This window comes from Alosa sapidissima, chromosome 23 (genome assembly GCF_018492685.1).
Source record: "Alosa sapidissima isolate fAloSap1 chromosome 23, fAloSap1.pri, whole genome shotgun sequence".
Classification (NCBI taxonomy): Eukaryota; Metazoa; Chordata; class Actinopteri; order Clupeiformes; family Clupeidae; genus Alosa; species Alosa sapidissima.
The window spans coordinates 7,197,576-7,341,390 of record NC_055979.1 but is presented as its reverse complement, the minus strand read 5'-3'; the positions used below and the strand labels follow the sequence as shown (position 1 = coordinate 7,341,390).

The 143,815-nt window shown below is 43.5% G+C and overlaps 6 protein-coding genes and 1 non-coding gene across 36 annotated transcripts in view; 5 read left to right on the top strand and 2 right to left on the bottom strand.

Moving 5' to 3' along the window:
* Nucleotides 1-4,430, top strand: part of mbnl2 (muscleblind-like splicing regulator 2) — a 57,825-nt gene extending 53,395 nt beyond the window's left edge. For all 12 annotated transcript variants that reach the window (XM_042081445.1, XM_042081447.1, XM_042081448.1 and 9 more), the window contains one exon: nt 1-4,430. This exon is cut by the window's left edge and continues 30 nt beyond it. In XM_042081445.1, the coding sequence (XP_041937379.1) occupies nt 1-92 (92 nt within the window). In that variant the 3' untranslated portion in view covers nt 93-4,430.
* A 2,140-nt stretch (nt 4,431-6,570) lies between these two features.
* rap2ab (RAP2A, member of RAS oncogene family b) lies at nt 6,571-16,384 on the top strand. The gene is made up of 2 exons (XM_042081385.1): nt 6,571-7,450; nt 14,729-16,384. Exons 1-2 carry the CDS (start codon nt 7,137-7,139, stop codon nt 14,964-14,966), a joined length of 552 nt encoding a protein of 183 aa, XP_041937319.1. The 5' UTR covers nt 6,571-7,136; the 3' UTR covers nt 14,967-16,384.
* A 7,080-nt stretch (nt 16,385-23,464) lies between these two features.
* On the top strand, nt 23,465-46,386 carry kpnb3 (karyopherin (importin) beta 3). Its single transcript, XM_042080620.1, has 26 exons — nt 23,465-23,641; nt 25,654-25,734; nt 27,996-28,191; nt 28,652-28,754; nt 34,814-34,907; nt 35,152-35,259; nt 35,883-36,005; nt 37,313-37,433; nt 37,921-38,008; nt 38,348-38,454; nt 38,646-38,770; nt 39,054-39,143; nt 39,428-39,601; nt 39,919-40,137; nt 40,600-40,683; nt 40,813-40,945; nt 41,368-41,489; nt 41,789-41,885; nt 42,262-42,434; nt 42,829-42,940; nt 43,175-43,230; nt 43,461-43,583; nt 44,005-44,224; nt 44,464-44,692; nt 44,793-44,934; nt 45,161-46,386. The coding sequence occupies exons 1-26, from the start codon at nt 23,564-23,566 to the stop codon at nt 45,245-45,247; spliced, it is 3,285 nt and encodes a 1,094-aa protein (XP_041936554.1). The 5' UTR covers nt 23,465-23,563; the 3' UTR covers nt 45,248-46,386.
* On the top strand, nt 36,595-36,730 carry LOC121699114. The gene has a single exon (XR_006026964.1). It is a non-coding gene; the product is annotated as a small nucleolar RNA SNORA84 (small nucleolar RNA).
* A 558-nt stretch (nt 46,387-46,944) lies between the features above and the next one.
* farp1 (FERM, RhoGEF (ARHGEF) and pleckstrin domain protein 1 (chondrocyte-derived)) lies at nt 46,945-110,325 on the top strand. 10 transcript variants are annotated; one of them, XM_042080405.1, is made up of 28 exons: nt 46,945-47,110; nt 52,527-52,705; nt 82,161-82,265; nt 83,629-83,671; nt 83,872-83,950; nt 86,900-86,997; nt 87,930-88,044; nt 88,953-89,100; nt 89,635-89,772; nt 89,913-90,079; nt 90,414-90,482; nt 90,868-90,943; nt 91,257-91,545; nt 96,587-96,780; nt 97,499-97,588; nt 98,956-99,089; nt 101,299-101,380; nt 101,862-102,099; nt 102,573-102,703; nt 102,948-103,016; nt 103,462-103,551; nt 104,682-104,764; nt 105,213-105,325; nt 106,167-106,330; nt 108,544-108,651; nt 108,927-109,078; nt 109,341-109,470; nt 109,504-110,325. In XM_042080405.1, exons 2-27 carry the CDS (start codon nt 52,532-52,534, stop codon nt 109,420-109,422), a joined length of 3,231 nt encoding a protein of 1,076 aa, XP_041936339.1. In that variant the 5' UTR covers nt 46,945-47,110; nt 52,527-52,531; the 3' UTR covers nt 109,423-109,470; nt 109,504-110,325. The 10 variants fall into 10 exon arrangements, with proteins under 10 accessions (XP_041936339.1, XP_041936345.1, XP_041936344.1 ...); XM_042080411.1 differs by having other exon boundaries at nt 89,635-89,730; nt 89,916-90,079; nt 109,341-110,325; XM_042080410.1 differs by having other exon boundaries at nt 89,635-89,730; nt 109,341-110,325.
* An 81-nt stretch (nt 110,326-110,406) lies between these two features.
* LOC121698374 (gamma-glutamylaminecyclotransferase-like) lies at nt 110,407-112,039 on the bottom strand. Of its 2 annotated transcripts, none has more exons than XM_042080424.1 (2): nt 111,542-112,039; nt 110,407-111,458 (listed from the first exon to the last, which is right to left on the bottom strand). In XM_042080424.1, exon 2 carries the CDS (start codon nt 111,396-111,398, stop codon nt 110,925-110,927), a length of 474 nt encoding a protein of 157 aa, XP_041936358.1. In that variant the 5' UTR covers nt 111,399-111,458; nt 111,542-112,039; the 3' UTR covers nt 110,407-110,924. The 2 variants fall into 2 exon arrangements, with proteins under 2 accessions (XP_041936358.1, XP_041936359.1); XM_042080425.1 differs by having other exon boundaries at nt 110,407-111,413.
* Nucleotides 112,040-112,278: 239 nt separating this feature from the next.
* LOC121698373 (gamma-glutamylaminecyclotransferase-like) lies at nt 112,279-114,838 on the bottom strand. Of its 9 annotated transcripts, XM_042080421.1 has the most exons (5): nt 114,746-114,832; nt 114,277-114,379; nt 114,087-114,157; nt 112,930-113,425; nt 112,279-112,843 (listed from the first exon to the last, which is right to left on the bottom strand). In XM_042080421.1, exons 3-5 carry the CDS (start codon nt 114,123-114,125, stop codon nt 112,839-112,841), a joined length of 540 nt encoding a protein of 179 aa, XP_041936355.1. In that variant the 5' UTR covers nt 114,126-114,157; nt 114,277-114,379; nt 114,746-114,832; the 3' UTR covers nt 112,279-112,838. The 9 variants fall into 9 exon arrangements, with proteins under 9 accessions (XP_041936355.1, XP_041936354.1, XP_041936349.1 ...); XM_042080420.1 differs by having other exon boundaries at nt 112,279-113,425; nt 114,271-114,306; nt 114,746-114,834; XM_042080415.1 differs by having other exon boundaries at nt 112,279-113,425; nt 114,277-114,416.
* Between the last annotated feature and the right edge of the window lie 28,977 nt (nt 114,839-143,815).

Sequence of the window (143,815 nt, the reverse complement as noted above, 5' to 3'; positions counted from 1 at the left end):
TGTGTCAAGAAGCTGCACTACGAAGCCCAAAACAGTCCATCTGTAAATACTACTACCCCACACCAGTAGAGCTACAGCAACCTGCATGTTAAAACTATAAAAAACTACACTACCAATCAAATCTGATACTTATACCATGTGAAGTGCTGATGTAATATATACAGTGTAAATCTTCTGCTAGGAAAAAAAAATCTACATACAGACATTGAAATGATGCCATTTGACTTTGACAAAGAAGAGTTGAAGAAAACAAATATGTATAGCACATGTGTTTTCAAGGCGGAAGCAACAATTTTATTTAAATGGTTGTTCCTTCGTCAGATTACGTGAAACCTTTTCATATTTGTTTAGATCTGAAAATCAAACTCTGCACAATGTTCATCCTAGGGGAAAGATTTTAAAAATGTCTTATTTGCACTGTTCTAAAAGATAATAGTGCTTAATATTAAGTGTTTAATTGTTTTGAGTGGGAATAGTCACAGAAAAGTCCCTCTAAAGCATGTCTTAGAAACTCGCCGATCGGGCTTGCCTATTGTTTGTTTTCCCGGCATGAGGGATTGCTTCATTTATCTTTTCCCTCCCTCTTACCCATTTTACTCATTTGACAAACAGAAACATGAATGTCAACCAGCTGTACTGTTTTTGTTATTTTTTTATTTTTTTTTATTTTGGTGACCAGCTGTAGTTTTTTCTGTCCTCTGAGAATGTGTTCCCCTTGCCAAACCTCCTGGATGACAACATCTTTCTCTCATTGTGTCTCTGGACCTGCTTGACAAACCTCAACAGTGGGAAAATTAACATTCATTTTTCCATGCAGACATTCTAGTCAATATGAACAAAAAAAAAAGATAATATTGAGAGATTTATTCTGGAAAGAAACATGCACACTGGCTACCGATGTGCCATAATCTGGATTCTGTCTGTGACTCCGAAAAGGACTGTTTTTTCTGTTCCAGCATTTTTTGATTGTTTGTTTGCTTGAATTGTTTTGGCCATTTGGAGGCAAGATGATTACTTGTATGTGTGTGCATATATATGTGTACGTTTGTGTGTGAGGGAGAGACTGTGTGTGTGCGTGTGCGTGTGTGCGTGTGTGTGTGTGTGTGTGTGTGTGTCTTTGTGCATCAAGGGTGAAAGTGAGGATAAAAAAAACAGCAGCCATCGGGTACTTACCTGTGGCTTCTATTCTGTGCCAAGGGCTTATACCAAGCTGTAAAACTGCTGAGGAGACACACATACACACGTGCACACACACACAGTGTAAGCCTTGTGTATCCTATAGGCACATTTTTGTCCATTAAGTCCAGTCTAAAGGAGCACTTATACCAATCAGAGAAGTTGGATGAGAAACCAGAGGAGATGGAAGGGGGCACCAGATACAAGTGCTTAGGCTCCCAATGGGGCAGCAGTCTGTTTTGTTTTTTGTTTTTGTTTTGTCCAGCTTTATCAAGGACTATCTGTACGGAGGGCTATCTGTGACTGACTACTGCCAGTGTGCTCTCACCTGGAATCCTGTTTTATTTGACAAACAGTAGAAAAGTGCCTAAACAAATAATCTTTCACACAGCAGACATCTTGAGAAGATGCTGGTGTCTGGGAAGGAAGGAGAGAGAGAACTCCTCCACAAATACGCACACACACACACACACACACATACACACACACACACACACACACACACACACACACACACACACACACACACTTTGGAGTTGTGAGTCCCCCTAATAGTTTGACAAATAAGAACATTTTTAAAAACAAATTGAGAGAAAAATCTAATGGTTAAACACATTTCATGCACAAACAACAGTGTTTAAGTCTGTTTCACCATGTTATGATGCATCAGTTAACACCATGTGTACTTTTCACCAGAAAATAACTTGACAGTTGGGGCAGAATGTTTAGTAATGATTGATAATGTACTCTTTGTTTTGTAGTATTGATTATTTTTGTAGTCCATACTGGAAAAAAGTAATTGAGTGGGAAACACAAGAAATATATTGTGATGTAATTCACTGTCTGTAATATGTATATCTGTGTGTATTCATTGTCATTTCAATATACTCGCGATGAACACGTTAAGTGTCACGCAAATGACAACCACAAAGCTCATTTAAGTCAGGACTATCACCGGGCTCGGCGTGTCTGTGTTTAAGCCAGGGTAAAGTCCTACTCTTGTCAAATTAGTGTCCATTTTATTATCTGGTATATTTTACTATTTCTCTACTACAGACTGTATTTTACTGTACAGCAGTAGAATGGAGGAGGAAGTACACACAGCCTTCTATTTCCCTTTCTCTCATGTGTGGCTATGTATGTGGGTGTGTACGGAAAAGTGTGTGTGTGTTTGTTTGGGTAAAGAGTATGTGAGGGTGTCTTGCATGCATGCATGCATGTGTATATATGTGCACATGCCTGGGCACATGTTGGTGTGATTAAAGACAAAAAAATCAAATCGGAATCATGATGTATTTTCATGGTGCTTTGATGAACACAGACAATCCACAGACTTCTTTGGTTCCATAAAATTAAGGCACTGGTCTTAGTTTATTTTTTTGTTGTTGTTTTTCTTTTTTCTCTCATTTAGTTTTCTTCACAAAAGTTACAGTTTTAATGTAATTTTTGATGTGGAAAGTCATTTAAGTACATTTTAATTTCATTTATTTTGTTTGTTTTGTTAAATAATAGTTCTAGAACAATGTTGTAACCTATATTTTAAAATGAATGTAATTTATTAAGCTGTGCTTACCTCTGCATGGTTGGTCCCTCAACTGGCTCTTCGTGGAGGGTCAGTTTTGTCAGAGAGAAGCAGAGAAAGAGGGTGAAGTCTTGACTCTCTCTGCCTGCTTCTCTCCTTTTCAGCAACAGTGGACAATGCATTGCAGTGAAGGCAAGGCTTTGGAATTGCTTGTATTATGTAAAACTACAACAACAAAAAAAAAGAAAACAAAAAAAATGTTTATTGTATAGGTAACAATTTACCAAAAAAATATAGAAAAAAAATACTTTACACTGTAGTATAATAGTTATTTCATAACAATATTAAGTTGTTGCTGTGGCAACCTAAAGTTGCAATGACTAAATTTCGGTATTTTTGTAAATGTTTGTTCAGTTCATTTTTTTAGAACACAGTACATTAGATTGTGATGCAGATATGGGATCATTTCCTGTTATGTTGAGATTGTATACCCTTCTTTTCAGTAGGATTTATCAGACTTTGTCAGTGTAAGTTTTAAGATATGATAGGAAGTACTTGCCAATTGTATGTAGTGTGAAATAACTTAAGAAATTAGTCCACCAACAATATAGTTGAGCCATAATCTATTCAGCTGTTCCCCATTTTACATGATTGACTAAAGGAACTCCTGGCGTTATGAAATGTCAGTGATAATATATAGAGTGAAACAAATATTGCACTTTGTTCCCATGTTAAAAAAACAAACAAATTGATGCTCATTGGGTATGGTATGGCAACGTTACAATATCATGCAGGTTATTCATTGCTCATGACAATATAGAATATAATATTCAACAAGCATCTTGCATGACATCATCACTTCAAATTAGAGGTTAATTTACTTAAAAAGACAGTAACATTAGAAAATATAATGATATATTGAATGTGTGTTGTACTAAAATATATAGAGATATATTATTTTACAAAGAATATGCTCATCATACACAATTCTGTAAACCCCAGGTTTGGATGTGCTGCACCCAAATCAAATAGAAATGTTATGACAAGTCCTACTTTAGTTATTAAGACAGACTGATGGTGTAAGTTTAAAAGAAGCACTTTCTGACCAGTTTGATTGACTGAGCAGACACAGCTTATCCAAACACCTTGCCTTACCTTAAGTCCACTGTTCTTAAGATTTTATATTTAACAGCTCTTAAATGTAAAAGGTTGAACTGAACCAGTCTTTTTTTGTTGTTATTTTTGGAGGGAGGGGAGGGTTGGGGAGAAGGCCAAAAAATGAAACCATGTTTTTCTGTTGTGAGGCCAAAAGGATTAACTGATTTCCGAGACTCATGTGGTTGAGTCTCCTTTTCATTTGTTGTTAAAATTGTCATTGAGAATTTGGTGGCCATCCTGTGCCATAATTGGTTTTTACCTGAGGGGTGTTTATGTTACTCAATTTTAATCATAAATGCAGTTGCCCATCTGAATCACCAAACAAAGACAAGAAAGACAAAATGATAACAAAACCAACTCCTTGGATAACAATACTTTTTGTGTAATCATTTCAAAACCATTATTTGTGCATATATATATATATATATATATATATATATATATATATATATATATATATATATATATATATATATATATATTATGTGCTATTTTATGTTCTATAGTCAAATGTTTTTGGTTCAAGTTAAATAGTGTAAAATTTATTGAAAGAAATAAAAATATAAGGATTTCATTTGTCTCCTGAGTCTTTTTTTTATAAGAGAACTGAGGATTAAATGCATATTACCAAGGATTTAAATTAGTGACGGATCATTATCAGCTTTGTATCACTGGGCTGACCTCTAGTGGTGTGTGTATGTATAAATGTATGTGCTGAGTTGTAGCAAAGTCCTTTAAGGCAAGTCCTTCCACTAGGCGGCCATATTGCAACGCTTTTTAGGCACTTATCGGGCATCTATTTCGGCAGAAATGCGCATGCGCAAGGCTTCACGACACTAATATTAAAACAGAACATGATACAAATGTCTACATTCTGTGAACACTTGATAAGTGGAACAGCCTTTCGGACTTAGATTGCACATTATTTGCATAGTTAGTATTTAAATATAGCCCATACACACCACAACAGGGTCACAATGTCAAATGTACAGTGCTGGACATTAGTAAAAACTGCTGTCTCTGACAAAATGCACACATTGGCCACACTCTAAAGCTTGCACTGCTACCATTACATTATACCAACCATTTGGTTTCAAAGAAAAGGGTTGTTGATGTTGTGTGTGTAATTTATCTGGAGACCCCAACCCTGGGGAGAGTTGCAACACTGAACAAGGACAGTTGCAAAAATATATACATTTAACTACCCAGATAGCAAAATCAGATTGGCAGATAGGGGACCGCTGGTGGTATGCCGTTGTACCACCATCTCTTTAAATTTAACATGTCATGAATATTAAGAAAAGTTAATAAAATTATACGTGGAGTATAACTAAACAAATGAAAAAGATTTTAGACCAATATGTCAAAATATTGGCCAATTTGTCTGCAACCCGCCAGAGAACAGATGAGCAAAATGCCAGCGGACCGCCAGCTATGCCCCCAATGCGCGACAGCGGTCCGCCAGCCTCTTGTTATCTGGGTATGTTTTGCTTTTTGTCTGTAAGCAGTATTTTGAAAATATGCATTGTTATAGACTAAGGCAGGGTTTCTCAAAGTTTTGATTGGTGAGGGCCAATTCAGGAACCCAACATTAACTGAGGGCCGCCAAAGGGGCGGGGGGAGAAAAAGAAAAAAAAAAACCTGGAAAAAAATCCCATTTGTAATAATTTTAATGACCAGGTTGCATCTCAGCAGTTTATGTTTATTGCATTAAACAAATTTTAGTTCATAACTGAGGCTAAACCTGGCAAAACTTGTGAAAATCTTAAGAAAAATTGCAATGCACACACAATCCCTGGGGTTCTCTACCCTCAACAGACAAATTTGGGATATAACTGTTCTGGTTGCAGTCCATTTCAAGTACAAACTTATTTAGAACAGTGTGCCTTGCTTCTTATCAGCATAGGCCTTATTCAGGGCCAATTCCAGCTACCAAAGCACCACAGGAAAACCTGACGGCCACTAAACACCACTAAATGGAGATTCATTCTTTTCAAAGCACACAGTACAGTTGTACAGTTTTAACAGTTTTACAGATGTTATAGCGGGTCGCCAAAAATGTTTCCGCGGGCCTCCATTGGCCCCCGGGCCGCACTTTGAGAACCTATGGTTTAAATAAATAAAAGTACAGATAGATTAAATAATAATTCTACTTTAATCAAATTTGCCTATTTTTAGTTGGAATGTGAAGAAATATCCTACTGTTGTTTGCTCTATTTTGATATGGCTTGGGGAAAGTTGGAGACACCTTTTTTGCAACCATCACTTTTATAATTATATTTATTTCATTTCATACATGCCATCACTCTTGACGACATCATGTGGCAGATAGACGCAGCAACTTGACACATACAAACTGAGTCTTGGTTAATTTACACAACCAGCAATGAATTATGTCGTCACTCGGATGAACCCAGCCCTGGCGTGATCTATTTCAGGTGGCGGTACCATGTTACCATGGGAACAGCATCCGGGATGATACTTCCCTCCTCCTTGGCCACATTCCTGAGCGACAGCTTGCATTGGTTACAGTTCAGAGGATGTCAGCAGCTCGTCCACAGAGGCAAGAGACTTTTAAAGCGGAAATCCAACCCACTGGAATCACGCTGGCCTTAAGAGCACACCAGAGCTGTGGGCGAGGCTTACAGCAAATACTCGAGCCTATTGGAGTTTATATACATCTATTATGTGGGAATATACCCAGGCCTATCCAACTCACTGGTACGGAAGCCGACTGGAGACTTTGTCGTAGAGGAAGTGTTTATTTTTTCGACTTTAGGGGAGAAACTGCTGAATTGAACCAGCTTAAGGTTTTTTGGAGAACGTTGGAGAGTCCGCTGAATTTCAGAGGAGCGCAGCTCATCTAGCGGCAGCAAGTTTATGTTTTTATTTCATCGTAATGTGGTGATCTGGCATTGTCAATTAAATGTAGTTTGTCAGTGTGTCACGCTTTTGTACATTTTATTGTCCATGACCGTGCGCCGTAGCCTACTTAAGCATCTGACAGATTTCTCTCCGGATCAGTTCTGCTAGCCAATTTCTGCAATGAAGTCCAGCCGTTGCCGACGGATCTTTGTGTTCTGCTTATTTATTTTCTGCAGCTGAATAATTGCTAAGCTATAACCAGCCATGCCCGAGCCTCTATTGTCTCATTACAGGATGGAATGCAAGTTTTGCGTTGCACTGCGCCACACTATTCGGTTTTATACATGCCCGGCGTTGCTCGTTGGCTGTTAGCGTTTGCTCTTTTTAATTTGACATTAAACGCACCAAGAGAGCAATGCGTGAGTATAAAGTAGTGGTCCTCGGGAGCGGTGGAGTCGGGAAGTCCGCTCTGACGGTACAGTTTGTCACCGGAACATTCATCGAGAAGTACGACCCGACAATCGAGGATTTTTACCGCAAGGAGATAGAGGTGGATTCCTCCCCCTCTGTGCTGGAGATCCTTGACACAGCTGGAACGGAGCAGTTTGCCTCTATGCGGGACCTCTACATCAAAAACGGCCAGGGCTTCATACTAGTATACAGCCTTGTCAACCAGCAGAGCTTCCAAGACATCAAGCCAATGAGAGATCAAATAATCAGAGTGAAAAGGTGAGTTAACTGAAGTGGGCAAACGCCAAGGTGTATCACGACACAAGTGGGCAAACACCAAGGTGTATCACGACACTCTACTGTATTCGTGATATACTATGAGCCTGTAAGGTACCAAAGAAGGTGTTTTGCAATAATTACTGCATCGTCCAACGCACTAGCCTATATGCTTCAGGTGACTGGTGTGTCTGTATCCCAGCCAAAAAAATAATGGAAAGCATGACCCTTCATGCAGACCCCTCAGACATTTTTTTAAGTCAGTGCGTTCATTTGCTAGCCCTCATCAGATTATGTCTGCAGACCTAACATTGTGTGTGTGTGTGTGTGTGTGTGTGAGAGAGAGAGAGGGGGGGGGGGGGACTGTGTTTATTCACTGGAAAGGTATGGGGGAAAGGCGCAATTGTGCATAGATGAGCTAGGTGGCAGGTGTATAGGCCTATTAGGTCCGAGTACCATTCATCATTACGGTGATGGAGATGCCTATCATCGTTGAACTTTCTGAGACCTTTAAGCTCATAATTATAACCACTTTCCACTCATGCCATTTTGGGAGCTCCAAGAGTGCAAGTCATATGGAGCACATGTAGATCCAGATGTGCGCTGTAGTCACCTGAATCTGTTCAGCATTCTGTTTTTTTTTTTCCACCGCTGCCTGTTTTGAGTCCAGATGAAGAATCGGAACGTCTGGAAGAGCGCTGTCAGATCCACATTCCTCTCCTGGTAGACATTTACCAGCAGCACCACGTGCCTGATGGCTTTCCCGTGCTTTGAGTTTTCTGTGAGGCCTGAAATAAAGCATTCCCTGGGTCCGGCATCTGGAGTTTGGAATGCCCAACAAGAGAGGATCACGTCACTATTGCGTGGTGTCCTCATTCCTTTCAGGGTAATGCCTGAAATGGCTAATTCTAACTTACTACCTCCTCCCTCGCCCTCTCTGTCTGTCTCTGTGATGGAGTTGTAGGCGGTGTGAACTGTACATCTATAGATAGACATAGAGCTTGACGTGGTAGTACTGTATTGAATTTTACATCTCAGCCCAGTAGAGGCCAACACAGTGTGTGTGTGTGTGTGTGTGTGTGTGTATGTGTGTTTTAGGATAAAACAGTCCTAATTCAGGTTGATCACAGTGTTCAGTGAGCAAGGTGCAACATTTTTTACATTGATTCCGAAGCATAAAGTATAGCCTATAGCCTACATTGACTAATATCCCCCAATAAGATGTTCTGAAATAAAAAACCTGTGACTTAAAGTGTTTTGATAACTTTTACCTCTTCACATCTGAATTTTACAGATAACAACCATCAACACTATAACCTACAGCATTACTATAGTCTGTGTCACCTTTAGCTTGCTGTGGCAAATATGCACTGAATGTGCAGTTATGTGCAGCTTGTGCAAAACTGAGTGTGCACTCTAAACACATGGCACTTGTTTAAAAGGCAAAGGAGTTTCCTGACCTGTTACCTGATGTCTTTATGTTCTCATGAGCTCTTCTTTCTACTTTGTAGGACTTAATGCTGAGGGGTTAAAAAGAGATCCTCAGCTATAGATAAACAGTATGTAGTATATTCATTTAGCATGTTGCGTGCCAGAACTTATAGTCCCCTGGCAGATGTAGGTGATGTCTAGGTGTGTTTTTTCACGTATAGAACAAATAGCCTGAATTTACTGCTGATGCAGCGAGCAGTAATGCGCCACATTGAGTTTTGCCCACTCACCAAAATGTAATGGGATTTCGTTTAGTCGCGAGCCAGAGAAACATCAGGGCTGCATTAGCCCGCTATAACCTAAAGCCACGGACCACTCTTGGCAGGGAAGTCATGGGAATGGGAAACGGAGGGGGGATCCAAGTGTGAGGTCATCTGCGCTCGATCCCAGTTCGTCGGTAACCCCCCCACCCCCACCCACCTTCCTCCACCACCACCATCCCCTTGTAGAGTAGAGGAAGGAGATGGGCTTGTACTCTCCTGGATTGGCTTGCATTACTCAGTGTTTTTCTAAAGCTACTAATGGAACAGGTTAAGGTTAATGTAAATTGCTAAAGGTTTATACTTATACTTTTAGTCATATATCTTTTAAAAGACTTGCAGTAATGTAGCTATGTAGCTGACTATTCTTTATTTGTAGATTGCATGCATTTTCTTTTCTTTAACTCAAGAGGGCTCTTAAATATTAACCGGCAGCTGTCCTCATTATGTAAGACACTTGTGTACAATGCCAATATGCCACTCCAGTGACCTTTAAGAGATGATTAAGTGCCACTTTTGACCTATAGATGCACGATAAGGCAGCAAAAACAAGTACCTAAACAAAGTTAATATCAGAGAAGTTAAAAATAGAGTTGATGACTGAGACCATTCTGGTTGCAGGGCTCAGCTCAGGATGACAAGCTGAAATGTGTCATGGGAGACTTAGCCTCCAGGCCATGGAGCTGGGATGGGAATACTTGGATTGTCTTGCTGTGCAAACAGAGGAAATGAATTGAATCGCAGAAGAAAAGTGTACACACATTCACTGATTTATGAGTGTGGGGAAAAACACAGTCAGATGCACCAAAGCTAATTATTCCAAATGCGTTTAGTTCCTCTGTAGAGGGTGTAGATGCATACAGCTGCACTGCCGTTAATTCCCAATTTTTTCTCAAGCTCACTCCTTCCTCCATCTGTTTTATTTCCCTGTAAAGCGTTGTTGTTGTTGTTGTTGTTGTTGTTGTTGTTGAGGAGTCTATCAACAAACTCCTTTTTTGTGCCATTTTCCCCCCACACGCCCGGAGATCTTGGCATTTACGTGGCATTGTTTTTTCTGTGGTGGACTGGTGGGCGGTGTGAACTGCAGCCTGACTTCATATGCGGTGGGACTGATACAGAGCCCATACTCAACCAACCCCTCAGTGGTGTTGTGGGCATCTCTCCCTCTCCCCCAAATCAACGCAAAACGGGCCGACGCTGTGCTCCACGTGTGCTGTGTGAAGAGATCATATTCTCTAGGATGTCTGTTGTGATTTTGGTCTGTTTGTGGGAATTAAACCAGATGGTGCTGGAGAAGATGACATTACATATTGAATGGAATAGAGGAGGACACTGCACACATGGTGTAGAGGAACTGTAGCAGCAGTCCTGTGAAATGAGTGGAAAGGAGGCAAGCAGGAAGGGTATTGGTTGCTGTTGCGAGTGATTATATTTCAGTTAAGATACTGGGGAGAGCTGTATGCAAACTGTCCCCCAAGATGCTATACGATCAGTAGTCTCCACAAGCTCATAGCAAATTGGAATTTTTAATTGAGTTATTTACTGTGCAGTAATAATAGGTTTGTATTATTAGATTTTTTTTTGTCTCTCTTGGTTCCAGAAAGAAACTTTGTGGAGCTCTTCTGCTGTTTTGCCTTTTTACAGCTGATTTGTTCAGATTTCTCTTTGTTCCTTTTTAATACAAACATTTTGTGCCTAAACTCCCCCAATGCCACTCCCTCACAGTGGGAGTTACCCCCTGCCAACATTTACCACCCGAAACACCAATCCCAGCATGCTTTTTGATTCTCGCAACGTCCTTGGGGACACCACATCTGGTTTTGATGCTTCTGAGTTGGAGGGGGGGTTGGTGGGATGCTAACGAGCATCCATGTCCGCGCGCTCACTGCTGCTGCGTGGAGGAGAGGAGAGGACGGTCGGCCGAGCTGAGCACTGGCGAAAGAGCAGCACAGCACTATGGGAGGGGGCAGAGGAGAGGAGAGGATGTGTGGGGGGGGGGGGGGGGGGAGGCTGGGGGGTTATTGTGTTGTGGAGAGTGCATGTCAAGGCTTAATTAGTGTAATTGCAGCGCACTGTACAATGGGGCTTGGAGGTGGTTGGAGCAGCTTCACGCTGTTTGTGGCTTATGGCAGCAGAGTAAAGACGCGACGCATACACATGTATATACTGGCCTCTGTGTGCACACAGTGCTGGATATCTGGACAGGCATAAGAAATTAAAATTTTAATTCATCCATGAATCTGTATGCCTCAAACTTGTGGGAACTTAATAGGTATCAGACAACTCACGTATGTGTTTCAGAGTAAGTGTGACTAAATAGTGAAGAGAAAACAGTGAGTGGGAAGCCTAGTGTGTTAGGCGTGTTTGTGAAATCTAAGAGTTTTCATTAAGCAAGGAGCATCCATGCTTCTCTATAACTAGAAACTATTCTGCATTTTTAAACTGCACTTTACACTATATCAGGGCCAGTAGCAGAGTGACTATTAGATTAGACTCTTGTATAAGAACCAAGTGTTTGCAACGCTAACAGCTGAAAAAACAGTCTAATGCATTTACAACCAGGCAGCAGCATGACTTGGCAGCAAATACAATATACATCAGAAATGTCCAACAAATATAAAAAGATATATTTACAAGAACGTATTTACAAAACAGAGTTGTTTATGATCTGTTAGTCATTTGTCGATGACATATTCAGTTGATTTAAACACTTCCCTTTTCAACACTCCTGCTTTGATTTGCCATCAAATATTACTCCTGAATTGGCCATCTAGCTGCTTGCTCTGCAAGGCTCTACATCGTGGTATTGGTGATGTCCCTCTATCGGCAATCCCTGATTCCACTCCTGTCCTGGACAGTGCACTCCTGCATCCAAAAGAGCAACCATGTTGGGATTAGTCATTCTCCCCCATGTGCCTATTTGTGGAGCTGTGCTCCCCCCTGCCTGCCACTGATCTCCTGTCTCTGTCTCCAGGTGACATTTCGTCTGTGTAGCACTTCTCTCCCACACACTTCACACCTCGCCGGCAGGAGACTTCCAGAGCGCCCGCGCTTCATTCCGTGCGTGTAAAGGCCGGCTCCGCGGTCTGTCCGAGGGGGTTGGGGTTGGGGCAATGGGGGGGGGGGGGGGGGGGTTAGGGGGTTAGGGTTCTGGTTGGCTCCAGTATGCAGTCTTGCTACAAGGATGTTTGGTTGTGACAAAGGAATTTATCCTCTTACGGAGATTTGCAGCTAGCAATTTCTTTTATTTAAAAGTCAAGAGCAAGAGTCCCATTCTGCATTCAACATTGCTGATTCAAGGTATATGTGTATAATAATGTGGAATGTTAATGTAACGTTAAAGAATGGGTAATGTAGGGAAGGATAATGGTGCCTGATGCTCAGTCTAACACAAGCTGTTTTTACACTGCATGTGTAAAGAGGAAAGCTCCACCACATGGGTCTTAATTGAACTTAGCCAGTGAGTTGAAATACATCAATCTTATGGCACTGTACTACAGCTAACTCTCCCTGAACAGCCCTCTTCCTCCACCAGTCTCCCACACAATGGGGTGTCACGGCCAGATCATCACTCATGGGAGGCAGTGGCCGTGCCGCTGCCGGGGATGATCCAGCTGTCCTTAATGAGACTAATCGCCCAGTGATAGTTTCTCCTTCGTTCTCCTCAGTCCATTCATCTAGTTTTTGCAGGCGTGACGGCCATAATTCTGCCCCTTTTCTTTTCTCTTTTGTATCACCCCCCCCCCCCCCTACACACACACACACACACACACACACACACACACACACACACACACACACACTCCAGTGATGATGACTCAGCTCGTCTGTGTTCCCGGGACCACGCTCCAACAGATCTAACCCCTCTACACACTCTCTCTCTCCCTCTCTCTCACACACACACACACACATACACACATACACACATACACACACACACACACACACACACACTCCCCTGCACCTCTGGCCCTCTCCGCCACAAACAGACCCCCCCACCCCACCCCCTCCTGACAGATCAATATCTGTGATTTGGAGTAGGTTGGGCCGTGATTAATGGCTATTGAGAGGCGAGGTTGCCTATTATGGGATGTCCAGGACCTTTACGGCCCCTAGAAACCACTGATTAGACCCTGGACCTCAGACGTGCGGAATTGGAGAATAAATTCCTGTGCCAGTTTTTTTTCTCTCTCTCTCTCTCTCTCTTTTCAATTTTAAGGCTCTTGCGACAGATTCTCAGGGACACTCAGACATGGCTCAACTCTCTGTGGGTACGGCATCATGTGCTGGGCTATATAGCAGGGGCCGGCCCTGAGAATAGTCTCCATGGTTGATTGTTTATACAGCAGCCCGTGCCAGTAAGGCACAATCCCAGTAGCAGATGTGCAGACGAGCTCGAGACGGGACGCAAAGCAGGGCCATTTCAGCCTATTACAGCCCTCACTGACAAACCCTTAGTTTTATTCCCCTTGGCAGGAGAGGGGTGGAAGCCAAAAGTAGGGTGATGAAACCACAGTGTCAGTAAATGTATGTCGACAGAAGGAAAAAACCCTGGCGCTAGCTGAATCCATAATGGCTAGCTGGCTAATGGCCCAGAGTTGGCCCACCTCTGCACCGAAGCCTCTTGACCAGGAAGCATGACGTTCCTGAGCAGCGGCTGGTAAATTAATGCACAAAGAGAATATAGGCTGTCTTGTCTTTCACAATGCAGCCCATTGCACAGCAGGATGAACAAGGAAGGCACTTGGCATTAAATTATGCATGCATTCATTGCATGACTCTGTGTGTGTGCCCAGAATGCTTGAGAGAGCATCCTGTATACATCTGATAAAGTTTGTCAGCCACAAGTCAAAGAGGCGCTAGCAAACGTGTCAGGGGCTTTCAGGATATTTGTTTTGCATGATGGCACTTGCTTAAAGGTTAAGTGTGTCCTTGTCAGAAAAGGTGTGGATGAAAAATCAAATGCAGCTTGAGCTATCAAGGCCACCTCAGTCTTTATGAGCTAGCCATAGAAGTATTTTACTGCCCTGACAAAAACCAGAGTGGTTGGTATATTACATTTACTACACCATGTCTGTAAAATCAGTTGACCAAGTGCAGGTTCATAACTATGCACAGGAGCGGCCTTGTCCCCAATCATATTAGAGATGACAAATGGATTTGTCTAATGAAATTTATTCACATATCATACACATTGCAACCTAATTGATTGTGCATGCAATACAAAAAATGCTATTTATATAGCAATATTGATGTGGGGAACAGAGGAATAGATAAATAGTTCAAATAGATCTTATTAAAACCACTGTCCAATGTGTTCTGCTTATAAAAACAAATGTATCAGATATATAGTCATGATAGCCTGTGGTTTTTGGTTCTTGGAAATGTCCCAGAGTTATGGGAGTTATTACCACAGTTGTCATGCAGGACACTACTCTCATATATGTTCCTGTAAGAAAGAAGCAACCATGTTTGTGTCATTAACCTCCAGTTTTCCTTGACCTGCTTTTTTCATCTGTGTTTGGGTCAGGTATGAGAGAGTGCCGGTGATCCTGGTGGGGAACAAGGTGGACCTGGACAACGAGCGGGAGGTGTCGTCAAGCGAGGGCCAGGCACTGGCCGAGGAGTGGGGCTGCCCCTTCATGGAGACCTCGGCCAAAAGCAAGACCATGGTGGACGAACTGTTTGCCGAGATTGTCAGGCAGATGGACTACGCCTCTCTGCCGGACAAGGAGGACCCGTGCTGTTCTTCCTGCAATATACAATAGCTCTCCTCCCCTCATCTGCAGGGTCTAGGGTTATGCTGATAAGCGTGGAGGAGAGGGTGACCTTTTTTTTTTAATCACCATTAAAGAAATCACATTCCATCAAATGACACAAGACCAGACAAGAGTGTTGCAATTGCCTTGCGATCTCAACAGAGATGGAGAGAGAGAGAGAGAGAGAGAGAAAGAGAGAAAGAGAGAGAGAGAGTGCAATAATTGCTGTTGGTTGTCACTTGCCAAGTTTACTCCATAGATGCACGTCAGCCACAGCAATGTTCCGTCTGATTTCTCACCCTTTCATTTTGATGTTTGAAATGAAGCCAAGTGGTCAAAGCAAATAACTCACATGAATTGGGTCAATAATATGCCCGATCATGAGACCATTGTTTCTCCTGCCCCTGTTGGTTTTGCCACTTGACCTATAAATTGGTTAGTATCATCCAGTGTTAATTACAGAAACTCTGTCTTGTGCCATTCGAGCCCTGTGAGGTTGACGTCCAGTTCCGTCACCCCAGTGACATCTTAGGGATTGTGAAGTCCAGTCTTATCCAAAAGGTTGGTGAGTGACTTTGAGTGGTTTTGAGTGCTGGGTGTCACCGAGGAGGACCATTCAAGGCCCAATAAAGTGCTCAGGGGCATTTACTAAAACTCATCAGGGAATCAAGCTGAATGCTGGAATGAGCTTGATTAGATACAATCAAAAAAAGTCAAAATGGACTTTGAGATCTAAACCTGTGGAGGTATTGGGGTGGTTGCAATCCCGAGTAGAGCCATTGTTCTATCCAAATGTTGAGAATGTGAAACGTATATTTTTCTTTCCTCACTTGTGTTGAACCGGAATAAGTGAATAATGAAAACGAAAGACATGCCCTCTTTACATTTTCTAAAGAGTGTCGGTGGAAGTTGAATCCAATTTGTTTTCAAGGTGAATGTTTCGTTTTGATCACTGTTTTGCTATTTGATATCAATAGTGTAAGACATGTTTCAAAAATAGTTACATTCAAATGGCAACTCTCAAGAACACTCCACCTGTGTGTGTTTATCCTGGTTTTACCATGACAAATCAGAATAATGCAAGATGAATTGTATTGATTAAATAGAACACAGTTGTGTATATTTTTTATGGAAAATGTTAAATGTAAGAGGATTTATCAAATAATGTGCATGGCTAATGTGGAAATCACATTGTTTTCTGTTCAGGTTTGTTTTGTTTTATATCGTAGGTGTCCATAGGGATTACATAATGTGGATTATTCCAACAAATCTACACTTTTGACTCCTGTTGAGGCCTGCGTCTACATTACCATGTGGATATATGGTTGCCTTTTAACCCACGCCATTGTTATCATTTTGTTTATTTTGTATTTTTATGCAAAGATCATCACTTAGAAAAAAATATTTGTTTTAACAACACAATAAAAACATCCTCAATTCCACTCTAGACATCAGTCTTTCTATGTGGCTCAGGTAACGGACCTCACAGTATGTTCAAGGATCATCTAGTGAAGCATCACCATCCAGAACAGGGCCACCGTAATCCTGAGCCAACTTCGATGCTTTGCCTTATTCTACAGAATTCTCTTCCAGTCCACATAAAGTTCCCCTAAATGTTGGCCACTGGGAGCCAAAAGTGCTCTTTGGGTTGACATTTGAACAGAACCCTGGCGTCATCATACCTGGCACTTGCTAATCTTTTTTCCCTCTCTCTGTTGAGGTCCGGATTGGCTTGAAACTTTTATTGTATGGGGCTGCTTAAGGTTTCCTTCAGTAAAACAATATGGAACGACTAGAACGCTACACGTAATGAGGTTGTGGTTTTCACTGGCTGCTGGTTGCCGTTTTTATGACCAGCGTGTTATTTAGATACAAAGCTGCTGTACACAAAACCCAGGCCAGGACTGTTACTTGTGCTCCCCACGAAGCTGTATCTCACAAACTGCAAGTGAAGCACTACCTGGTAAGTAGTGCAGGGCAATTACACGAGGAAAAGTGCCTTTGATCTTATCTGGGCGTGTTATTTATGTTGCCCTGCAGATCAGGGTGTTGCCTTACAGTAATGGCCTCTTTCTGGGAGGACTCAAGCTGGGGTCCAGCAAACAAACAGTTTAGTCCCTGTGATGTGGTGGCCACATTCATAAATGGAGCGGGTGGCCATGCTGGAACGGTTAGAGATGGACTGATGTAGATAATACAATCTGGTTACCGGAACTCACGTTAGACTAACATTAGATAATATCTTATATACACTGAAGTCAAAGTGCATATTACAGCTGTAACAAAAACATTTGCATTTGGCTCAGTCCTGTATGAGTATACAGGACTGAGCCAGTCCTGTAAGTTACTGTTTTTATTTAAACAAGGTACCATGTACCACCATGTGCCATCCGAAATCCTTTACTCAGTATGTAAGGTGCACCAACAAGTAAATGAGTGTTGACAAGAAACTCATGCAAAGAATCTCATTGCCTACGAACAGACCGCAGCCACAGAAACAGCAACAACACAGAAGCAAAAGTTGTGTCACTGGTGTAGGCTATCTGCAGCTCTCTCGCTTGCAGGCTTGGGGCTCATGGGAAATCAGTCGAGGGTGGTGAGCTCGCAGATTGCTGCAGGATAAGCTAGATTTGAGACTATTTTGACATTTTTTTTGTTTTGTTCTGGGTGCAAGGCCACTACATCAGCATCAAACCGCATGGAATTGTTGTGACATTTTGACAGTTACCTTCACCTGAATTATTTCCCCATTTCCCTGTTCCTGTTTTGTTTTATTTGCTTTTTCCCCTCATGCATAGTTTCACCTGGTCTATTATAGGTGTATACATGCTTGTCAGACACTATATTGCATCAAAACAGGGTAATGTAACATAATGAACAATGTCACAAAAACAGAAAGGTTTCAGTAGAACGCTCCTAAATCTTTGGCCGACACCCTCAGATGATAATAACATCCAAAATATGATTTACTGCCAATAGGAGGCAATATAAAATGGTTCATATATAATCATATTCTCAGAATATGTCCACAAAAATGCCTATATCTGATACATTTTAGGACACATTTCGGTATGTGCATTTTTTTTTTTTTTTTTAATTATTATTTATATTTGTGTGTGTGTGTGTGTGTGCGTGTGTGTGTATGTGTGTATGTTGGGTCTTAGAGAAAGGTGCTGATTAGAATTGGGGCTGAACTTAGGGTTGATTACAGATAACATCTACAGTTCAATGTGGAGCTGAATATAGAGGTATCCTGCAATCAGCAGTTTATTTGTTAAGCTGTTACTCTGTGTGAAAATAGATAGCAACTTTAACATTGCACTGTGGATCCTAGCAACCGCATTTGGCATGTAGGCCTAATACAGATGTTCCAGGTGTTCTTACCAAAATTACTAGAGCACTCCCTGCCACAACCCAAATCCCAAATCCTCCTTCTATCCTTAGCCCTCCATACTGTTTTCTCATTTCCTCAGCATAATCCAGTTGAGAGTTGATTGCAAGCATCAGTGATCTCCCCTAGCAGCAAAGAGTTTTCATGACTATGAAAGTGGCCTTTGGAATAGTCATCAGTGAGATGTTTTTCTCCTTAAAGGCTGTCCTGAAGATGAAACTTTGGCAGGTCACATAGGGTTGACTGGATATCAAATAATGATATTAAAGTAGTGTTGAGAAATGGTACAAAGGTCTCTGGGCGCCCAGAAAACAACCGGACACTGTGTGATTTATGGCTGTTAACCAGCACTACATTTACTCCCCTTGTTTCTGGGAGGCTCTGTCTAAGGCATAATTTGTGCTAATGGCATCCAGCTCTCTTTTTCTTTTTTTCTCTCTCTCTCTCTCCCTCTCTCTCTCTCTCACACACACACATACGCATGGCCTCCCCAACCCGCTGATTCCACCATGAGTATGCGAAAGAGCAGACACGCTGCATTCATCACTTTCTAATGTTTCATTAGTGCCGTAAAAAATCGGGTTGCTGTCAAGCTAATTAGCACCATTACTTTTCTCCATCAGATGGCGCATAATGCCAAGTCAAATCTCTCATTAGTTCGGCTGGATTCATCAACTCTGTTGCGGTTACTGTGAAACACTTGCTGACACAGGTAGACAAATCTTTGCAATGTGCACAAAGCTTTGCAATGTGCAATTCTAAAACATAAAATACAGGCTATGAAAGAGTGAACCAACAGTTTTAGTGCTGTTTGAGTACAGCAGGCACCGTCTCTGAAACAACTGAGAGTGTGATCAGAAAAAAATTAAGGAAAAAGATCACAGAGGAGAAAAACAACTTGAAAAGTCTGACACAGGAGTTTATATGGGAGCTCCCTGGCACATCAAACCTGACCGGGACCCAATGCTGCAATAAAAGGAATCTGTTTCCTTATACGTGTTTGTCTACCGGAACATGCATAAAACAGATGCAGATACAGACCTTGATATTTCGAAGCTGTGCACTGTGCAGTATACAAATCTCTGTGCACCCAGAGTCAGTGAGTTCATGGAAGGTTTACTATGCTTTGTTTTATAGAACATTGTGTGAGGATGATGAAAATTTAATTATACTCTTGGTGACAGCTGAAAAATACCCACCACCAGCCTGTTTTATGTTTTTTGTTTTGTTTTCTTGTTTGTCTCAAGTCAACCAACATTTATGCATTATTTTGATTAAAAGCTATATTCTGGCACAGTCTAAACTCTTTTGGAAAATATTTTTTCCCAATATTTTATTAAATACAAATATACTGCATATATAAGTGATTTGATTTGGGCAGTAAACAATAAAACATACACTATACAAGAATATTAAGTACACGTTTTGGTAGCAGAGTAGAATGACAATTCTTGTGTGTAACCAAATTAGGCTGATACTGGTGCAAAACTGTTACAGTACACAATATTGAATTCTATCTTGATGGGTATTGTTTAGGTAATTTGATTGAACCTGCTAATGATGTCTGTATGTTATGCTTGAGAGAAAGCAGAACTTTTCTTTTACTTTGCAGAGGCAGCATTAGGCTAAAGTTAAAACAACTCCCTCATTAAGGAAACACAAACAACGTCCATACAGCCAAGAAACTCTGTACACAACAAAAGTGACATTGATGATGTCCAGGCTCGAGCAAAATCCTTAGATGATTAAAAACTGTGTACTGTGTAACATTAATTGTAAACCATCCCTGTTAGTTTTTGAATCCATCTTGTTTATGTGCCCAGTTGAGAGCATTGCACCCTAGGTGTAGGTAAGTCTGCCATCAACAAACAAGCTGAAACCATCCTCTGGGTCAGAGCTTTACTGGCTTGGGAACACTCAGATGACACATTTGACCTTTCTAAGAAACTCTACAATATAGCCAGAAACTTCATTAAAGCAGCATCAAATGCTTTTCACTTCATATCTGAGGATATTATATCTTTTGTCCTCAGTACCTTCCATACACATACACTGTGCATGGGATGGCATCATGATGGTACTCACAGTTCAGTTTCCAGGGGTGACCCAGGCAGTGGTATTACTGGACTGAAAGAGGAAGTCCCATGCAGGAAATGACTCGACAGACTTGACACACAAATCTTCTCCCCCGCATGATCGATGACCTAGAATTCCATTCTGTAATTTCTCTCTCTAGGCCTTTCCAGCCCTTCCTCCCCCTACTCTCTCTCTGGTTCCGAGTGTTCCACTTAGCCTTGGTTTGTGTCCAAAGCACCCCACAGAGACTATCTTCTTCTTGTCAAGACGTGGAGTGCTATTTCCACATCACTGTCCCACACCACAACCCCCCACCCCCCCTTTCTCTCTCTCTCTCTCTCTCTCACACACACACACACACACACACACACACACACACACGCACACACACACAGTTCCTTCTCTCCAGGAGTTGCTGTGGCCTGACTGAAGTGACTTTGAGAGGTCCTATCCCATTAAGACAGAGTAGCTCAACCCCATTATATGATGGCATAAATAAAAGCAGACTGCGGGGCTGCCCCTCGTATGTGTCTCACAGTGTTGTGCTTGACTGCAAGTGTGAAACAGACCTGCTGAGTCAGATCAATCAGAAGTGCTCTTTATTGAGCGCAGCAAGGCACCCAGCGAAGCCCTTAAAAAGGGCTGACTCATTGTTCTCGCCAACTTTTTTTCCCCATTTCTCTTTTCTCTTTGTCTTCTCAGACGCTCGCCAGATGTTGTTGGACATACAAACGTAATGGCGTGTATCGCAGATGGGAGTGAGGCAAGCCAGCCACAGACGGTTTATATATTTACCTAAACAACAGCAGCACCTTGCAACAGACCCTGGCCAGTTCTGGTGAAAACTGATGTGGCTCTGGTAAAGTCGATGTAGGCCAGTTGTTGTGAGATCCAGTCTGGATATTTTGCATATTGAGTCAGCATCTGTCTGGCTGTGCGCCTCAGCTGATGTGCTCCATGCTGATCAGATCATCATTTCACAATTTGCTACTTCCCTTCAGAAAGTCCAAATATACAGTATCTGATGAAACTGGCTAGATTCTCCACAGATGACCTGGGTGACCCGGGACATTCTCCCAGATGAGAGAAGCAGCTGCTGAGGTTGAGCAGATGCTCAAACAGATTTGATGACCCTGACAGAAACAAGCGTAGGCGGTTACATCCGCAGGGATAGTAAATAAAAAAGTATTTGCATTTTACTGCTGCTAATGACCAGTCAAGATTCTTGTAATAATCAGTCAACAACAACAACAGTTCCAAAATAATGTCTGCAAAAGTTATCAAGAGTACATTTAAAATTTAGACCATTACTTGCCACAATTGCCTGCACATTTGGTAACAATTTCAGATTAATTGGTAGTTATATATTGGCCAGTTGAGCTGCCAAATTCTTTGGAACAATAGACACAATTGGTAAATCTGATGCAGATGGTTGCTGTGTTTGTTCCAAACAGACTGTGTGAGCACTGCAGTGCTTTCCAACACTGTAAAATGTTAGCAGGTACTGTAAACGGAATCACAGTGTACACAGAGATCTCCTAAACTGCACTTCTCTCGTCTCCATGATTCTACAAATAATTCACTTATACACATTTCACACACAGCATAAATGTTCACTTGAAATGATGTGATGGAGGTGGAGCTTGATGAACTGAACAGTTCTGTTGTGCAAGCATTGCAGAGTTTCAACAGGCTATACTCTCTTAGTAGGCTGTACCACAAGAGCAGACCTGCAGAGTTTCAACAAGCTATACTGTCACACTATGGTTGTACCACAAGAGCAGACCAGCACTCCACAAACTCACAAGAAAATGTGTTGGCAAACCATGTGTGGATGCAAATGGTCCTCGACCCCTTCATCATATGTTGAGTTGAATTCATTTGTTGTTAAACCCATTCATTGTGTGCTGTAATGAGCCATGATAGTTCATTTTCCATTATTTTGCAAATCAAAATAATCTAAAATAGCTAGCAGTGTCTCATGAGGCCATGGACGGTTCAGGCCTCAAATGTAGGTTACTCAAACAATGGCACACCTAATTCAATGTGCACTCCTCGACGACACTGCCATCTAGTGGCAAATAATGTAAACAGTTGAGACTACAGAATGATTGGTGTCAAATATGCAAGCCGTTGCCACATATGCAAGCCGTTGCCACATAGGTCACAACCCGATCGATTTTGTGGGATATTATTGGATGGGGAAGACCGCCTAAAGATATGAAAATGGGCTAACATTTATCTTTGATTAAACTTTGTGAGCCTCGAGAGAATACTTTGGTTATATAGGCCAGACTTATTTTGGTAGCCTACACGATTTTAGGACCATTCAAGACTAATCTAACACTTCAAAATAAGAAGAGATAAGATATCATATCAGATTTCAAGGGAGAGTGGAAGTGAGTTCTCATCAGTAGGCCTGCGGATACCAACATCTTTTGTGTGCGTTATTATTTTAATCATATAGCCTAAACTATGATATTAGTGTACTTGTGAGGCGTCTTTGAGTGCCTTGAAAAGCGATATAAAGATTTAATTTGTTATTATTATTATTATTATTATTATTATTATTATTTTATGATTAATAAAAACATTTATCAAATACTTTAATCCATTAAGTAAAGGATAATGTAGGCCAGTCTGCCGGTCACTATCGCAAAAGTCCCCACAGCACGAACAGGATCTCACCCGAAGCGGGGTAGTTTATAATAATAAAAGACTAACAAATATCTCCACTAGATTGACCAAACTAATTATTTACTACGCGTGGCAATCTCCCGCGCTTTCGACTTTGTTATTTTGTAATGACATCATCCGCTATGGGAAACCACACCTCTGTATTTTACCCGCGGACTTGCAGAAGAGACTACCAATAGTTTTAGAGAGGCTTCTTCCATTGTCCAATGGGAACCTCACTTCCCTAAAAAGGTTAACCAATGCAGGCACACTTTATCAAGCAATATGTAGACCAATCATTTAACTTAAAAACGATTTCTGAGCCAATCACAAATAAGAATTGTTAACATTGGCCGCCAATCAGCTACGATAGACCATTGTGTCCGGTGTGAGAGGTCGCAGCGCCTGCCGGCTTACCTTCCCACCGCCTCACTCCGTCGGTCTCTTTCTGGATCCTACTGCAATGGCGGAGCAACAGCAGTTCTACCTCTTACTGGGCAACCTGATGAGCCCTGACAACAATGTCAGGAAGCAGTCAGAGGTATGATAAAGTGTTTAAAAGAGTTTAAACAATTGCTGATTAGTGTTATGTGTCCCTCTTCTTGATTTGTTGCCTGTACGAAGCCTGTGTTTCACCGTGGCCCAGCCCACGTGTGAAGCCCAAGTATGTTAGAGTGCGTTAACGTGATCACTAAATGTTAGCTTGCTAGCAAAACGTTAGCAAGTTAAGGATTGTAAACGATCATATACTTGCTTGTTTATACTAGCTATTTTTTATGAACTGTTTGCCATCTATCGCGTAGCATTGTTTTATGTAGTTTCTTCCCTGTGTAACAAAATCTGGCTAACAGGTTTACACGGTGCCTGGCTAAATTAAGTTAGCCAACTAGCTTGTGAAGGTGGGCCACATAATGCTATGAATATGACCAATAACGCAACATCACACTAATGGGTTATAGTATGACATTTCCTTTTACTACAGACAGATTATACAGGGCCAACCTTAATTATGATCACCACTAGTACTTGCTGCCGCTCTGTCGGCCATAAGTTAACAATCGAAATGCTACCGCGCTAACGTTAGCTTGCTTGCTAGCGGTTGGTGGTTGAAACTTGTGTTAGCGCCATAAACGAAAGGCGTCGGATGCTAGCTATTATCTGACCAACTCTACCTATTATTAATCTTGTTAGCGATTGGATTAGCGCCTACATTTATATTGTTCCGTTGGCTAACATTAGCAAGGAAGCAAATGTCGATAACCTTTATGTTTGCGCAAGTCATCAGTTGTGATTTTGCAGTCAGCTGTTTGAGAACATTTGGTCGCCGTGGCATCAACTTGCCAACTAAAGCTCGCGAGGGAGCTGGCTCAAAAGCTTCAACTAAATAATTTACATATTTTCATTTCGGTTTGAAAGTCAGGTGCCTCGACTATCTTAGGTTGGTAAAGGCATTGAGTTGTGACGCATTTCGTCCCATCCTTGTTTGTGTGCTTAAATCGTGTATTGCTGTATGGGCCTATTAATTTGTTAACAAACCGAATTTCTTAGAGACTGTGTGGATTGTCGGAGTAAGTTTTACGAAGAGAATGGGTCGAGGCTTACACGTTCTCATCTCTCACTTTCGCCGACGCCCCCCAACTTAGCTAGACTTGGTGATTTGCGGGACCGATTTGCACTTAATTCTTTTGTTCCCACTGTGATTAAGCGTATCAATGCTAGAGCTTAGCCCGGAGTCCAGGCGGCATTGATGTGGCCATCCGCATCATAGGAACCCGTCACTGGATCTTATCACGCTCATCCCCCTCAGTGGTCAGCACTTTCCTTTATCACACACAATGACCGACTGACTCGTCGCTAATACTCGTTGGAATCCTAGTCTGGCAGACGTGGTAACCCTATTTTTTGGCACGAGTAGTTTTCTGAGTCGTGATCTGCAACCCAATAGGGTGTTCAAATCAACCAGATTCTGTACAAATATTTTGTGCACAATCCTTAGGTTGGTGGATGATCAATTGCAGTGTTAAATACGGCAAGATTCCCCGAGGAAACAGTTCCTTTCTCAAGATGGATCTACATTGTTTTTAGTTAATCAAGACTCAAACGTGAAGCAGAAAAGTAATGGGCAGTGCCTTTGTTTACCATCTGAATAGGACTGGGTGGGGGGGCAAGTCAAGCCAGGCTCATTCTTATTTGTGGGCTACCAGGACTGTTGTCTGTGCTTTAATTCCACAACCCTCAGCCAGACACACTCAGTTCAGTGCTCATCCTGTGCCAGTGTAGTATGTTTCTCCAGCTGGTGCTGCGATGATCTCACCAGAGCATTCCAGAGATATTGCACATTCAGAACTGTCAGCTAAAGGGAATTCTTTTCAATGTGTGAGTCAGAAGTTCAAAAACATGCAGCCAGGTTCCATATTTAGCTCCCACTGCACTCTGAAACTAATATTGGATTTTACCCATGCCGCTCTCTGGATGGTTTGTATTACTTATTCATTTTCTAGCCATCGCTAGCATTAACTCTCTTCCTCTGTCCACTGTTCTTCCTTCCTGCAGGAAACTTATGACAACATCCCCGGTCCGACGAAGATCACGTTCTTACTGCAGGCTGTCCGCGATGCGTCCGCTGCGGAGGAGGTGAGCAGCTGCCCCACATTTAGTCTTCGGTGCCTCTTCAAGGAACTCGAGGCTTTCATTCTGGCCCCCTAGTCCCTGCAGGTCTTTCAGGAGCCACTCGTCAGCTTGTTTGTTAAGGCATTCGAAGCATGGCTGGAGGCCCCTGGTGTCCTAGCTATGTGTGAAACGACGGTCATCTGAGACAGGGATGGCATTTTGCATTCAGTTTCTATTTGGTTGTGATTCATTCCATGGAATTTTAGTTGTTTGTCCCCCTGTTGGAGGGTGTTGGGCTTTGTGAACTAGCGATTTGGGCTTTGTGTTACCATCACTCCCAGAGTAGCTATTTCTGAGCAAGTCTGAGTGTTGAGTCAGTCCTATCACATAATGCTATGCAAGTCTTTATTGCACACAGGGGTTCTAAAGGTGTCAGTCAGTTAACACAACCGCAAAATGACACATAGTAATTTGCATTCCAGAAATACATTGGGAGGCCCCACATCCGTATAGTGTTTAACCTTTTCTGTGATACTTGGATGTTAAATCATGGCTGTAATAAAAAAAAAAAAAGGGGGGAAAATGCTCATTGCATAGATCAAAGCTACACAAGGATATGAGGTGCAAGGTCCAGCATTATTTGCCCAGTTTCTTTGAAAACAAAATGACCTGTAAAAGCAGACTAAGATATGAACTTGTGCATAGTGGACATGAATATGAAAGCCATTATATTGGAGTGCTTCATCAAACTCTGTGTTGCTTTGTGTACTTTTAGCCTTTAGTCAATGGCTGAGTGCCATTCCTCACGAATGCATGACATGCCACTGACTGTAAATGTTGCCTTGGTGCTAAGATGCTAGGGTTTTAGGGAACCGTAGCTTTGCGCTGTTTATAGTTGGTCAGCCAAGTTTATTCTTTCATCTTATCGACTGGCGCTGCTAGGCTTGACGGCTTAATATATTAACTGGCTTATGCGAGTGAGATTTTGAGCAATTACTTGCAGTTTCAGATGTTGCTATCTAAAAATAATTTGGTTATTTTCAATAGTTTAATCTGTGTTGTCATTTTTAAATGCTGCTCAGTTGCACAGCCCCTTAGTTCTCTCTTTGATCATGAACATGCAGGCAGTGACCTCAAGATGCCTCTTAGCCAATCGCCCATCTCCAGTATCGTTCTCCATCTCCTGCTGTCAGTCTGATTCAGCATCCCTCATCAGAAATTCACATGTGTAAATGAGACTTCCTATTTTACAGCAGCAAGGTTGGGGCTCACAAAATGGCTTTCAGAATTACGAATGATGAACTGTCCGTGTTGTATATTCATTACCCTTAACTGAAATCCATAGTGCAGCATGCACATCTTCAGACATTATACACAGCATATTAGAATTCATGATGTAGGCCAAGTTTAACTTCTCGGCTACTGCATTTCTCGCTCCCTTTGTCCTATAAATATATATACACAGTGTATACATGTCAGACTATGTGCTCATGCTTTTATCGGGGATGGATGGACCGTAGCATTGCAACAGGAGATGCAGCATGGCTGGAACATTCCTCTCAATGCAGCTGTCCTGGAATGCTCCTCGGTCCTCTGCTGAGCGTGGAGAAAGGCTGTTGAAATCGTCTCTGTGATCCGCCTTAGTATGCCACTGCCTTTGTGTGCTTGCCTGCCTGCCTGCCTCCATCCATCTGCCTGAAAGCCAGCCTCTCAGAGCCTGCTCTCCTCCGCAGTTCACACCTCTCCTCACTCGCTGCTCCTCCAGCTCTCCACATCTAACAAGCAGAAAGATCTATTTTTAATGACCCCAACCCCACCTATTCCCAAAATGTCTAAAATGCACTCTCTTGTAGCATCTAGTCTTAAAAGCTAACATTGGGCTAAAGGAGAAAAGGGTGCACATGCAAGGGCTGCCATTATTATGAGTATTCTTTAGCACTGAAATATTGCTTTCTCACTTTAGGGTAGGATATGACTCATTGTATCTCTAAGGTCATCTACTTTGAACTTTTTTCATGTGGGCAATGGTAGAGGAGCTAACAAAATAAAGGGCTGCAGGCATCACCCACTTCCTCTGTTGTAGTTTGGAAGTGAACTCTCACCACCTCGTGAAGCCATTAGCCTGCCGGAAGCCACCCTGAACAACTTCCTGTGGTGTCAACAGCCCCACGCGCTGTTTCAGACTAAGAGCACAGTCCACTGTGTCCCCCCCCCCCCCCCCCCAGTATTCCCCCCGTTTCCTGTGACGGCGCTGACTGAAAAGTCCACTTCCCTTCCCCGCACAGGTCAAGCAGATGGCCGCTGTGCTGCTGCGGCGGCTCTTCTCGTCCTCCTTCGAGGAGATCTACCCCGGCCTGACGGTGGAAATGCAGACGGCCGTCAAGACGGAGCTGCTCAACGGCATCCAGGGCGAGGAGGGCTCGTCCAGCATTCGCAGGAAGGTCTGCGACGTAGCCGCCGAGCTCGCCCGCAACCTCATTGGTAAGTCACACGCTCAATGACCCTAACCCAACCTTATTGGTAAGGCACATGCTCAATGACCTTAACCCAACCTTACTGGTAAGGCACACGCTCAATGACCACTTTAGCTTGCACACACAGTACGCTTCTGTTCCAGAACCATAGAATTCCTTAGCTCGGAGTGAGCAAAAAAATACCACAGAGAGCTAAGTGCTCGTCATGGTTTAGATGGCTTCTCTTCATGGTTTAGATAGCTTCCCAAAAAACAAGCCTCCCCTCTACCCTCCCTAAACATTCTCTATGAACCACTTTAGTTTGGCAGCTTTCTGACCAAAAAACCACATTCTAAAACTTACTCGAGCTGTGTGTTTCCGGCTTGTTGTGTGGCTGACATGTTTGTGTGCTCCTCTTCTACTTGCGTTTGTTGTCCGCTGACCCCAATTGAATAACTCCATCGGACTCTGCTCTTCCACCAATCCAGATGATGAGGGCAACAACCAGTGGCCCGAGATCCTCAAATTCCTTTTCGATTCAGTCAACTCCCAGAACACGGGGCTGAGGGAAGCAGCTCTGCACATATTCTGGTATGCGCTCTCTTCTCTCTTCTCTCTTCTCTCTTCTCTCCCTCTCTCCCTCTCTCCCTCTCTCTCTCTCTCTCTCTCTCTCTCTCTCTCTCTCTCTCTTTGTGCGCATGTCGGAGTGAGTGGGCGGAGCCGAGCGTTTGAGTGAGTGTGACTGTTGGCCGCTGTGCCAGGAACAGTGTTTTTCTATCTTTTTGCTATCTTTTCTATCTCCTTATTATTATTATTATTTATTTATTTTTTCTTCTTTATAGTGTTAAGGGTTGGTTCTGTTTGGGTTAGTATAAGTAACACTGGTGTGGGGTTTTGTTGTTACTTGTTTTACCTGGACGTCTGCTTCCAGTGTTTGGTTGCAGCCGCCCCAGGTATGGAGAGTTTTGAAAAACTTACGCGGCGTCATGCTGTTAAAATAGCATCGAATGCCAGTGTAGAGGTTTGTAGTTTAGCAGCAGGAGAAGTTGTAGGGCATGACAATATTCTGTCAGCGGCCCGCATGAACAATGCGATTGTGCTGTTTTTGGGCACGGTTGAGTTGGCTAATGAGCTGGTTGAAAGGGGTTTAGTGGTTGACGGCATTTTTACTGCCGTCCTTCCTCTCTCCACTCCATCAAAGAAAGTGACTTTGTCAAATGTTCCCCCATTTATTAAAGATGAGGTTTTGGCTGAAATTTTATCACGGTATGGTAAATTGGTTTCCGCAATTAAAAAGATTCCAATTGGAAGCAAATCCCCACTTCTGAAACACGTAGTGTCGTTCAGGCGATCTGTATTTATGATTCTAAAAGATAACAAAGATGATTTGGACCTAACTCTAAACGTGAAGGTGGATAACTTCAGTTATGTTATCTATGCTTCAACAAGTGTCATGAAGTGCTTTGGTTGTGGGCAATCAGGGCACCTTGTTCGTGCATGTCCTAAGGCAAAGGGGAATTCGAGTGATGTGCAAATAAATCACGAAAACATCAGTAGGCCTATGCCTAATGAAATTGTGGTAGATGAGCAGTCTGCCGAAATGGGTGCGTCTACTGCTGCGGTTGCAGCACCCGCTGTATCCAGTGGGCCTTCGTCTGCCTCAGCCGAGTCAGTAGGGGCAGATCATGCTTCCCTTTTGCGGGAAGAGGTTAACGGGGTAACCCCGATTGATAAGCCAGTAGGCCGAGAACAAAGTTCTCCCACAGATGACGCAGTGAACGCAGAATCTGAGAGTCAGTCCACACAGAACTCGCAGAGCAGTGCTTCTGCTGTCAATTATGACCAAGTTCTTGCGTCTCTAGATGAATCCCTCATGGAGACGGAGGAAAATGTTTTTAAAATGCCCCCCAAAAGAAAGAGATCTAAAAGGACTAAAAAGAGCGATCATTTAACAGATCTTAGCGGCACAGATAACGAATACGAAAGTGATTTCTCTGACTGTAGCGTTACCTGTAGCTTACGTCATAGTGGGTTTGCTAGTTGCGATTATAGTGTGGAAGACATAAAATCCTTCTTGACAAAAACAAAACATATGAGAAATGTTCGGATTGACGACTACTTCCCTGATGTGGAGCAGTTCACCACGAAAACTAAATCTTTTTTGGGTGAGGGCTGCTTCACAAATCCAGAGTGCTTCCGTCTCAAAAAGATATTGACCAAGATTAACGTTTTGTTAAATAGCGATGTCTGATGCTGGTCTTTTTTTCACATGTATTATGATGATGGCGTGTACACAACTCTTTTATTTTTTTCTTTTTATCATGGGTGAAATCAGAATTGCTTCTTTAAATATAAATGGGGCCAGAGAAAGAAGCAAGAGAGCCTTGTTGTTTGAAACGATTAAGAAGAATAGATTTGATGTGCTTCTTGCTCAAGAAACTCACTCTGATGCCTCAATTGCTGCTGACTGGGCAAGTGAGTTTGATGGCCTGTCTATTTTAAGTCACAACACTTCCAATAGTGGTGGTGTTGCCATTCTGTTTTCTCGGACCTTTACTCCCATTTCCTACCAGACTGAGGAATTAGTCAAGGGTAGACTCCTAAAAGTCAGAGCCCAATTTGAAAACAATTTCTTTGTTTTTTTGTGTGTTTATGCACCCACTACACCAATTGATAGAATGCTTTTCTTGAATATGCTAAATGATGCTCTATGCAATTGTGAATCTGAGGATTTTTTACTCCTGGGAGGTGATTTTAATTGTACTGAAAATGCAATGGATAGGAATCATGTGGAGCCACACATGCCCTCACGCAGAAGACTCATAGAACTGATGAATGCAAATGAGCTTGTTGATGTCTGGAGGAACTTTCACAGTACTCAGAAGCAATACACATGGGTTCACTCCTACAATAACCTTTTGTCACTGGCTAGACTGGACAGGTTTTATGGTTTTAAGCATCAGCTGAGTTTGTTTAGGAAATGTGCGATCATCCCAGTTGGTTTTTCAGACCACAGTTTGGTTTTTTGTTCTCTTTCTTTGAGTTCTGTAAAGTCTAAAAGTGCTTATTGGCATTTTAATAATAACTTGTCATCGGATGGCCATTTTAGAGAGGTATTTAGACTGTTTTGGCAGGATTTTAAGAACACAAAGCCATCTTTTAGCTCGTTGCAACAGTGGTGGGATTTTGGTAAGTCACAAATAAGACAACTGTGTCAGGATTATACTTTCAGTGTCACAAGGGACATAACTCGTTCAATGGTGAAACTTGAAAAGGAAATAATTGAACTCCAGCATTTAGCTGAACAAACTGGCAACCAGACTTACACAGCAAATGTTAAAGCGAAGCAGAAATCATTGGCTGACCTGCTAGGCATAAAGGCACAGGGAGCTCTGGTCAGGTCCCGCTTTCAGAGTGTGGAATTGATGGACGCTCCTTCTAAATTCTTTTTTAATTTGGAAAAAAAGAATGGACAGAGGAGGTTCATTCACTCACTGCTTTCTGAGGATGGAGTTCTGTTGTCCAATCTGGCTGAAATACGTCAGAGAGCAGTCAGTTTTTACGAAGACCTATATAAGAGTGAGAGCTCGGACATTCAGGTGGATGACCAGTCCTTCTTTGAGAACCTACCCCAGGTGGCCGAAGAGGCGAATGCAGTCCTTGGAAGGGTTTTGACCCTAGAGGAGCTGCAGAGAGCCCTCCAGAGTATGGAGTGTGGAAAGGCACCGGGGTTGGATGGTCTACCGGTGGACTTTTATAAGTCCTTTTGGTCAGAAGTGGGTGAGGATGTGCTGACTGTTCTCAGCGACAGTCTTGCCAGGAGGCGGTTGCCACTGAGCTGCCGGAGGGCAATACTCACTTTGCTCCCCAAAAAAGGGGATTTGAATGACATAAAATCATGGAGACCTGTGTCAATCCTCTGTACTGAATATAAGTTGCTCTCTAAAGCGTTTGCTAATAGATTGAGTGAGGTTGTGGAGCAGGTTGTCCATCCTGACCAGACCTACTGTGTGCCAGGTAGGCTGATTCAAAACAACATTTCATTGATCAGGGATATATTTGATGTAGGTAAGCTGTTTAACCTGGAATTCGGCTTAGTATCCATTGACCAAGAAAAAGCTTTTGATCGTGTAGAGCACAATTATTTGTGGAGTGCTCTGGCAGCCTTTGGTTTTTGCCCTGAGTTTATTGATATGATTAGAGTTCTGTATTGTGACATTGAGAGTATTTTAAAGGTTAATGGTGACTTGTGTGCTCCTTTTAAAGTCCACAGGGGGGTCAGACAAGGTTGTGCCTTATCTGGTATGTTGTACACCCTGGCAATTGAACCCCTATTGGTAAAGCTGAGGAAAGAGCTGGTGGGGGTGAGAATTCCAGCGTGTGAAAGTGTTTTTAAACTGTCAGCTTATGCAGACGATGTTGCAGTTCTTGTGAATGGTCAAAGAGACATAAACACTATGTTAGAGATTTTTGATGATTTTAATGTTGTTTCCTCAGCAAGAGTAAACTGGTCCAAAAGTTTAGCTATGCTGGTCGGGACATGGTTAAATGAGCCAAGTCTTCCAGCTGGCTTACATTGGGCCAGGAGTGGTTTTAAATATCTTGGTGTTTTTTTAGGGGATGAAATGTTTATTCAAAAGAACTTTGATGGGGCTGTTGAAAAGGTAAAGGGCCGCCTTGATAAATGGAAATTCCTTTTAAATAAGATATCCTACAAGGGGCGTGTCCTTATTATCAATAATTTGGTGGCATCCACCCTTTGGCATCAGTTATCTTGTGTGGACCCTCCAGCACAGTTGCTGTCAAGAATCCAGTCAATCCTAGTGGATTTCTTCTGGGATAAACTTCACTGGGTTCCACAGAGCATCTTATTCCTACCTAAAGAGGAAGGTGGACATGGACTTGTGCACCTACAAAGTAGGACAGCTGCCTTTCGGTTGCAGTTCGTCCAGCGTCTTCTCATGGGGCCTCTGGATTCCAGCTGGAAATATGTGGCGTGTGCCATTTTACAGACTTTTGATGGACTGGGGCTGGACAGAACTTTGTTTTGGATGGATCCAAAAAGATTGAACATCAACAAACTCCCTGTGTTTTATCGTAATTTATTTAAAGTTTGGTCCCTTTTAACAGTGCAACGCACAGGAAGCACAGAGTCTTTGTATTGGCTTTTAAAGGAGCCCCTAATCTATGGTTCTGTTTTAGATATGTCTCTTGAAAAGTCTCTTCCCACAATCACACATAGCCTTCTTAGGTCTGGAGTCATTACTATGGAGGGTTTACTCAAGGTAGCAGGACCAGATCTTGTTAACACTGAACAAGTTGCCAGTCAACTGGGGATGAGATCTATTCGAATAGTAGCTCAGCTACTTGAGAAATGGCGGGCCTCCCTAACAAGAGAACAATTGCAGTTGTTGGCAGACAACTTCAGAGGGCTGTGCAGTTCAGACTGTAATGATCCTTTTCCCAATCTTTCATTGTCGCCAAATTTGACAGGTTGTACTGGTTCTTACTTGCATTTTGATCAATTGTCTCTTTTGGGTCAGAAGCCAGCTACTGGCAAGTGTTTATATAAACTGTGTGTGAAGTCTTTTAACAAAAAGTCTTTGGACAAGAGGGTGGAAACACCTTGGTGTACTGTTTTACAAATGGGGGATGATGTCCGACCCCATGGAGAGCACTATACAAGTCACCCTTAGCCAAAAAATGTGGAGATTTACAATGGAGGATTCTGCATGGAGCAATTGCAGTCAATGCCTTTGTTTCAGTGTTGAATCCTGTTGTGGGTCAAGAGTGCCCATTTTGTTTTGTGAGAGAGACTGTGTTTCATGCTTTCATGCAGTGTGTAAGGCTAACACCTTTATTCGTGGTTCTACAGTCACTTTTTAATCATTTTAATGAAACATTTTCAATGGAGACTTTTATTTTGGGTTTTAAATATGTGCGGAAACATCGTTTCAAATGTCAGCTGATCAACTTTCTCTTAGGTCAAGCAAAAATGGCAATCTATGTTAGTCGTAGAGAAACAAAATTGAGCAAAACTTCTAGTGATGACCTAGTAATGGTCTTCTCAATACTTGTGAGGTCTCGCATGTTATTGATTTTCATTTCTACAAAGCCATGATGAATCTTGAATCTTTTGAAGAAATTTGGTGTTATGATGTGTGTTGTGTATGGTTGCTGATGGCGAATTGCAGTTTGCACATTTCTTGGAGAAAACTTGACTTGCTCCGTGATTTTATTTATTTATTTATTTATTTTATCTTTAATGTGACTGTACATTGTGACAAAGTGATCATGTAAATACTTTGTGGCAAGAATGTAATAAAGGGTTTTTGAAATTCAATTCTCTCTCTCTCTCTCTCCTCCCCTCCCTCCTCTCTCTCTCTCTCTCTCTCTCTCTCTCTCTCTCCCTCTCCCTCTCCCTCTCCCTCTCCCTCTCTCTCTCTCTCTCTCTCTCTCTCCTCTCTCTCTCTCTCTCTCTCTCTCTCTCTCTCTCTCTCTCTCTCTCTCTCTCTCTCTCTCTCTCTCATCTCTCTCTCTCTCTCTCCTCTCCCCTCCCTCCTCTCTCCTGACTGTTTTGGTGCCGAGGTTCCACATTCCGTGCCTGTTCCATTAGCTTGTCTGCTGACCCCTGTGTTGCTTGATCACAGGAACTTCCCCGGTATCTTTGGCAACCAGCAGCAGCATTACATGGAGGTGATCAAGCGCATGTTGGTGCAGTGCATGCAGGACCAGGAGAATCCCAGGTGGGTCCACCCTTTGATATGCCCCTCCCGTGACCCACTCCAGCATACACGCTGCTGTCTCTTGCTAATGTCGTCACATACACAGGAGCTAAACAATATTCTAAATCAATTTTAATACATTTCTTCCCCTAGCGAATATGTATATTGTTCTCATGTACTTATCCCCTGTCTGGGCTTGTAATGTATGGTAATTGTGTCTGAGTGTCCTTAAATATGGACTGTCTGAATGTTGTGACCCTCCACAGATCCGCACTCTGGCTGCCCGGGCCACCGCATCCTTTGTCCTGACCAATGAGAGCAACTCGCCCTTGCTGAAACATTTCTCCGACCTGCTCCCAGGCATCCTCCAGGTACTTACACTGGACTTGGCCATTATCCTGTTACCTGCTTTCTCATGTCTAAAGCCATTTAAAAAACTGGAGGTGGAAGCTGAGCTGACATGGAATATATGCACGCCAAAAGAACTGGTTAAATGTTACATCCCTCATACTATGTACATTTTAAATAAAAGATCTAAAGGGCACAACAGTATGCTTCATTACAATGTAGTAAGTGTAAGAAGATGAGTAGATTTTTGTCTTCAGTAACTAACTTGTAATGGATGGATAGATACTTTATTGATCCCCAAGGGGAAATTCAAGACATTGTGGACATCCGTTTGTGGTGTTAACTCCCTGTTGGTCTTGTTTCAAAATGATAGTGTTTTAGATCATACTTTTTATAGTTTTGTGTTTTTATTTATTTTTTAACAACTTATTTTGAGTTAAGTATTTTGCGCAGCCCCTCAGGGATTCCACAGCTGTAGTGTTTAATCAATGTGTGATTTTGCTGTGCTTATTTGAATAGCTATCTGGGCCCTTGGCTACTCAAGCTTGCATCCCTGCATGTTGATACTGGCCTAAGAGACTCTGGATGCAATATTATGAAAATGGCGTTGGCTTGTGAAGGCTAAATATTAATCCACCCTCTGCAGGCCGTCAACGAGTCCTGTTACCAGGGAGATGACTCTGTGCTGAAGTCCCTGGTGGAGATTGCGGACACAGCGCCCAAGTACCTGCGCCCTAACCTGGAGGCCACCCTGCAGCTCAGCCTCAAGGTGAGATTCATTTGTTTACCTGCGCCACGGCCCTGTGACATCTCGGCATGGGGACTTTTCAGAGGAGCTGCAGCGCAGCGGAACAATCGGTGTTCTAAAGCACATACGGGAAGTGTTGGTGTTCTAAAGCACATACGGGAAGCTTTGGTGTTCTAAAGCACATACGGGGGGCATTGGTGTTCTAAAGCACATATGGGGACCCACGCCTGAGGTGGGATCCTACACCCATTTCCCATCTCGCACTCTCTTCCTCTCTCTGTCTTATCAATGAAGCCAATGAAAACCACGAAGATAACTTATCAGGGCGCTTATAACATATCAACCACTGCTACTAGTACACTTCCCTACTATAGTGTGGTGTTGAGTGGTAACATCTCGTCATTTAATTACATGCTAGATTTGCACCAGCTTCAGTCCTGCCGTAGTGTAAACAAGATTTATGATGCAGAGCCACAAGACAAGGCTCTCTTCTTGCCCAGACAGACTAGCCTCTGTGCACACAACAGTAGTCTTGTGATTTCATGCCTCTGTAAGCGTCTTGTGTCTGTTCCCCCTGTCCTCTCTGCTCACGGTGATGTTGAACTCATTTGCCTTGTGGTTCCCAGAGACAGCTGCTCAGTGCTGATCTGTGGGCTTTGATTGACAGGCATAAAGGAAACTCTGCGATTTAATGCATGGCGTCTGCTTCCCTGTGCAGCCTCCATAGCCCGGTTTCAGAGACATCCAGACACCTCTTTGAATGTCGTATTCTCATTTAGTTTTATGAGCACAATCATGTAACAATACTATTCATTTTGAGCCTAGTTCCACATCTTAAGTGAGGCTTGTGAAATCCAGTTCTCTATTCTAAGGGCAGGCAGTTCCTCTTATGATCTCGGCTTTTGAACGCTAAAGTGCAGTTATGATTTGTCTATGGGCAATGTTCTGACTTTATCAGATGCTTTATGCACCATGGTCTATTCTCCGGTTCCCTGGAAAGTGAAAGCACTCGGTGCTGTTACTGTGCTCAGCTGACACTCCTAGTGTTTCCCCAATAAAGATGTTGCTGGCTGTTTGAAATGGTTAAACATTTATAGGGGTTCCTTCACTAATCATGAACCAGGCAGCATGCCTTGGAGCTGTGTGTGTGATCTTGGCAGGCCGCTTACTTTCTAAATAGAAACTCAAACTACTAGCTGAAGCTTGTGAATTGCCAGTGGCGTGTATGTCTTGGCATATGCCAGTGGCTCTATGATGTGGGTTTGTGGATCTTAGTGGAAGTCTCCAGCCCCAGATTTGCTTACATCTCTTCCTCATTCTGATCTCAGCTGTGTGGCGACACCAACCTGACAAACATGCAGCGGCAGCTGGCCCTGGAGGTCATCGTCACCCTGTCCGAGACGGCCGCCGCCATGCTGAGGAAGCACACTGCCATCGTGGCTCAGAGCGGTAAGGCTCCAGGGCCGGCACACGCGCATCACTGCTAGCAACATCTCTATGCCTGGCCAGTTTGTTATTTAGCTTTGTAATGGCCTTGCAGCTGAATATTACTGTGCTGTCCTTTCCGTATTCATGTTTCCAGGCCATTCATTTCACTACCGGGTTGAGCACATGCCAGATGCATGCATTAGCAAATGGAGTGGCTTTTTCTGAAATTATTTGGTTTGACCTTCACTGTAAATTGATGTTCAGTGATCAAATGGAAGATGGCTGTGCACTGTTCCTAGGGATCAATCATCCTGCAGAATTGCTGAAACGGATGTAATGGAAACATGCCCTTTTGGACTGTATTACAGAATCTCATTGAATGAATGTTGGGGACTGAAAAGATCCTTGGATTTGACCTGCAGAACCTACTGCTCTATCCATTTGTTTTCGCAAGTAGATTTCTCATTGGGTGAAGTTTGGTAAACGATTATGCTTGTTGTATTTGTAGTCCCCCAGATGCTGGCTATGATGGTGGACCTGGAGGAGGACGAGGAGTGGGCCACTGCTGACGAGCTGGAGGATGATGACTTTGACAGGTAAGATGTCGGGGACAAATGCACAGTAATTATGTATAAAGTAATGGGTGATTCATGGGGATTTAAATGTTAAATGATGTAAGGTAAATGGGTGGACAACTCAAAACTATATGTCTGTCTGTTTTGCTCTAACACCATTTCGTTACAATGACAACTGGGGGGAAAAAAATAACTATGATTAGTATATAGATAGATATATGATTTAGATTATTATATTAGTGTTTGCCATTTTGATTGACTAAATATGTGACTATTTGGCACTCTGACAACTGCTATCTGGATGGCAGTTATTGGTAATTGTGCTTGGCAGGCTTCCTTATAAATATTTGTCTCCCTCAGTAACGCGGTAGCTGGAGAGAGTGCGCTGGATAGAATCGCCTGTGGCCTGGGAGGGAAGATCGTGCTGCCCATGATCAAGCAGCACATTATGCAGATGCTTCAGAACCGTAAGTATTCATGTGCAAATGACACACACACACTCTCTCGAAGTCCACTCAGATTGAAAAAAATAAGTTAAACTGTAATGATGTCCAGAGTAGACCATTGCTGTGCGTGCTGACCTTGTGTGTGTGTGTGTGCTAAAATGCTGATTGATCTGATGCCGGTCAGTAGTAATGATTCCTGTACGTGTCCTCAGCTGACTGGAAGTACCGCCACGCTGGCCTCATGGCCCTGTCGGCCATCGGTGAGGGTTGCCACCAGCAGATGGAGGCCATCCTGAATGAGATAGTCAGCTTCGTACTACTCTTCTGCCAGGACCCTGTGAGTAGCCCATATGCCTGCTCGTTGAGAGGCACTCTTAGTCCATTAAAACATCCACTTCTGTTAATGGCCTACACCCCAACTGTCTCTGAAACTGCTTCCTGTATTTGTTTGACAGCATTTATATTTCCAAATCTTTTATTTATTTTTTTTCTTCAGTAGATTTGGATGTATTTTGGCAGATATTAAGTTTGAGTTTGAAGTAACTGCATGACAACTCTCCTTTTCCAGGTGTGCTGCGAGTTATTGTGCTGCGTGTAACATTTAACCTCTGACCTTTCAGCATCCCAGAGTCCGCTACGCTGCCTGCAATGCCATCGGCCAGATGGCCACTGATTTCGCCCCCACCTTCCAGAAGAAGTTCCACGATAAGGTGTGGATGCCTGTGCTTTTTACAGTAGCTTGAGTGCTTGTAATGGCTTGATTATTTGTCTACCCATCAGAATCGATAAATGTTGAATTGTTACTAGTCCATAGTTACCAGTCCATGCTTCGATACGGAGATGGTGTTTTGGCTCTGTCAATCAAATGGTGGTTATCTGTCCAGAAATCTGTATGGTCATTGCTTAGTGTGTTTTTCGTTGTACTGACAGCATCATGAAAATCTTAAACTGTTAAATTGGAAATTGATATCTGACCTCTGACCTTTCCCCACAGGTGATCTCTGCTCTGCTCCAGACCATGGAGGACCAGACCAACCCCAGAGTGCAGGCCCACGCTGCCGCCGCACTCATCAACTTCACCGAGGACTGCCCCAAGTCCCTGCTCATCCCCTACCTGGACAACCTGGTCCAGCACCTCCACGTCATCATGGTGGCCAAGCTGCAAGAGGTGTGTTGCTCAAGGAAAAGGGAGCTCGTCTAATTGAAAATGCGTTGAAAATCATCATGGTATAACAATAGAGCCAGATAAGCACACTTAGGTTAACGCTTCCCTGGACGGATCAAGTCTGATTCTAAGCTGCTATACATATAGTTTAAATTTGTATCAGTTTACAAAACCAAAACCTAAACCTCTTCCTGTTGAAGTGTCTACACAAGACTGTTCTTCTGCTCGCTGTTTTCCAGCTGTGCAAGATGAGCTAGCATCTGTTTGTATCAAGTTGCAAGTTTTCTTTATGTGTAATTCATACGCATTTCTTTCCCCAGCTGATTCAGAAGGGCACCAAGCTGGTGCTGGAGCAGGTGGTGACGTCCATCGCCTCGGTGGCCGACACGGCCGAGGAGAAGTTTGTGCCCTACTACGACCTGTTCATGCCCAATCTGAAGCACATCGTGGAGAACGCCGTGCAGAAAGAGCTGCGGCTGCTCCGCGGGAAGACCATCGAGTGCATCAGCCTCATCGGCCTGGCTGTCGGCAAGGACAAGGTACGCTCACGCTCACGCTCACACGAGAATATGTGTCATGCAGGGAGCTGAAGGGGAATATTGCTTCCTGTTTTTAATTCCAGGTACCTATTTTTGCATTAATCTGTTTTTTAATTTTTTTTTTTTTATTTATTTTTTATTTTTTTTAGAAGTCTAATTGAATTGTTGAAAGTCTATTTTTGTATAGGGAAATGCCTCAAACATGGATCCCACACAGAAGCTCGTAGACACATGTAAATTCTTTTTCACACCAACTTTTCTTGTCAAGCCTGAGGGAAAGGTGGTGTGTTGGTGTGTTTCTACATGTTCCTCTTTGTAGTGCCTTAACTTCTGCCTAATTTCCTTAGCTAATGACTGGCATGAAGCGGTATTCTCAATTTGCTCATGGTTAGACAATGATGACTGTTGCCAGGTCATGTTCAAGCACACTCAGTTCAAAAACTATTTTTTGTGTTTGCGCAGTTCATGCCTGATGCCTCTGCAGTCATGCAGTTGCTATTGAAGACTCAAACCGACTTCAACGACTTGGAAGATGATGATCCACAGGTTAGTTCAGTGAACTGTTAATTTTTCTGCCTAGTTATGGTTGAATGAATTTGGCTTTGGTAAAACATTTTCTTGAGATTCAAATGTCCTGAACTCTGAATGAAGCTTGTTTGGTGTGTTTCTGTTTAGATCTCCTACATGATCTCTGCCTGGGCTCGCATGTGTAAGATCTTGGGGAAGGAGTTCCAGCAGTACCTGCCTGTTGTTATGGGCCCCCTTATGAAGACTGCCTCCATCAAACCAGAAGTGGCCCTGTTGGACAGTAAGCATCTGTGAAGTGACCGTTTTTTTAGAGGAGAGGTGGTCAATTCCTTCTGTTGTAGGTAGGGTATTTCCCACAGTAGCCAAGCCTATTTAACGTCACGCAACATGACTCACCCCTCCGTCATGTGCCAGTAGCCTGACTGGTCAACCAAAGCAAAAACAAACAAAATCGTCAACATGGCATAGCTTTCGTGTTTTGTTGAATTAGGCCCAAGACTCCTCCTTATGTAAATATTGTTTTCATTAGGGTAGGCAGTCTTTGGAATGCCACTTATTTATTCATATTACAGCTACTGTTTCGTCAGTAGGCACTTCATGGAAGACTATATCTTTACATATGTCTACAAACAAGCCTACCGTGTTTATAGGGTTCATTTTGTATGTAAGTCTGAGTCCTTTGCCTTTGGTGTGTCCCTTCAGCCCAGGACATGGAGAATATGTCTGAAGATGATGGTTGGGAATTTGTCAATCTGGGAGATCAGCAGAGCTTTGGCATCAAAACTGCTGGTCTGGAGGAGAAGGCCACTGCATGCCAGATGTTGGTGGGTACATCACCAAACCGTGTGTGTGTGTGTGAGTGTGAGGCAGAGCTGCACAAATAATCTCAATCCTGATTTTGGCTATCCACAGTTAAATGAACACGATTGACCGATGTTGAAAATGCATGCTCCGCCCATAGAACCCGCCACTGCAAACAAATCAAGCGCTCCCTAAACCTCTCTGACCATGTGCCTGCATGTGTCAATCACAGCTGTTCCCTACACCACGCAGCCCCACCCCTTACATGAATTTAGTTGCCGTTAACATTACTAATTTTTTTTTATTTTTCCGTTCCTCACAGGTTTGCTATGCTAAGGAGCTGAAGGAAGGTTTTGTGGAATACACCGAACAGGTGGTGAAGCTGATGGTTCCTCTGCTGAAATTCTACTTCCACGATGATATCCTTTCTGGCTGATGGGGAAACAGACAATGGGGCTTGAGATCCCTTTATTATAGGAGTATAAAACTAGGCCTGCTGTGTAGACAGTGCAAATTATTCTTGGTGTGCTCCTCGCCTAATTGCCCATCACCCATAAAAAGTGGCCACATCTTACCACATATTGCAGTAAAAACTAGGTCTTGGTGTTCTGGATGTGTTCTCTTCAAGATGAGACCATTTTCAGGTCGGCAAGAGTGTAGACCGCATACATTATTATGGCAGGTGTACTCCCCGTTGAGTTTGCTCCCTTTTGAATGGTCTGATTAACAGTCCATAGGAATAGCGGTTGTACAAAGTGAAGTTGGTTGGTGTCCTCCTTAACCGTGTGTGTTCACGGGTGCGGGTGGCGGCTGCGGAGTCCATGCCCCTTCTGCTGGAGTGTGCCCGGGTGCGGGGCCCCGAGTACCTCACCCAGATGTGGCACTTCATGTGCGATGCCCTCATCAAGGCCATTGGCACAGAGCCTGACTCGGATGTGCTGTCGGAGATCATGCACTCCTTCGCCAAGGTAGTTTTTACACACACACACACACACACACACAAAACTGTCCATCCCTAGGTTTGAAGATGGTGTGCTTTTTTTGTGATTAAATTGGTCAAATGACCTGCTTGAATTAATGGTAGAAGTTGTTGGACATAATTTTCGCTTCACTGAAAATGAGGACTACCCTCACTGAACCTCCGAGAATAAATAAAGGTTGGATGAATGAAATAACCATACACTATGGATCTAATTGCAGGGTTAGATAAAGAGCAATTGGACATGTGTTGTATTAATGTGAATGCTGTTCTACTTTCTCAAATGTCGGTTAACCAGGGAATATTAGTCATTAGAATTTGAATGTGGTAAAGATTGAGCCAGATCAGTTTCAGATGTGTTTATTTTCCCTCATTCCCTCTAGTGCATTGAGCTAATGGGAGATGGTTGCCTGAACAATGAGCACTTTGAAGAACTGGGAGGAATTCTGAAGGGAAAACTGGAGGAGCACTTTAAAAACCAAGAACTCAGACAAAGTTAGTACCTGTTGACACTGACAGTTTTTATCATGCCAATCAGTATTATTTTTCTATTACATTTAAATTATTTGCTGTGTTTTTTAACAATGTGTTTCAGTTGTGTGAATTTAGTATAAATATAGAGTATCTCCTAGAAGAGAGCCATTTTATCATACCTGATTCAATCAAGGTTGCAATTATTAATTTTTTCAGAATTAATGTTCATGGATGTCTCTTGCCTTTTCATTTCAGCCAAAAGACAAGATGAGGACTATGACGAGCAAGTAGAGGAGACCCTACAAGATGAGGTGAGTTTGTTGAGCAAAGGCTGTAAAAACGGATGCTGGTGTTGAGCCTTGTTGCATATTATAGCTTCCAGACCAAATTGAATATCAACACCAATTAGCACTAGTCCCAGACTACACATTGGTCATAATTAAAAGGGGTATAACCAAGAATTCTGCAGAAGCTTCCCTTTTTCTTGAGTATTTTGTTTTCCCCATTTAATTTCTGATTCTTTGTCCCCCCTCCCTGACAGGATGAGAATGATGTTTACATACTCACCAAGGTGTCGGACATTTTGCATTCGTTGTTCAGCAGCTACAAAGAGAAAGTGCTTCCATGGTTTGAGCAACTCCTGCAGCTCATCGTCAATCTCATAGTAAGTACAGTCTCTGGTAGTTGAGAAGCGTTCATTGCATTCATACTCTTATTCCATTAGCCATGCATGAGGCTACTAAACTTAAATGTTCAATTAAAAGCAAACAATCCCAGTTGTCTTGCCATAGGACTGTAGTGTTTAAATATGCAATACCCTTGACAAAAGACTGTCATGGGTATAAACAAACGGTGAATTGTTTTTGCTGTTACAATAGAATGAAATAAATATGAATGATCTAGGCTAAAATGTAATCTTGTGTTTATAATCTGCAATCTCATTTGGTGATTTATGGTCATTTGGAAGTCTGGGGATTGGTGATCTAGCCATTTATCTTTTTTGAAGATCAATCACTTAAGAGTTCACATGTAAGAAAACCTTTTGAAGTGGCTAAGAACTGTTTCCCTGTGTTTCTCTTCTCCAGTGCCCTCACAGACCTTGGGCAGACAGACAGTGGGGCCTGTGCATCTTCGACGATGTGGTGGAGCACTGCAGTCCCTCCTCGTTTAAGTATGCTGAGTACTTCCTGCGACCCATGCTACAGTCCCTGTGTGACACCAGCCCTGAGGTGCGCCAGGCTGCCGCCTACGGCATTGGCGTCATGGCCCAGTACGGAGGAGAGAGCTACAGACCTTTCTGCACAGGTATGTGATTATAGTGGTATATTGACATTGCCACACCAAGGGCTGCTGTTGGTTTTGTAGTTAGTTTTTTTTTTTAATGGTGTATTTGTATATGCTGAATGCAGATACTCTTCAGTTTCATGATTTTGGCTTATGAGATGGGCAAAATGTAGTTAAGCCTTTGGTGTGGGAATCTTTGTTTTTTTTTTAGTTTTTTTTTTTATAAATTGTCTTAATTGGTGCTTGCTTGGGTTCTTTAGAGGCAATCCCACTGCTGGTTGGAGTCATCCAGGCCCCTGAATCCAAAGTGAAGGAGAACGTCAACGCCACAGAGAACTGCATCTCCGCTGTTGGCAAGGTCATGAGGTTCCGGCCAGAGTGTGTCAACGTCAACGAGATCCTCCCCCATTGGCTCTCCTGGCTGCCACTCAATGAAGACAAAGAGGAGGCAGTCCATACTTTTGACTTCCTGTGTGACCTTATTGAAAGGTGAGCTTTCAACACGGCAAAGTTGGAGCAGTAGTTTATTTTTTTCCATTCTTTTCTTGCTAGTCATTAATGATTAACCGTCTTTCTGTTGTGTCTGTAGCAACAACCCCATTGTTCTTGGTCCTGACAATGCCAACCTGCCCAAGATCTTTGTGATCATCGCTGATGGTGTTGCAAATGAGTCTGTGAAAGGAGAGGATGGATGCAGCAAGAGATTGGCCAATGTTATTCGCCAAGTACAGGTGTGTGACATGTACATGTTTTTCTTTTTCTAGCTAAAAATGATCAAATCCAGATGCTTTTCATTTTCTATGTACCTTGGTTGCCATTAATAAATGCTGGGTTCAACTTGTAGGTACCTGTTTCAGTGTTGACGCTTGATGAGCATGCTATTGTTTTAGAAGTGTAATGTAAGTACTTTTCCAGTATGAATATTGAACACTGATCCCACACCCTGTTTCCCCACAGGTCTCCGGAGGATTATGGACACAGTGTGTATCAACACTCAACGAGACGCAGCAGAAAGCCATTCAGGACCTGCTCAACACCGCCTGAGCAATTCTCGCCCTCTGCCAGCCCGTATATTATTAATAAAATGATATCCTAGCACTGGGGACAAACATCTTATAGACTCTGGCCCTTCCCCTCTCTTGAGCGATGAACTGTAGCGTGTGTGTATCTCTGGACCTCTCCGATGCTTGGTCCGAAAAAAGAAAAAAAATCTCACTGAAGTCTCTACTCCCAACTCGAGGACTCCTAGTCCTATGCGTGTGTATGCGTAATATGTGTGCGTGTCTGTGAGGAGGGGGATTTGTCCACAATCTGAAGGGCCGGCTTGGGCAAGGGAGGGAAAAGTCCCAGAGTTCAGTCCTTCTCTCTTTGAAGTATCACCGCAAAAAGAGAGCGGACACTGAAAACTAACATGGGTCATGCATCTTCCTCTTAGTTATGAATACCTGACGTAGGAGAAATAAAACCTTTTTACTTTTTGCTCACCCCTTCACCAAGATCAGTTACTTATGTAGTCGTGCTCTGCTAATGCCATGTATGTCAGTGTTGGTGTAAAGAAGCCCCCCCTCCCCCACACAGCTGTAGGGGTTTCATACTCTTCATATGGGTAGAAAAGGTTGAGATGCAATGGGAAGGGATTGGATTGAAATGGACTTGTGTGGTGGAGAAGAATGTGAGCAAAGGGGGGACTTTGAGGGAGTCAAACATGGCTACCTGTAATGTTGGATGTTTTTGTTTAGGCTTTTCCTTCTTTTTTTTTTTTTGTCTCAAAGATGGACTCATGGTGTACCTTTTGGGAAATGGCATCATTGTTGACTGGTTGGTGAATCTGTGTGAAAAGCTAACATCTGTCTTCGGCTTGCTCACTCCACGAAATAAACGAGAATGAGGGGGGAACGGTGGTGGCTTGCATTAGAGATCTGAATGGATACAATGCCTGTATGTAAAGTTGACTCAAGAATAAACCAGGATGGCTTCTTACTGTAGATTGGTTCAACCTGTGGAAACTAGCAGTGTTTGGGTTTGGGACCACCTGCAGTTGCTCATGTTTTTTTAACCAACCCATTGTGCTATTCAATTCAGTCTCTACAGCTCGTCAGTACCCTTTGTGGAAATCAGAAAACAAATAGATATCTTCTGAGGTGATGACAAACCTCGACCAATAAAGTTTCTCTTGGGAGTAATATTCTGGGCTCTTTTTTTATGAATTGACTTCAAATACGTATACTAACCAATCTAATGAACAGGCATGGATTTTTTCTAGTATAGGCCTGCTCTGTATGTAACCTCCATGCATTTCCTTCTGGTTCAATGAAACGTTAAGAAATTCCTGGAATAGGCCACAATTTTTGCAGTCATAAAGCAGCCAAGCTGACTACTTGACACGAACGATGGCAGTAATAACAAACTTGTGGCTTACACATTTGCCTTAGTGACCAGACCTGAAAGTTGGCTTGAAAAGATTCAACCTTAGCTAAGTGTTTCAGAATCTGTAGCAAATAACCTGAAACAATCTGGTCAAATCTGAAATAAACGGAAAGACTGAAAATTGCAAAGTTTACCGACATCACAAGCTTCAACTAGATGGGGCTAGAGCTGCTCAAACCTCCCGCGAGAGGCTGTGTTCGTCAAGTGTAGTGCCAGTTTGAATAGCTGGAGGCAGTATTTCACCCATATTGTTCGCGCCGGGAACTCAATTGGAATCTGCCCTTGGTTTCAATGTAACCCTCCCCACAATAAGTCGGTCCGACATGGCGACCGAGAAGACGCATCGTCTCGGAGCTCTCTCCATCTGAGAATCGTTATTCCTGAGTAGCGAGACTGCCGCGATAGTTTAATAGAACGGCGCAGTACACCTTGGAAACTACCCTTTGGAATATAACATTTAAAACTACTTTCTGAAGCCAGGTAAGCAGCCATGCATCGATATGTGTGCTTTTCACATTAAAGACCGGCCGGCCGGCTGAACTTAACTTGAGGAGTTGAGTGTAGGGTGTTCACTGGGATGTTTGTAAATTGTGGTCTTGAAGCTGGTAGGCTATCGGTGTCTTTTACTAACGCCCTTTTCTGGATTCATAGGTGCCACGCGTCGTTCTGTTCTACTCTTGGAAACACAGAGAACGTAGGCTAATATAAGACACCCATTTTTAACATCCGACAAGTTAGGCTATAGCTCCCTGAAAGTCAAAGTAGAGTAGGTTGATAAGTAACAAAAATAGCAGCGCTACACTATGTCTATGTAGATCTAACATTATTTTAGGGGGTGCTTTTTCGTGCGGCACCCATTGGGGATTTTACTGCCTACAGCTACGTCCCTGAGGTACATTTTCCCTTAGGCTACTCGTCCCTGAGCAGGTAGGCATCTGTATTTATTAACGCATTTCTGTAGGATAGGCTAGTCTACTGTAACAGTGTAAATGGGATACTAACCTGGGTGTTCCATAGTGCAGCTATTGTAGCTATCTAGCGCGGGAGATTCCTTGAAAATCACAACTCCATTAGAATTTGGGCGTCCTCACCTATTAATTGGGGGCTTTATACGCCAAAGCTGTTTAGTCACTTGCAACATCACAGCAGACCGCCTGGTTGAAAGAAGCTTGTTCTAATTTTGGTCACCTCATCTTGTGCTGTGTCGCGTCAATACACTTTAGCCTACTAACATCTTAACCTAAAGGATTACTCTGGTAACCTACATTCAGTGGCCTAGGCGGAAATCCAGCATTAGGGCTTTCTTTGCTTTTAAACACGAAGCAGGAATAAACATTGTCGTTACTGTGCGGTTGAATTATTCTTAATTAATTATGACGGTTGATATGTTTACAGGCATGTTGATCACACCCTTTAGGCGACTCCCTTACTGTGTGATCTGTCCAGTCCTCTAATGACATTACATACAGCCCTATTTGACATGGGATGAACAGGATAATCTTGAACATGAAGCCTATTGTGATCTTCTGTCTTTGCCATGTTTAGCATTTCTGTATAAAACCACTTGCTATTTTGTCATTACAAAGACACCTTCTGCAATGTGCCCTTAATGACCTTTAAACTATACAAATGTAGTAGATTAAGGCTTAAGGGACACTTAACCTAGTGCCACAGACTGAAAACCTGTGGTCTTCATTTGTACACTGTCTGTGTTTGCCTGTATCATGTGGGAGGCCGTCCCAAACTCCCCTCCCTCACGGCCACTATGTTGGAAAACGACAGCCTTGCCAGTTCAAAGACAGGTTAAATAACCCACAGGACCTGGGTCTGGGAAAGTCTCCCACACAGTAGCTGTCTTTGTGTGTGAGTGTCTCACTGCAGTCTGCTTCCTCTGTTTTGGTATGTGTGTGTGTTACACACACACACACACACACACACACACACACAGAGAGAGAGAGACACTGCACAATTGACTGTGTTGACATGTGCTTTGCCAAAGAGTCCTTATGCCTACTGTAGAGAGTAATTTCAATGTGTGTGTTCTGGTGACACAAGAAATGCCAGGCCAACTTCTGACACAAAACCTTGGTCTGCACCAGAGCCTGGCACACAAGGCTAAGGTGACAACTACTCGAGGAACATTTCCTGTTACACAGGTCCATAAAATGATTTATGGCTTCGTCACTTTAGACAGACTAGCTCACTTTATTTGCTTCTGTCCCTTGCCGCTCCTATTATGGACCTTTTCGTTTTGTTTTTTTGAGGAACATAAATGGCACCGTGTTTTGTCCTGCTGTAAATTAGTTATTTTAAAAAACAAATCCTGCCCACTGGTAAACCCTGACAGGGAAAGGAGAATTAGGCATTTTAGTTTGGTGTGCTGTTTTTGACCTCTATTCTCAAGCAGGCTTCTTTTGTGGACCTACAATCTGAAACCCTGTAAGCAGAACACTACACTGAAACAGGATGAGTTTGCACAATAGCCGACCTTATCAGGTGTCACCTACCTGTTCTCTATCTATTCACCATGAAACCCACTATTTCTGCACGTTCATCAGAGGCCATGGTTCCATTTTTTACCCAAAATTGGACGTAATCTCTATTCCACATTGTGTACTTTACACCTTAATTTGGTTCACATAAAGTCAGTGTTCCGCAAGGCCTTTTGAATCGTTAGGCTTGAGGGCATTTAATTACTCTCTTGCTTTCATGTTGAAGGGCAGGTTTCTGAACAAATAAGGTGTTCACCACAAATATGATTCTGATGACACATTATTTGAGGTTGGATGTCTCAAACCTGTTTGGCCTGTCTCTCTCTGTCACTGCATGTCCCCTGTGGGGGGTTTCTGTGTCAGTGGCGTGACACTGTGAAGGATTATTCATTTCCCTCACTGTAGTCTTTGAGGAAGTGACCTGCCTCAGGCCCAGAGTTCTCAAGAGGAAATGCTTGCTGACCGCTGAAGATCAGTGACTAATAGGGATGTTGTGAAAGTGGCATTCACAGATCAGTTTTTAGGGGAAGCAATTTAGTGAGAAGAACAAATCAGGATTTTCACTTGCACTGTCTTTTGTCCAATTGTTGAAGATTGAGGCTTCAAACCCAAGCAATTAGACCAGCAGTAAATGTCTGCATGGATGATGTCCATGTGTCGTCATGGTTTACACTACAGAGCACCTGATATGCTATGATCTTCACTGAAGACGATCTCAGTAAGCAAGGACATCAGAGAATTAAATTGGTCACAAGTTGTAAATAGGCTATCAGTAGTGCTCAATCTGTAGAACTGAAAGGCAACTGATTGAATATCCCTAACAGGGCCCAATAAAAGGCCGCTGTGTGTGCTGGTGATGAAGTGGTCCTAGAGGAGTTTGCTCTCAATTACTCTCTCACAGTTTAAATGTGTAACCAGTAACTTGGGTGCTCTGGGCCCGAGACAGGATACAATGGGCCTCTTTATTGCACTGTTTGTGCACACAGGCTGGCCTCATTGGCTCACCAGAGGATTGTGTCAAGTGTGTGTGTGTGTGTGTGTGTCCTCGTCCTCCTGTCTCTCAACCCCGTTCTCTAGTTCTCTCTTTTCTCCCCTATCACCCCATATCTGCCCCCCTCTATCTCTCTTGTGCTTGTCTTTGTGGGTCTGCTTCATGCCAGATTTGCATGCTTTGTCAGTGAATGAGGGTAGGGGAAGGTTTTCCATTATACTTATTTGATGAACAAAATAATGTGTGCTTCATACCTTTAACATCTCTCACTTTTAGGGAACATACACCAACTCGCCACCTATCTTAGTCCATGTCTGCTTAAGTGCCTGGTTTTATCAACATGGCAATCTAGTATTTTGCATGGCCATCTCACAGGTGAGGTCCAATTGAGGCCAACAATGTGATAATGTGCAAATGGAGTGGGTATGCAGGGTTTGGTCAATTGATGATAAACTCCATTTGTCCCCTTAACCTTTCAGTTCTGCAGTTCATTTCAGAATTGTGTGTGTGTGTGTGGCATACTCCATACTCAATGTAGACAGCCTTGAAACCCATGATATTAGTTGGGGATGCTATCAAACCTTTGGATGCACCCTTTTCTGGCAGATTGATAATCCCCTCAGTGTTTTGTCTGTTGTCTATAGCTTGTCTTGACAGTACTGTGTGTGTGTGTGTGTGTGTGAATGAGTGATTCACACAGGGCTTTGCTGACTGTTGCATGTTTGGAGTCTGACTTGAGCTTGTCATGACATGTCTGGGCTCAAGAGCCGTGTCTCTTTGATAAAGCAACCCACATCTCTCTCACACACAAACTTACCTTACAGTGCCAGCTCTTAACCCGCTACTACACACACCCCACTGGCATGTTGTGATGCAGTCGGATGTGCTTTGGCAGCAATCAATAGCTCCTCCTGGCCTCTGGAATATCAAGATGGTACTCATTGGTTTGTTTTTGGTGTACCGCTACCAGACCATGCTGTCAGAGTGGAACTCCCCACTCTGTTCACCCCACCCTCCATCCTCCTACCCCAAGGTGCTCTTCAGTCCAGAGGAATGCTTTGTAAACTCTGTGGCGTTTGGAGGCCGGCGTCTCTCTCTGGTACATTGCTAGTGTCAGCTGCTCGCTCAAGCTGAAAGGAGTCTGAGAAACTCAGGTCAAGACTAGGGTGATATGTTTTCCTGAGGTTGCGTTATGGGAGGGGATTTCCTGTCCATAAGGTAGACTCAGCCGATTCACATGACTGCCCGCTGATGACACTTTTTTGTTCACATCAGAATGTCACTTAGCTTCCTGCAGACGGTCACCATTTGAAGTTCTTGCTTCTCTGTGTGAGACTTTCTTTCTATCTCCATCGCTCTAAATCCAAGACCTTTTCTTCTAACAAGATTTTGAATGGGCTGCCCTTTACTGGGTAGACTAATTATGTATGTGGATTTTAAGTAAAGGATGTATTTGGGTTGTCATGTAGGCGTACCTTGTGATTTTCATGTGGAGGCTTTCTGATTTTCTGGACTGGGTTTTGATATTCCCACAGCCCTTTGTTCCTCTGTACCAGCATGTGGGCCCATGTTTACTATCTGTTCCACATTTTGTTATTTTCGTTTTTGAAAGCTTTGCCCTTTATTATGGAAATCAATTCCTTCGAAGCCGACATCTAAAATAGTGAAGCCTCTATAATTTCGGAGTGACGACACATGGTGAAAATTCACGTTGCGACTGAATAAAAAATGAACCGCACGTGGTGTTGATAATTAAGCAAATAAGCTGTTTGCACAGGCCAATTCAAATGACTGCCTGATGATTCATAAACAGAAAGAGGAAGAATACAAAGAGCCATTCAGCACTGTTGTTGACAGATCAAACAGCGTGGCTGGCAAGGGGACTGCCATATTTGCACAAGCCGGCACAACAGCCTCACAGATCCTGGTGATGCCTTAGAACCTGCTGGGCTATTTGTAACAAACCACATCGCTATTCCACAGGATCATGCTAAAGAGCATAATTACGGGGTTATAGATCTCTGGTAGGTGAGGCGGCTTTGAATGGCATTGCATTTGTTTGCACTATACATCCTATTTAGAAAGCTTACGGCACATTCACATTAGCACTTCCCATGAATGCATGGTGACTCATTTTGTAAGAGGTTTAAGTGTATATCATTTGATATTTCTAGTCTCATACTGAATCGACTGTGGATGCTATTTGAGTCAATCTTTTCATGGTGACAAAACAAGACTGTCTAGCAGCGGGTTATAGAACATTCCTAATAACTGAAACATACTTGAAACTCTTCCAGCACCTACCGTTCTCAAAACAAGATGCAGGAGCCATCTGTTTAGACTGATATTTATACGTGTATCAAACTTTAGACTTGCCCTCATTGGTGTCCTAACTGTTTCTTCCTCCTCCCAGGCACCATGGTGGAGCCAGACGAGAGACCGTCCAACGCAGGCCAGCGGCTGGGAGCTCCTGAGAGCCTGGGCATCAGTACCCTGGAGCCTGGGCAGCGCCCGCCAACCATGCCCCCTGGCCGCCAGGTCTCCGTGCGGGTCCAGATGCTGGACGACACTCAGGAAGTGTTTGAGATCTCGGTGAGTTAGTCTTACTTTCTTCATGTCTCTCCTTGTTTGCTTGTGTTGGATATGAGGTTGGAGGGAATGTGACGCACTCTAAGTACAAACAGCTTTGGAACTTTTGGAGTGTGCGTGATTGATCATTCTCCAAACACTTCTTTTAGTCTTTGGGTATTACTCAATGCGTGTAAAGCCATTTCGAGTCTCTCTCCTCTGCAGTTAATGACAAAAAGATTTATTTTTTAATGGTAAAATCAATTAATATCCATACTTTGAGATTCATAGAACCTATTATGTGAATGCAGTGGGCAATTACATATAAATATCTTTCCTGACATATTTATAAGTGCACTACCAACTGTTGTTATGGGTTACCACTTTACCAGTTGGCATGGCAACCAAATTCATCTCCAAGGTGCTGGTTTCATGAACTGCCATGCAGACAGCTCGGTTCAGCTGGAAACACCCTGGAAGAGGGAGAGCTGAAAGCTGTGAAAATATACCCGCCTGGGCAGGGAGTACAGGACAATCAGCCTGTTAGTGGAAACGATTGTCAGAGGGAAAATATGTCTGCGTTTTTTATGTGTGTATTGAGTCAAGTTCAGGTGCTCGTTAAAGAAACCCCAGCACATTGCATTGATCCCTCAGAGAATGCTAATGATGTCAGAATGCCATGTCCATGGTCAGTCGCTAACGAGAGGTTGTGCTCATCGATTACTTACCCTTTGGGGCCCTAATTCCTTCAGGCATAATGTGGACAGCCCTTTTGTGTTTGTTTGCCTGAAAAGCCAACAGGGGCCACTTTGAGGGGAAGGGGAGGCTAATACCCTCCCATTTGAAGCGCCCCTCGTAAAATTAGCGGGGACAAGGGAGCAGAGGAGTGATGCCAGACGGTCATATGGTCAGCATAGGGGGAGTCAGGTAGGCTAAATGGCCGTGTGGGCCTGCACCGTGGGGCTTTTGGCTGAAATGTATACGGGTGGCTGGCCGGCCCCTGAGGGCAGTGTGTTGACAGTAGAACACTCCCCTGCACAGCTGCTAATGCGCCGGACTGGTGGTTCCCCTCCCGCTGCTGCATTGTTAGAGAGACCGCTTCAGTTACAGGGCAGAATGAAAGCACTGTCAGTCACTTCACTAGAAGAAAGAAGGATATATTTGCTGAAAGGGAAGAACTCATTTCTGACATTTTGATTTATTTCCATAAACTCTCTTTGATGGCCTTCATGAAAGGCTCATCCCCATATAAAATACATGTGATGAGTGGAAGAATGGGATCCTTGACGGTTAATTGCAAGTTGGCCTGTTGCCTCTGTTCTTTCGGGTTTAAACGTGGTATGGTTTCCCAATTCCATACAGGTGCTTAGCACATCCTTTCTATGTATTACGAATCATTTGAAGCATATGTAAGCGTATGGAATGTTCTGAGACAGTGACTGATGGTTTCTGGATTGTCTGGATAATCTGGATTGTAAAAAATGTCTCTCCCTTACATTTGCAGCTGAGACATGTCGAGACGTAAGCCTCAGACCTAAAGGTGTTCTCTGTGGTCTGTTAGCTGCCATGCACAGGGGAAGACAGTTAATCATTTCCAGTTAATGCTTTCTTGTTCATTGATTTGGTAATCAATACTTAAATGAACCACTGATGAGTGATTAGTAGTCTACAACTGCTCCATAAATCATACGTAATTAACATTTATTCACTCCACTAATATTTGACAGTGTTTCCCATACATTGACTTATTTGTGGCGGCCCACCACAATATCAACATTGACCACCACACAATGATTTTCCAGGTTGTACTAAATTGCGCTTAAATCTGCATCATAACCACGCTGCACTAATTTGTTAAAAACTGTTGCATTCAAGTTAATTCTGCAAACCTACCACTACAAATAGAATTCAATTATGTGGGAAACACTGTTTGGGAAACACTGTTTGACTAGTGTAAGAGAAGAGATGCCATTCTTTTTTTTTTTTAAATATCACCAAAAACTAAAGGTGTATTGATAGAATCTGAAAAGGTTTTTGGAAGATATTCAATAGATTTGAATCCGAGGCCATAGTTTTATTGCAATGCCGTGATACCCCCGGCAAGTCTGAGATTTCTAGCAGTGCTCTGGCATATCTGGTAGGATTTTGGCGACTCCATTCTGTGCAGAGTTTTGAGATCAAAGGTAGCGTTAACCCCCGCTCCTCAGCCATCACGTCATGCAGAGCCAGAGATGGATTCAGCCCCTGCCAAGAATAAGAGGAAATATTGGAGGAGATAAAAATGTATGAAAGCTCTTTTTTATGACATCTTCCTTATCCGCTGAAAAGAAAAAGACTGAGGTAATAAATATGCAGGGTAAGTGCTCTGGTCTCACATTGTGTGAATATATGAGTAAGAGTACTGCACAGGAAAGAAAGAACCCTCACCCCTCAACCCTCAGAAATGTATGGTAATGATTTCTTAGGAAATCATTGCTTTAATCATCCTTGAAAAAGAGAAAACATTGATTACATTTTAATTTACACTAAATGACTCCAAGAGAACCTGTAAGCCTAAATGTGGAAGAACTAGATCTGCATAACCTTGGTCAAAGTGAAGGCCAGGGGCCTGTTTTCCACCCAGCAAGATTCTAGCACAGTAACGTTAACCATTTCTGTGGTGTATGGTTTCAGCACTGTGTTACATATAGAGGAATTTCACGGTGTGTCAGATTTTGGTATTCAGTGGTGTTCAATTTCATGGTGTAAAAGGAATGGTTGGATATAAGTTGCATGCAACCTCACAATACGATACCCATCATGATGGAGGCCACAATACGATACGTATCGTAATACATGTTGATTCTGAATAATGACCATGACCAAAACAGAATTTAATCTAACAGCTGTTCTTTATAATTCTATGTAACAGCGAAGACAAAGCCTTAAGGATCGAACAACTTACAAACACTTCAATTCAGGCTTACAGAGATCTTAAAACTAAAATCTAATAATTCTGTTTCAAATCAGTCAGTTTTTAACTTATGATGGCTAATAATAAAAAAAAAAAACTTTCTGTTGTCTCTTCTACAGAAGTACATCACAATATATTATGATATCAATGTTTCTAGCACAGCCCAATTGGAGATGGGGCAGAATGAAGACCATGTGGAAAGAGTGGGCGTTGGAGGCAAGGGGAAGTATACATGTCATTTTTGAAGTGGGTGGTTGAACTTTGGTGTCGAGATGATGTTGGCTCAGCTGGCTGTCTCCATGGCTACTGAGGACCTCGGGAGGATTTTGGGAGCAGAGGGCAGTTTCCTGTGAGGCCTCCTGGGACCAGACCTTTAAGGGAAAAGATCAACTATCAACAGAGGCGTTTTATGTGAAAGTTTGCCGGAGACCAATTTAGTTTATTTTTGAACAAATTACAGTTAAAATATTCTCAACATATTATCCCAATTCAGATTGGAGGTTTTAAATAGCTTTGTTTTTATGATTTGTATAATTAAGAAAACAAATGGTGTGGGCTCAGTTAATCTACTTCTTTTGAACATATCTCTAGTCATTCTAGTATAAAAATACATGGTGACAGTCAGTACGCCAACTTTCAAAAAATAAATAAAAAAGTTTATGCAGCTTGCCATAGCGTAGGCCCTTCAGCTGAAGTGATCCCTTGAGGTTAGCCTCTCCGAATTGCCCTCCCCAAAGGCATTAGTTACAGGAAATTCAGAAGGTCTACAGACGGGAGGCTAGAGGCTGGCCCATAGGAGCCCAGTCTAGTGGATCGCCTCTCAGGGAGCTCCTGTGAGGTTCACCCTGGTAATCATGTCTCCATTGATCACTCCCTCCTGTCCGTCTACGTGGAGCGGTTGAAACCCAATATCATGTTTGTGTGAGTAACCTGGAGGTCATTGAAAGGAATGGTATTGGATGGTGGAAAGGAAATGATTTTTGAAAACTGTTTGACTTTGTTTGCATTAGGCGCCATGTTGGTTAAAGTGCCTTTCAGTTATACCGGGCAGGCAGTGTGTTTCCACCCTAGAATATCAGTCTCCTCTATAGTACTGGAATTGCCTGTCAAAGGTGGCTTGCTGATAAAGGTGGATCACTGATAAATGTGTTTGAGAAATCTAAACGATAAGGCACTCTTCAGTGATGAGCAGTGTACTGGTCTTTTGTTTATGATGTTGAACTAACAGCCAAGCGCTAGAGTGATGGTATTGCATTTAGTGTTTCACACCAGCGATTCAGAATCTGTGGAATCACATTTGTTTTCATGCTCGTTCCTGTCTTCTTGAAAGATCTGATGACAAAGCTGGCGGTTATATATCCCCTCGCCATGCTGACCCGACTTGCTGTACAGGAAGTTCCCATAGATTATATGACCACAAGGAAATCCCTGCAGGCCCTAAATAGCCTGCGTCGCACCACTGTCTTGGCAGGCAAACAGAGAGACTGAAAGAAAAGATGGACCAATATCAGATCTATCTATAGATGCACTGTGTACTCTGCTAAGCACTGTATGCAAATACTGTAGATTGCGTGGGTCCAACTGCTTCCCTCTCGTTACGGGTTCATGGTCTGTTTAGTTGTCAGGATATCTGATAGAATGGGTGGGGCGCTGTCATACTGGAGTTCTAGTTTCAGTTAATTTGGGTAAAATCCCAACTGAATCCTACCTTGAAGTGTGTGTGTGTGTGTGCGTGTGCGTGTGCGCGTGCGCGTGCGTGTGCGCGTGCGTGTGTGGAGAAACATACAATTATGGCTATCCCAATTATGTTGTATGCGTAGTTGCTGAAGTATGGAGTGTTCAAAAGAACATTCCTATATAGTCATATGTTAGAGGTTTCTCATCGGTCAAATTGTTGTGAAGAACATTACACTAAAATGCATAATGTACAAGTAAGGTAGTTGTGTAGAACCTATACATATTTTAACCTCTAACTTTTTGTTGTGTGCTTGCTTGCTAATAAAGACATTTACAAAAAAGTGGTTTCATGGTAAAAGATAAATTTAGCTTATAGAGATTTTTTTTATAGAGATTCAACAAAGCAGATCCATGGGTTTTTTAAGACTCTAGTATAATTACCCAAATTCTAGCTCCCATTTTCAATGGTTGTAATTGTTGCTGAAAATTGCAGTTATGTGTATGATTGGGTTTGTGTCATAGCCTCCAGGGTGTGTCTGACTGTCTGGGGAGGTTATTGGGAGTTTGGAATCTGTGGTTGCCATTCTCTGGGGGAGGCATTCTTTCTGCAAGCATTTTTACCGTGCCTCAATGGCTGTTTTGGTCCACTTGTAGACATGGGACATAAACAATATTTGTTGGGACTGTTTGTTTTGTTTTGTCTACCTGGGGCAGGTCAGGTGGTATTGCTTATGAAAACTTCTCTAGCCTCTGCTGGTTATGTGCTTTGCTTAATAACCAGCCAGGGTGTGTACTGTCACCCTGGCTTGCATTCTCAAACACAAACAATAATTATTGTTTTTAAACCCATTGGATTGTGTTCAGAATCATGTAAGACAACAGAGCATAGCATTACTTATCAACTCAAAATATCAATTCAAGCCTTTGTATTTCCATTAGTTTCGTCCTCCTACCAACTGGCTGGAGTTTTATTTTTAAATAGTTCTGGATGACTCAACCTTTTAGAATCCATTTACTAGTTTGACCTGAGGCAGAGGAATGTTGTTTTAGGCCAAACATCCATGTACCAATCGTAAATCCAATCGTCTCTCAGATATATATTCTAAATTCTTAATACTCTAAATGTATACAATGTGTGTGCATGCATGCAAGGTATGTATTTGAATTCTACTTGTTGTCTTAAGGTTTTTTTGTCTCTCTTCCACACAAACTGGATGAACTTTTGTTCTGACTTTTTCTGTTTGTTAGCCTTTTGGGTATCTTTTTCAAGATGTTCATGATCCTCTTTGTATGTTTACAAAAGTGTCATCCTTGTTTGGTTTCTTGTTGATCAACAACATATTTCCACTCTGTTGTGTCTGCAGAAGTAGTGTTTGATGTTCATGATATTTGTCAGTCAGCCAGTGTTACTTCTTATCTGCTGTTGTCTACCTTCTCTCTAGACCTTTACGTTTCAAGACAAAGTGGTCTCTAGGCTCTACTTTTCTCTCTGTAAGGTTTCACATTGAAGAGGGTCAGAAGTTAGACTCCCATTTCAGGTTTAAGCCATGCGTGTCCCAATGTCTCTGGAGTGTAAGTTCTCGGGACAGTCATATTGCTTTAGGGTCACTGCAGTCCTTGTTGTGATCATTTCTCAAGCAGATACTGTGGTTTAGGCCTCTCTGCATTGTGTGGGCTAACGGGTACACTGCAGTTGTGGGGTTGTCAAATTAGATTGTCTCGTGATTTGTGATGCAAGAGAAGCAAAACCACCAAATATCTCGGACACGCTCTTCGCGTCAAGGAAAAACCTCCTTTAGCACGTGGAAGCTGTTGTCTTTTCCACGGCCTTCGCCAAAAGTTGTATTATTTTTCTTTTGTCTTCCATATCCGTCTCCAACTCAGCATTTCCCAGCATGATGTATAAGTGGGCTTATAAATGTGGGGAGTTTGTGCCTTGGATATTTTTGCACTGTGGGAAACCAGTGTTTGGTTTGGCTGCTACTGTGGCTTTTTCGAAATATATGTGTTTATGTACCTGCACTCCCCTCTAGTTCTGGTACGGACTTTGTCAGTGAAATGGGTACTCTTGGCGTGTGTGTGTGCGCTTGTTTTGACATGTCAACACACTGGCACTACCAAGAATATCCCCTTGTAAATTTTTTAAAAGCCCTCTCGATATACTGCAAAATAAAGTTGTCTGGAGTTGTTCCACTCCACAGTTTGGTCTGGACCATTCAACCATACAGTTTATTAGTATACTAGTAGTGTTTTATTGATCAGCTGTTCTTTAATTTAGCCTTCTGGGCCAAATCTGGCTTTCACTTCTTCCTAAGGATAGCTTCCCTTTATTGTGCTATGTCCTGTGCCCTAATGACATATTGTTCATCCACAAGGTCACATGACCAACTGTGTCATAAGAGTTCTGAGTAGATGAATGAAGTGCAGCCCTATGGGGGCGGGTGGCTGTGCTGGCAGCCTAGCCTCTTGTGTTATGAATAATTCACCGGCTGGGAGGTAGAGCTGATGTTACGTGCTTGTGCCGAAGGCCACTTCTTCTCAGAGGGGAAATAAAGTAAGGTTTTATAAATAATGAAGACTACGTAGTGTTACTTCCCTCGCATGGAGAGTTTTCAGCTGTTTCATGTTTATCCATGTTTGCAACACATGTTTTGGATGAGCCAGTCGAATGTGGTTTCTCTTCCGTCTTAGTAACAGAGATGCAAGCTTTGTGAGGGACCAACTCCACGTCTTGGAGTATGGAGCTCCATGAATGGATCTATTTATCTGCATTAGTCTTCCAGAGAGTTCCTATAATGTATAAAATAGCATGTCCCTTCATGGAAAATAAGGATTTTTACCCATTATTGAATGCTGAATTGCGAGAAATTATGATTTGGCAAAGTGAACTATGATGATGTTAATCATCTCATACCATAACCATCGTGGCACATATGTTATTCTCGTGTTTATATTTTGTATCCTAGCAACAGAGACTGTGGTGCATCCTTCTCCATCTCCCTGCCCTCCCCCTTCTTATTCAATCAAAAAAGAAGCATACTTACTCGTTAGTCAGATGTTTGGTTGAACCAAGTGGGAATACGTGTTTATTAATGGCCAAATCAAGGAGATTTGTTCTTTTTATGTATAACCACTGTTGCACATGGCGTTTTTGAAGTGGGAATCATTTTGACCCAGTTTGTTTTTGTCACTGCATCAATATTTAATGTTTCCGCCCTCTTGAAAATGGTCAGTTTGACACACTTTGTTGTGTTAGCAAACTAAAGCCACAACAGGGAGATGAATGACTACGCTCAAGCAATCAAGGTCAGTCTTTATATAATTAGAAAAAAAAAAAATCAGGTTTTTACAGAGTGTCCCAGATGTTTGCTCGCATGCAACAGAAGTCTGACATTGTTACGAAAGATGCAACAAATAAATAAACAAGCAAACAAGCAAACAAGGACCTCTGACTGCTGGGTATCACTGCAGCTTACGTCTCCCGACCTCCCTAAATTACTGTAAAGCTACTTTTTCCCCCTCTTAATTCTGTAATCAAGGTTCAAGTTCTTACTGCATCCATCAGGGCTTAAGCTTCTACAATACTACGCACCCTGCCTTGGAGGAGGACTTCAAGCTTGAATGAGAACCGTCTAACGACAGTTAGATTAAAGAGGTAGGTTTTGGCCAAAGATTAAAGAGGTAGGTTTTGGCGGAGGTCATCAGGAGTACTGTACGGTGCTGGGACTGGCTCTGCCTGATCTCACTCTATGACTCGTAGGAGCTTTGGCTGCTTTGGCTGTTTGGCATTCCCCAGAGAGTTGATTTGACAAGGACGCGTGGCGTGGGGAGTTTGCACATCCATCATCGCCTCTATTATCACCACAGCCGCTACCACGACCATTTCCACCACCACCACAACTGCCCCAGCCTTGGGAAAGCTGTAACATCCCTGGAAAGTCCCTCATCCATCCCTGTGTGGCAATGGAATGGATTGGGGGGGTGCTGGGTGGGCCTCCTGTTTCTAACTGGGCCACGCTTACTGATCTACCACATGGGATCATGGCCAAGCGGCCGGCCAGATGGGTAATCCCTTATCAGTCAGACACTTCTGGGCCTCCACCCCTGCCCAGCCAGCTGTGACACTTTTGAGCATCTCTCTGGTCTACACATGACTAATCTCAGTCAAGCTTTGCTCTTCAGCGGAAATTGTGCAAAAGTGGGCTTTGGTAATTCCTTAGTATTGCTTAGCATTGCATCACTCCTTTATTTATCTATTTTTTCCCCCCCTGATGGTCAGTGGTCCTTTGACCCCTATAACTACAGATATTTATGATAATCCATTAGAGGTGTGAATCTCTCATGTAAAAGACGATACGATTCACATCTAGATACATGGGCACGATTCGATACAAGAAAAGATACATGTTTATAAAAAACGATTCAGTACGATGCGATGCGATTTGATGCAATTCGATGCAGTTCAAGAATGGAAAGCATTCTGAAAGATTTTTTATCATTTGCTCATGGTGCACATTAATTTTATATTATCAATTATCATGGTCATGGTCATGGTTGTCAATTAGGAAAAAAAAATGTGTGAATATGATTATCTAAACTGAGGTTTGTTTCATATACTGTATTGAAATGAAAAAAGAATAGTCACATTACAGTACATTTCAGTCAAACACAGCAGCCAAATACAACATAAAAATACATTTTTATAGACTTTATAGATCTTTCACAGATTTTATGGAGTTATATCAGATTGTTTTCATGGAGCTGTAGCCTTGTTGAGGTAAGGCAATACCAAAATAAAAGTGCTTAAGAAACTCTTGGCCTTTTCTCATATAGCCTAGCCTACCCTACAAGAATAAAATAGGCCTACAAATCAATAAACTCTCTGGGCTTATTTTGTTCCAACAGTAGACCTAATGCAGAAACCTATAATGCCACAAGTCTGAGTGAATATGAACAAAATCATTGGCTAATAATTTGTGCATCATTTTAGCAGCTAGGGCCAAATTATTATTTAACATTAAGGAAATCCCTTCATCAAAGGTAAGGCTACTCTACAGACTATCGTTGCTGTTTAGGAATGCTATAAGTGTTTCATTTCGTGCTGAATTTCGAAAAACAAAAGCCGACCAAGTGCAAGTTGTTACATGCTTAAGTTGCAGTAGATGTATGGGTAATGAGGTCATTTGACAACTTTGGGCAATGAATGTAACCAAAAACGAACTGCATTACCCACAATTCCGTACCACGTATAGTTTCAAAACCGGAAGTGGGACGAACGCGCTGCTTGGAATGTAAATGAGAGTCTGAGCGAGCAGAAAACATACATAACAAGTAAATCGATATAACGACCGGTTCATTTCAGTTTTTTTCCGATACGGGGCTTCACGTATCGATGTAGCCGTATCTTAGACGTTAAAAACGGATACCGATACATATCGGTTAATCTTTACACCCCTATAATCCATGGCTGTGTTGGAGTTGGAATTTTTGTACCACTTTTGGGCATTTGAGGCTATAAGCCTCCTGCAGCACTGAACCCTATTTGGAAGCCCAGCAGTTGCTGGCCGTGTGGAGCAAATTGCTGTAGATGGTGGATAACCAAACAGGTGGATAAGAGCAGGCTCATGGCCCATGGGTTGAAAGCGCCTCTCGCTGCTCCGTGGCTTAGCCTTTGGACTGCCCAGCATGGGTCCTGGCCTTGCCTCAAGCCCTCGGTGCCCCACACTGTACAGTGTAAACGTAAAGAAAGTCTGCCGTGTGTAAATGTGTAAACCTCACGCTCATTTCTCTGACACCATAGAACGGCGATAATTCGGTGACGAGGATAGGAGGGAAAGCTCATTTTCACTAATTCGTGGACATACTAATCGTCCTAGAGGGGGGGGGGGGGGGGCTGGTGAGGCCCCTGTCGCCGTGGTAATCCTCTCAGCCGCCTCACAATGCTGTCTGTTGCCAAGCCCCTTTGCGCCTCTCTTCCGTTTGATTGGACGTGTATGGAGAGGCCTCTGTGAATGCACATTAGGGCAGCCATGAGATATGTTTGTGTGTGTTTTATGGGCTCTAGGTCTACATGCGCGCGCGCACACACACACACACACAAACAAACAAGTGTTTGACTTGGTGTGGGGGAGGAGTGGGCTTTATGAGGTCTCCACCGAGACTATGATTAATTCCGACCATCACAGATATGTTAAATAGCCTATTGTTGGTTATTAAACATATCCATTGATCTAAATGCACACATCACACAGATTTGCATGAAAAACTACGATGAAGCAGGGTTTTAAGCAGAGCTGCTCTAGTAACAAGCAGAAAGGTTACTGATGTAGGCGTTTTCAAGGTTTGTCCTCGGTGGACATCATAATGTCAGCAATTTAAAAGGAATGAAGGATGACTTGGTTGTGTCTTCTAATTGATATGCAGTAGGTCATAATTCTTGTTCGTTTGACGTTTGTATTCTTGTCTAATCTGTCATTCTGAGCCGCATAGTGGTGGCCTGTATTAACAAGTCCCCTTTTCAGCATGATAAATAGGACTGAGGCCATGAACTCCTATGTTTTTCTATTAGCTGCATATTAATAGGAGATAATACAACTACTTTCAAATAACCACTTAAAATGTGTCTTATTTTAGGGTCTGTAAAAAAAAGAATTGTGTTTGTGTGAATATACGTACACACACTATTCGACATTGGCATACGACCAACTCTGTAATAATACCTATGAAGTTCCTGTGGGTGTAATGGCAGGCATCCCAATACTTTTGTCTATATAGTGTATGTGTTAGAGGGATATGTTTATTTTGCTTAGTCCACTCCTATATCCTGCTTAGATGATAACAGACTAGCGCCCGGGAGTCAGTGTATTTGGAGGAGTTATTAACAATTTCCCTCAGTTTACCTTAAGACTGCTGTCTCCATGTGAGCTTTGGCCCAACTAATGACCGCTTGACTGATCACAACAAGATGGCCGTCTATCTCACAGACATTTATGTGGACATGAGTTTGAACCTCTGCACATCTGTGCACATAGTCCAGTCCAGTCAAATGTTTTTTTCTAATCATAACCACCAGCATTTTTAATCATTTCATTATTAAAAGGAAGGGAATGTTTGAGAAAGTTAGCCAGAGCACTTTCTGTGCTGCTTTACACAGACATGCTGGTTATTTCCTTGCCAGCCCCACGGCAATGGCCTTCACAGTTCATCTGTAGCTCTCTTTCAACTTGCAGGCACAAGTCCCAGTGCAGATTAGAACAATTATCCAAACACACCCCCCTGGCGTAGCTTAATCTTAGATTTGACCACCTCTCCCCTCAGCTGATCCGGAGTGCTGTAATTGCTATTTTCTGCCGAGGTAATCATAACAAGCCGAGCGCAGAGGCTGAGGCTGAGGCTGAGGCAGGCCGGTTACACCCCTCGCCTCTCTTTCATCCTTGATTAGGCACTGCAGGAGAAGCTGCCCACCTCAAATACAGCCTCTATCCTGATTTATACGCATATCACACCCTCAATCACACACACACACACACACACACACACACACACACACACACACACACACACACACACACACACACATACATAAACACAGCAGTAAGTAAGCCTTTTTGCAAAAGTAAACAGGTGGTTATACTAACAACACCTCAGGACAAGGGGCCTATGTGCGTGCGTGCGTGCGTGCGTGCGTGCGTGCGTGCGTATGTGCGTGCACGCTGGATAAACATCACCCTCTGACACAGAGCCTGGTGCTCGTACTCAATTGCACATCTGTTGAGGTGTGCAGTTGCAGTAGACTGCATGAAATGATGCCTGCCAATCCATCCATGAGTTGCCATGGTGATGGAAGGATATGGAGTGTCTCTTGATGGCGTCAGAACCTATATCCCATGGTACTGGTTGTGTGTGTGTGTGTGTGTGTGTGTGCGCGCGCGCGCATATGTGCGTATGTGTGATTGATTGAGACATACTGGGCTTTAGCACTACCTCTCTCACCAGGACTTGAAGCCTCCCGAAGCTAACAATCTCCTACTCCTGGACCAAATTATGCGTCAAACGTGATTTGAAGGTCACAGGCTGCTGGGCGTGTGTGCGTGTGAGCGAGAGTTCATCTCGGTGTGTATGTCCGTATCTCAGTTCACCAACATTCCAAACAAACTGAATGAGCATGACCAAACAACCGAGTGGAGCAATCCTTCGTCATGCCAACACCATTCAATACATCCCATCCACACTGTCGTGTTTGGCTGTGAAACATCTTATTCGGCGTGACTATGTTTGACACTCTCCCCCACCCCTCGCTGCATTCAGTGGCTTTATTCAGACAATACCATGTGGAAGTGGGAACGCTCCCTCGGAGCCATCTAAACAGGCTCTTTCACTGGCAGGAAATGACTCTACCACAGCCACTCGCTTATCTGCTCTATTAGTATGCATGGACATATTGTGGTCACACTGTGTGTTTGACCTGAAATGGGTTTGCGTCTGTGTGTGTGTGTGTGTTGGACGTCACTGTACTCCATGCGAGGCAAGGGTGAGGGATTTCACATCCGTAGGGATGGAAAAAGCTGTTGTCTGTTGAAAGGCAGAGATTTTTAACCTGGTTGTTAAGGGAGAATGTGGTTTGGTGAAAGCACATTTAAGGCTTTTCCCCCAAACCATAACTTCCCTGAGAATTTTCTCCTAAAGTGGTCCTCTGCACAGTGATTTGAAATGATTGTATGCTGCCTCGAATGGCTAAGACTTCCTCTTACACGCGGTAGCAGTCTTTTTTATGTGGTTGTTTTTACACTTGCCCTGCACTGTCCCCACAGCCGTTGGGAACCCTTGTACTTTTGTAGCTTTCTCTGGCTGCTGCTGTGTATCAAAAGGTGACAAAGTTAAGCGACATCTTAAACCTTACTGCCAGTATTTGAGGAACTAGTGAGACTCCGTAGCCAATACAGACCATCCCCTTTAATAATTTGAAGTTGCCATGTAACAGGTTTTCATATCACCCACCCCCACCCTACCTCATAATGTGGGCAAATGATGAAATAAAAATATTCATATTCTCTCCATTGTGACTGAGCTGGGGGATTGTAATCTAATTATTATGCTAATTTTCTTAAACCTCCCCACATATTCATACGAGCTGCACAGAATAATAATGCACTGTTCGCTTGTCTCATTAAGTCGTAAAACAAATGTGCCTTTCTAACAACCTCTCACCCAAAGTCCTCTGCAAGGGGCTGCAGTGTAGCAACACTGCGTAAATTGGCTGTTCCTATGGAAACAGGAGTTTTTTTTTTTTTTTTTTTTTTTTTTCTTCTCTCCACCCCTCCCTCTCCTCTCTTAGCCTTTCAGGCCTGGCTGTGGAGTCTCTCTCTCCACCTTGAAAAAAGGCGGTGTGTGTGTGTGTCACAAGCATCTGTAACGATTTCCTCTCACAGTCCTGTCGACGTGTGCTTGTAAATGTGCTGTTTTGCTGAGGGGTGATAAGATGGCAGTCGCTACGGGGGCCCCCAGGGCTGCTGCTACTGGCCCCCTGGGGGCGGGGGGGGGTGTCCTCTCCTCCCCTCCCCTCAGCAGGTGCCCCCCTCCTTGTCTCACCACAGACCCCCTGGGGTGCCACCGTCTCCACTGCCTGCCTTTGAACTCAGGTGCTCTAATGAGGCAGCACAGGTTAACTACTGTCACATGGCCCACTGCCGTAATAATAGTGCATGCTGTTTATCTACCAGTAAAATGGAAGTGGGAGAGAGGGGGGATGAGTGAAGGACATGGAAATGGAAGAGAATGAAGGAAAGAAAGAAAGAGGAAGAGGAAGGCAGAAATGGAGAGTTGGCCAAGAGAGTGAGACTTGGTCAAGAAAGCAAAAAGAGAGTGTCCAGGATTCAAAGGAAGATAAAGTGAACAGGCAATTACAGGAAAGGAGTGGATTTTTCATTTCTTTTTAGCTTTATCAGATATATGTGAAAGAGGAGATGACATTGCTCACTGAAATTCCAAAAATGTGCACACAGACACGGTTCCAACTCCCCTGGACTCTTTGATCAGTCTCGGCCCAGTGTCAACTCCCCCCAACACCAACTCCACCCACTATTAGAAAAGTAAACTCAACTGTGTGCGTTTCTGTATGGTTCAGCTGCGTTCCTCTGATATCCGGGCCATGCGCAGTGGGCGGTGGACTGCTCTGACTGGGCCCTGGAACCCTCTTTGCTCGGCCTTTCTTTTCATCTCTCTTTTATGCCTACTTCACATCAATTATGCATGCCCACTCTGAAGTCATCATGCTAATTCATTTGGAATAGGGGGCATCTGGCCTCCTGGTTGGGCGGTAGACGGTCTGTACGTAGGGCATGCCATCTCTTTGTCTCTTGCTTCCCGCCCTCTCTCTCCCTGCGCGCCAGTCTCTCGGTTTGTGTCTGTGTTTGTCTGTCTTTTCATCTCTCGCTCTTTCCCCGCTGTTTTGTCTGTCTGTTGTATCTTTCAAGTTTGATTTATTGCTGTCTCTGTTGCCTGTCTGTTGAAAAGATGTGAACAAACACATACATACATACATACATACATACATACATACATACATACATACGCACACACATACATACGCACACACATACATACGCACACACATACATACGCACATACATACATACGCACATACATACATACATACATACATACATACATACATACATACATACGCACACACATACATACATGCATACATACATACGCACACACATACATACATGCATACATACATACGCACACACATACATACATGCACACGCACACGCACACACACACACACACACACACACACACACACACACACACACACACACACACACTACATACCCTCTAGATATCAGCCCCAAAGAATAACAACCATTGATAAATAACAGGCACGGTAGGTACCAACCCACCCTCTTCACCTTCACGGCCCTCTAGATCCTAGATGTCCGCCTCTCTCTCTCACCCTCCCTCTCTGGCCAATCTCAGCAATAATCCCCGCAGTGTTCCCGACCTCAGGAATGCATGCGAGGCCTAGAGGTGCCAACACAGCCATCTGTGAATGCCCCTGTTCAGCGCCATGCCGCACGAAGGTTAGCCTGGGTCTGGCTCCTGCTGGCGAGAGCAGCACCTCCCCGGCCAAACACCCCCATCATCGAGGCACGAGAGTCAGCCTCACAAAGCGCTCCCACAGCACACAAGCAGTTTTGTTTGCACTAAACAGTCAACGTCCTTCAATCCTCGACTGAAGTTTGTGGTGCTCTTTTCTGCTTGTCATTCAGTGACTCCAATGTCTTGTAATGCATACACAATGTGGTCATATGCCATTCTGAAAGGCATGCATATGCAATGTGGTCATATGCCATTCTCAAAGGGATCGTCAGAGTTTGAGGAGGCCAGTAGGGCAGGAACAAGTGGAGCTTTTTCTGGTCATGAGTTTTCCGTTGCTCGTACTTTGTAGCTCGACAGCAGCCTTGAGAGTCAAGTCTCGAGAGAAGCCTCTGTCCACTTCTGTTTCTGCCTTGTTCTGCAACTGAACAGATCTTCCAATTAAAAGCAGGGGAACATAAAAGAGAAGAGAGGAAAAAGCGAGAGACACATAGAGCGAGGGAGCGAGCGTCAGAGAGAGAGAGGGTGTTACATAAGCTGTAATGAACAACTAATCATGTCAAGCTGTGAACTGGGGAGGCATCGTTAAAAGGGCTAGGAAGAGATGAGAAAAATCTCAATTTGGGCCAGCGATTGGGAGGGCCTGCCAGGGTCCTTTAGCATTTTCTCAATGAAGCTTTTCTGTAAAGGGTCCTAGCAGCCTGCCGGGAGGGAGAAGAGGGCCTTCCTGTCCTGCTGCGAGCTCAGGCGTCCGCTTCTCCGGGGGTACCCATAGAACGGGAATCGGAACCCTGTCTTTGGAAGAACGTCCAAACCGTGTTATGTAACTGTAATGTCCCTTCCATTCACAGGGCAGGCTTAAATGAGGCAGTTTAACTGTCCACACACAGTGTGTCCAGAAACAAACACATTTTGCCAAGTCTGTTGAGTCCCTCTTCCATTTGAAACTTGTCCCTTTTCCAAGAACTTGTCTTTCTTGACTTAAGAAGGTATTCGCTGTAGGTCTTTGTATGATCAACCTACAGGACAGTAGCTGGGAGAGCAGTAGAAGGCTCCAGGTATAAACCCCATCCTTGTAACTAGAGCCCAATCTCTCTCCAGTGTTCTGGCACCAATCCAGATTCTCTGTTTCTTCAGAAACGCAGCACAGCCCCCTCTGCTTTTCCCCCAGAACTCGATAGGTGAGTGACTGCACCCCGTCGAGTCCCTGTCTCCGTTCATCTGAGCGTTCAACGAGGCCAGTCGAATGAGTGATAACACTCACAGGAATGTGTCGGAGCATGATAAAATGTGGCAAACTCTTGCTGCCTCCCGACACTTCTAAATGCCTCACTTTATGGTATGACATCTCTGTATAGCATCCCTAGCTCTGCTGGTTCTGTTTTAACTAAATCAACATATATAATCCTGTCTCTTGTGTAGTTTATATGGGTGTAGGCCTAAACTCATTTGCACAGCCAGACATGGTAACACAACCACGGCAATTACTGATCGGCTGACCATACAGTACTAGGTTCTTGGAAAGCTGCCACTGAAGGATGATCATACCACTTTGAGATTCTTCCGAGGTTGAACCACACGTTTGTATTCAGATCATTGGGAACATCTTGGTTGAGTTTCCATACTCTATATTGCTTGTTAACACCATATTTATCAAAATGGCACCACCTTTAAGGAGTAATAGTGGGGCTTAAATTAAACGAGGGCTTACTTTTTGCATTGTCTATTGTCAGCACTTTAAGACATAATAAGATATTAAGATATCATCTCTACCTAATCTGTCTTATTGGCCTCATCTTATGTTGGAGATTGATAGATAACATAATGACAGTGTTTATTCTGCTGAATAACAGGATCCGTCAACATGATGACATTTCTGCCTGCATTTGATTGGCACCAGCTGACTTGGTGTAGTCTATGGGTTTTTCTCTGTTTACATGAAATGTATGCTTTGGACAGCTGTTTTATGGCATTTCTCTAGCACTTTGGCACCATAGGCGAAGCAGTCTGGTGCCGAACAGAACGATAAATTGCTTTACAATTCCCCATGTAAATCTATTATAAATAGTTTGAAATTACAACTCTGTGAAATTGCATTTTAAAACAGATTTGTCAGTATTCCATATGCTTTAGTAATACAGTTCCAGCCTCATATTGAAATGGAGCTATTTTTTCACACTTTACTACCCTCAAGAAAACATCTGCATGTAGTAGACATTTTTTCCTTGTTAAATCATGTTTGATTCTTCGGTCAGTGGCAGAAAGTATGAATACCAGAGAAAAATAGAAATAACTTTGGTCAACAGTGCTCCGAGGTCCATGGCCTTAGTTATTCCATAAGCCTTGAGATCACAGCATGACCTGTCTGTACATATCTGAGGATTACCATCAGGTTACTTACACACCGTAAGGCTTTGCTACATTACTGATTCTGTGAACAGTCTTGTAAAAATGTACCCTACATCTGTGGCCTGTTTAACTTTTGAAACTATGAGATCATGTTCAAATCACACTCTGTTTCATCTTTGACGACTGACCCTAGGTCATGCACATTGGTCTTTGATGTGTACAGCCAAAGACTTTGCTTGTTCTTCACTGCATAGCTTGTGGTGGCACTGAAAGCCATTGTGGTTAGGGAAGATCTTCTTTGTCATCTTTGACATTCAAAGCATTCATTAATTCACATTGACTGTACCACTCCCCCAGATTGGTTCACTAGATAGAGTTTCATGTCTTCGTTTGAAAGTCTCATGTTGCTTCATGCCTTGAAGTTAATCAGTTTCTCCACCCAACTGTACACAGCTGTACCCCCTCTGATGCGGGTTCTCACAGGCTATTAGACTGAGGTCCCTATGTCATTTGACCTTCCTGCTGCCCAATCTAAGCTTATTGTAACCAGCTAAACAGACAGACTCGAGACTAGAGGAGTGCTACTTTCCACAAAATTCCCTTTTTCTCTTTCTTGCATGCTTTGAGAGGCTTTCTCTCAACTCAGAAGTGGAGAGTAAATGGATTTGTCGTGTTGGGAGCTAAGTAGTTTAACCTAATCTGGAGAAGGCAAATTGATTGGTCTCTGGGGTTAAGGGTGGTGGCTGGCGTTGGCTGAGGGGGTGCCGTCTCCAGCTGGTCAGCTTTTTTATTTTTCATAGGGTGTGTGGGGGAGGGGATTAGTCATCTGATGGACCAAACAGGACCACCTACACTCTGCCATATTGACCCTACAGTAAATGTCCTCAGAAACTGATCTACAGGCTATTAGGTTGTTTGGCTCACACTGTTTGTGATCGCACCGCAGAGTAATCAATTGTAACTGGTTTGACAGCTGCGGTATAATCTATTACATCTAGCTTGTCAGCTGAAGCCAAGACACTCATCTAGTCCACTTAATCCTCAGGCCAATCATACTTTCAAGAGCTGTGATCCCTGCGTGTATGCGTCCATGGGAGTGGCATGAGCAATGGCAGGGGAAATATATTAAACTTCTGTCCTGACTACCCTTCCCTGTGGTTTGTGCTGGGAATCGAATGTTAATTAAAAACAGTTGGCGATATCCCCTTTTTTAGGTGGTTGGAAACGCTGCAGAGAATGCATGCTAGAGATGAACTTGGCTACAAGGTTAAGGTTGAATTCTCAGCCCTGATCCTCTGAAAGGAACATGCAGATCTGCAGTCTGAACAGTTGCCGTGTAATAATTTGGCATCTTTCCAGCCATTCATGTAGCAACATACTAACGTCTAAAGATCTGGTGTGCCATTATCTGTATGGGAACACCAGTAAGTTAATTGCCTTTGTAAACTTCACATGCTAGCTCTATAGCAATATGTGCATAGCAGTTAAACAAAGCGGAAAGTAATGAGCCTGGAAATCAGGCATGACTACAGGTACGTGCAAATACAAAAAGCTTCTCCACATAGCTAATCTGAAAGCTCTAGTGGTTCAATTTCACCAGTCTCTGAGCCATCTGTGAAGACTTAAGAGTCATGCTTTGCTCGCTGGTGTCCTTGCCTATGAGCTCTGCCATCACTTTTACCTTGGTTTAGTCCCCAACCTGTCGCCACCCCCCCTCCCCCGTCCACCTACCTGGTGTCATTGTTTAATGTGGCATTGAATGAGGTAACATGAGACAGCAGTCTGTGCAGACTCGTCCTCCTTGCTTGTGCTGGCAACCCTCGCCCTCACTGTTGCTCTGTAATTAATCTAATTTGATGATAATGAGACAATGGTGTTGCCCGTGGGAGGTCTGCGTACGTGCCTCTTTTTCTCACCTTGAGACCAGCCAGAGGCACGCGCATCGCTCTTCCTGAGCTCGAAGTTGTTTCTCTAGCTCCCATTTGCCGGTAATGTGATTTAGTGAATTGGCAGTGGAGGCATAGCTATGGATGTTGCATGCTAATGGAGAGGAATTCTTAAAATAGAAAACGATGGGGGGAAAACCCAATAAGGACGCCATCATGCATGCATACAGCTTGGTCTGACACAGTAGTCTTCCACACTTTTTGTTCTGCATGGTTTTACCAGATTTTTGTAGATTTTGTAGTTACCATGACCATTTGTCCAAAGCAATCCAGAATGTAGGTAGGGAATTGAACACAAGGAGATATATACGGTATTTTTATTCAGTTGATTGTGACTAACTAGTAGTCATACCATACTAGTGTCCAGTGTTGCATTACAAAATTATAGTGTCCGGAGGTTAAGCCTGGCTTACATCCGTACTGTTGGGAGAGGTTGAAGAGGGTACCCTTTTTAACATTCCAGAATAATTAAGGAATCCCAAATGCCTCAGCTCTCTCATATGTACTCAATTTAGTTTGAGATATTTGATCTAGATACTGGACACCACACACACACACACACACACACACACACAGGCACACACAGGCACACACACAGACACACACACAGAGGCATATTCTCTCTTGGGTCATACAAGGACTGAATTGGTTTTGCGAGGGCCCAAGGGTCAGTGATGCATGAATGTGAAGTTGGGCAATGTCTCCTGGGAGCAGCCATGTTTTATTAACATAAAGAATGGCATGTTGATATTGCCTGTCATAGCACTGGAGAGAAAACATGTAAAAAAGCACTTTTCCTGAGAAAAAGTCAGCCAGTTGAAAAGTGGCTCTGAATGGGTCTTATGTTTTCCTGTTGTGAACTGTGATTGACCTCAGGGTCCATTCTTCTTTCCGCAATTTAATTCGAGCTTTTGGGGCGACAGGTAACAGTTTAAAAAGACAGGAAAATGGTCTGCATTCAAACTTAGTCAATACATGTATTATTCAGTAGTTTGATGATCTATGAATAACTGAAGGACTCATATTGACACTGGCTAACAATTCTATCTGGCCGTGCCACATTTAGCAGTGTGTGTGTATGTCAGCAATGGCGTCTGAAATATTAGGTCCCACAGCTCAAATGATGGAGGTGCCTGCAGTCAGCACAAGGACTAAAATAATTGTTTTGCCCAGAGTGGCCAAACTACTGTAAGCTTGGCTTCCCATAAACATTCTGTCAGCTTTTAAATACTGATTCAGTGCAGATGTTGTTTTTTTTTTGTTGTTTTTTTTAAACCCTGCTCGGGGTTTATCTCCAAAACAGCCACACACATTTTTTCAGACCCTATTACTATTTCAGTTACAGTGCTAGGATGGTCTCCAGTTTTAGCTTGTGTCTACAGCAAGATATATTTGCACTTACTCAACTCTCTCTTTCCATCACTCTCACTCTGTCTGTCTCTCCCTCTCTCTCTCTCTCATTGCACTGTCACTCCATTCTTTCGGCCATTCTACTTTTAAACCTTAACTATCATGTGCTTTTTTGAGCCTGCGGTTGTCCATGCTCTCACCAGTTCTGGGTTTATGGCACTCTCTCATTACGTGATTTTCCTCACCGAAGGTTACCTCGGTGTGAGTAAGCACCGCCGAAAAACAGAGCAATGGAAATTTGGCTCCATCTCTCTCTCTCTCTCTCTCTCTCTCTCTTTCTGTCTTTCTCTCGCTCCCCCCCCCTTCTCTCCTCTCCTCTCCCATCTGCCATGACTACGTGCCGACCCCAGATGAACACAGATGTCTGTTTGTCATTAAAGGGACCTGGCTGCATTGTGGGTCTCTGAAATGTAGTGGCACAGTCATTATGCATGTTGCTGGCTTGGACTGGAGTGTGAAACCCGAGCGCGGTTAAACCATTCTGGATCTCTCCCTCAATCCGTCATTGCAGCCAGAGGGATGACACGTCGTACTGTCTCCCTCGTGTTTTCTTGCTCTCTTTTTTATTTTCTCTCTCTCTCTCTCTCTCTCTCTCTCTCTCTCTGACAGCTTTTATTTGTGGCATTGTAGGTTATGTATAGTTTAATTAGGTCATGTCTGGCAATTCAGACCCAAATAAGGTTGCCCTCTCTCTCTATCTTTGTCTCTCTTAGTTGTGTGTCTCTCCATCTCTCCCTCCATCCCTCCCTCCTTCGCTCCCATTTCTAAAGTTGATAAACAGCCTAAAGTGCAATCTAAGCTGGGCTCCCCATGAGTCTGCAGCCATCATTAGATCTGCGCCTGTCCCAGAGATCTGAGAGCCATCTCCATGAGAAGGGCTCTATTCAAAACCAGGCTGAATGGATCAATTGTGACTCCGACGGGAAGAGTGGGAAGGGGGGTCAGGGTTGGGAGTTTGGGGAGGGGGGGTGGGTGAGGGCTGCATTTTCCCCGCACAGCTTGTACAGTTCTCTGCCAAGTCCCAGTCAATACTGCAAATATTGCCCCCCCCCCCCCCCCCCCCCCCTTCTTTTTCTCTCTCTCTTCAGAGTTGTCTTTCCACACTGGCTGACAACAGGCCTCAACCTCACTCACACAGAGTTTGCCACATTCAGTGTATCAACCTGATTTGGACTAGTCGGTGTCACCAGCACCGCTCTGTGAAACAGCACGACCCATGGCGGCACACACGGGCACTTCATGAGACACGTGATGGCTATCTGCCTTGTCCAGTGTCCTGCCATGTTCCGCCATGGCCCCACTGAGAGACGCGGACTAGGGGGAGGCAGGAAGGTCGTGGGAATGGAAAGCAGATTGATGCGTTTCCGCTCAGCCTGGATAGAACTAGCCTCGGAAAAAAACACACACAAAGATGGATGAGCTGAGTGTAATGTTTAACCATGCAAGGACGGAAAGGTGACATTTAGTTCCTGCACCAGTGTGATTGTGTGTGGACAGGCAACAAGGACGTCTTCAGAACTGGTTGAAGGTGAACACAAACATGGAGGAGTAGACTAGATTATTTAAGGAGCTAAAGGTGGTGTCTGGTGGAGCTATGTTTAAAGAAAATATTAAACAGTTGTGAGGCACAAGATGTTATCATGCATTTTCCAAAGCTGTAGACAGTTTGTGGATACATACAGGGAGCAGCAAAGCTGTAAAGCAATAAGAATGGAAAAAAAATGAGGGAGAAATGAGACATTGTAGTGAGATACTTGCCTACTAATACCATCCTTCACTCACTCACTTACTCACTCACACTCTCTCACTCTCTCACTCCAGCATTCAACCCTAAAGGAAACTGAACATTATTAACACATTATTCATGGAGTGTTAAATATTTTAAAGGTCTGTAACAGCCCCAGTAGGATCAGTCTTGCTAAGATGGTTCAGAGCAGAAGTGTTTGGGTGCTGGAAACCAATACAAGCACCTGAAGACCAATGCCATTGACATTTGACCTATTAGATTGCATATGGAACATTGCACACCTACATGTATTGCTGCTGAAACACATCAGATCTGTGACATGAAAACCCCATCAGTAAGTGCAGGGAGCATTTCAAGTTGACTTTGTAGTGAAGTGACCTCTTGCCTTTTGAGCCCTTGGTCACAAAGGCCAGGGGAGCTGAAAGAGGATTAAGAGTTCATCCTTAAACCAGAAGATTTAAAAGAGACCGCCTCAAGCTGCAGGCATACACTAGTACTGCCATAGATACCGGTGTGGACATGGCAGTATTAGTGACCCATGGCAAGTTCACAAACTAAAGAAAGCTTGCTGTATTACAGAGTGTGTAGCCACATAAGCTACGACTATGACGATGAAACCATAAGAACCAGTGCATGGGAAATATGTGTCTCTTTTAACTTTTCACCCAAACAGTTTATCGGAATTGCATTTATAGTTTCCCCCCAGCGTTTGCTGGGAATGGTGTGTGTGTTTGTCTGTGTCTGTGTGTGTCTCTCTGTGTTTTCTGTGTGTGTGTGTGTGTGTTGGTAAGTGCAGGCAGTCTGCTAAGTCTTGTGGAATGAGTAATTGTGTTGAGCCTGAGTGGTTCTTCTAATTGTGATTCTTGTCCCGCTGCCTGGCTCCTGCCAGACCTGAATCTCCATGAGGCTACCAGCAAACGGTGCACTGCAGCACAATACTGGACTCCGTCTTGTCTGTTTTGTTTGGATTGAGGCTATTGTGCTGAAGCAGACATTACAGTGCCTTGTTTTGTGTAAATGTGTCCAGTTGAGCATCTATTTTTACACCTTCAGTGCCATTTCCTTGCCTAGCGTGTTTGTTATGTTATGGATGAGCGGTCATACTGCTATTGTCTTTCATTGTAGTTGTTTAAAGTAAATTACTACGTAAATAGGGATAGATTTTGTTTTAGGTGACTCAGCCCCTTTTTGAGTAGTAAAAGCTTTGACAGTCATGTCCTACCAAGCTCCACCCAACATCTCTACAGCGCCACCGTTGGTGACCTTAATACAATGGTGTGCATAAATATTTACACTGCTGCAATCTATAAATACAGTTAGGAAGAGTCAGGGAAGACATACGCACACACGCACGCACGCACGCACGCGCACACACACACACACACACACACAAACACTGGCTCTATACTGAGGGTGTGGCTGTAATTGGGTACTGACTGAACCTTCAGTTTAACCCATGAGAGCTGTCGTACCCTGTTGCTACACTGTTGTGTTATGGAACTGACGTGTACACAGCTTTTCCTTTCTGCCTAGTTGGCGTTGAAGTTCACCGACAGGTCCCAAAGTCTAAGAACGACTCAGAGGAGAGGGGTGTGTGTGTGTGTGTGTGTGTGTGTGTGTGTGAGTGAGAGTTGGGACGGGGGGGCTTTACTGCTGCTCAGGGTTGGCCAGCGAGCCAGAAACATCTGGTTTAGATGAGCGCATAGCCTGGACGCCCGTGAATGGGAATGAATCTGCTACTGTAACAGGCCTGCAGTCTAGTCTCAGTTTATGGCAGTCAGGGCCTTAAAGGGAGAGAGAGAGAGAGAGAGAGAGAGAAGGAGAGAGAGCCCAACAGATTGATAGAACTAACAAAGAAAGTAAAGAATTGTACGAGGGTGATTGAGAGGGTCGGAGATGAAGAGCAGGAAGAGAAAAGACGTGCAGCGGATGCCTTTTCTCCCTGAGCAGAGCTGGAGTTTTCCTGCCCTGACCTCTACGAGTGGTGACGCCTCGCACAAGTGCGCAGTCTGCAGCTGGCCTCGGGCCAGTGCCTTAGGTGGCCAGGCTACAGCAGGGCTCCTACCCGCTCCTGCCAGATCTGCCCCAGCAGATGAATTTACAGCGCTGTTACAGGCAAAATAGCCAGAGATGAAGACTCTGTCATGAGTGTAGCCATAGTACAGTTGGACAGACAGACATTGGTTTAGAAGTATATGTTCTGCTTAAGAAAAAGCAATTGAACATAAATGTCCTTAAATGTTATGTTTGTTGGCATTCATAGTGTATAATGTCTTTTAAAGTGTCATTCAAATAATCCCCTCAAGAGTTTCCTCAGCCAGCCATGTTGTGTCATCTCTTCGCCACGCCAGACTTGTTTTATTGTATATGAATACTTTAGGTCAACATATTTGGCTTCTTGCTCATCCGTTTACATTGAGCGAGCAGATTTACTCAATTGACATTTATGCCGAGCGCTAGTGGCAGCGGTTGTAATTGGGATTTATTGCTTATAATGGGCAGCGCTCCATCGGTGGATTTACCTCGGATTATGTTGGAACCCGTCCAGCGGCTCGGATGTCTGGCTTTGGCACGGACACCTCGAGTGGATACACACAGCACTCGAAACCTCACGCCACCCCCACCCCCTCCTCCACCTCCACCTCCACCCAGGGCTGGGCTGGGCTGAGGGGAGAGGGCCATCTCCATCTATCTGTCTCCAAAAGCACTTTCATTTCCTCCGCAGTTTAAGTGTCCACCTCAGGAGACGGCAATTACCAGCTGTGCTTATCTGAGCTTGTGTTTCTAAAGGATACATTCTTTTGGATGAGTGTGCTTTTGTCTCTGGGGGAAGGAGGACTTCTTAAATGCAGATGGAAATACAGGCCTCAGGTGTGTGTGTGTGTGTGTGTGTGTGTGTGTGTGTGTGGTCCTTGTGTCTGAGAGAGTGAGAAAATATATTTGGATATGTGTGAGTTTTCTTGCAAGGCTACATATGTGTGTGTGTAGTGTGAGTCATTGGCACATTTCTCAGTCTGCATGTGTGTGTGAGCACCTGCACATCCATTATTTCCTGCGCCACCTTCTGACCTGATCAGTACGTCTGCAGCTCGAGGGGACGTATGACCCGCTGCTCTGTGTCCTAACTCACCTGCCACTGTGGATTGGGCCGGCTCACCTCAGCTCAGCTGCTGTCCGGCGCTCCGACATGGCGTGGTCAGGGGATGTCATTGGTTGGTGCGGTGCCCAGTGTCCAGCTGGCGGCGAGCTGTGCTGGATCTCGTAAGTGGCCAGAGCCGGAGGGTGCTGAGTTGGCCGAGGTCCCAGCTCAGCCTCCCTGGCCTTCCCACCTCCTCAGCCTACACCCCCCCCCCCATCTCCCCGTTACTCACACCTCTCCTCCAGGCGTCCCGCTCTCCTGTCCTCCTCGCTGTCCCTCTTCACAGCATGAAAACAGCTGGTCCCCTCCACTCGCAGGTTTCTCTCCACACCCCCTGGCACACACATGTCCCTCCACAAACACATACGCATGCACGCACACACACACACACAGACACACTCACAAATGCAGTAAACACTCACACACACACAGTACAAAACACACACACGCACACACACACACACACACACACACACACACACACACATACGCATGCACGCACACACAGACACACTCACAAATGCAATAAACACTCACACACACTCACACACACACACACACACACACACACAGACGTCCCTGAAGCTCAGCACAGCAGGATGGCTGGTGCTAAAGACTAAATAACCTGAGTGCAGCTTAGACTTGATCAGTGAAGCGCAGCATAAGTATCATGAAGGATTCTCAACTACAGGACCAGGAGATGACTGCTGTTAGCACAATGCTGAGCTTGCACCAAAAGTTATCCTGCTGTGATCCATAAGGTTCTCATGACAGTTCATTGTAGTCTCCCAGACGGGAGATATTACATAATGCACTCACTTTCAACATCAATAATATATACTGTCAACTTTCATGCTTTTGTGTCGTGCTCTAATCCCGGGCATATTTCATAACCGAACAGAAAAGTGTTGTGCAACACGCAAAAGTTTCTGGGTCCTCACTCAGCCGTGTTTGCTGCTAGAGCAGCACATCAGTTGCTCACGTTGCTGCCAGTTTTTCATTCCTGGCTGGCTGAACATAATTGATGAGTAGCAGCCGAACAGCTGAGGCCCGTCTGTGTAGTGTTCGTCAACCAGTCAACAGGCTTGTGTTTTAGTTCAGCTCAATGAGCCATGCACGTCTTTGGATGAACAGAGAAAAGTAAGAAAAGACAAAAAACAGTTGGGTGCTGGTCTGCTCTAGTTGGTCAAAGTCCTACTCTCCTGTTGGCGTGGGCCACTTTTTGAGCTGTGGCCCAAAATATGAGGATGGGAGGATGTTCTTGACCTGCAGAAATTGTATGACATGGTGACTTGTGTGTAGGCTTGAGCTTAGTAAATGTGTTATATCAAATGTTTACATTACAAAAACACTCCAGGAATGTGAAATGCCATGAAATGAAATGTTCCAAATCAAATGGGGAATGTCTTTGGGTTCAAAATGGCTGCTTCTTTTCCTAGCTCTCAGTCTTCTCCTCATCAAATCCTTATCTTCTCCATGAGAGTGCAGACAGAGCATTGTTTCCCCTCTTTTCCCATCTCAAAAGATTTCTGGGTGGCGTTCATGGCCATTTGCTCTCTTTGCTTTTCAAACGAAAAACAAATATGCCTATCTGTCTCTCGTGGTCTTGCTCTCCAAGCTCGTTGGCGTGTCCGAGTCGCTGTGGAATGCCGCGCCAATGTTTGAAGGTGGGGTGGCTCGTCTCCAGGGACTTTTACGGCTCTCCCTGGTGCTCAGAGCTGCTTGGCATTACTGTAAACAGACTCAGGAGCTCTGCTGCACAGGAAGAGACTGGGGCACTGGAATGCTGTCTGGTCTAGTGGCCCTAGGGAACCAAGGGGCAGATAACGGAATGGGATTTGTACTGGGTTGTGTCTTGGTGGGGTAGGGTAGGGTGGGCTGGTGTGCTCACAGGAATGCCTAATGGATGGTGATCACTGAGCGACTGAGAATTCTACCATAAAAGACCTACCATGCTAGCATGGGAGAACACTGACGAATCTCTGAACATATTTGAATTTGCACAGCAGATCCATCTGGCTATACTCCCATTCAAACCTGTTTCCAAATAATTAAAAATGCCAATCACAGCTGCTTATTTGACATGGGGCGGGCTTTATATGATGTCAGAAAAAAAGAGTACGGTTAGCGGTGTTGAACACTATCAGCGCCTTTTCAGTGGGTGGTCTTTTAGTTTGGATACATATAACTACTGCTGACTCAGATAATATCTTGAGGAGGAGTAGGCCTACTATTTGTTTTAAGTGATAGATTTGTGGATCCATGTCTTTGTTTGGGAATGGCCCAGTGTGCCATTCAATTTTTGAATCCAATGACCATTGCCAAGAAAATATGTCTGACCCGTTAGCTGAACTCTCAGCAAATGGTGTCACTACTAATTTTGAATTAGTACTATACTTACTAATTGCATATTCAGAAGGAGTACAGTCAATAAATATCTGTGTGGATGACCTCGGTTTCATGATTCTGTACAGTAGTATATGCAGTTGTACCTCGCCATCCTCACCCACCCACTCGCCTGCCCGCCTGTCTGGTCAGTGTGGTGATTTGTGATGTCCAGCTCCCGACCCAGCTGTAGCCCAGATGCTGAGAGCCGTACGCAGTGGTTCCCAACATCCCCCTTCCTCGGCCCTGCTATTTGGCACTCTGGTGAGAGGTCACTGACTGAAGTGCTTGTTAAAGCCCCTGCCTGGAAAGCAATGGCCAATTAGCAGCACGTTTATTTGACTTCAGGGTTGTGTGAATGGGACCCTCTGTATTAGAGTTCAGCTGCCCACAATGTCTTGTCTTGGGCCTAGGAAATGGAAGTAGCCATTTTATTGGCTGTGTTGGAAAACCTGTAAAGCTTTTTATATGTATGCGTGACTTTGCAAAGTTTCAAGTGTCGTGTGTGTGTGTGTGTGCGTGCACAAGTGTGTGAGTGAGAGTTTCATTATTTATGCAAAGTATCTCCAGGTCATTCAGTAATGGTTTAGGTCTTTAGGTGTTGTTCATCATAGTGTGCCATTATAAATCAAAGCTGAGTGGTAACTGTTCACTGTTCAAGGAACTGACCTTCATCCAAGGTCCATCATAGAGTCTAGCCATTTTGCTCATTTATGTATGTATGCACGTGATTATTTATTTAATAACTATTATTATTCTGCTCCTTACAGCAACGGGCCTCGGGAAAGTTCCTTCATGAGCTTGTGTGCGCTCACCTTAACCTTGTGGAAGGGGACTACTTTGGGCTGGAGTATCAGGATCACCGCAAAATGATGGTAAGTAATCATGCAATGCTACCCTGCAAAGAATCAGTTAAATTTGTCCATCTCCATGATGGAGGGGATAAGCAAACAGACCAGAAAGGGGAAGAAGGGGGATTTGTAGCTGAAGGCAGTGTTCCAGAATGCAGTGATGCTAAGTGCCAAACAGGAACATCATGAAAAAGAGATGAAGCTGCTGAAAGCATCTGTTCAGACTCACTGGGGACTGAGTTTCACATTGCTCACCATCGTCATCTACCTCATAATGGCCCTCAGAATTTCCAGCAAATGTAACAAATGCTCTGCTAACATGAATCATAGCTAGGGACCAAGTTATTTTTTGCATTATTTCTACATTACCCTCAGACAATGTGATTTTGAAATGATGGCATTGTGAAGGGGAGCTGATAGAGCATCACGCCAGCAAGAGCATAATATTGTCTTACACTCTTAAAACAAATGTTAGAAACAACACAAACTCTGTTGTCCCTATCTGGACATAGAGATGAGTTAAAAAAACAACACAAGTTGTATTATTTTTAACACATACTACTGTGTACACTCTTTAAACGAATAACAAAAGGAATGTGGTAGAAACAACACAAACCGTGTTGTCCCAATCTGGACATAGAGATGTGTTAAAAACAACACAAGTTGTGTTATTTTCAACACATTTGTTTGAAGATGAATGTACTCTTCCTCCTTAGTCATACTCCTTTCGGCAGAGTTTGTTGTAGGCTTGAAACTCAATGAATGCATCTCAGTGAGACAAACTTGGCCACCATTAGCATTAGCGGTGAACCTGAAGTAAAGTGTGGCCTCAGCTCTCCTGCTATGAAATATGTGAGGCAGGTGAATAGTGCCGCAGAGTATCGTGACCCTGAGCCCAGCTGGAATGCTGGCACCTGGTTCAGGTGGCAGGCAGAATGGTCGACTCCGAGTCTAGAGGCACGCAATGCACTCGCGTGGTTACCTAACACTGTCTGTGTCCTCGCTTGGTCTGAAAGCATCTTTCACTACGCTTCTGCCTTAATGTCATTTTGTTGTTCACAGAAGTGCAGTAATGTAATATTCACTCACCATAATGTAAAACCTGAAGTCCACTCAGTTCAAATGTAAAGATCCCTTTTTCACATGGGGACAAGTAATGTAAGCATCTTGTGATCCAAGTGTGCATTCTTGTGACCTGTACTCCTATTGTAATGGGTGGGAATCTTAGTGACTACACCCAATATCAAATGTGGGTCTGACTCCCAGAGGATTTTCAAATGAGAATACGGCATCGTTCAGGTCCTATCTGGCATCCAGCAACAAAAACAGGCGTTGGCCTTTAATGGTCAATATGGTGACAATGATCTGTTTTTCCCCTTGTCTGCAGGTGTGGCTGGATCTCCTCAAGCCAATAGTGAAACAGATCAGACGTGAGTACTCTTAGCACTTTAAAGAAGTGTGCATACAAGTAAGAGATTCCAAGTGTTAATTTGAACTGACAAGATGATAATATGATTTTCACAGAGATATGTTGTCAACATGTTTTGTTTGACTTCTTTGTGTGTAACACTTGAAAACCCTGAAATGAAGCGCGTGGTCACAAGTGCAATTATCCTTCTTCCTCTTCCAGGGCCCAAAAACACAATACTGAAGTTTGTGGTGAAGTTCTTTCCCCCAGACCACACACAGCTCTCAGAAGAACTTACCAGGTGAGCATGCAGCCACAAGGTTAACTCTGAGGAACAACTTTAAAACAACTGCATTTTACTGATACATCAGTTTTGCCAGTGACGGTGACAGTTGTGTACTGTATGTTTAACACACAGCCCACAGCTTGTAAACTGTCGGATATTTTTCTCACTGCTCAGCAGGATTTTGAGTCTCTTCTTAGGACCTGGCACTGAAACCTGCACTTGTTCAGCTAAAACTGGAGTGCAGAAATATGCTGGACAGCAGACTGGAGAGAGAGGAAGAGAGAGAGAGAGGAACAGCAAGAGGGAAAGAGAGAAACAGCAAGAGGGAAAGAGAGAGAGACAGAGAGACATCAAGTTAATGTTCTCATCCATGGAAAACTCTCAAAAGGACGAGAGCAAGCACCTCCTTCCTTTGTTCGCCTCTCGAGAGCATCCTGGAGAAGATGCATTTTTTCCACCATCTTAGGGGACAAGTGTTCTTGCTCGACTTGGCGTCTTTGTAAACGAGTAGGCGTCTTCAGGTTCAGGCAGGACAAAGAGATCATGTCTTATCCAGCCCTCTACTGGGCATTTTCTCAGTTTGTTCTCTTGTATCTGTCTGTAAATATCCTTATAGAAAAAAAAATGATTTCTAACAAGGCAAAAAGACCTACCGTAGGTAATAAAGCCAGCATGCCATCTTTATATTAGCATAATATGGCAGGCTTTTCCTGAATCTTTTTTTCACCCCTTTTCCTGCAGTCTCTTTAAAATGCATTAGTGTTTTGCATGGGCTGCAAGGACACAGGCAGATGTGCCTGTTAATGGCTCTGGAGGTGAACTCCCCACTCAGACAGAAGCCATTAAGCACTCTCTCTCTCTCTCCCCCTCTCCCTCTCCCCCTCTCCCTCTCCCTCTCTCCCTCTGCTCTCGGCCCCACCTGAGGTCACACATCTCCCTCACGCAGCCCTTGAAGGCAGGCCCTTATTCCCATATCTAGATGTACCAGTCAGCACAGATCTCTTGTCTGGCGTGAGGTGGTTTGCTGAACACCCCGGGTTTCTTCCGAGCAGTCCTGGGACTCTGCGGGTGTTGAAATATTCACTTAGCAGTGATGCATTTTTGGCATACCTCATGACTACTTGGCCAACTTTACTTAAATTATGAAATGATTTTTAGAGAATTAATTTAGTGTTCCCCTGGACAGCAGTTTGCGAAGCAAATGGATCATTACAGTAGAGCCAATGCAGATGGAGCTGCAATGTAGCTGTAGTTGGTTCATCACATTTCATATATTATTACCGATCAAAGATGTTTTCGGATGTTTTCAGTTAAACCATGTTTCCTTTATGTGGCTGTAAATCTGTGACTTGCACATACAGGTCACAGATTTGTGGAGTAGTAATCCATTCATCATTTCTGAAAATCCCCTAATCCCTCCCATCCCACGACAACATTACAGACCTCAACTCTCAAACAGATTAACGTTAAATGAGCGAGAGTAGAGGGTGACTGTGTGTCGGTAAAGAATAGATCTTAATGAGCTATACAACATTACCGTCTATATACATTACCGTCTCCTTTTTGTCTTACAAAAAGAAATCTGCACATGGGAGTTGATGTGGTTGAAAACGAAGTGAACCTGTTGACTGCTGGTAGTGACTACAGCTGTGCTGTGTACAGATCTCCTGTCTCACATACTTATGATGGCTCCGGCTCCGCTCGAGTGTTGGCGTCTTCCCCAGACTCCTCTGTCTGACTAACCATTAACTGAACTTCTTTGCTCATGGGTGCCTCTGTGTTCTGGTGGTGGCAGGCTTTTGTGGCCTTGCCATGTGTCGCCCGAGAGCAGAAATCTGGTGTTCTGGAACATCTAACAAGTTCCAGAACAGATGAACGAGGGAGAGACAAACAAACAGTTCCTCCGAACTTGAATAAATGCCACTGTACTTTCCCAGCCTCGAGCACAGTGCCTGGCGGTGGCTTCTCACCTGACTGCCCGAGACGACCCAAATACCTGCCAGGCAAATTGACTCGTCTTGCCTCAAAGCGACTGACAGCTTCTGCTTGACGTTTAATCACCCAGGGAAGCGGGCCAGCTCTTAAAACAACGCTGACGGGGGCGGGTGCATTGAATAGGGCTTTTATGAGCATTTTGAGATTAGATTGCAGTGTCATGCCCTGGCAACTCACTTACTCACCAGAAGCTGTTTCCACATTAAGATGAATCGGTGGTCTTTTGCTAAATCTGCGGAGTAACAAAAGGCTGTTCTTTTGATGTGTGTGGGAATTTGAGTAGGTAATGTGTTCATTGGTTAATGGTTTGTTGAAAAACCGTACTCCATATAATCCAGATTTATTTTTACATACTAGATTTATTTTGACCCTTTTTTGAGGACACAATCTAAAGAATACATTCATTTTAGCACAGCAACACAAACACTCCAGATTAATGTAGCATTGTGTGTTTAATGTTATTCCTTCTTAGCGCCCAACACTGAACCCTTGAAAGCTATTCATACTTGCATAGCACTGTGTTCACTCTCTCTTCAGTCCATTGATTCACTTGATCCATATACATGTGTCTGCATAAATTCATGCTCCTGTGATTGACGGTTGACCCACCCGCCGAAGACTTTGCATATTTCAGAGCTACCTGATAACTTGGCAGCGTATCTGTTATGTCAGAGGAAAATAACGGCAAATTCTAATCACATTTGTCTAGTAATTTGACTCCTTATCACAGCCTACCTCCCATTAGGATCAGCCGGTACTGGCAAAGGTCTGACACACAAGCTAATGTGGATTCCCCAGACTCGAGCAGCATGAATTATGGCATGTCCCTGGAGACTGGAAATGAAATGTTGTCAGCCATCTGTCAAACAGACATTGAGGAAGGAGGGGAAAAAAGATGGAGGAATAGAAGAAGTGCTTTATTCGTCCGTGTGCTCTAATAAACGCTCCTTTCTTTCTCTCCTCGCTCAGATACTTGTTTGCGCTGCAGATAAAGCACGACCTGGCCTGTGGGCGCCTGACCTGCAACGACACCAGTGCTGCTCTCCTGGTGTCCCATATTGTTCAATGTAAGAAGTTAAACAGTGTTTGTGTTTGTCTTTCACTCATTTATTATGTTTATTTAAGTCTAGATTTGTATTATCTGTAATGTTATAATTCAGTGATAACCAGGACAAGCTAACAGTTTTTTTATGTACAAATATTGCTTGCTAGCATTATTGCATTTCCTGCAAATGTTTTCAGAAAGCTTACATTTCCAGGGTTGCATGGTTTGGTGTTGAACAGAAATGTGCAGTGTGTACTCTGAACTTGGACGTAGCCAGGCATTCTGTCCATACAATTAACGGATACTTTTTTTGTAAGGAGCTCTGTCAAATCCACCTGCTACTGTCTTATTTATGGAATAGCAAACCAAGCAAATATGGTGAAGGCGGATTAGCCCTGTTGTCACCATTCATGCTGAACCATTTTCAAATCATGTCAAATAAACCCCAAAGAACAAATTGCAAATCTCTGTTGCCACGGAGACAGTGCAGCGGTGTCCTTTACCTTGCTGGAATGAGGAGCGCTGCTGTGGAATTGCACCCTGGGAAAAGAGGCAGTGAGAGTGCTCCCAGTGTGTCTGCTGTCAGACCATAATCAGCGCTAGACAGTTTGCTGACAGTATCTGGCTCTAGAGGCTGCCTTGCATTTGAGCTGCCCTTGTGCTTCTGCATGAGCATCATAAACAGTTCACCTCCCTCAGACTGTAACTAAAGTTAGTCTGCTGATTCAGGATAATAAGCATTGTAATAGCAGTTTGTTTGTTTGTAAAGGAGGGAGAAAAGGCAGCAAGAAACATAATCACTTCTTTGATCTTCTAAACTGTTATTAGTCAGACTAATAAGGGTCATTTGCAAATGATTATCACGGGAAATGATGTTTCAATGTTGACTCGACCATAAGTCATGCCACTGGTCAGAACCCAGCCTTCCCTCATGCCCCTCTTTCTCATTCTCAGCTGAGGTTGGTGACTTTGACGACGTCCAGAGCCGACAGCACCTCCTCAACAACAAGTACATTCCTGACCAGGACGCCCTGATGGACAAGATTACCGACTACCATCGCAAGCATGTGTGAGTGCGGCAGACCTTTTCCTCAGTTGTGCAAGATCACACTATCCCGTTTGGCAATCCTAATGAAATGTTCAATGTTTTTTTTTTTCTTCAATCACTCCAATGCTCCTGGGTGTTTTTGTTTTCTAACGACAACATGCAAAATGAACATTCACACCCACGCACATTGCCTATGAATATTGTTGTAGGCCACAACTCATAAGATAATAGGCAGGGTGTCAGCTGCGGGTGAGGGACAGTCAGTGCCGAGAGTTTTACTCCCACGGAGTCGGTTAAACCACAAGCCATTCCCCACTCCTGTGTTGCCGTGTGTGATTGACAGTATGGCTGATTGAGGTGTCATTTATCACCACAAGTCACCATATTTCAGAAGAGACATGTAAACATGAAATACAAGGTCATGTGCATGTGACAGACATGTCTGCTCCCTCCTCTCCAGAAGCCATTTTTGAACGATGCCACTGTGTCGCGCAAGGCCGGAGGGAGAGGGGCAGGGAATGCTAATAATACAACGCATGCAGGAAACGGAAGGCTGCTCTGGGAGTCAAATATGTTTGAAGTCTTCTTTTCAGGCTCTTCCAGTGCCTTCATGTTGCTGATTAATTTGGCCCTGCCCGAAAGCAACTTCAGCTGTTTTGTAAATCATTAAAAAGAGAAATCAAAAGAAATTCCCCAAATAAAACATCTGAAAGAATGCACTTCAAAAACATGTTTTGCTACTCAACAAGCTGTGACACTGAAGAGGGTGGTATGCTCTCGTTCGTAATCTCTGCCAGATAGTTATTCGACAAGAAATTACTCTCAGTTAGAGGATTCAGACACTCAGTCATTGGATAAGACAGGAAGTGCCCAAAGACCTTACAAAAATAACACGTCTCCTGATGTTTTCTTTCTCCCTCCCTCCCTAGTGGACACACCCCAGCCGAGTCAGACTTCCAGCTGCTGGAGATCGCTCGTCGGCTGGAAATGTACGGAGTGAGGCTCCATCCGGCCAAGGATCGGGAGGGAACCAAACTCAGTCTCAGCGTGGCCCACACGGGGATCCTGGTCTTCCAGGTAGCGGATGTTTGTGTAAAACTATACTATAATGCTCTTTAAGAGGCCTTGTTATCTAGACTGAAAAGAAGGCCTAGAGGAGGCCCAGAGCAGATAGACTCAGTAATGTGCTTTAAATAAGATTTTATAACTATGACCCAAGAGGTGGTCATATTCTTTGCTAAATCTTTCCAAGTACCTTTTGATTTTTTTCCCCCTCTTTCTTTCTCCGTTTGGAGCTGCTCTGGCGCTTTTGGGTTTAGCATGGTTTCATTTCTGGGAATTGTGAGAGGCAATTCTAATTTTGGAGTTGGAGCGGGAGACACGGGTGATTTATCTGCCTGTGTTGAATTTGGAGTGCCGGAGTGGCCCGTAAACCGGCTCACCTGTTTGAGATTATAACGACGGCAGAGCTGGAAGATTCCAGATGGGGATTGAGGCATTTTTTTCGAGCGAATGTAGACGTATGATAACAAATGGTCCATCTCTGAGCCTTTCATGAAGCTAATCACTTTAACTGCCTCTGATTTTATTTAATTTTTTTGTCTTCAAAAGGGACACACAAGAATCAATGCTTTTAACTGGTCCAAAGTGAGAAAGCTGAGCTTCAAGAGGAAGAGATTTCTAATCAAACTGCGGCCTGACTTAAATGTAAGTCTGTCCAGAAGCACTCCACTGGACACGGAGAATACGGTAAAAGGATTACGTTGTAAACAAATAATAACCCACGTAGAATAACCCACATAGAATCCATAATGAGTTGATACATCCTGGAAAATATGGCTGTTTTTATGATCCAATGGCTATGTTTATCTCTGACGCCTACTCTGTAGCAGAGCAACTGCCAGGACACGTTGGAGTTCATGATGGGTAGTCGAGACTGCTGCAAGATATTCTGGAAGATCTGTGTGGAGTACCACGCCTTCTTCCGGCTGTTCGAGGAGCCCAAACCCAAGCCCAAACCCGTGCTGTTCACCAGAGGGTCCTCCTTCAGGTTCAGGTAACGAATGCCAGGCCCTGGCAAAGGCTGGCACATTGATTGAGCACACAGCCAAGAAACTTAGAAGCCTCCTGAAAACAAGCCAAGAATTCAGTTGTGCCAAACTTAGTAATGCACCAAACTGAGTTTACCGATGATGCCAACCTTCCCAATTTAGTGATTTTAATCAAGTTGGACAAACAATGTCAGTAGATTTTTTGTGATGGAAAAATAACATGAATATAATAATAATTATAGATAAACTGTCTAGACAGAGGCTGACAATCCTGGGAAGCGATATGCACTTCAGCCTTATGGTTCCTGAACTTGTTCACTCTTACCTTTTTCTCTTTAGTGGACGCACACAGAAGCAGGTGATCGACTATGTGAAAGACTCTGAATTTAGAAAGGTCCCCTTTGAAAGGTGAGCTATTAAGTGGAATGGCAAATTCTCTATTCACTATGCAGCTCTACTTCACTATAACTGTCCCACTGTCAAAACAGATCGTACAGTCAATCCTTCTGTAATCACCCAAACCCTTTGATTCTTGTCATGGTTCTTGGATCCAAATTGCATCGCACAGCTGTGCTTTCCCCTGTCTCCATGAACAGAACAAGAAGGCAGGCTGTGGCAGATCTTGTTTAGGCAATTAGCAAGATCATCAAAGTGAAAGACTGTAATTCAATTGCTACTGCATTACAAGGGAATACATCAACATGAATCGACTGAATAATAGTTGGGGCGTATGCCTTTGGCTGTTAGATTTCCTGGGACATGATGTCATTTCCTCTTTCCCCTTATCTCCTAGGAAACACAGTCGGATCCAGTCCATAAGCAGCCTATCTCCGATGACATCCCATCTCAGCTCAGAAGTGCCAAAAGAAGTCAGTGTTAATTTGATCCACTCAATAAATCTCAGTCACTCATCAGACCTGTAGCACCTAGCAGAAATGTTTTGCTTACGGACACATTTATTTCCTAAAATGTGCTCTTTTTTTAATTTATTTTATTTCATTTAATTTACTTTTTCTAACAGTTTAAAAACATTAAGAATGTATATTATCATGACGATATTATCCGTTGAACTTCCTGAGGTCCTGTGAACTAAATGAAAATATATTACCTCAAGTAGCTAGTAATAACGCATTTCTTATTATTTCCCTTTTCCTCTGGGGGGGTCTTGTGTCTTTAACGCAGAGGCCAAGAGCGAGCAGCCTTAACACAGACCGGACAGACTCCCCTCTTCGGCACGGCCGGGTCGCGGAGTCTGCCCAAGTAATGGTGGAGAACCCGGCTCTCCAGCGCCACTTGCTCAGCCCGGTCTCCCAACCCAACGGTCACCACGAAGGGCCACAGGAGGACGGCGATGCCAGGAGCCCTGCATCTCTTTCATCAAGGCAGCCTCTGCAACAACAACAACAACAACAACAGCAACAACAACAATCACAACAGCAGCTGAAGCAGTCATCTGATTACGTCAACACAGGTCAAACCCCACGATCAGCCCAGGGCAGCAGTTCTTCCATCCCTTACATTGACAGCAGTGATGTAGATAGCGAGTATGATGTGGTCAAGGGTCTCATCACCAGGTGTCGCTCTCGCACTTACGGCAATGATGAGGACGTTCAAGTGGGCCGAAGGGGCAGGGAGGGCATGGCCAATGGGGTGTACCACCCAGAGAAGGCAGCCCGAGAGTTGGGCAAAAACAAATTAATGGATTTATCCCCGGTCAATAATCACGTGTTCACTCCCAGCCGTGACCTTCAGGACGGCGACGAGTTGTCCAACGGGTCGTTTTACGGGAACGGGTCCGCCCGTGCCGCTCTCCACAGCACTCTGGTGGATGAGATGTTCTACGCCGGGGACAGGCGTGGGCTTATGACGGGGTCGTGTAAGACTAGGAGCGCAGCCTCCAGCCCCGTGGTGAACAGCTTCCACCGCACGGGCTCCCTTAGCCACGCCAAGCAGAATGGCCACAATGGTCACAATGGCCGCTCCCATCACTGGGATGACGGTCATTACTTGGCGAATGGAAAGTTAGGGCCAGATGGGCTGCATTATGGCAGCTACTCGCCCATTACCAACCGCACCCAGCATGGGCACAAGGGACAGAACGGCATGAGGAACCGTTCAGACACCGACCCCATGATCCTTAGTCAGATCAACTCGACTCCTTCACATGAGCCGCAGCCAAACGTGTCCCGGGCCGAGCGCATTGCCGCCATCGAGCGGCGTATGGCCACCAACGGGCTCATGGTGCCCGGCCAGGCCCGGTCCAACACTGGGCCGAGGCTGTATGGGAACCGGCTCGGCGCCAACGATCACCTGAGCCCGGCCCAGATGATTGACGGCTCCACCAGCAGTGGCACGGAGTCTAGCGACACCGAGTCCGATGCTGGTAGTGGGTCGTTTAGCCATCCGCTGGTCTATGGTAACCCAGCAGCGGTAAACACCTCCCCAATGCCCAGGAGCAAGTTCTCCTTTGGCAGCCTTCAGCTCGATGAGGAGGTGCCTGTAGTGGAGGAGGATGGGTACGGTTGTCACCTCAATGTGGAGGAGGGCACTAGGGTCTTCAGCTGTTAATAGGTGTGCCATTTGTCTTTGATGGTACCCTTATTCTAGCTAGGCCACTCTATCATTCTTAGCATAGCATATTCCAACACATGTAAAATTTGTGTGATGCCACAGATGGATGAGATGGTAATTGGGCTTGACTTCCACAAATGAATAACACTATTGTTTCCATTTGCTGTGGAGACAAAGCGTCATCAAATGAATGGCCCTCAAGTTTAAATTAACAGAAATCCCTTTTGAAATGGTTCCATAACACACATACTTTGCATATGTGAATGCTAACCACATCTTGCACTCCAATTATCCAAGAATTATCAGAAAATATCAAAAATTGTCTCTCTAGATTCCTCATATTGGAGACATTTAAAAAGATTGATTCATTGTGCCTAGTGCCAAATGTCTTTTAAACACATTCATTGCATACAAATCTAGTAATTTCATCAGCTTCACAGATGACTGATCTGTTCACATCACAATATGATAGAATGGGCTGTTGCATGATAGCCGAAAAATGCATGTTATTGCGTCAACCACATGGTGAAAATTAGCCCTAACAAATCTCAATGCCTTTGTAAATGACTAAAACTCAACTCTAATAGTTCTCCTATCTTGAAGATAATCCAGTATGCAATTATTCTGAATATGCATTTCACATTTGTGACTGCATATGATTGACTAGGATTTGTAGTATAGACAGAATCACAGTTTTTAATCTGTGTAAAATGTGTGAATTGTAGAGACTTGAAAGAAAATATGTTTAAAATATATCAATACATTCTATATACATAACTATATATCCACAGTAATATATAGTCCCTTAGTGTAAGTTTGGGATGTGTGCCATAGTCTGCATACCATGGCATGTTTCCAAATAAGGAGATATCTTTATTGATTGAGTGTGGTAATTAACTGTAATGAATGTTGACATAGTTCTCTATTGGATACACAACTTCAGTTATGTACAGTAAGCCACAGAAGTCATTTAAAAAAACAACATTGGTGGCATTCTTTTGAAAGTACAAAGTATTTGTCTTGTGAGGTCAGCTAGAAGTTTAACTGTTTAGGTGTTTCTTTAGTTACACTTCCTTATAGCTTTATAAATCTGTAGGGCTACAAGTCCCATTGTAGACTACCGGTATATGTTTTACAGAATTACCATTTGGATGGCCTTTTGGCCATTAGATCTGTGATATTAGCTCTTTTCTACATCTGTCTCTTTCTCAGTCTAAGGGTGCAGATCCAGGCTGAAGTTACTCATAACTACTGATAGCAAGATCTGTTTTATTATTCAAAAGCCTGATTTTGAATAACGTGCTAAACCTTATCACTATCACCATGACAACAACAGTTAATGGCAACTTCTTGCAACACCACTGGTGCCTGGCATGGCTTGAGAGAGCTATCTTGCATGTGTGGCTTGCAAATGCTTTGCATGAACTCCATTCAGTTTTCGATTTGTTTGATCTGTGTTATTGTATCTGCGGCCGTTCTCTTTTGTAATAATGGCATTATTGTGGTCATTGGATGCTTGATTGCATCACTCGTCATTTGTTTGCTTTGTTTTTCAAAACTGAAAACAGAATATCCAGTGTAATGATTTCCCCAGCATGTTTCTTTACTCTAGGGACATTACTTTCTTACTGTAACTTTTTTTTTTGTTTCTTCTTACTGTTTTTCTGTACTTTGTTCTTATTCTGCTAAAAGCATGTCAACCTGTTGCTTTCCTGTCACTCTGTTACTTTTTCCCTATTTCCTATTAAATGCCAAGACAAGACTTTCTTTCCCTTGACATGTAGTGGTGTCATTAACGGAAGAGAAATGGTACAGACGCACAGTGATGAGAAGGCTCTACGATTACCAGTGGACCAGTTAAGCAAAACTAAGGGACTAAAATGAAAGAGAAAAATAATGATTCTGCATGTGAATATGTCTGAGGCTGCTCATCCTTTAACGTTACAAAACGATGAACTGAAAGATTAAAAACACATTCTTGTTAGAAAAGAGACGGTCTTTTGTGCCATAAAAAATGATTATGAAGGTTTGAGTTGAATCCGTTAATGAATCACTGCTTTTCTGAAGGGAATCCAAGTCTTGACTTGAAAAGCTTTTTTTCTTGGGAGGTCTTTGCGCAACCTTGTCAAACCGTCCAGATTTGGTGGACCCAGACAACTCATGTCTGCTCAGACACTGTTTGTTTGAATAGTGCAGCTGCTTTGGTCTCTTGCATGTTTGACAAATTACAGAGCATATGTGTATGTACCATAACTGATGGTACCAGTGGGTGGTTGAACGTTGTATGACCTAAATGTACCTGCATTTGGCATGCTCCTTTAAACAGTCCAATTCATTTGCATGACCTCTTTAACAGTTTTTTTTCCTGTACCCTTACTGACACTCAGTCTAATGGACTCTCAGCTCATGTAATATCTTATGTCTTTATAAGTCTTTTATACTTCCAAGATTAAGCAGGTTGTAAATGAAGCATTTTAAGTCAAATGTAAATCAAACTTTTAATGTCCTTAAAGTAGACTTAGTGTATGGTGTTTCTTTAATCCAAAATGCTAACAAAGACATGCTGGAAGTCTATTTAGCCTAATTTGTACAGTTGAAATGTGGAATTGTTTAATTGTGTCTTAACATTTCACAACTTTACCAGTAACCAGCTATGTTTTCACTGAATGACTTAACAAAAAAAAAAGTATATGAAGAATATATTGAAGTAAGCAAGCTGAGTCTTCAGACCAGAAGCTGTAGGTGGACCACTAAACATTTATCAGGATATATAAGAAAGGACTCTCGTAGATCAGGGATCCTTCATAATCCACTGGCTTTTCCTTCTTCACTTGTGACATATCTGTACATTTTGTCTTTTGGGTTTTCTTGTGGTGTTAACGTCCATTAGACTCTCATTACTGTCTCGCTCATGTTTGTCTGTGAATTGTCTTGTATGGTATACTTCTTTAACATGGTTTTTAACTCTGCACTAGTGGCAATAAAAATCGAGTTTTGTGAAGCACGACTCCAAGCGTCTCTCGGATCTGGCCAGTGTTGTTTTGTGGTCTCCCTCTTAGCTGCTAGCCCCCCTTCCCTTGTGTTTGTGGTAGATTAGAGTAGCAGTAGAGTGGCTGTCTAGTGTTGTTCCGTGTTCAGTGCTTTTCCGGCCCCAAGTCTGGTGGTCTGTGTGGGTCTATTGGGCTGTGTTTGGTTTGTGTGGTTGTATTACATGTGTTAACCTGACAAGGTTTCATGCAACTTCACCTCGTCCCCTATTGCGCTGGAAGCCATGCTGGCGTTGGCCACGTTAGCAGTGGCTTAGAAGTCCATCTCAACCTAGCAGTGAGTTCAAAGGACCAAACAGTGTCGGGCAAGTATTCTGCACATTTGGTATGTAGTGTACGTAGTGAATGTCATACTGTAGACGTAGTGACCTCTCTAGTGGACTTGCAGTAGACCTCTTGATTCATCACAATCTGAACCTGAGGGGTTCAGATGAAGGTCAGAAACAACCACAATCTTCCAAATGTCAGATTCTTGGACGAATGATGACTCACTTAGCCCAGTTGACTGTATGTCTGGACTCTCATGATTAGCAAAGGCAACATTAGCTCATCTTCAAGGCATTCACCTTTCAAGAGATCCTTCTGATTCTCTATTTTACTTGAAATCCCATATCTGATTTCATGCCAGATTTTGCAGCAAATCTGACACTTAATTCCAGCCTGCGCTTCATTCAGCTTCACTTACATTATGTATCTTATAAAGTTATTACTTTGAAATGACTTTTTGCATGAATCTGTCTTCTGCTGCCTTCTTGCAACTGCACCTCTTAGTCAATGTTATCATGTGCACTGAACTGTGTTTATTGAGCTGTTTTGGTTCTGACCAATTCCGTGTAAATGTGTTGGTCACCGTGTCCAGCTGTCTAAATAAGCATCATCTTTTCCCCTCTCCAGGCCCCCTGCCGAGCAGCCCGGGCCTGAGCGACTCCCCGGCCGTCTCCAGGGTGATGCTGGTCAACGGCCAGAAGCAGCAGACGCTCGGCCTGGGCCAGAGCCCTGACGGCCGGCAGCCATCGCCCCTCACCAGCCCCCTGCTGACCGAAGCCGGATTTGTCCGCACCGACGACGAGGACGAGGTTCGGAGGAAGGTTTGTCTTTCATGGGGAGGGAAGAGAAGAGTGAAAGGGAGGGATGGTGAAAGAAAGGAAGGAAGTGGGGATATGAGGAGAACTGATAGGAGGACAACTAAGGACCTTTTAAAGTTTGTACAGCAAAGTTATCAGTGTGATAAACTGAGGACGTGCAGCTAGACATCACTCACTCACTCACTCAGCCAGCCAGCTATAGAGAGAAGTGGAGAGATTGGCCTGAATGACTGCCCCAGGAATGTCAAAAGTTGTGGTCCTGTAAGCTTGTGCCCATTTGTCCTGGATACTCCCCTGGTTTTGATGTAGAGCCCCATCTACTTAAAATAGCAGGAGACCCAGATAAGCCAACCTAAATCCACCTCTATGTAGGACGCATAGAAACTCTTGCTAGCCTTAAGTAGATGTAAAGTGCATAAGGAAAGTGGATCTTCTCTCATTTGTTTGCTGTTGTTTACTGTTGTTTACTGTTGATGGAGTGTGTTTTGCTTCAGTGAAAGAGTCTAATGCACATGAGAAGCTAGAGCTACAGTAGAACCACAGCCAAGCCCGTGGTAGTGAGAAATCTCTTAATTGATGTGTCGCCTTAGCTCAGCCTGTTCAATGACCTGAGCCTGAAGTGGTTTAATGCTCCTTTATCCATTTATCCATCTCTGTCTGTCTGTCTCTCTTTCTCTCTGTCTCTCTGTCACTCTGCTTTTCTCTCTTCGATCCCCTTCAGAGGTTCCCCACTGACAAAGCCTACTTCATTGCCAAAGAGCTGCTGACCACAGAGCGGACATATCTGAAGGACCTGGAGGTCATCACCGTGGTAAGACTCTTACCGTTGGATGAGTTGAAAACTGCTATTTACCCTCGCCCTTAGCGCCAATGTTGACACAAAGCAAACCGTGGCTGCCTGCCGCCCTGTGAAGGGGCGGCGCGGTGGGCGGTGGTAAACACATAATACATCAATATGAGGAGGAACACACATTTCAGCCGTAGGCCACCCATCATTCCAAACACTGACTCACTGGGTTTGGAGTGGAGTGGAGAGGAGTTGGGGGATGGGGGGGGGGGGGGGCTGGGAACTACATTGCTATGTGTTTTGGGCAGTGTTATCTCCCCTAAGGGACTGTCCCGGCAGACGAGGCTTTTTGGGAGATGGTTGCAGCTCAAGGTGGCTGGCTTGACTCCCGCCATCTGAACATCCAAAAGATTCCCTCCAGGCTGTTTATGAAGCAATTGCCAGAAACATAGGCCTTTTGCTCAGCAAGGAGCTGTTTTCTGTTTTGACGAACTGGGCAAATGTTATCTCTTCTGGAGGAGACCCTTGCACTGGGAAAAGGGACAGCGGCTGATTTATTTTACGAGAACAAACAAAGCGCCCTTCCCCCCAGCTTTGTAGTTTTCTCACTCTCCTTCACCCTATCTCTTATCATTATCTCTCTCCCTTTCTCTCTCTCCTTGTATCTCCTGCTTCTGGTAGTATAATTTTCCAGCTTCTTTGATGTCTGAGGTGGTAAGGGGGCACCAGAGGGTGGGTGTGGCTGTGAGTCTGTGTGTGTGGATGTGTGTGGGTTTGGGTGTGTGGGTGTGGGCCAGCTCACACACATGTGTGTCTGTGTGAGGGAGCGAGGCTTTTATACTTCTCATAAATATTTTCCTTGGCTGCGGGATCTGAAAGCCACCGTCTGCAAACCCGTGGGGAGCCCCACCCTCTCTGGCCCCTTTCCTCTACTACGCTGAACAGCTGGGCTGCACCTTCTGCCTTCAAAGGCCCCCAACCACACCTCCATCTCCACCTCTCCTCTCCACCCGCCTTCACTGGGCCCAAACACACGCTCCCCCCCCCCCCCCCCCCCCCCCAAAACCCTTAGAGGTGAAACAGTAATGTTCAGCAAATTGCTGTTGTTGTTGTTATTGTTTATGATGGCTTTTGTTGTGCTACACCCACGTATGTGGGGAAGTTAAGTCATCTCATTAGTTGGAAGTTCCTGTTTTAAAGGCTGGGATGACTAAACAAAGCAACAACAACAGTGACAATTAGAAGCAGCAGTGATTTTATGCAGAAATGCATCCCCAGTGTGCAAACACTTGTATGGCGTTATTGTTTAATTTAATAGTAATTCCAGAATGCTTTTGTCTGTGTGTGTGTGTGTGTGTGTGTGTGTGTGTGTGTTTGCGTCTGTGTTCCAGGGGCTCCATAAATTTATGTCAAAAGAGGAGGCCTTGCCGGACTCACTTAAGAATGTAATATTTGCCAACTTCGAACCCGTCTACAAGTTCCATGATGCCTTCCTGAAGGAGGTGGAGCAGCGACTGGCACAGTGGTAGGTGTTATGCATAGTGTTTGTGTGTGTCTGTGTCGTGTGTGTGGAGGGGGGGGGGGTGGTCCCTACATCTCCACACATACAAAAAAGTGATCTTTATTCCCCAAGTAGGCTGTTGATGGATCCCCTTTCATGTGAGACTCAAAACAGCAATTACAGTGCGTCCAATTGCTCTGGCCTAAAGGCCCTGTGTTCTTTACATGGGGACATGAAGTGGTATTCAGTACCTGAGCCAAAGTAATGAGCATGTGAAAGGTTACTAGCTTGCAAAAGACTCAAATAGCCGCCTGAGACAGTGGTCAGGCATACCAATTCACCTGTCTTACAAATGTAAGCAATAACGATGATGTATTTATATTTATCAGTCAGAATAGAAGTACTGTCTGGTTCAGGCTTTACATTAAAAACATGAAAAGGTCCTTGCAGTGTAGTGTCAGTGTCGGTGAATCAATTCAGCGTTGAGACGGGTAAAGAAACCCAGCGGTGCTTTCGACTGACAACTCAAGGGGCCCTAATGAAATAGTGTCTGGAGCAAAGCATACAGTTCCCATCGTTAATTACAACATCAGAGTCAGTGAGTCCCAGCACCACCATCAAATCGCCTCCCGCTGATCTCATTTTCAGTGATCCGTGGTGGCTCCATCTAATCTGGCCCTCGCTGACCCCAGAGGCCAACCGCTCTCTGCTAATCTCTCCGCAGCGAAGCGCGGGGGGGGGGGGGGGGGGGGGGATAGTGGGTTCTTGTTCCGTCACATCCCGCTTGAAAGCGTCTCAGGTTCCCAGGTTGTCACGGCAAGAGGGAGAGCTCTCGTGGGGGTTTGAGGGGGAGGGGGGTTAAGGGAGCCTGTGTTTGGTCTACCTTTTGAGGGCTTTGGTTATGAGGGAATGTGCGATCACTCCATCGCTGCTCTGAAGTGTCTTTGTTAGCGGAGTAGAATGTGTCACGCTATACTGTATCTGCCCTTACTGGGCCAAGACCAGTGAAGTGAAGCGGTCAGAGAGGGACCGAGACGGTGCTTCTAGTCTGGTCCTGATCAATCCTGATCTGATCAGCTACCGCTGGACACTAGGATGAGCCTCGCAATCTCATCGCAGTTCAGTAGTGCAGCTTCTCTCTCAGCCTTTTCGGCATGTAAGCTTCTCACTGAAGTGGGTCTACTCACAGGAGAGTAGTACCTGGAAGTGGAAGGTTATTGAATCTTAGAGAGGAAACAGCACTACACAATCGGTTGGTGCATTTGCCATGATGAAGCGTTTCTTCCCAAGTTGTCTCGGCAAAACAAAAGGAGCTAGGGCTGTGTGAATTGACCTGACAGTTCAATGATTTCTCAACGGGGGCCTTTTTCCTTTTGAAATAGAATGAGATCTGACGATAACAAATGGACCAAGCGATGGGAAATTCCTCTAGGCCCTCCAGTTCTCCCTGTGTGTCTCCACTGCGCTGTTCTGGATGATCCCTAATGTAATTTATACCCAGGCTGTCTCAGCCCAATCTTCTGAGAAAGGGAGAGAGAGAGTCCGCTCCACTTGTAGGACAAGGAGATAAATCATGTTGGGGGTTTTTTCTGTCCTCCTTCGAATTTTCGCGGCGTCTCCACCTTGACTTGATTGTTGCTGCTAGTTGACAGGTTGGAGCTTTGAGTTACACTGTGTGCGTGTGCGTGTGTGCGTGTGTGCGTGTATGTGTGTGGGAGGGCGAGGTCATAGAAGGGTTAATGCCAGCGCTTCCCTCCAAAAGCGCATAACCAATTGATTGCTGCACTGTAGAGCCATCTAGTGGTCTAAACTGAGCGTTACAAAAAAGCCACTCCACTGTTACCTGCTATGTAGCTGCAGTACCCTTGGTATGAAGAAGATATTTTATGTGTGTAGGAAGGCGTGCACGGAGTAGATCCTGTTCTATATTTCTATGAAATGTATCACTGCATCTTTTACTTACATCTATTATGCACTAGTATGTACTGCAAACAAAGTTAGGGCTTAATATAATTTATGCCTTAGGGTGTTTATATGGAGGCATAGGTTCATGAACTCAAAACATCCTTTGTATGCAAAGTTAACTGTCTCATTGAGACAATTTGTGGATTCAAAGACACATAAAACTCTAGGGCCTGTTTGTCCCAGTCTCTTCCTGCAACGTGGCCTGACTGGCGTAGCTTAACCACAACACACGCTGACGAACGCCCCATCCCTGTGCTTTTCCCACCAGGGAAGGCCGCTCTAACGCCCACATCAAAGGGGACTACCAGCGTGTGGGAGACGTCATGCTAAAGAACATCCAGGGCCTGAAGGTGGGAACAGCGCTTCTCTGCAGCCTGCAGACTGCCCTAGTCTCAGACACTAATTGCATTTGGTTGTGGGCGGCAGGGTGTGAGGGTTATGGGCGGAAAAAAACATTATCATGTCTACCCAGCCTTAGGCACCAAAATACTTTAATACATTTAGTAAATTAACATTGAATGGTTATGATAAAGACGTCAGTAGCATGCCAGTCACTCAGGAGTGTATCTAGTACCAGTGTCAATCAATATTAAATATGTATGTAGAATATTTAAAAATATATAATAATAATATATAAATAATATATAAAAACAGTTTTATTAAAATAGCTCATAGTTATGTAAAATATAAAATGTGTATGTGGTTTGAAAGTTAATTGTGGTTAGGATTGTAATAACACTCTCTCTACCTCTCTCTGTTATTTCTCTCTCCTTCTTTCTTTCTCTCTCATCTTTCTTTCTTTCTTTCCTTCTTTCGTTCTCTGTCCCCCAGCTGATGACGGGTCACCTGCAGAAGCAGTCGGAGGCGCTGCTGGAGCTGGAGCGGGCGTGCCGGGGCTCGCGGCGGCTGGAGGCGCTGTGTCGCGACTTCGAGCTGCAGAAGGTGTGCTACCTGCCGCTCAACATCTTCTTCCTGCGCCCGCTCCACCGCCTCATGCACTACAAGCAGATCCTGGAGCGCCTGTGCAAGCACTACCCCCCCACCCACGACGACTTCAGGGACTCCAGAGGTATGGGGCCGCCGCACTGAGGGGCTCTTATTGGCCTGATGAAGATCTGTTGAGATCGAAACGTTGCCTTTTTCAGAATAAATAAAGTATTTCTTGGAGCCCGTATACAGTGTGCAGACCATCTCCTTTTCTCCCCCCGTACTGAGAGGCTGTCTGTTTTGGTTTCATGGGGTCTCTATGTTGACATTAGAGGTCTCTGCGACATGTTGAAAGCATCTGACAACATCTGTGCAGTATAGACAGATGCCTAAAGAGTTTTATGTAGCCTGAACAATTCATGAATTGGCCCATTCATTCATTCATTGTTGGAGATCAGTTTTAGCATAAGTCTGATGCACATTTGTGAAAATGTTAAGAAATACTATTGCAAACAGGACAATGCAGTTCAATGAATATGTGTCAATGTAGCAAAATTAGCAGGCAAGTAACAGGGAAGTTGTGTGAAGTGTTTCTGATTCTCCTCTTGATTGCAGCTGCTCTGGCAGACATCTCCGAGATGGTTGCCCAGCTCCACGGCACCATGATCAAGATGGAGAACTTCCAGAAGCTTCTGGAGCTGAAAAAAGACCTGATGGGCATCGACAATCTGGTCATTCCTGGCCGGGTAAGTTTGGGTCAAATTCACAGTAAGAATCCACTCATCTATACAGTTGTTTATTTTTGTATGTGTTGTGTGCAAAACAAATCCCCCTGCTGTAAAAATCAAGTTTCACCCAGAAAGGCCCGACTCTTGAGAGCAGAGCCTCTGTGATTTACCCCTGAAGGGATCCAGAGCACTTAATACCCAGTCTGCGTTATCTGTGTTCGTGTTCATTAAAGTGGTGTTGGCTTTGTTCCCCTGTTGGCAGGAGTTTATCAGGTTGGGTTGTCTCAGCAAGCTGTCTGGGAAAGGCCTGCAGCAGAGAATGTTTTTCCTGGTAATTTCTTCCTCGTTCTTCCCTCTGTTTTTTGCTCCGTGTGTGTGTCTGCACCCAGAGAAGCGCATTAGTCATTGTCCTTGAACTTTTACAGAAATGTGTCCTCCGGTTTATTGTTCTTTTTAAGATGTAATTAAAGTCACATTCATTTTTAATGCAGTTAAACAAACGTAGCAGCTGCTGGTATGGTAAAATACATAATTGTTATCTCTAGAATGTTGATAAGGGTATCAGCAGATGTACACAGTGGAGCTCCGCTACCACAGATGTGAGGACAGCAGAGCCACTGAGCTGAGCTACTGTCTGCACACTATGAACAGTCCTCAACACAAAAGAGTGTGACCTTCACCGGGTCACTGCAGCATCCTGTGTGTGTGTGTGTGTGTGTGTGTGTGTCTATTCATCCGAGCCCTATTTTTAACTCTTTCTTCCTGCCTGGCCGTAGTTCAATGACGTCCTGCTGTACACAAGTCGAGGGATGACGGCCGCTAATCAGTTCAAAGTGCACGGCCAGCTTCCTCTCTACGGCATGACGGTGAGTCATCATCATCACCGCCGCCACCTTCCTCGTCGCCATCCTCATCAGACGCGCACATCACCTGATGCATGTGTGGATGTGTGTCCTCTGCCCCTGTGTGCTACTGGAGCTCAGCTCTCTAAAAGAGGACAACTTGCAGACCATGGAAATGATTTTCCTCTCAGTGAAAGCAGGAATTAGAAAGAAAGGACATTTTACTCTCCATCTCTTTCTACCTAGCTTGAAGAATGATCTTCTGTGTTGCCAAGTGTTCTAGATCAAAGTGCATCAGTAGATTTATTTGAAGTGTCTTTCTGTCAACGCCGATCTTAACACAAAGTACTAAGGAGGATTTTCCAAACTTTCAGTCTTCTTAATTTGCATTCTTAACTACAAAGATCATGGAGCTCACCAGAATCTTTGCTTAACAGCAGCAAAGCTGTCCTAGTCTGCCCAGCTCCAAGCTCCCACTGTAAGCTGGAGTAAACGGATTTTAATTTGAGTGCACTCCTCCCTCTGGACTCACTCTTAATTGCAGTCGAACACAAACAGAGTCAGGCATTGTTCCCTTGCATAAACATGCTTCAGTAAGGAGTTAGGCGGTGAATTGAGTTGTCTTGGCACTCAACGCTGAAAGGCATGTCCCATGTTGCCGTGTAAACTTATTATGACATTGATTGGATACAGAAACAATTACAGTGGCTTACGCAGTATTGATGAAAGGGAAATCCTGTGCTGTGATGGATGCTTTGTGTGTTATTGCAGTTATATGTAGATTTGAGTAGTTAATATTTTCGGCTCTCCAGATATAGTGGGTAATTATAGATGATGAGATGCATTCTGCAATTCTAATCCCTATACACCTTTTGGTCAATGTCACATTTTCCTCAGTGCTGTTTGTTCAGTGTTTGTTAGGACTATTAATGGCATCAGGTTTATGTTAGCCTGCCCCCTGCTGGTCAGTGTTGAAATGAACACACCAGTGATTGTTCAGTCTTATTTAACTCAACATGATTAATATTAATTGTATGGCTTTCATGTTTGGTCTGTGTCAACGTTGTATATATTTGTGTTGTGTGTTTCATATTCAGTAGGTTTAAGACACTGATTGTATGGTGTGTTTGTGTGTGTGTGTGTCTCATTCTCAGATCAGAGAAAGTGAAGATGAATGGGGTGTGCCTCACTCCTTCACCCTGTTTGGACAGCGCCATTCGGTGGTGGTTGCAGCCAGGTGGGTGCCCCCTTTGCAAGACATGACTAGAAAACATTTTACAAGGCAATGTGAATAAAGGAAGACATTTTCAAGATGACTACCAGTTTGTGGAGCATTCTCCCAGTATAGCTATAATCCCTGCATTTTTGTCTGACTATTCACCAAGGAGTGCCTACATGATTGTGAAATGATAGCTAGTCAGTTAATAGCACATGGAGTTGATGAATGGATCAAATAAAATAAAAATTGTCAAATCAGGACTATGGTATGAAGTACTGCCCTAAATGGAATTGTTTTGCTATGATGCAATATTTTGTGTATTTTAAAGATTTTTCTAATTCAAAGATTAGAATTTAAGAAGTTAATAATAGATTACATTATTACAGTCACAGTCTACAATCTACAGCTTCATATTAAGAAATAATGATTATAATGTTAACAGTCATATCTCCATGTGCTTGGGTAGCTCTGCTGCTGAGATGGAGAAATGGATGGAGGACATCAAGATGGCCATCGAACTGGCTGACAAGTGCAATGGACCCTCTTCAGAGGTTCTCGGTAGCAGTCTGACAGACAGTAGTAAGTTCTTCAATTCCTCCCTTATCAGACACTGTATCCACTTAGAAACAGACCTGTACTTATTGTATTAGAAACTTATGTAATGCTTCCTTTGACTGTTTAGTCTTGGACTGTGATTGTAGTAAATAGTAAATATGTACTCAAGTGTACCTCCTTATATGTGTTATAAGCCATGTGATTGTTGATGTATATGCTTGACGGGTCCTCTCAAGTGCCATTTGACACAGGAATGGATCATGTCCCTATGTACTGGTCCTAAATCTGGACCTGATCCAATAATTAGTTATCAGGGATTTGGTAGCCGCAGTGCAAACAAATGCCTGTAGACCTGTATTATGACTGTAGTTGGTGGCTAATGTGCACGTCATGTTGGCATTCTGAACAGTTTGTAAATTGAGATAAGCCTGGGACCCTGAGAGAGACCTTTAAATCCCCTGCACAGCTTTGTCTCTTACAGGTGCAGATGGAAACATGAGCTATGTACCTCCCTCCCACCTTTGTTCCAGCATCTCTCTCTCTCTCGCTTCTAACTGAATTGGTGTTCTTTTCTATAGCGAGTTATTTTTGGAGAGAAAAACAGTGGTCTAAGTACAATACAACTGATGATTATCTTTGTCTAGGGAGTGTCTGGTGTTCTATATGTATTGTTACAGATGTAAAGAGCGTTTTGGTCTTTATGCTCTTACTCCAGTGAGTATGGATGAATTATGGGACCATCGCTTTCTATAGAACAGTGCTTGCTGTCTGGTGGTGGTGATCCACTTCTCCTGTGAGAACAACAAAACACATGAACCCTTCCCCTCCTCTACCATTAAATCGCTGCCCTTACTGAATTTCCCAGAATCCCCTGACGAGCCCGGGGTGGACCAGGAGTCTGAGGACGATCTGAGTTCCTCGCGCACGTCCCTGGAGCGGCAGTCACCTCACCGTGGCAACACCACGGTCCACGTGTGCTGGCACCGCAACACTAGCGTGTCCATGGTGGACTTTAGTGTTGCCGTGGAGGTATAGTTTACCCAAAGTCGTACCCTCCTCTGTGTTTATGGTCGTATGTGTGTATGTCTATGTCTGTATTTTCCCTTTTGTGGTCCGCGTACTAAGTGTCTTCTCCGTTCATCTGTGTTGTTTGGGGTGTTAATATCCACTTCCATCCCTTTTTACATCCCTTTAATGGGTAAGGACCTCAGGTGAGACCTTCCCTTTAAGTGGCCTGAAATTGACCTTAGTGTACTTGCATGCAGGTGTATGCACTCTATATTGGCCTTTACTTCCTTTTTAAATAGAGAGATAAGAGAACTTGACATACAGAAGTTTTTATTTATTCAGACAGACTGCCAGACAAAGTGGTAAGTGCTGAATACTCATCACGTTCTCCCTCACAATGGGGTCTGTCTCTGGGAAGGAGCTGTTACTCAGCGCAGTCCAGCTTTACCCATCATGCCACACAAGTGAAGGTCTCCCAGTAGGGCCATGCTCTGTAGAGGCCACGTCCCGTTTTCCTGCTCCCTCCTTCTCTCCTTTCCTTGTAGATTTCCTCATCACTACATCTGAAAGTCCCACTTTTTTTACAGGCCAGGACAACCATGCTCAAAGAATGCTAAAGTTAGCGAAATCCTCAAAAGAACAATGCACAGTGATGTTCAAATCTGATGAATCTGGGGCGCGTTTCCCAAAACCATAGTTTCAACCTAAACCATTTTGTTGGTTGCAATGCAATTCCCCATTGCCAACCAACTAAGATGCTAACAGGTTAGCAACTATGGTTTTGGGAAACGCACCCCTGAGCTATGACATCACATGGCCCCATTTCAGGTCAAGCAGCATTGGCTGTCCAACTCTGCTACCTTTCTCCCCTCGGAATGGTGATGGTGGACTTTCCTGACCTCTTCTTCTGTGCTCTATCCATTTCTGCCCCTAACGGCTCTGTGTATGTCATCCTCTTTGTGTCTCCTTTTCTTCATCTGTCTCCGTTGCCTGTCCATGTCGTCTTCTTGTCCTCCTTCTCTCTGTGTCTACCCGTCCTATCCTCGTGTGCTAAGAGGACCCTAGTCCAGTCAGAGGCCCCGAGGCCGTACGGCTCCTGAGAGGCCAGGGGCCCGTGTCAGTCTCAGTGGTGTGCTGGTATCGAGCCCTCAGCCTCTCCCTCAGTGACTCCTTCAAGAGTAGAGAGGTAATGAGAAATGCCTGCTCCTACACCACAGGCTGAGTAATTTTGGCCTGCTTTCTTTCTGCTCTCATGATGATGTAGTCCAAACGCTACATTGGCTAAACCCTAACAATAACGTTGGTTGTTGGCAAAGTCCCCAAGGAGATTAATCTTCATTGTTGCCTGAGTAAAGTTGAATGCAATGAAAACAAGATGAAGCTCCTATGCCAGAAGGAGAAAAAGGTTCTAGGTTGTTAGCATTTGTCATTTGTCTAGAAAGCACAGCTAGCTAACCGTGGGTGCATTTTGTGGACACTATCCAGACGGGCTTGGTTTGGCAGGGCTCAGTGACAACCCTCATTAAAAGGCAGCAGTCCTGTCAGATTTCTGTGTTGTAGAAGCATGTTCACCTGTCAGGCTTTGTTTTTGTTTAAGAGTCTCTAATCAGCAATTACCAGGCTATTGATATTAACCACGGTGACTGTTTGAATTTATGGCTGGTCAAAGTCATTTTGAGGGACTGTGTATTTCAGGCATAACTGTAATGATGTTGGACAGGGCATGTAATCCAACTTGTGACGGCCGGCTAATTTGTACATTGTAATGAAATGTCATAGCTCCTAGAATAGTATGACATCAAGCCATGTAATGTCTAGTCAACTTTAAGCCTTGTACTTTTTATATGAAGATACTCTGTCTGTGCATATCCTGAAGCTGTAATTAGCCTTTCAGACAGAATGGGTGATTCATGAAAGCATTAAACAAGCAAATAAACGCCAGTGGCGTGAACTTCAGGGAAACCCCATTATGTCAATAAGCCACAGCTCTTTAAAGCATCCAAGGTTGTACCAGATTATGTATGGGCCAATGAAAACTGGAGATTAGGATGACACAGATGGAAAGCCATTTTAATTAAACAGGTTCCTGCTTCAGTGTTTCAGCTGACCAACTGTATTGACAATTCAATGTGTGTGCTGACAATGGTCTGTCACAGTACAGTACAGTGTGTGTATAAGCATACTGCCACATACATACGAGACATCTGATGTTTTATTTGTCTCTTTCCATGAAGAATCAGCTGTCTGGGAACCTGCTGAGGAAGTTCAAGAACAGCAACGGCTGGCAGAAGCTCTGGGTGGTCTTCACCAACTTCAGCCTGTTCTTCTACAAGACCCATCAGGTTAGGCCCAATCAAGCTGATTGGAGCTCATTGGATCAGAAACCATAATATGTACCAATACATGTAGATAAAGTACACAGAACTTGTTCCTTTTGAAATCAAACAAAAGTATTCTAATATTGATTATTATAATTAACCAGCCTTCACACATTTATGATTTAAACCCCTTTGTGTTTGCCATACTCTATGGATTGTGTTTTAGATATGCTCTGTAAAACAAGTCATTGATTGATTGATTGATTGATTGATCAGTTGGTTGATTGGTTGAATTTCAGGATGATTACCCACTGGCCAGTCTGCCTTTGCTTGGCTACTCGATAACCATTCCGTCAGAGTCTGAGAACATCCACAAAGACTACGTGTTCAAACTCCACTTCAAGTCCCACGTCTACTACTTTAGGTCGGAGAGCGAGTACACCTTTGAGAGGTACTGCTTTAGTTTACTCCACATTCAAGTTCAATTTAATGTGCAACAAGTTAAAAAACAAACCACATTTTTAAAAATGCGTCAAAGTCAACTTGTCAAATGCATATGCTAAATGATTGCAACACAGTAAGACATACTGTACATTCATAAATGCAGGTTAGGCTGATTGGTAAGTGCAGAACTGTCTTGACTTTCCAGCCTGTTTTGCCCAGTAACTGTTGTGATGCCCCCCTGTTCTTTCCTGTGTTGCGTGTCTCTGCAGGTGGATGGAGGTGATCCGCAGTGCCACCAGCTCCTCCAGTCACGCCCGCTTCCACAGCCGGAAGGACCCCTACCCCTACTGACCCCCTACTTGACCCTCCCTTGAGCATCTGTCGGGGAGGCCTGACTCTCCCCCCACCCCTTCTCCACCTCCACCCCCCCCCCCCCCCCCCCCCCCACAATACGTATCACTCCTGACCATCCATATCAGTGGAACACAGTGACCCACTGGTCTTGCAATCAGGTTGCTCTTCATCAAGCTGCACAGAGGATGAGCCGTTCATTTCCATTTAGATATGTTTGGCTCTTTGGTAGCATACCAATGGTGACACTATGCTGTTCTGTAATGTGGATGGACCGTCACAAATACAGATCACTTCAGGCAAGTTGATACCGTTTTGACATTGTATCCTCTTTTTTTTGTTGATCTTGTTTGTTTTTACTCTTCACATTTCACAGAAACCTGAACACCGTGTCTATGCATATCTGGACGTTTTCAAAGTGTGCTGGTGGCATGAGACTACCACAGAGACTTTGTAGGGGTTCTTACCCATTTTTGGAACCGGTTTTGTTTTATAGGTCATTTTATACAATTTGTAATAAGGTGAACCACTGTGAATCACTTAACGTTTTTCCAAAATGTATAATGGTACATCATGTTTTGTTTCTCAGTCCATTTCACTTACAACTCCAATTGTTGTGTTTTTATTTCTTGAAGGACAGAGTCTGCCTTTTCATCCCTGCTCTAGTGCCAAAATATCTGTCTATATATTTTGTTTCTCTCTGAATGCTGTCCTTGCCTTTATATCAGTTTTTTTAAATGTTGTTGATACGTTTACAAGGAACCATTTTAGAAAATAGTGTTTCCTCTACAGGAATGCCGTAATAAAGAAAAACACCTTATGAATGATGGACAAATGGATTATATGGGCAAGAAAATGTGTGATGTCAATGTTTCCACAATAAATATGAGATTTTGGTCGTTTGTTGTATGTAGTGATTATGAAAGCATACTCTAGGGTGTGTGTGCGTGTGTTCAACACAATTTAATTTCTATTTACTGCTGTAGTTTGTACTTATTACTTTATTACAACATATTAAAATCATTTGCATTTGAGTATTTTTATGCTCTCATAATCAAGTGGGCACAGAACAATCACAACAAAACACTCTTAGCCTGTATCTGTATTGGTTTTCTTATTTAATTATTAGCACTCCTACCTATTCAAGAAAGCAGAACATGTAGTTATACTCAAATGACTGTACGGATACCTGGTTTATGGATTGATTCAATATAACAGAATTGTCCCTGTCCCATCCAAATCTTAAAACGGAGCAGGAGTAGTAACAGCAAGCCCTTATGAACAGGGTGATCGACAGGAATAGTATTAAAAACTACTTTCTGAAACTTTCTGAATTTTTGTCTTTTCAAATTTCTTCACCCAAGGAAGATGCAGTGATCATTCAAGCTAACCTGTGGTACAAAAGACACCGCTGTAGTGTAGAATACAACGCCACAGGAAGTCTCAATGTTGTGACTACAGGTTTCAGTTAAAACTAATCACACAAAGCTAATTAACACTTCCTAAAGGTGAGTGGTAAACACTAAACCATGATCACCATAGGAGTCATAGTTCTCATAACTCTGCAATGTCACCCACTCCGGCTTGTAGGCGGTGGTGCTGTAAGTGAAAGCCTCCATTGTGCTCCCTGTGCTTCGCACTGCCCCAGTGTCTGCCGCCCACTCCTCCACCTTCAGCTTTACCAGGGTGCGTTGATACATGTCAGGGGTGCGTTCAAAATGGTCCAGGAACGCCAGCATCTGGTCGTCAACAGAGTAGACCTCCCCCTGGATGTGGTGGCCTTGTCCAGGGATGTTCAAGAGGAACGGGACGTTGCCTTTCTCAGCGATCACCAGAGGGAACTTGTCAACGGTGCTGGCTCGACCACGGAAGGAAGCCTTCCCATTGGCAGGGTCCAACATTCTGAAGTAGTTAGGCTGGCCCTTCTTTAGCGTCCCGTAAACAAACACTAGAGTCATCTGGACTGCTGCTTGCATAAAGGCCACTAATCACTGTGTAGAAAACCAACCATTCTCCGCGTCAGTCCTCTCCTAGGTCTCCAAAGATCAGAACTGACTTCAGTCACTTCAGTCATTACATAACTTTTCTTTCCTATCTGATCAAAGATAAAGTGAAATACCTTTGGCTGTAACTGTCTTCTTGTTTTCACACTGGTGTGCCCTTATTGCATAAGCATTGAACTCTTTTGCTGGTCACAGTGTTAATGTTCAACCTCTCCCTGGTTGAATCCTCAATGAATGGATCACAAGAGGAAAGAAGAGCATGAAGGTGAATGTGTTTACAATAAATATGAGACTTTGGTCATATAAGTCGCAGATTTTAACCAGTGGTCCGGAGCCCACTGCTGGTCTGTGAAGACATTGTGGGGTATACCTGACCGTGCATTTTTAATGTACAGTAGTGATGATGATGACTTCTTTTTACTTCAGGTTGCGTCTTAGACAATCACCTGATGTGAGTGATATTAATCTACAAGACTGTCTGCAAGACATGAAATTGTATGCTGTATGGCTAAATGATTGACTTTCTGTGTACTGTATATATACTGAGCAGTTAGTAAAATAATATTGAAATAAACACACTGTGGCCACTATTGTCCAAATAAGTGCCTTTATTTCCACAACTCTATTAGTACTTACTAATTAACAATCATTTATCTATTATGCAGAACTGTCTTTACGTAATCAAACACATTTGTCAAAAACATAGTCAAGTAAAGTGCCTCTTTTAAAAACTTGGTTAAATGCATTAGTTAGTTAGTTCTATAATCTTAAGAAAATATGATTACTTGTGCTTTTAAAAACTAGGTAAAATGCATCACGTAAAAACCTATTAGTTATAGTTAGTTCTATAATCTTAAGAAAATATGATTACTTGAAAGCAGGACGTAGAACATGAACACATTTCAATTCCTGGAGATCTGGTTAGTTGATGGAATGGTTGTTGTAAAGTTACATGGAGTGTTATGTCTGATTAAACTCTGAAACCATTAGGGCTAAGCGTAAAACCAGTGATAAATGGTACACTGAGTGATTGATAGGATGACAGGCAGCTTATGTCATCATTCCTGAAGTGGAAAATATCTGGACCCAAACAAGAGGTCCACTGATCCTACCCTGAGGTACAATAATGCAATGCAATTTCAGTAACTCAAATCAGAATGCCTCATTACACAATGCCTAAATTCAAAAATATAGAAAAATTGCTTGACGTATAAGTGACCTACATTACCAGACGTTGACCAGACCATGTTGCCAAGTATATTTACAAACAACAGTTAATAAACCTGATTTTCACCAGGCACTCCTTAAACTCTGAAGAAACTGAGGTTTAAACCATACACATTTAAAAACTGTCTTTAGTCAGACCTAACTACTTTGCCTACAACAAGAGATGATCAGTGACTGGACTGGATTTTAATGATAGATAGATAGATAGATAGATAGATAGATAGATAGATAGATACTTTATTGATCCTCAAGGGGAAATTCAAGATTCAAAATGAATCCTCCCTGGCTTCACGGGTCACATACTCTAGACCATGATCACCATAAGCATCATAGTTCTCATAACTCTGCAACGTCACCCACTCCGGCTTGTAGGTGGTGGTGCTGTACACGAAAGCCTCCATCGCGCTCCCTGGGCTTCGCGTAGCCCCACCCTCCTTCGCCCACTCCTCCACCTTCAGCTTTACCAGGGTGCGTTGGTACATGTCAGGGATGCTCTCAAAACGGTCCAGGAAAGCCAGCATCTGGTCGTCAACAGAGTAGACCTCCCCCTGGACGTGGTGGCCCTTTCCGGGGATGTTCAAGAGGAACGGGATGTTGTACTGGCCAGCAATGACCAGAGGGAACTTGTCAATGGTGCTGGCTCGACCAAGGAAGGAAGCCCTCCCATTGGCAGGGTCCAACATTCTGGAGTAGTTGGGCTGGCCCTTCTTCAGAGTGCCATACACAAAGATTTGAGTCATCTGGACTGCTGGAAGCACAAAGGCCACTAAGCCCTGAAAGAGAAATTCAAAAAGTCCATCTCAGTTTAGGCTCTATCAAGACTAAGGTATGAGCTACACCAGGCGCGTAACTGAAGCGTTCCGTTCGCGACGCGTAAAATCCATTTTAGATGAATGGACTATTTTTTTCGAACGTACGCCCCACTGTCACGTCTGGTGTAGCTACTTCCATTGATTATAATGGAAGCTAATTGTTGCAGCAGACGCAACGCGAACGGAACGCTTCAGTTACGCGCCTGGTGTAGCTCAGCCCTAAGGATGTTCTCCACAAAGTCCTTTCGCTGGTTGCATACATTCATGCAATTTCATAAAAAAACTCTAACAGAACTCTAACACATTTTAATGTATGCTTTCAATATGTTCCTTGTACTAAGTAGCCTATGTTAATTTTTCACAAGGAAACGATCCTTGTTAAGAAATGTAAGTTGTAGGCTATAAGCTCCTCTACTACAGTCGTATGATGGACAACCAGTCTCAACTGCAACTTTGCAAGTTTGCAGTTCGAATATGGCCATTAAATACCGGTAAGTACGCAATTATTACACTTTAAAAGGCCTGTATTTAAATCAATGAACATAACTCCTACGTCTATAGGCCTATAATAATTATGTTAGCCTACTATTTATCTGCGGAGATTCTCACACGACTCACTCACAAGTGCTGAAGTGAGCAATGATGTTGTTTTGATTCTCATTCCATAAATCGGAGAGACCTGGAGTCGGTGACCTGCAACCAAGCACATAAAAAGAATTTAGGCTAGATGGGAAAATAATAATAACAATACAACACAAATATATTGTCATGTTGCACACTATTCTTTTCTATAAAAAGAGTCTTACACTTACTGATCACTTCACACGCTGTCCAGGAAACAGCTGAAACAAAATGTATTCTTCGACGATTTTTTTTCCCAACATATGATTTATTTTCACTTTTTACTGCCTCCTACTGTACAGGAGTGTAATCATGCACGTCATTATTATAGCTGTTAAACAGAGAATAACCCATCTATGATGTTTCGGGAGCTTTCTTATATCTACTGTACATGAATGTTTAATGTATGCAATTTCTTCCTGCTTTAAAATATGCATGTACATATATAGCATATAAATATGTAAGCCAAGACCTATCTCATTTCATTACTGAATAAACCCAAAGACTTTAACAACTTTAAAGGCCTACGGTATAACTCAGGTCCTGCCTTGTGGTGTGGGATAAAGGCTTACACTTTAAAAGGCATATATATTTAGCCTACAACAATAATAATTACCCCCAAGGTATTTATGTACTACAAGCATGATAAAAACCACTTACATAGTTTTCTCTTTTTTGTGTCTTCAACTCACGTGGTATAAGAAATCTAGTGTACACTGAGAAAAGTCACCGAATCAATTAACCTGATCACGCTCTGGCTACTTTTAATATCAACTCCTCTTTTTATAACCCTGCAATAAAGTATAAAGTTAGGTCAACCCCATTTTGATCAAAGCACCCGCCTCATATCATGTTAATTTCTCTATCCTCCCTTTGTACAAGAACTGTGTACAGGATGTGCAATGTCCTCTGCAGTTTTCACAGCGTGACTGGACACAGGAGGAACCGTTTGTTCCTCTGTTGACCATCATTCATCATATTGTATCTATTCATTTCTTCTGTTGTTGCATACTTCCTTCAGAGCCTTTTTCATTTAATTTACCAGATATATTTAATTGTTGTAAATATAATATATATCATTATAACTTAAGTGTTCTAACATTGCATGGCATTTATGTATATTGACAATTGGCATCCTCTTGTGAATTTCAGTATGGTGGATCTGAAGTAACCTACAATTTTCTTTTCTCTCCTCAATCTCTGTCTGAGAGGCACATTTCTCAAAATATAGGCCCATATTTTCTTGCACAATGGAGATGATTCTTTATGTGTGCAGCATAGGCTAGTAAATTAATCATGTCAAGTGGGGCAAAGTAAATATGCTCCATTAATAACTGATGCATTACTGTTATATGGCTCATTCTCATCTGGAGGGAAGGCATTTCCTTTGATGTGTGTCTAATGCAGTGTATACACTCTTGCGTCTGGGTGGTCAAGATTAGTGAAAGCTTGGGCTCAGAATGTCCAATGTCTTTCCAAAATGCTGTATTGCTTCAACATTCCAGTTCATTTTCTGAGTCAGAATCAAGTTGAAAGCTATTGAGTGGGTCCTCAGAATTTTGGAAACAAACTAAAAATAATTGTGCTCAAGTGCCAAAAAGCCCTGCTTTCTGAAATTAGAACCACTTATCTCCTCTGTAAATTAATACCAAACGATGTGACATTTTTTTATCAGTAATGACCTCTGTGTCTTGTGTGATGTGAAAAAATGAAGAAGCACAGACTTAGTAGGTAATCTATGGGGTACACAATCACTGCTGAAGATATCATGTTTAACACTTCTCCAGCTGTAACTTATCAACACAATGTAACATTCCTCTCTGTGCTCGTGACAGAGATAAGCTTTGACTACAGCAGGGAGTCTTACCCAACAGTTTAATGATCAGCCAACGTTTTCTGCTCACTTAATGTGCACAAAAGTAATGGCTTTAGACTGTGCTGAAAACTGTACACATGTCACATTTTACATATAGATGATACTGGGTACTATCAAACACATTTACATACTTATTACGGCCCCCCGCGCCTCAGGCCATCACATGTCAGTGCATGGGCAGGCTGGGTAATTGGGTGCACCTATAAGAAGGTGTAGATATGTAAGGGGCTGTCCTCTCATTACCACTCTCTCTCTCTCTCTCTCTCTCTCTGTCCGTCTGTATGTCTGTCTGTCTCTCTCCCTTTGTATCTTTATCTCTTTCTATCTTTGTCTCCCTAATTAGCCTATATCTGAAGGGTTCAGATGCAAAAGCCTCTAAATGTCACCTATGTCAAAAATGAGATAAAGATGGTGAGGGGATGCTCTCCACACATAGTATACGTTAATCAAATAATTTAGCTTCTAACCCCACTAAATACCACTCTCTTCCTGGTCTGAAATATCGATTTATAGGCAAAAACCTATAGGAGCCTGAATTTAAATGCTCATTTAAAAGAAAAGTGGTCAGACGGATTTAGAGGGTTTTGCATCTGAACTCTTCATCTATAACCCTCATTGCATGCACACATGCACACATGCCACCACACTCCCATTTCCCCTAGATATCTCATGTTTAGTAAGGTTACCATTTTTGCTTTTCCTCAATAAATTAATCATTTATAGTAAAACTTAAACCTTAATGTCCATGTCCCTCATTAAATTGGTCTGGGAACAAGCCGGTTGTAACATACTTCATACTTTAAAATGTATACATGACATTTACATGTCATAATAATCCTTTCTTGTGTTGCTCATTGCTGTGGTGTGTAGGTAGTTTCTGATGTGTTAATGTTCCTGCACTGTACTGTGTAGACATGGCTCCTAAGGCATGCATACACAATAGAATGTACAAATGTAAAAATAAGACACCACTTATATATAAACCTTTCCGCCATTTCACTTGTACACGCCTGCACTTACAGTCTCCCATAATCCCACTGCCACTTGATTAATGGCAGTCAAGAAACATAAAAGTCACAGGTGACATAAACTTCATTTCCTCGCCATAAGCCTCTTAACCCAGTGAGAATGAGAGCACACACACACACACACACACACATACATGTGGAGAGCAGCCGGTTGGGAGGGGGTTGAGGGGTACTGGAGAGATGACAGCCACGGTGAGTGGCTGTGTACTGAGCCCCATCGCTGGAGATATTAGTGGCGGAGGCACATTTTCCTGCCTGGCTTCCAGGACACTCAGGGGGCCAGGACGATGCACTGGAGTGGCTACAATGGCCCACTGTATAATCAGATCAGACAGCCTGCATTACTGCCTGTCCCATGCTCCCATGGTCCCTCACTCTGTCCTCTCCCTCTTTCACTCATGGTTCCACAGTCCCTCTCTCTTCCTCTCTGTCTCCTTCTATCTCTATCCCATGGTATTTTTGTCTCTCAGCCTCCTTCTCTCTCTCTCTCTCTCTACTATGATCCCCTCACTCTTTTCCACGGTCCCTCTCACTCTTCTTTTCTTTGTCTACTCTGTATCTCTTCTATTTCTTTTGTAAAAACAGCTATGGAGAGAGAGAGAAAGATAGAGAGAGTGAGAGAGAGAGAGAGAGAGAGTGTTTATGCATATATGTATGTATGTATGTGTGTGTGTGTGTGTATGTGTGTGTGTGTGTCTGTGTGTGTGTGTGTGTGTGTGTGTGTGTGTGTCTGTGTGTGTGTGTGTGTGTCTGTGTGTGTGTGTGTGTGTGTGTGTGTGTGTGTGTGTGGGTGGGGCAAGACACCGTGTCTCTCTGGCACGTTCGGTGCCCTTCTTGCCATGTGGCCTGTCACACCTTATGTTTGACAGGTAGGTGGTTTGCTGAAGGGTCAAAGCACGGACGAGTGGATGACTCAGACCACTCCAGTCGGTTGCAGTTGTCTGTTTGGTTTGAGTGCATCCACTCTGATCGCCTTCTCCAGAGATGTGTGTTGGCCATGCTTTTTATCAAGAGGCGAATACACAAACAAGGACACATCCTCTTGACAAGCGGTCATAGAATTATTCCCTTCAAAATGTTGTTCTTAATCATGATCTTGTATCAGACAAACGGTTCGTATGATGCTGGCAGGCCAGAACACGAAAGCAGCATTCACCTCTCGGTTCCACACCAGAAAATGACACCGACGGTGTAATGAAAAGGGTTTTTTATTGCACCATCTGGTGATATTATCACTTGGGGAGGGCCACAGCGACAGACTGTGGTGCGTTTGTTGCCAGACCCTCTGGCAAGTTATTAAAGACAGGAGGCAGATGTCCAGGAGAAGAGAGGGAGGCGCTCTGTCGACTGGCCCAGAGATGAGAGCCCCAGCCTGGATTTGTTGGCTCCATTCATCCCCTGCGAGGCGAGCCGAGATAAGGGAAAGAAAAGAGGTGGGAGCTAATTCTCTCTCTCTCTCTCTCTCTCTCCCTCTCTCTCTTTCTCTCTCACCCTCTTCAATAACTCATTTTCTGTATGACATGTCACCCACGAAGGGTCTGGGAAAAGAGCTAGGCTCTCAATCCGCTTTCGTGATTATAACTGCACCTGACATGGACATCAGCTTCGTCCGAACCTGTATCGACAGGCATGTGACCTTGGCTGCCCGGAACGCTGTTAACTGGTTATGTTCACTCGCCAGAGCTCCTGTCCAAAGTGTTGTCGACGTTGCTACTCATTCGGAGGTCGGTGCAAAACCTACCTGGTTTTCATGATGCCCGACCGAGAGAAAGTCAATATTTGGCTCACTGTTATCCATCATGCCTGTAGTGAGCAATCAGAATACTTGTCCTGACCTCTATGTTTCCCCTGCATGTCAGGTGTACTTAGGAGGGTTTATCTTCAGTAAAAATCTCCTCTGCAGTGGGTGATGAGAGGGGGTTTATTCCTCCATGTTAAAAGTTGTTATTTTCAGCCCCGGACGTGTCACGTCCTGGCGACCAGGGTTCGATTCCCGCCCCGTGGTCTTTTCCGGATCCCATCCCCACTCTCTCTCCCACTCAGTTCCTTTCATTCTCCAGTGTTCTGTCTGATTAAAGGCATAAAAAGCCCAAAAAAAGAGTTGTTATTGTCAGCTTTAGCTGTAGTGGAGCTGCAGCCTTGGTGACCAGATTTAAGTCTGGCCTGAAGTCATTTCTCAAAGCCCCACCTCTCTCTCCTTCTCATTTCCTGTCTTCACTTCTCTGTCCTTTCTAATAAAGGCCAAAAGCCAAAAAGATATTAAAAAAGAGAGTTTATCTTTGTTAAAAATCTACACTGTGGTGAGATGTGAGAGGGGTTCATTTCTTTAAATTGAGAGATGAGACCGTGGAGGAGTGGGTAGGAGCAAAGTTTCCCTAGCCTGGCAGGCCATCCTATATCATTGAAATGTATAGTCTGGAATCAAACCATTCACCTCGCTTAATCCAAGGGGTGGGCAGAGAATTGTCTTTTAAACTGCCTAGGCATGCAATAGGCCAGCGCTACGACCAATCAGAACAAAGAGCAGGATGACGTGGCCAGAGCGATGAAAACAGTGAACGGGGAAGTCAACTTTTACCGTATCTGGTCTGCAAAACGGCAAATACTTCCTTCTTCGAAAGGAATGACTTAAGTGCATTGTGTTGCTCAACTTTCAAAGAAAAGCACAAGTCCAACTCCTCCAAAGTTGACGCCAACGCCGATTCAAACAACCGCTCTTCGTTCGCCATAGCCACCTTCCTTGATGCTACCGTCGCAGGACTGTCGTCTTTCTGTTAAGCCCGCCTTAAGACTCTCTAACAAAATAGAGCGCTGTGATTGGATGACGTCCACGGCGTCAGCCAATAGAAATCCCTATGGTTTGATACTAGACGTACAGGCTGAGCAAATTAATTTGCCGCCGCTAGGGTGCGTCTAGATTTCTAGGCTAAAGTTTCCCCTGATCTCCCAAAAAATATTCTGAGCAAAAGTTTCTCAGAATATCAAACACTCAAACAGACATAAATGCATTACATTTGCGTACGGCACCAGTTGACCTGCTATCAAGGACAAGAACAAAAAAAAAATCAAGTTTTCGTTTCAGTGCTTGGAAGAAAGAAAAATGCTTATCGCTCTCACATCCTTTCATCTCGGCTATGCAGTTTCAAATGTATGCAATGGCATTCCAGGGGCTTTGAGAGGAAAGTAAGCGAAAATGAGAGAATGATCAACGCTCCTGATATCTTTATCCCCCTCTTAATCGCAAACCATTCCTTTCATCAGCCAATCACATTTAAATCAAAGGCTGCCACAATATATTTCCGAAACGTTATTCACAGCATTCTGATTCCCTTCCCCTCAGGGCTCACGCTGCTCCGAGCTGAACAAATTGTTTGTGTCTCACATTTCTGCCGCTAATGCAATTAGTCGTGCTTTGCTTATTGCTGGAATAATGTCTAAGGCAGTGAAGCCGCGTTTAAAACAAACATGAATATGCCTCTCTCTTTTCACACTCTGTATTCCCTCTCCTTCCTGCATTTCTCCCTTTCATCCTTCCTTCTTCCCTCTCTTCTTTTCTTCCTCTCTCTGTCCCTCTCTTTCTCTCTCTTTCTTTCCCTCTTCATTTAAACCTGCAGCTGTGTCCCTCCATCTACTGAGGCCACTTGGAACTGACCCTGGGTGATATCACCATATGGGCAACATGTCGTGCGATTTGTAAAAATGCCCCTGCACCAGCCTCTTATGGTGGGGCTGGGGATGGAGGAGTGCGCTTGCCCTCTCTGGGTGCCCACTCCAGCACTCGGGCCCTCTGCAGCCTGACACGCGCGTCCTTGGAGCTCTCGCCATCTGCTTGAGTGGACCGGCCGACCGTTTTTAAAATGACTCCAAAGCCCCCTCCTTGGCCCGCCCGTCTGTGTGTGTGTGTGTGTGTGTGACAGAGTGAGTGTATGTATGTGTGTGTGTGTGTTTGTAAGTGTGTGTGTGTGTGTCTGAATGTATGTATGTATGTGTGTGTGTGTGTGTGTGTGTGTGTGTGTGTGTGTGTGTGTGTGTGTGTGTGTGTGTATGAATGTATGTATGTGTGTGTGTGTGTACAGTATGTGTGTAAGTGTGTGTGTGTATGAGAAAGAGGGAGAAGGGGATATGTGTACATGCCTAAGCACCGGTGCCAGTTGGCCGGGTCTGAGGAAAAGGATTAGCATGAGCAGGTAAGCTGTGCTTCACAAATGTGAATTTCTAATGCAGAATCCCCCCCCCCCAAAGTGTAAATTCATACCTTCGGCAACAACCTGGGATCTCTGGTAATTTGAAGCATGAAGGAAAAACTGATTTGCCATGCATGCATGAGCCAAAGATTAAAATCATCCAATGATGCACATGCCTGTCAGGAACAGGCAGAGAGGTCCAGCCTGATTTGGGCTTCACAGCAAACAGAATGCATTTCTCCTTTCCCCCCTAGTCCAGGTAAACCTGCAGCATTACAAATTCAACTCAAATGAGCCCACGCGGATCCCAGATGGATCCCAGACAGCAGTCGGGTCAAATCAGAACACAGATTGTTAACTGTGGAGACATGGGTTTATGGGAGGACAAAGGAGGCCTTCTTCAAATTCAGGTTATCACCTCAGCTAATAAATATCTCATGTCAATCTACAGTACTTTGCTCTCTCTCTCTCTCTCTCTCTCTCTCTCTCTCTCTCTCTCTCTCTCTCTCTCTCTCTCCTTACCCTCTCTCAAGGCAGTGTGCATTCAAAAGAGAGCAGTTATCACACGAGTGCCTGTTGTCCCGATAAGAAACATGGAGAGAAAAGATTGATGACACACCGATTTGTTCTGGTCTTATCGCTAGGCATCGACCGCTTATGAAATCTTAGGCATGGGGTGGTGGGGTGTGTGTGTGGGGGGGGGGGGGGGGGCATCTTAGATTAGCTGGCAGACTTCCAAATGGCCTATAACAGTTCTCTCTGTTCACTGAAGCATTAGGATCTGATGAGCCTCCACAAAGATCGTCTGTGCCACCCAGCTACAAGGCCTACAAACTCCTCTTCTGCACGTCCCATGGTGGGGAGGGGGGGGGGGGGGGGGGGGGTGATGGAAGCTTGATGGAAGTTTCACAATGGCACGTGCCACTCAGCAATCTCACAAATGCAACACAGCTGTCCAGGAAACCAATGCTTTTTTCCCCTGTCTGCGTGAGTGCTCTAATTGAATGTTATTAATGAAGAGTGATCCGCCAGACAGAAGTTTGATGCGTAACGGCGGTGCGCACTGCACCAGGGTGCAAGCTGATAACAGTTTACAGGCTAGTACATCATAAATAGGAGAGATGAGAGGATGTGTGCTATCCCGATGCAAAACAACAAGTATGAAATGAAATGTGAAGAGCCAGCTGGCATTTAATCACATGCCAGACAGTCAGTACACAGCGAGAAGGGCTGCATATTTCATAAGCACCTTTGGAGTCCTTCTGAGCTTTTAGGCCTGGGTGGAAAGATATAACATCTTAAGTACTATAGTCTATATATTTTAGTGGTAGCATATGTGAATTGAGTTTTGACGAACATGACCATAAAGCTGCGTTCATTTCACCGTGTCAACAACTCGGAGCTCCCAAAGAAATATGCTACCCCGTCTTCAAACGCTTGCATGGTAAACAGAAACAACCGAATTATTGACACGACTCACTGGTGGGGATCAGAGTGAGTAGCGCAGAGCAGAGCAGAGCATGGCCCGAGAGTGTCATAACAACAAACTAATTGCTATCAGAATCCTGAGCTGAGGGATTCTGACTGAATAGACAAATGATTATTTTGCATGCAACGTCTTTGCCCCGTGAAAAATGAAAAGGAAGAAAAATGGGGGGGGGGGGTGGGGGGGGGATGAAAGTGAGCACATCACAAAAACTGTAAATGCAATTTGTTTTCTAATGCTTTTTGCTCCTCCTTGTTTTGCATTTCTATGAATATATAAACAGCACTGATGTAAACGATGAATATATTAACTGGGAAAACTTCCGGCAGGAGCCACTAGATGCTGCTAAACGTCTGCATGAACATGAGAGAGAGAGAGAGAGAGAGAGAAAGAGAGAGGAGGGTTGAAAAAAACTTCCCCACTTCTGATGGCTTGCTGTGATACGAAAGTCCTTTATTAATTAAAATCCAGGCCATACCCTGGGGAGGAGACAAACAAACAAGAAGATGATCCGCTTCTTCTCGAACAATGAGAGGGGATCTGGAGGTGTTGCGTTGTGCTGATAACATCATCATCATCATGCCAGGCAGCTGACAACAACAATGGTAATTGCACCATCCACGAAACGTAATCTAAATTGAAAATGAGGAGGTAGAAATTTCTCTCTTCTCCGGATTTCAAGCATTCAGTCAGTGAATAAACAACATCACAGAATCTCTGAATATCAAACACAAGCACTGGGGGAGAAAAATGTGAATGTGTAAATAATCAACTGGTCAAACCTGTGAATCTCCACGGCTGAGGATGCGCTCACGTCAGTATGGCTTGAAGATCTTCAGGCCCCTCTTGTAAATGTAACATTCATAACGTCGCTCCCCATCTGATGTAGGCGGAAATGTATTCAGGCCCAGTCCATCCATCAGTGGCACCACGCAGGGGGAGGTTGATTGACGAGCAGGTAGTGGCCGTGCTGCTCAAAAGCAGCATCACACCAGCGGTGAGGTGGATCGTTTGCATGCTGCTGCCCTCGCCATGTCCTGATGTGGCAGAGAGAGAGAGAGGGAGAGAGAGAGAGAGACATAGAGAGAAGAAATGGAGAGAGAGAGGGAGGGGGGAGGAAAGTCGGTCTTTGGTGGTCTTTGACCCTTACGCCTCTTCTCTGCCCCATCTGGCCAGGTGGGCTTTGGCTAATCAATGAGATGATTATGCAGGTGGATCTCTCAGGTGCGCCACAGGCTCAGGGCTCAGCAGGGGACGCCGACTCCATCACCTCTCCGACTTCTCCTCACTACAAACACAAGCCCAGCATGAGCCTAGGTACAGGAGGAAGTGTTTATTTATTTATTACATTATATTATTATTGATTTATTTGACACAGCTTCATGTCATCCACAGGAACATATAGAACAGGCAGTAAACAACTGTTGAATAGGTCTACACTACAGCATGTTGGGCTCCTGAATCAACCCCATGGCCCCAGGATGTTACAATGATCACACACTCCTCAGTTGAGACACAGAAACGAGGATATGTGAGACTGAGAGCAGTGCTGACCTGATACTGACCCCGGTTTTAGCCCTGGGAGAACTGGAACTGTAAGATTTACTTGTCAAAGCAGCAGAACTGATACAAGATGAAGTACAGTGGCAACCACCATGCAAGTACCGACTGCCAATGGTGTCAGAGATATTGAACCAAGCCAACATATACAAATGCACTGGATCAGAACACCCTGCGGATACTGCAGGACTCCTGATATGCAGTGATCCATAGAACGTCCAATACAACTTGTCTTTTACAAACATTTATGTTAGCAAGGATGGAATGTGCTAACCGAAAGTGAAAAGTCGAATTCCCTCTCAGGCATGGTTGACCTATGACCTCTTAATAGAGGCTGAATTTAGGGAGCCCTGAGAGTTTACTCCGGCCATGTTAGCCTGTTAGCCTGAGATGTCTCCCTCTCAGCCCTGGCCAGAGCCCTCTAATGCACTTTGCATTGATGCAGATTAGAGGTCTTAACCCACTGGACGGGGATTTAAATAATTGGGTGGGCCGCTTTGAGAGGGGCCGTGATTTAATAGTCTATGACAAGGCACACGGAGTAGAGGCCAACATGCTGTAGCCTGCTTCACAGTGCCTCACGTACAGTTGGCCTTCGAGTCAGACTCCTCAGTCAAGGGAGGAGGAATTAAGACTGATCATTTATCCAAACGAGTGGAGGGGAAAGGCTAAGACTGAGGGATGAGATGGGCCGACTTGTGACTTAAGACTTATGAACTTCAATGAAAGCATGCATATTTATTGCAGTGCTATATTTTCCTCTGACTTTACCATAGGAAAGAACAGTGCTATTTCTGTCGGTCCTGTTTCTGCAGATTTTTAAACACACCACTGTTAGGTTCTCACAGTTATCCACTAAGATATCCTATTGGAACTGGGTGGAAAATACCTAAGTTTAATCAGTGCTGCAAGAGTGACTAGAATCAGCTATGTGAACAGTCAAGCTTGAGAACAGCAACTGTTCTTGATATAGAGCATTTGTCTATTATAGTAAAGGGGAAACTGCCAGTGTAGAAGCACAGAAAATCACCGGAATCCATTACGTATGTGATAATGCCAACACTGCAAAACAAACATCCCAACCGTCAGAGCCGTGGTCTGGAAACAGACTAATCGTGTGGACAGCCTCTGTTGCCTCAGGACTTGTTTGACTCCCCGTAACAAGGGAAACCATGCATTGTGCTCGGTGTCATAAAATGTTTCGCGTCTGCCCATCTGTCTGTGTATATAGAGGCCAAAGCAGATGTGCATCACAGAGCCAGACAATGATTCAAAACACAAAAGCTTACCACAGTGTAGCTGTAGACAAACAACAGTGAGTTTTGCAGTGAATGCCCAAGTCCAGACCTGAAGGCAACAGGGGTGCTGTATCTTGACCTGAAGTGGCAATTAATGCTGCTAAGCTCTTGCCAAGCTTTCAGAGATGCAAGGCTGTTGCTTTGGAGGAGACTTTGATAAAAAAAAATCCCTTCATAGTCATCTGAATGGTGGAAAGTTTTTATTCACTGCCTTTGTGTGAGTGCGAAGCGTGCAATTATGTTTCCTACAAGTTCTATTTCCTTTATTAATCAAGGACATCAGGCAGAGGGAGGCAGTTTAAAGGAACCGTATGTAAGAAATGTATTTCAATTAATCATAAAATGGCCCTAATATGTCACTAGACATTAAGAAATCATGTTCATTTCAAATACTTATATCACTGACAACTGTAGTCCGGCCAGGATATTGTCATTTAAAAAGTGAAGTTGCAGCCCTCAACTGATGTTGATGTTGTGTTTTGTCATGTCATTCTGTGTTTTGGGCTGATGCGCCACCCTCCACCTATCTACTAATCACGAAGTCAGTAGTGTTTCGGCATCCGGGTTGGCAACCTCGAGTCAGGGGGGAGTGGGAGGGGATACACCTCTCTACAGTAATTTGAAAGTGATTGCAGTACCAGTTTTGGCCACAATCTTACATATGGTTCCTTTAAGCAAAGTTAAAGTTAAAGTGATGTTATTTACATGTGTGTGATTGGCTGTTGGAAGATGCTGGTACAGGCATGTTTACATGACACAATATCCTAACCCCCCACCCTGCATTCTGACGTCCTCCCTCAACCGTTCCATCCGGACTGTAGAAACTTCCTGGCTTTTTATGGCCCGCTTCTTGTCTTCTCTGCCAAGGTCTGAAAGGTGATCCCAGCTGGATGACATAGTCGAGGGATATGGGGACTGCGTCGAACATCTTTGCTTCGTGACTTTAGCACTTGTTGCAGGGGTTTTGCTCGAATCAGTCCAACATTTCAATATGTTCGGATAAAAGTGTACATTTTATTTCTCCTCTTCCCTTGATTAACCAGATGGCTTGCCTTATGCTTTGGTAGCGAGCATTTGCAAAACTCTGCACCTGATTTCATATACTGCATGCATGCTGCATCTGGAAAACAAAGGGCCCTTTACATCAAAGCAAAGCAATCAGGCAACTAATCTTCATCTGGACAAGTAAGCTTTTGCGTAGGCCACGCGTGCTGTGTCTCCTGCAGTGCACTGAATACGCAGGAGGAAAATAAAGGCTGCTGCGACTGCCCACCTTAACATCCCCACGCTCATGTGGGAGAGGAGAAGGAGAGAAGAGGGGAAAAAAACCCTCACGTGGCTCTCCTGGCCTTGCTCTTCTCTTTCTCTCCCAGATAAATCTGCTCAATTTTCTCGCGGTGAAAAATGCCGGCCATACGACTTTGCTCAGCCCTGGAGTCATCCCTCCATTAGACACCAGGTTCGCTCTTTGCTCCGAGCCAGGATAACATCTCTTTGAGGTCGAATTGCCTCAAGATCCTTTTTAGAAAAGCCTTGGCCTACACCTGTGGAATGCCATCATCAGGTATCATCGGAACAGATAAGGACCCATATTCCAATAGGATCATGGGGAGTCCTTGTGTCACAGAGCCTGAATGCAGAGTCTAGAGGAAATCTCTCAGAAAGCATTCAGGAAGCCATTTTTCATGTTTTTAACTGGCGCAAACATTGCACAGCTCTGTAATTCCATGCCATGAATCCTTGTAGCATAAATGATATGCTATCAGAGAATAGCATAGAATAACTCACAAAAAATACGATCTTACAACAGAGCCTTGTCGATTTTGACAAGAGTGCCTTGATTGCCTTGCTGTATTGATGGGCTCTTGAACCTCAGAGGAAAGAGCATCACCATCATTAAAAGTGTCTCATGTAATGGTCTATACTTTACAGTCTCTGGAGTTTGAAAGTTAGATGGTCTGTCTAATGTATGACTGTCCTAAACTTCCTAAAAGACACTGTACCAACTGTCTGCATACATAAAAAAAAATGAAAAAGAAGCAAGAATTTCAAACTTGGAGCACAGAAGGAAGAAGGGTTGAGCCTCCTGTGACTCTGAAGCAGCTTCTTATTATTCATGCATAGCACAGACATCAGAAACACAGAGCAGCTTGGTTCATAGTAATCGAGCCCATAAGTCCCTCATTGCCATCACCGACTACTTAGCAAACATGAGGGAGATGCTCGTAAAGCACTCCAGACAGACCTGCCTCCATTGCTTGTGCAGAGCCCACGTCAACAGGAAATAAATATTCACACTCTATTTTCACTTCATTTTTCTTGCATGTTTTCATAATTTTCTGGCACTCCTGGTCCCTACACAAAGTCAAGGAAGTTGGTCACCTTGACCTTGCAATGTTTAATTGGACGTAGTGCTTGTATGTCATAACAGCAGGGGTTCATGAGGACTCAAATGACTGGTTTAATTGACTGAATTTCAAAACATGACCCGTGACTTTTTCCAATAATGTGAAATCACCGGTTAAAATTTCCTCCATCTTTAGAGATAATTATAGCACTTTTGACACATAAGGGTGACAGCGACAACGTCACCAGATTCCTGAAGGTCAGACACCTTGACACTGTGGCAAATAAATTTAACAAAATGACCGCTATAATGATGCCTGTGAGCCGCCATGATGAAATTCTGTGAAATGTGGCGGTGAGTTTTTTGCGATACACGAAGGCCCACTGAGCTGGATGCTTTTGTGCCAAGGCAGCGCTGGCGATGACTCACGCTGTTTCCCATGGCATGTTGCGCCGAGAATCAAAGTGGTGTGCGGGAGCGTGCCTTCAAAACAGCAGCTGTGATGTGCAATTCAGACCAAAGTGCCCTGAATTTAGTCAACAAAATATTTGCACACATCTAGCTGCTATTTAACAGGATGCAATGACAGCTAAAACACACACACACACATACACTATACACTTCTTAAATGTGACAGATATGGCTACTGACTCGCATACTGGTGAAGTACCACCATATGAAAAAGCCTGCGTAGTTCCCACACTGTACAGCTTGTTAATAGTATACAATGAGAGTGCGTCAATTAAGCCATCTTTCATATAATAACATTTCATACAGTATCGTGACAGAACAAAATATTTTATATATGACTTATCTTGCCTGTTGCAAAACATGTCTAAGGTGCCTAAGACCAATGCACATTGGTGTAGTGAACTGTACTCTTTTTCCAATCATGTACAGTATCTTTGGTCACGGAGGGGCAAGCAGAAAAACCTTGCTGTGCTGTGTGGGGTTGTGGCTGTGAATAATGTTGAACATCATCGAGTAGTGATTACAGTGCTCACCTCTGCACTGTGGCGTCGGGTGCACGGAGCAGAGCAGAGGGGTGGAGGTCACGGAGGTTGCCTTGGCTTCAGCAGGTAATCCTGTTTTCCACCAGCGGGGCTTTGGCCATGCTGAGAACTGAGGTACTAAACATGTCTGATATTGTGAACCCAGCCTCGACTCCTGAATGTGTAGCTGTGTACCCACACAACGATATAACCCAGGTGTTTAGGGAGCCATGTCATGAGTAATAATGATTTGTTTACGTATGCTGAACCATGGAGAAGACAGCCAACTTAGCTTCAGGGTCAGGCCTCGGAAGAAACTTAGTGCAGAGAGGAGAGAGAGAGGAGAGGGAGAAAGAGAGACTTGACTTGACTTTTGCTTGACTTCCCACTTACACAAACTGGAATTTAAAATTAAAAGCAAGCAGCCCTGACAGCATTATGGGTGAAATGCTTAAAAACAGCACTCTTGAACCACAAAGTGCAATATTCAAATTCCAACTTGGCCTTAAGTTCAGGTGTATTACACCAGTTCAGAAGAGAAGGACATCCTGACCAATCACAGACTCAGCAATCACAGTCTAGCCGCAGAAAAAGTAGACTCAAAGAGCAAAAAATATGTGGTCACTGTCTGACAGGTGAGGTTGAGACTGAGGTGTACTTTCTCCTTCACTGTGAGAAATATAAAAATATTTGGAGCACCTATTTCGACATGTCTGCCAGCCTGCTTACAGGGTTCAGAGATTTGGGGCAACTGGAGCAACCCTTCTACTTTCCTGTCTTATACTAGACAGCAGCTCTTGCTGCTCAGTACATTACCGAGAAGCCATCAAGCCAGGGACAGCGCGTCTAGACATCAGCGTTGTTTGGCCACGTGCACCCAAGAACATATGTGCTCATATGTGTGAACTGGGTAATTTGAGTCAACTGTTTATCATTTCACAAACAACAACAACAACAACAACCAAACTGCTAGCAGAGACCATAATGACTGGGTCTTTACAGTCACTCAGATGGCAGCACCCCCCACCAACCCCCCAACTCAGACCTCAGCGGAAAATTACCAGCACATACCAATGTGCATTTCACAAGACTAACCACATAAATTTCAGTTAAATATCAATCATATAGTTTACGTGCTGGGCCAGCAGATGTCCAAATTAAACCAAGCGTATCACCCTCGCCATGGAGTCTTATTAGCTATGCTATAATTATTAAAATGAGTCATCATTCGGTGTCCTCAAATGAACTTTATGACCCTAACTAAACCTCACTCACAGTCACTCAACTTTTGCCTTAAGTGAAATACTAAATGCTAAAATAGGGGGAAAAAAAGCCTCTGATGTTACCGAATAGATAATGTCACACTTAGGGCATATTTAAATTGCTTTGTGATGCCCCTAGACTGATCTGCTGCTAGCACTTAAAGCTATCATGATTAATGGATGTAGGCCTATGATTCAGGCAGGACATGCTCCTGCTTTTGCTCACTTCTCATTAGCATGTAAACAAAAACAACGTATCTGCAGATTGAATGCATCAGTTCAGCTGATTGCTGAGTGCTGGCATGCATGCTAGAGTCTCTCTCGGTTGAACGCTTAACAATGCATGTTGGCTGTCATGAATGCAACGCACAAACCACTGTCACAGTTATAAGTGGCGCACAAACCACTGTCACAGTTATAAGTGCCCACAAGTGATTTCTGTGCACTTCAACCCTCATGAATTCTTATTCTTTCAAATGGCATGAACATGATGAAATGGGTTTGACTTTATGATTGTTCAAAAAACTTCAGAGAAGTGACTTCTGGGACGTTACTTGGTGTTTTAAGCCCCCAACGTCGTCTTTCAGGCAGCACTGCATAGGGTTAGGCAAGGGTTAGGTTTAGGGCTAAGGTTAACGTTAGGTGCCTTGAAGTCGACAATCACAGCGCTGCCTTGGGGGCTTAAAACACCATCGAGCTTCTGGGACAGGGCCCCCTGTCTCCATTTTTTTTTCCAAGTTAGGATCTCTTGGAGAGGATGGTATTGTAGTGCTCAGATCAGGTGTGTAGAAGCCAGTAGAAGCCCAATAAATTGTAAAGGCTTGCACACCGAATGAACACGAAAACTAAATCATCATGAAAGATCTTTTTAGACAAAAGCAGACATTTCAGCACTATGCTACTTTCAGCATAGTTAAGAAAGTATTCAGCATGAATAATGATGGAGGCCTCATCTTGTTATTTTCTCACCTTTTCTATTTGCTTTCAATCAACTTCTGCGGCGGTTGTTGAGCTTGATTGAGAGGAGGTTAAATAGTGATTGAATGCAATTATAATAAAGATCAAAACACATCTCTCCACAATTCATGTACTCTCATTTCATTAACTGGGAAGAGGATCCAGTCAAATGTTCACTACAAAGTTAATTAGAGTTATGAAAGTAGGGTAGCAGGAATGTCTTCATCACTTACCAATTCAGAAGTGCACATAAACACACACACACACACACACACACACAGAGAGAGAGAGAGAGAGAGAAAGAGAGAGAGAGGGACCAGATAAACCATTCATGTCAGATTTAAACGTTCTTTCTTGTACTTAAATAGCACCACTTCCTCATGGAGATGGAGAATCCGTCTCCACCCCCTAAATCTTTTGCTCTGTCTCCGCGTCTCTCATCCCACCCTCCTCTAAATCCACTTTCCTTTTCTCCTCAAGCGCTTCGCGATTCACTGAGGTAAGGGAACAAATAAGACTTCACCTCTGCGCAGATAAATGATTGAACAAGATGGAGAGTGGATGGGGGAGATTATGAACTGGAATGGGTCTCCATGCTGGCCTGCTACCCCCGGATGAGCCGTGAGTTCAGGAGAGGGATATGGGTCGATCTACAAAAGGAGGGAGAATGGGGGGGGGCACCACGGGGTTTGTTGGCAGGGATTAAAGAATGGATCTGCTGGCACAGGACATGCCCAGAATGGTAAGAGGAGGGAGAAGCGCACTGGCTGCTGCAGATATGATAATGAGGAGAGGGTGGAGGGGACGTCAGCCACATTAGAATGCAATGCAAACTGCACACTCTCAGTCTCTCTCTACTTCTCTCTCATTCTTCCTCTCTCTCTCTCTCTCTGTGCGTTGTTCTTTGAGTGACAGTGCAAGAGGCAAAGTTCAATTACGTTAACTTAATTTACCAAGCCATTCAGAACAACAGATTCAGCTCAAATGATGATGACAGCCTCAAAATAATAGGGGGACAAACCGTCTTACTAATGAGATACAAGAATCCGCAGGGAAGCAATGTCATTCGTTTGCCCCCTCTTATTTTTGGAAAATGACATCAGTCAAGGATCTGACTGTTTACCTCAGCAAGTTCGTCAAGATCATCTGACTAATGGTGAGCAAACAAGGGCATCCTCAAGGCCATGGTCAGTGGATGAGTCACCTCGCTGAGTGAAAGATATATTGTTAATTCCTGAACTTTTGTTTTGGATTTGAGTTAAATGTCCAAAGGCCCTAATTTAAATATTGGGAGATGGGCAAAGTGCTAAGTCTGTCAACAAACATGAACTATGTGCATGAACTAGCTATCATGTGGCACATGGGAGCAACATGACTCATCAATGTTTGTGTTTAAGGTCTTGCCCACAGTGTTAAATTAGCAATTTATTTGGCCTAGTTATTATTATAGCTTAAGTTAGAGTTTTTGGTAGCCTGTGTAAAGATATATGGTTTGTTGAACAATGAAATATAAGACAGTTGGGCATACTTAATATCTCACACAACAAATTTAATGAAAGGTGATGGACTTGGCTATTCACATGCCATACCTTTTTTCTGCTCAAGGGAACTGTCTGCCCATTTACATATATTTCCTGAAAAATCTGCCTGGGGTAAAGTGTGGGACATCCATTAGCAACTTACATAATAAATGTCTGACAGTGATGACAAGACTGCAGGAATCTCAGTTGCACCATTACTGGGATGAGATCTGTATTGATGGATTGGTCTGATGTCTGTGGTCCTAACAGAGCAATACTGGAGGACATATCGCTCCATACTCATTTAACTGTCTGTCACCATGAAAAGGTTGTTAAAACGTCGAACATTCGTATTATGTCTTACAAAGATTAAAGTATTCACAGTCACATTTGGCTAAAGGTCATTAACATGGCTTATATTACTTTGTACACATGTATGTAAGGGTGCTGTTATTTTTCAATAGAAGATTTAAGAAGTAGTCATTTGTAGCTACTTTTCTGCTTCAAACATTCACCATGACATCTGTGAGGAATTGCCAGTTTAAAGATGCTCATTACTTTTCTCATGTTTTTCTTTTTCCTTTTACATACCCATTCCTCATACACAGATGTAACAAATAATTAAAGTCCTGGATGAAGAACTGTCAGTCAAACATTAATGGAATGTTGTGGGATTCTGTCTGATGCCGTGAACACAAAATGAGTGCATCCACCATCTAGGCCTACCTCTCGACACATACACATTTATGGCTGTGCTCGAAAATAATTGCATACCGTAGAAAACGACATGTCTCGCAAATTGTCATTTGTGACTGACTGCAATTCGAAAACATCTCAATCAAAGTCACAAGCATGGACTACTGGCGAATATAAATTTGGAGGAAAGCAACTTTTTTACCTCTTCTTCATCTCAAATAGAATACAAATACATGTGGCCCTGGAAACTCGCCACGGAATCCATCTCTGAAAAGTGCTGTGAATGTCTGGCTGTGAATGGCATAATAGAGGAAGCAGGGCTTTGATCCCGCCGTTTTAAAGGACTGCGGAGGCTGCATCCGGTCGCCTGGGCTCTCTTGAAGTTGGTTAGCCACAATGAGCACGGGGAGTTGTGCAGCGCTTGCCTAATCAGCCGGGAGCACATTTAATTTCCACCTACTCGAGTGAATTAAGGACACCCTAAGCATGTGCACAAAGGACGCCATCATAATGGATAGCTGCCTGTTCTTTGGCGCAAAAAGTCAGTACATAATGAGGAGGTTTGTCTAAATGATCAACAAAGTTTAAGAGTCATGTTTAACTTGCTGTGGTACTTGCCTGATAAAATTGCATGACTGCAAGTAGATTATGGGCTAGTCCACACATACGAAACCGATCTTTTTTTCCTCCGTCTTCCCTGAAACCGCATCAAGAATATTTGCGTCCAAACGGATCCATCTCAACACGACTCAACACGTTACTTCATACCCCAGGCCTATAGGTGGCACTGTTTCTTTACAGAAATTGACCAAAGTTTGTGCTTTACAAACAGACAGAATAGGCTATGACGAAATGGCTAGTGTAAGGAAACCAGAATTGTTTGTGTGGACTGATGGTGAACTGTCAACTGTAGTCAACTGTAAAACTAATAAACTTTATTTTACGGTTTGTGAAGGGTGCAGTCCCGTCCTTTATTTGGCTAACGCAGGTAGGCCTACTAATCACCTTTACTTTCTTTGGTTGTAGGATAGTCCGTGATTCACATTAGTTTTGGCTATCACCACAATTAGGCTACTAAACGCAAGGCTTACCCAAGTTCTAGGCTATTCTGTCGCCACATTTATAATATTGCTATAAAACCTTCGTTAGTAACAGTCAATACGTTTGCCTGCATCAAATCGCGCATTTGCATTCAGTGTGCTACCATCGGCTTAACGTGAGTTCTAAGCGTCTTTGTATGCTTATATCTGATTTCACTCGACTGAATGCATGTATATATGTTGTAAGACATGTAAAATAAATGAATGACACTGGCACTATGCACAAATTAATGTAGCCTAAACTTACACCACACTTTCCTAATAACTTAAGTTCTCTCGCGTCACTGACAGTAGCTAGAATGCATTAAAAAACACCGGGAAAAAACAGTGTTCAGTCCACCAAGTCATAAGCTATTGGCGCTGCGCAGCACCAGTTGTGATATTTATCTTACGGAGTGTAATCGTAGGTAATGTCATGTATGAAAACTAGTATTGTTAGGCAATACTATAAGTGCAAGTCCAGGGCAGCTGAGGTGTGGCGATGACATCATCGATACGCAAGCAGGATGTGCGGTTTCGCTGTCTAAACGAATTCAAACGGGCTACGGTTTCAGATTTCTCCACTCTGGGACCAGGTTTCAGAAAAGTGCGGTTTCGGGCAGTGCGTTTACAGGATTCGTTTGGACGCTCGGCCAAGACGAAGCAAAACCTCTGCGTTTAACCTAAAAAGCGTCTCCGTGTGGACGGGCCCTATGATGGCTGTCAACTTCATACCGTTTTTCAATTTATGAACAAGCTTGTGTCAGAGAGCTGAGTTGCCAAGGATACAGTTCAGATGGCTTACCTGTGTGTTTGAAATGAATATCTAATTTCTCTTTTTTGTTTGTTTTTCACAACAGAGGCTAAATATGATATGAAATAGGGGCAGCCGTGGCCCACTGGTTAGCACTCTGGACTTGTAACCGGAGGGTTGCCGGTTCGAGCCCCGACCAGTGGCCCGCGGCTGAAGTGCGCTTGAGCAAGGCACCTAACCCCTCACTGCTCCCCGAGCGCCGCCGTTGAAGCAGGCAGCTCACTGCGCTGGGATTAGTGTGTGCTTCACCTCACTGTGTGTTCACTGTGTGCTGTTTGTGTTTCATTGGGTTAAATGCAGAGATCCCTCACGGGATCAAAAAAGTATATATACTTAAATATTTTCTCAACCAAAACTCCTGCCACCACAATCATCTCTCTTTTGTATATTTATTGTTCTGACTACCTGGGAGACATATTCCTGTGTACTGTATGCAAGGCCGTAGTCATGATGTCAACATTGGGGGGGACCAAATCTGTGGTGGGGTCTGAGGGACCCCCAAACAGAATTTCAATACATTTCCTACCATGCAAAAAATATTAATATATTAAAAATCACAAACAAGTCGTTAGTTAAGTCAGTCAATTAGGCTATTCCAAACATTTGACGGACATAGCATGGCATGGATGGATTATGAACCCCTGGGCAGAGATGCCCCCCTCCTCTCCTCCAGATGGTCCTGAGGCATTCTCCCATGGAAGATTTTTTATTTAAAAAAATGACCCTTTAAATGATGACTTCTGGTGAGTTTTGTGAAAAGAGAAGGGTGGAGAAGAGGCAACTTCACACAGAGGCTTGGGCTTCAGGGCCCCCTGAGCTCTTGGGCCCTGAAGTAGGCCCATAGGCCCATTCAGTAATCCATCCCTGGACCTGTGGTATGACTCCATTTGTCTTCAAAATGTATACTTTAAAATAAATTACAAACTAGAGTATCTTTGTTAAGCTCTATATTACACAGAATGTGGTTCTTTGACTTGTTACTTACTTTTTTTTTTAACTAAAGCTTAGACTCATAGGTTTGGACCTATAACCTAATAAGATTTTGTTTTTTAATTATGACCGCCGCGCAGCGAATATAGGTTTAGTCAGATTTTTTCTTTTTTTCTTTTTCGCATGTCCAAATTTCCAGGATTCCCGGGACACTGTAAGACTGGGGTACACGAAACTTGGTGGGCATGTAACCCCACATGGATAGCATGGAACCATCGTTTTTCGTTTTGATCTGTAGCCCCCCCGCTGGACTGGACCCCCCGAAAGGAGGGTAGGGCAGACACAGTTTTCTGTGAATATCTTGAGAACTGTAGGGCCTAGGATGACCAATTTTTTCCGTATGTTTGCCTCCAGGGGTCATCTTAACCCATTCCATGTGCACACATGTGCATAAACAGATACACACGCACACACATACATTCACAGTAATCCTACGTATGACACATACTCACACAGTAGACATATGTACACATGCATGCACATGCACAAACACAGGCACTTACGCAGGCACACACACAAGCACGCACACACACACACACACACACACACACACACACACACACATAAACATAAACATGTACACGCACACATGCACACAAGAATTTCTCAGAATTATGAACAGGCAAGATGGGGGTGGGGTTGTAATTAATTTTTTCATGTGAAATCTATGAACTAATCATGTTTTGGTACTTGTTGTCTAGCAGATACCAGTGGGAATTGAGTGTGGATAATGCAATTTAGTGAGACACTTAGAATCATATAGGCCTTTCAGCGTGATTTATTTTTGTGGAAAAAATGTGCTGGACTGGGCGGCGGTCATATTTTGTACCGCTCTGCGGTACATCTAGTTTAGATTGTATTATGCTGGTGGCTACTCACACAATTTTAACGTAGTTTGAAAGGGACAGGATTCAAGAATAGGCTACTAAGACAGGCCCCTCTTCTGTCTGACTCACGTTACCCCCTGCATTAGGCTATAGACTGGCTTCTGACAGAAATGACGTTTTGTGCCAACAACATGTAGAAACACTAGGCCGACTGCAGCCTTTAATTGGTGAATGGAGGTGCAAATTCCTTTCTTTAGTTATTGTCCGCGATTCACATTAACTGTAGGCTATCACCGCTAGGGCATTGTGAACGTCTTTTTCAACTTGTGTGCTGTCGCCACATTTGAATCCTACTTTTGCCTGCAGGGATGCGCGATTGAGTGCACATCTAAATAATCTGCAAGATGCAACAACCATTTCTAAGAGGCCTATAAACGGTAATTTATGGCATTACTACTAGCATATGAATGCATTATTTATGTTGAAAGACATGTGAAAGAAATGAATGACACAGGCTTGCACAAATGCATCATTTAAAAATATAACGTTTCACTTTCGCTATCATTGCGAGAATAGGCTACAATATGGAAAATGTTTCAAAGTTCCCTTTGAGTCTGATCGGCTCCAAAAATGTATGGGATGTCCTTAGCCTGTGCTACACCTTTCCAACAAGTTTTGTGAAAATTGTAGGGTGCAGTAAATGGAAGCTTTTAACAGCGCACGCCACTAATGGAAAACCACCAGGACAAACCATTCAGGGGTGTAGGCTACTCTGGAACCATCACTAGGTCACTAATTTGTGCGTTATTTACATTTGATTACATTTCAGATGCATGTTGGTTTCCTGTAGGCCTAGTCTAGCGCTTTTTTCTTTCTTTCTGTTTCTGTATATTGGGAGGGACATTTTGGTCATATTTGAATATTGGGGGGGGACACGTCCCCCTCAATGTCTATGGTGACTACGGCCCTGACTGTATGTCAATATCAAAACAAATCACCATCAGCAAACTTTATAACAATGTGATGTATAACATATTATTATACGGCTCTTCACAATGCTAGTAGAACGCTCCATTGACTTGAATAGGATTTCCCAACGTTCTACGGTAAAATAAATTCATATAATTACCGCTGCAAACATATAATTATCGCTGTCAATGGTAACGGGTTTTGTGCTGCTGATCATATCACTCTGCAAGTATTCCGGTCACTTCTTGCATTGGAACTTCATTCAAAAGTGAAAGCAGACGGTTGATCAGCTGTGTTCTAAAGAATGTTTGATTCAAGTTCAGCGTGTGTTGCGAACTATTTGTTTCTCAGCAAAAGCCACGACGAAACGGTAACAAATAAGTGTAAAGAGACATATCATGGAGTTTATTTTTTCGTTTTGGCAGGTAGCCGTAGCCTGACGAGCCAGACCCACATTAAAATGTAGGGTCTGGGCACTCACCGTTCGCAGTGCTCAGTCCGAGGGGCGGGATAATCAGTTGTCTTTCAAATTCCCTCTGCATGCAATAGGACAGCGGCAGCGCTATGAGTCCCATGCGTTTCCCACCAGCGGAGCTAGTTGGCTAGTTCAAACATTTGGCAACTTAATAAAAGCTTAACTCGTGTCACACTGTTCGCCAACAGCAACATCTATCTTATTTGTTTTCAAGTAGCAGGGAATTCAAGCCAAACCGTTGCAACTCTGCCATCAATCATTATGTTAAGCCCACCTAACGACTCTATACACGATTTCATTGGCCTGATTGAGTTTCGATTTCTGGAGCTCACAAGCCAACGCAGAGTTGCTAGACTAGCCCTGGCAGCAAATGTAATTATTTTCCCATAATGCCCGGCGTTCTATACATTATCCCTTAATGCTTCAACAATAGTTCTACTAGAGAGTGCTACTAATATATGGGCCATTCACAATTGGCACCCTTTCTTCTTCTTTCCACCCATTTCCCTATCCCCCGCCCAAGCTAACACATCAAGTTATTCACAGAAATGTGTCTTTAGACATGAGAATTAAAAAAATAAAGCCTCCCTTCCCGAACCGTCTTCAAAGCCCTTACAAGATGCTGCAAAGTGACGTGGCGTCAAGGCAATTAGCTGTGTACGGGGCAGAGCGAGGGGTGGAGAGAGACAAGTCAAAGGCCCCGGCGAAGCGACGCAGCAAAAACGCTTGCCGCTGACAGCTCCCCGTGATCAAGCAGCAGTGCGCCGCGCTAACGCAATAACCACCGCCGTGCTCGCTGTTGACGTGAATGATTAAGCGAACCGTGTTCGAACAACAACGGCGACATGGTGAGAGGGAACAGGAGCGGATGTGCGAGCAGATCGTCAGAGACTCAGAAGTGTTGCCCACCTCTAACTTCAGATAACAGTGGGGGGAAGAACACAGAGTGCAGCTAGACAACGATGAGTCAATGGATTAGAGGCACTTAGAGACAGTGTACTGTAAAGTGGTTGTGATGGGGGAGATATGGAGGGACATGAAATGGTGGGCAGTGTTTATCAGGCGCAATTAGGCCTAATGAAATGCAGGGAGGAGCTGAAGTGCTCCACATGCATCGCTGCAAAATTTAAAAGCAAGACAGACAGAGAGAGAGAGAGAGAGATACAGTGTGAAAGAAAGATAGAAAGAAAGAAAACAAAACAATTCACATAGGCCTATCACCCTCTGGGCCACGTTACAATCATATATCCCCCATGAAATCCTGAAATGGGATTTGGTTTTGTGCTTTGTCTAATTTGCCAAGACCTCTGTGGGTTTACCTCTTCAAGTACAGGACTCGAAGTCACAAGTCTGTCACTGAGTGGCTGTTGTTTCATGTGAATTGACTTATGCGTCGACTCAAAAGTACTTCAAATTCATGAGATGGTGTTCCTCTCATGCATACTTCACACCGAAGTGGCTGCATAGTGGATATCACACACATTCCCAAAGAATTAATGTGCATGTAAATAATATTAGTGAAATCAGCACACCTACTGTAGCAGCAGCTCACTCTTTCAACAGAGCAGACCCACAACATAACTGCTCGTGTGAAGACTTGGGCTGGAGGAAATTAACGCCGTTATTTCACCATGAGAACAAAGAGGTGAAGTCAAGGTGAGGGATCCACCCCAGTTCCCTCCCCACAAACACTCACTGCACACTGTTGGGATGCACTGATGTGCTCCCTCTTGTTATCTGTATGTGCAGAATGAAAAGTCAAAATGCCATTATAGTGAAAGCCATGGGAATGTTCATTTGAGGAGAATGGCATCTTGATACATAATGTATGAAGGATAGTGCACTTTTCAAAATACAACGCTGCATCTATTTTCTCCTTCCCAGTCGTCATTTAAGTATTTTAATTCTTCAAAAATAAAGTATGTGACTGTCTCTGTCCTAGTCTGTCGGAAGGTCTTTATTTTTTATTAAAAGCAAGCTTGTGTCTTCTGCTGGGCTGACTACATCACACAAACACAAGGTAACCCTTAGAACTCCAGTCACGTTTGGTTTCTGCATTACTATGACTTTATAGAGGTCTCAGGAAAGGGCAATCCTGATTATCTTATATCCTTTTATTTCAGCACAACCTAAGCAATATGATTAAAGTATTTTAATTTAATTTTAACCAACTATATGTACAAACATCAGCAAAAAACATCAACATATGTATTTATTTATTTGACATAAATGATTGGTAAAAACACAAATACAGATTAAACTTTTTTACTAATTGAAATCATAATAACTATTTGAAATCACACACACTTATTCTGAAATAAATACCATTGAACTATCATAGTCAGAGAGCTCCCTGCTCAAAGTCATGTTGACACTACTCTCTATAATGCAAGAAAATGGGTGGATTATGGTATATGGATGGAACTGTTGCTGATCTAGTTAATCTACCCATCCCTGGACAGGAAATGACTTCCATACAAACATCTCATGGTCATTTCAGTTTACTTCCTGGTTAGTCAAAATAATGATAAAACAATGTTTTGTGAGCTTTTCCCCCACTATTATATTTTCGCAACTTCTTCACACACTCTGGTTGCGGTAAAAAAAAAACATGTTTTTAAAATGACCATAACATTGGTTCTACTTAATGGATCAGAAAACCGATTAGCTTAGCGTGATCCCTGAACCCTCCCCTTTCGATAGACACCAGCAGCAGCTGGTGAGTATAAGTCTGTTAAATTTAATCATTTTCAAAGGGTTGCAAAAAAGTTCATGTTGCACAGAACTACTTTTAATGACATTTTGAGTCTGTTAAGAGGCAAAAAGGCACGTTTAGATGATGCCCCCAGACCTAACATTGTAGCTCACTGGAAGCACTGGCCATTAGCTGCAGCTACTCCAGTTTGGTAGCACCGATTTTGGTCGTTTTTCCCCCTATTGACACTACTCTGCAACGTCTAGCGATCAATATCCATGTAAAAATCGGCCGGATTTCACCTTTAAGGGAAACATCACGTAAACAGCACATTCACAGGTCAGCACCTTACTGCACATGTCCCTTACCCATCAAGAGGTGAGTTCAATTTGCTCTCCATTCAGTCATGATTGCATAGAAGGGAGATGTGCCTCTAAAAGCAATTTCTCTACACACCTTACAACATGTTAGACTGCAGCTAACCTTGTTCACGAGATGTCAAACTCATTATCTTGGTACTTTTAGCATGTTGCCCTGCCAGTAGACACAACTACAAGAACATTCTTTAGCCACAAGTGCATTCTTTAGCCACAAGTGCATGATATTTCATAATGGAAAAAAAAATAAACTGCTATACTTCAGTGCTAATAGGGAAATAAGCAGTCTTCCCCTGCAGTGGGTTGGCTTGAGTCTGTAAACTCATAAAAAAGCCATTAAATAATCCAATCATCTGCTGCTTAAAAGGACAATTAACCCCCACGTCTGACTTTTTGAGCTGTGAACAATCATCTGCCTTCCTGTTATTATGTTTTGCAGTGCAAACACTGAATCAAGTTTATAAACATATCTTCCTTAATGGTAAAACAGTGAGTAATACCACTCTCAGAGGCCACAACTTTAGTCTCGTAACCTTGGCCTCTTTGGTGATTAAGCTCGGCCATATAGGGCAGATTTCCCCCCTATATCCCTATAAAAATTATATTCTGAAATACAAGGGTAGCACCATTGATCCACATAATACAACTTATAATACACACTATGCACTATAATACACGCATAATAAGCTCCAGCATCTGTTTCTGAAATCAGCTAAGGAATGGGTTTGGACGTGCACATTGAAGGTGGGAATTGTAAATGCATGGCTGTTCCTTATTAGTGTGATTGAATAGTGATACATCTTCTGTGGAGTGGAGTTAAAGGACCACTGGGGCATGCATGGGCATGTAAGGTGGAAATGATATCTACTGATACTGCCAAAGTTCAGTGAGTCACAAATTATCTTATGCACACACAAGGCTGTTCAATATTAATCACAGAATTACTATATTATTCATGGGTCTAGTTTTTGGGGTCTATTCTAAGAAGACCTGCAACATGGCTTAAAAGGTCATTTAAAAGGTCATTTAAGCACCCAGCAAAAGACTCCTGTTCAGAACGTTCTGCTCAATGTGAAGTAGCATTGAGCAGCTCGTTGGATTAAACCACCTACATTTTACGTGTCTGGACCAAGTCTTTATTCACAATGTTTAGTTTCATCCTGCAAGCTTAGGATCAAAATGTTGAGGACCAAGCCATGGTGCAATATGCTCGTGGTTGTAAAGGAACAATAATGGGGTGCTCTGAACAGGGCTATTCAGACAAGGTTGAAAACAGTGCTGTGGTGCTTCTTCCTTTTGGTATTTTGACCAAAGTGTCACACATGTGTTTTATTAAGAAGAACACTTTAGAAATCATAAATCATAATGACGTACCCACCATACCTAATGCTTCGTAGATGAGGTCATGAATGAGAGACTATGTAATAATAATAATAATAATAATAATAAAGCTTTATTTGTATAGCACCTTTCATACACAGAATGCAGCTCAAAGTGCTTTACATTTGAAGCATGTAACACAATAATAGTCAGTCAGTCATTATCAATCACTTTTCTTTGCTGTTTATGTTATACTCAGCAACATATCAAAAATATAGAAAATGACGTCATAAGACTGGCAGCCTTAACCCTCTTACCCCCCACAAGCACGCCATATGGCAACTGTGGCAAGGAAAAACTCCCATATTCCAGGAAGAAACCTTGAGCAGAACCTGACTTAATAGGGGGAGCCCATCTGCTTCTGGCTGGCTGCGCCCTCCAATAGTAGCAGATGTAGAATAATCTGAAAATGTAGTCTACAGGATAAGATGAGTTAACTAAAAGCTTTCCTGTACAGGTATGTTTTCAGATCTTTTTTAAAAATATTTACTGAACTCGCCTGCTTGATGTACAGAGGCAGGGTGTTCCATAGTTTGGGGGCATAATAGATAAACGCAGCTTCTCCACTTTGTTTGTGGAGCACTTTGGGTACGATTAAAAGATTAGAATTGGATGATCTAAGTTTCCTTTGTGGTTGATAAGATATTAAAAGCTCAGAGATATATGAAGGTGCTATGCCATTCAGAGCTTTGTAAGTAATTAACATAACCTTAAAATCAATTCTATAGGAAATAGGGAGCCAGTGCAGTTCAGCCAACACAGGGGTGATGTGTTCTCTCTTCTTAGTCTTAGTTAAAAGTCTAGCCGCAGAGTTCTGTATGAGTGCCAATTTCTTTAGATGTTTTTTGGGAAGACCAGTGAAAAGTGCATTGCAGTAGTCTAACCTGCTAGTGATAAAGGCGTGAATTAGTTTTTCTG

Bases quoted from the DNA above. Each gene is read 5' to 3' on its own strand.
- rap2ab (XM_042081385.1), top strand. From the start codon at position 7,137: ATGCGTGAGTATAAAGTAGTGGTCCTCGGGAGCGGTGGAGTCGGGAAG. The intron at 7,451-14,728 runs GTGAGTTAACTG...TGTTTGGGTCAG, and splicing joins CAAATAATCAGAGTGAAAAG to GTATGAGAGAGTGCCGGTGA.
- kpnb3 (XM_042080620.1), top strand. From the start codon at position 23,564: ATGGCGGAGCAACAGCAGTTCTACCTCTTACTGGGCAACCTGATGAGC. The intron at 37,434-37,920 runs GTAAGGCTCCAG...TTGTATTTGTAG, and splicing joins TGCCATCGTGGCTCAGAGCG to TCCCCCAGATGCTGGCTATG. The intron at 44,935-45,160 runs GTGTGTGACATG...GTTTCCCCACAG, and splicing joins ATGTTATTCGCCAAGTACAG to GTCTCCGGAGGATTATGGAC.
- farp1 (XM_042080405.1), top strand. From the start codon at position 52,532: ATGGTGGAGCCAGACGAGAGACCGTCCAACGCAGGCCAGCGGCTGGGA. The intron at 90,483-90,867 runs GTGAGCTATTAA...CTTATCTCCTAG, and splicing joins AGAAAGGTCCCCTTTGAAAG to GAAACACAGTCGGATCCAGT. The intron at 109,079-109,340 runs GTACTGCTTTAG...GTGTCTCTGCAG, and splicing joins AGCGAGTACACCTTTGAGAG to GTGGATGGAGGTGATCCGCA.
- LOC121698374 (XM_042080424.1), bottom strand. From the start codon at position 111,398: ATGCAAGCAGCAGTCCAGATGACTCTAGTGTTTGTTTACGGGACGCTA.
- LOC121698373 (XM_042080418.1), bottom strand. From the start codon at position 114,125: ATGAGAATCAAAACAACATCATTGCTCACTTCAGCACTT. The intron at 113,426-114,086 runs GTGAGTGAGTCG...TTTCTCTTTCAG, and splicing joins CATTGCTCACTTCAGCACTT to GGCTTAGTGGCCTTTGTGCT.